Here is a 144,179-nt window from a genome sequence, read left to right as displayed (position 1 = left end):
CTGCTGATTTTGTACGTTTGCCCACTGACAAAGACATGATTAGTCTATAATTTTAATGGTAGGTTTATTTGAACAGTGAGAGACAGAATAACAACAAAAAAATCCAGAAAACCGCATGTAAAAAATGTTATAAATTGATTTGCATTTTAATTAGGGAAATAAGTATTTGACCCCAATGCAAAACATGACTTAGTACTTTGTGGCAAAACCCTTGTTGGCAATCACAGAGGTCAGAGGTCAGAATCAATTTCTAACATTTTTTACATGCGTTTTTCTGGATTTTTTTGTTGGTATTCTGTCTGTCACTGTTCAAATAAACCTACCATAAAAAATATAGACTGATAATTTCTTTGTCAGTTGGCAAACGTACAAAATCAGCAGGGGATTAAATACTTTTTTCCCTCACTGTATATGGAATCATGTAGTAACCAAAAAATTGTTAAACAAATCAAAATATATTTTATATTTGAGAGATTCTTCAAATAGCCACCCTTTGCCTTGATGACAGCTTTGCACACTCTTGGCATTCTCTCAACCAGCTTCATGAGGTAGTCACCTGGAATGCATTTCAATTAACAGGTGTGCCTTCTTAAAAGTTAATTTGTGGAATTTCTTTCCTTCTTAATGCGTTTTAGCCAATCAGTTGTGTGTATACTGAAGATAGCCCTATTTGGTCAAATACCAAGTCCATATTATGTCAAGAACAGCTCAAATAAGCAAAGAGAAATTATAGTCCATCATTACATTAAGACATGAAGGTCAGTTTATCTGGAAAATCTCAGGAACTTTTAAAGTTTCTTCAAGTGCAGTCACAAAAACCATCCAGCGCTATGATGAAACTTGCTTTCATGAGGACCGCCACAGGAATGGAAGACCCATTTACCACTGCTGCAGAGGACAAGTTCATTAGAGTTACTAGCCTCAGAAATTGCAGCCCAAATAAATGCTTCACAGAGTTTAAGTAACAGACACATCTCAACATCAACTGTTCAGAGGGGACTGTTTGACTCAGTCCTTCATGGTCAAATTACTGCAAAGACACCACTACTAAAGGACACCAATAAGAAGAAGAGACCTGCTTGGGCCAAGAACCACAAGCAATGGACATTAGATTGGTGGAAATGTGTCCCTTGGTCTGGAGTCCAAATTTGAGATTTCTGTTTCCAACTGCCGTGTCTTTGTGAGGGTGAACGGATGATCTCCACATGTGTAGTTCCCACCGTATAGCGTGGAGGAGCAGGTGTTATGGTGTGGGGGAGTTTTGCTGGTGACACTGTTGGTGATTTATTTAGAATTCAGGCACACTTAACCAGCATGGCTACCACAGCATTCTGCAGCGATACGCCATCCCATCTGGTTTGGGCTTTCTGGGACTATCATTTGTTTTTCAACAGGACAATGACCCAATACACCTCCAGGCTGTGTAAGGGCTATTTTACCAAGAAGGAGAGCGATGGAGTGCTGCATCAAATGACCTGGCCTCCACAATCCTCCGACCTCAACCCAATTGGGATGGTTTGGGATGAGTCGGACAGCAGAGTGAAGGAAAAGCAGCCAACAAGTGCTCAGCGTATGTGGGAACTCAATCAAGACTGTTGGAAAAGCATTCCAGGTGAAGCTGGTTGAGAGAATGCTAAGAGTGTGCAAAGCTGTCAAGGCAAAGGGAGGCTATTTGAAGAATCTGAAATTTAAAATAGATTGTGATTTGTTTAACACTTTTTTGGTTACTATGTGTCAATCTCCCGAGTGGCGCAGTGGTCAGAGCTAGCTGTGCCACTAGAGATCCTGGTTCGAGTCCAGGCTCTGTCGCAGCCGGCCGCGACCGGGAGACCCATGGGCGGCGCACAATTGGTCCAGCATCGTCCAAGGTAGAGGAGGGTTTGGCCGGCAGGGATGTGGGTTCGTTTACCACGGGGGGGCCAGTATGAAAAAAACAAAAAACATGTATGCATTCACTAACTGTCAGTCGCTCTGGATAAAAGCGTCTGCTAAATGACTAAAATGTAGTTTCATATTTTGATGTCTTCAATAGTATTCTACAATGTAGAAAATAGTAAAAATAAAGAAAAACCCTTGAATGAGTAGGTGTGTCCAAACATTTGACTGGTACTGTATCTGAGCTGTATTGGGCACTGATTCACATTCCCCCACTATTGTTTGAAGTTTCCTGTCCATTTGAACATAATGGGCACCTACTTTTTCTACCAGTGAAGACATAGTCTGCCCTCTAAACCAAGCTACTTTTCTGGGATTATTTTGGTCCAACATAGTGTTTGTAGGCAATAGGTTTGTTTTCTTTCATGAAGTGCAGCCTACCAGTAATGACTTACTTGACTGAGCTACTGTCACGATCGTCGTAAGAAGCGGACCAAGGCGCAGCGTGAGAAGCGTACATTATTTTATTGAATGTACAACACGAACAAAAACAATAAACGACACGTGAAGTCCTAGGTTAAACACAAACCTTACGGATCAAGATCCCACAATAAACTAGTGCCAAAAGGCTGCCTAAGTATGGTTCCCAATCAGAGACAACGAGAATCAGCTGCCTCTGATTGGGAACCACCCTGGCCAACATAGAAAACACGAACTAGAACACAACATAGAAAATAACACATAGAAACTCCACACCCTGGCTCAACATATAAGAGTCCCCAGAGCCAGGGCGTGACAGCTACATACACACGTATTCTCTCTCTTTAATGCAGTATGGACCAATACATACCTACAGGTTTAAGGGGCGCTTTGGGAAATTATGCTTCTATTGTTATTTTTAAATATACAATCAGAACTAATATTAAACATGTAATTTGCTTCACACATCTCTTTCTTATATCTTTAAATGTGACTAAGGGCTCTATTTTAACAAACCTAACGCAATAGTACATTTTAGCCCTGCCAGGGTTATGGGAGCAGTAGATGGCGGTGCCGTGACAGGGCTGGGTTTTGATGAATAAACAAGTTGTGTGTGTTGTCATAAACACCAATTTGAATGTTAGTCCGTTATAGCCTTGTTCGTTAATAGCCTGCCCCATATCTGCTCAATATGTTGAACATTTTTGCAGTCCACATTGTTCTAATTGCATTGCTTCAATATGGAAATACATGGATAAACATAGGCTAGAGCATTCACACTGATATAGGGGTTAGACCTACTGTAATTGCAGTCTGGACATGACAAGCATAGTCAATAAGCAAGATTAAATTCACTAGGCTATGGATAAGGCTTGAAAAGACAGTGTATAATTCTAATCAAATTCTAATAAAAACTAAACAACTTATTTTAAATAGGCTTTGTTTAAATACAGTTATAGGCACCATAATTACTCCTCGTGGGCGTATAATACAGACAAGACAACTTAGAGGGTTTTAGGCACATCCAAACATCACAGGAGCTTCACAGGAGCTGGATAAAGAACCAATAATATTGAGAAAGGGGGAATGTCCACTCACCGTTATACTGCTCGCAAATGTAATGTTTTATAAACTTACAGATCATATTTGCACTTATCCAGAAATAGAAATTGCATTGCACTCAAATCATACATGTTCTCACTATAAACCCATCTGGGGTTGTAGCTTCTAAATATGAGATTTACCGGGTCATGGCTTGATAGGCTGCGCTTCTACTCTCAAAATCCATGCCATTATCAACTGCTTTACTGTTAAAGGAGACGTTTACCCAAAATCCAGAAACTCCTAAGTGATTCCATACATTGAAACTACTTAAATGGAGTTTGCCCTCTACCCCTCACTCTCCTTGTAGTGCTGTACTGAAACAGCTGCGAATCAGCTGCAAAAAACGGATCACGTCACGCACTTTATACAGGAAATCAAGGGAATAAGGCCCCAAATTTCACTGTTTTCTGGTAAAAGATATGGAGAGATGCAGAAGATGGTTAGGAGCAATTTGAAATAGTAAATATGATGTAAATACTCCTTAACCCATTCACGTATTTGTGATCATTGTTGAGTGGTCCCTGCAGCGTACGATCTCAAATATGTGATTGGAACAGTAGCAACAGAAAGTATGACGCTACAAACGCTTCTAAACAGCATTGTTGTCTGAACAGCATCTAAATATTTTTTTGTACTGATGGAAAATAAATGTCTTAAACTTTATTCCTCAATTTCACCTTTTATTGTAAAAGATAAATGCGAACTTCATCATCCAAGCATCACACAGAACACATCCACAGCCAAACTCATTCCATAAACCAGTCTAAATAACAGGTTGTGCTGACAAAAAACTAAACATAAGTTAGCGACCTAACAGCTAGACTAGTTTACAATGTACCATATCTCTGGTGAGCACAAGAGACCAATGTAATGTTGTTGAGAAAATAAATGTGTGTCAGCTAAGTTAACAGCAGCTAAATTCTTTGTGATGGCAGCCATGTCTGTTTATGTTTGACTTGGTGAAAACTCCCTAATCCCAGAATGCCATTCACTATAAGATGCAAATAAAAAGTAAAAGATGGCTGTGTTGAATGGAGCTGAAGGATGTGACTAATAACTAATAACAACAAGATAACTAATGTAAAGCATACTGTGTCCATAATAAGTATATACGTTATAGGTTGAGACCTTTGTGAAAGAGCACAGTTAGAAAGATATGGCATATAGAAGCAAACAGGATGGACATCATGAAAATGATCGGAGAGGTTGAGGGTAGAGAAAGTTCTGTAGTAAAAACAAACAAAATGGAATTATTGTAAAATTGATTGTGTCCATAAAATGTATATCAACTCAGCAAAAATAGAAACGTCCTCTCACAGTCAACTGCGTTTATTTTCAGCAAACTTGACATGTGTAAATATTTGAATGAACATAACAAGATTCAACAACTGAGACATAAACTGAACAAGTTCAACAGACATGTGACTAACAGAAATTGAATAATGTGTCCTGAAAAAAGGGGGGATCAAAATCAAAAGTAACAGTCAGTATCTGGTGTGGCCACCAGCTGCATTAAGTACTGCAGTGCATCTCCTCCTCATGGATTGCACCAGATTTGCCAGTTCTTGCTGTGAGATGTTACCACACTCTTCCACCAAGGCACCTGAAAGTTCCCGAACATTTCTGGGGGGAATGGTCCTAGCCCTCACCCTCCGATCAAACAGGTCCCAGATGTGCTCAATGGGATTGAGATCCGGGCTCTTCGCTGGCCATGGCAGAACACTCACATTCCTGTCTTGCAGGAAATCATGCACAGAACAAGCAGTATGGCTGGTGGCATTGTCATGCTGGAGGGTCATGTCAGGATGAGCCTGCAGGAAGGGTACCACATGAGGGAGGAGGATGTCTTCTCTGTAACGCACAGCGTTGAGATGGCCTGCAATGACAACAAGCTCAGTCCGATGATGCTGTGACACCCCAGACCATGACGGACCCTCCACCTCCAAATCGATCTCGCCCCACAGTACAAGCCTCGGTGTAACGCTCATTCCTTCGACGATAAACGCGAATCCGACCATCACCCCTGGTGAGACAAAACCGCGACTCGTCAGTGAAGACCACTTTTTGCCAGTCCTGTCTGGTCCAGCAACGGAGGGTTTGTGCCCATAGGCGATGTTGTTGCCGGTGATGTCTGGTGAGGACCTGCCTTACAACAGGCCTACAAGCCCTCAATCCAGCCTCTCGCAGCCTATTGCTGACTGTCTGAGCAATGATGGAGGGATTGTGCGTTCCTGGTGCAGTTGTTGTTGCCATCCTGTACCTGTCCCGCAGTTGTGAGGTTTGGATGTATAAACTGGAAATAGAGGCCTAAGCGTTGTTGTTCACTAGTTTACTACAATTAGGGAAAGGGGTGGTGGGGTTGGAAAGTAATAAAGGGAAATATATTTAAGAAAAGGATATGTATATACAGTGGCTTGCGAAAGTATTCACACCCCTTGGCATTTTTCCTATTTCGTTGCCTTACAACCTGGAATTAAAATGGATTTTTTCGGGTTATGTATCATTTCATTTACACAACATGCCTATCACTTTGAAGATGCACAATATTTTTTATTGTGAAACAACAAATAAGACAAAATAACAGAAAACTTGAGCGTGCATAACTATTCACCCCCCCAAAGTCAATACTTTGTAGAGCCACCTTTTGCAGGAATTACAGCTGCAAGTCTCTTGGGGTATGTCTCTATAAGCTTGGCACATCTAGCCACTGGGATTTTTGCCCATTCTTCAAGGCAAAACTGCTCCAGCTCCTTCAAGTTGGATGGGTTCCGCTGGTATACAGCAATCTTTAAGTCATACCACAGATTCTCAATTGGATTGAGGTCTGGGCTTTGACTAGGCCATACCAAGACATTTAAATGTTTCCCCTTAAACCACTCAAGTGTTGCTTTAGCAGTATGCTCAGGGTCATTGACCTGCTGGAAGGTGAACCTCCGTCCCAGTCTCAAAACTCTGGAAGACTGAAACAGGTTTCCCTCAAGAATTTCCCTGTATTTAGTGCCATCCATCATTTCTTCAATTCTGACCAGTTTCCCAGCCCCTGCCAATGAAAAACATCCCCACAGCATAATGCTGCCACCACCATGCTTGGTGTTCTCGGGGTGAGGAGAGGTGTTTGGTATGCGCCAGACATAGCATTTTCCTTGATGGCTAAAAAGCTCAATTTTAGTCTCATCTGACCAGAGTACATTCTTCCATATGTTTGGGGAGTCTCCCACATGCCTTTTGGCGAACACCAAACGTGTTTGCTTTGTTTTTTTCTTTAAGCAATGGCTTTTTTCCGGCCACTCTTCCGTAAAGCCCAGCTCTGGGAGTTTACGGCTTAAAGTGGTCCTATGGACAGATACACCAATCTCCGCTGTGGAGCGTTGCAGCTCGTTTGGTCTCTTTGTTGCCTCTCTGATTAATGCCCTCCTTGCCTGGTCCATGAGTTTTGGTGGGTGGCCCACTCTTGACAGGTTTGTTGTGGTGCCATATTCTTAGATTTTTTTTATAATGGATTTTATGGTGCTCTGTGGGATGTTCAAAGTTTCAGATATTTTTTTAGAACCCAACCCTGATCTGTACTTCTCCACAACTTTGTCACTGAACTTTTTGGAGAGCTCCTTGGTCTTCATGGTGCCGCTTGCTTGGTGGTGCCCCTTGCTTTGTGGTGTTGCAGACTCTGGGGCCTTTCAGAACAGGTGTATATATACTGAGATCATGTGAAACTTAGATTGCACACAGGTGGACTTTATTTAACTAATTATGTGACAAGTTATTTTTTTTTATTTCACTTCACCAATTTGAACTATTTTGTGTATGTCCATTACATGAAATCCAAATAAAAATCAATTTAAATTACAGGTTGTAATGCAACAAATTAGGAAAAACATCAAGGGGGATGAATACTTTTGCAAGGCACTGTATATGTATGTATATGTATTTATATGTATGTATGTGTATATGTATGTGTATGTATGTATATGTATATGATATATATATATATATATATATATATATATATATATATATATATATATATATATATATATATATATATATATATATATATATATATATAAAACTGAATGTGTTGTCGCATTTTGCTCGCTTTTTTTCATAATCATAATATTTCAGGCTGTGAACTGCTGTATAACAATGTGCAGTACAGCTGATCCCATGAAGACCTGTAGAGATGGAAGAGGTGGATATCCCGTACATCTGAGGCCTACAAAGCTTTGTCTGCCATTGTACTGGACAAAAGACTGGACAAGGACTTAAAGCAAATGGGCCAGTTCAAACACACTGGTATGTAACACTTTCATCATTTCATATTTCACTATTTGTACAATACATCTATAGTACTTTTTATAACATAGGATATATAGAATGCCCTAATATAAATATCTTATTAAATTGTAGTACAGTATGTAGACATTTTTATCTTGAAAGGTGGTTTGAAGTTCACTCAACTGTACTAACCTAAACCAAAACCAGAATCTGTGGTATGACTTAAAGATTGCTGTACACCAGCGTGGAACCCATCCAACTTGAAGGAGCTGGAGCAGTTTTGCCTTGAAGAATGGGCAAAAATCCCAGTGGCTAGATGTGCCAAGCTTATAGACGGCCAAGAGGCTTGCAGCTGTAATAGCTACAAAAGGTGGCTCTACAAAGTATTGACTTTGGGGGGGGGGGGGGTGAATTGTTATGCACGCTCAAGTTTTCTGTTTTTTTGTCTTATTTCTCGTTTGTTTCACAATTTTAAAAATCCAAGTGGTAGGCATGTTGTGTAAATCAAATGATACAAACCCCCCAAAAATCTATTTTAATTCCAGGTTGTAAGGCAACAAAATAGGAAAAATGCCAAGGGGGGTGAATACTTTCGCAAGCCACCGTACCTGTAACTTTTACTATTCACAAGTCCTGGGAGTCTTCCACTTCTTGAAAACCAGTGTATGAAAACCAGGCGATGAATTTTTGGCTCGGAGGGCATTTACCACACAGGATGGGAGAGGAATCCGGACTCCTGGACCCAGTGTCTCACCCCTGAGGACCCACTCCAAAACAATGCGGTACAACACCAGTCTGAACTGCATATAAAAATGTGAAAACAGGTTATTATTTTCTGTTCTTAGATGTTCTTGTTATTTAATCTTCAATGTCTATCTTTTCCTATTCAAACAAAAGATCAGAAAAAACATTGTGATAATAAATGCTATATAGCGTTTGGGCTAATGTGAAAACATAAATCCATTAATGGTCCCGCTCATGAGGTTTATGATAGCGATCATTCAAAATGCGCAAAATTTTTGTTATGTTAATTAATTGTGAAATTATGAAAAATATTAATAATATTCCACTCATGAAGCCACTAGGTCATTTGACTGCATGAAATTGTCAATTATGCACTTGTTTTTAAGTACACACCTAAAATATTGCCACCTCTCCCACCTCAGCGCAAGTGAGCTGATGTTAGACAGGTAAATTGCTGAACCTGGCGTTAGGGCTGGAAATTACCAGTGTGCCAGTTTTTACTTGATGAAATTGCAAACTAACGTGCGTTTGACACTAGCGCCTCCTTAGCGCCAGCCGAAACACAGTCACATCAAACCGTGCAGCTAGAATAACAGCAAAGTGGCTACATTTCATTTTGTTTGACCTGTCTTTCTATTGACATTTCTTTGTAAAAATCCATAACAATTATGCTGATTCATGATTTCGACTGGCTGAGAAAAGATGTCCGTCTCGTCCTGACACGTTAATTCATTTTCAATAGGACAGTGGAGATCGAATTTCAATATTGGAACAATGTTGCAAATGTCGAGAGACAGATCCGCAACGTTTGTACAAATCCCCGTTGTTGCAAACCAAATGTTAGGCTAGAAGCAAGGGAAAATAATGTCTAGATGCCTTTTATAGTGTAGATCAAATTAATGAATTGGCCGGCAGGGCTGATGGGACAGTGGATGAGCAGGGATTTCTCAGATGGAACAGAAAACAAGATTCCCATTTTTGCGTCATAGGCTTATCTGTGCTAAACTGGTTTTTTAGTATGGCTTAGAACACGTCTCAACTAATCACAATGCTTGTTTTGACCAACCCGTTGTAGAAAATGCAATACATAAAAGACCGTAAATACACAACTTGAAGCAACCACATATTTAGCCATGGTGGCATGTTCTGAGTGTCCACCCTTAGAATCGAAGGTTGTGAGTTTCATCCCCGGCCGAGTCATAACAAAGACAGTAAATATGGGACCTGCTTGGCACTCAACATTTACGCTAGAGCCGCTGGGCCTCTATGGATCCCCCTTCAAGCTAATGAGCAGTCATTCTGACTGCAACATTCTAACAGTGTAATTAAAATATTTAATATATGGGTAACACGTCACCTTAAGTGTATATTAATTAATATGTATCTAAATAGTAATACATGTATTTATAACATAGTAGTTCCATGTAATTACTATGTAAATACTATGTAATTACACTATCAAAAGGGTTTAGCGATATAGGTTATTACACAAGTGGAACAAGGATATGTAATTACAAATCAGTTGTCGGAGGTTATTCCACATGTGTAATTACTCATGGTTTATGTATATGTAATTACAAGAAGTCTTGTTCCAAATGTAACTAACATGTTCTGTAATTACACTTTTGCAGTCTCCTGTGTAGCACCATGTTAACAATGCATCCTATTACGTAACCTTGTTATACTACTTGCTATTAGTCACCGTTAGCGTCTTCACCATTGTCCGTGGCCTACACTATCCACCAGCCAGCTCTAGCTCTAGCCTGGACAATTCGTCGGCCAGTCTGCACAGCGTGCAATCGACCCAGAGCTTATTGGACTTTCTGCCGGAATCACTGGACCCTAGCGCCGGATCATCGCAACCAGCTAGCTAGCTGCAACCTGTTGTTGGCTAATTACCATTGCCCTATAGCAAGCACCAGTTAGCCTTGAGCTAGCCTCAGGCCCATCTCCCGGCTATCTACCTCTCTGTCAACCGGACGGGACCTCCTAGTGTTGACACTGAGCCCCGCCGATCCAACACGACTGGTTTGCCGACGAAATCGTCTGATGTGGTTTCAACAGGCTTCCCGTTGCGACGACCACGAAGATCCATCTGCCAGCCCCGGCCCGCTAGCACACGCAAACTACAACTGTGCTCCCTGCTAGCTGTGCTGAAGCACCAATTTGAACTGCTCTCGGACTCACATATTGCTGTTCACTGGACCTTATGATCACTCAGCTGCACAGCTGATGCCTGCTGGACTGTTCCTTTACATGTACCCTGTCCTGTTTATTCTGTTTAGCCTTAGCCCAAACGTTATCGCTATTACCAGTTGTTGTCTTAGCTCTCTCTAATAACACCTATGACTGCTTTATGCCTCCCTCCCATGTCAATTATGCCTTGCCTATTGCTGTTTGGGTTAGTTCTTATTATACAATTTCACTGTAGAACCCCTAGTCCCTCTCAAACTGCCTCAAATAGTTCCTTTGTTCCACCCCCCATACACGCCGAGACCGGCTCAATCGGTGCCTCCAGTGATGCTATCTCTTTCATTGTTACCCAACGCTTAGGGTTACCTGAACTGTACTCATATCCTTCCATATCCTTTTCTGTACACAATGCCCTGAATCTTTTCTACAACGCCCGGAGAACTGCCCCCTTTATTCTATGTACCCAACGCACTAGAAGACCAGTTCTTAAAGCCTTTGGTCGTATCCTTATTCTAGTCCTCCTCTGTTCCTCCGGTGATGTAGAGGCTAACCCAGGCCCTGCAGCCCCCAGTATCACTCCTACTCCCCAGGAGCTATCATTTGTTGACTTCTGTAACCGTAAAAGTATTGGTTTTCTGCACGTAAATATCAGAAGCCTCCTTCCTAAGTTTGAGTTATTCACTGCGTTAGCACACTCCGCCAACCCTGATGTTCTAGCAGTGTCTGAATCCTGGCTTAGGAAGGCCACCAAAAATTCTGAAATTTCCATCCCCAACTATAACATTTTCCGTCTAGATAGAACTGCCAAAGGGGGTGGAGTTGCAATCTACTGTAGAGATAGCCTGCAGAGCTTTATCACACTATCCAGGTCTGTGCCCAAACATTTTGAGCTTCTACTTCTAAAAATCCACCTTTCCAGAAATAAATCTCTCACTGTTGCCTCTTGCTACAGACCCCATATGTGAATTGATTGCCCCCCATCTATCCTCAGAGTTCGTACTGCTTGGTGACCTAAATTGGGATATGCTTAACACCCCGGCCATCCTACAATCTAAACTAGATGCCCTCAATCTCACACAAATTATCAACGAACCTACCAGGTACAACCCTAAATCCTTAAACATGGGTACCCTCATAGATATCATCCTGACTAACTTACCCTCTAAATACACCTCCGCTGTCTTCAACCAGGATCTCAGCGATCACTGCCTTATTGCCTGCGTCCGTAACGGGTCCGCGGTCAAACGACCACCCCTCATCACTGTCAAACGCTCCCAAAAACACTTCAGCGAGCAGGCCTTCCTAATTGACCTGGCCCAGGTATCCTGGATGGATATAGATCTCATTCCGTCAGTAGAGGATGCCTGGTTGTTCTTTAAAAGTAATTTCCTCTCAATCTTAAATAAACATGCCCAATTCAAAAAATACAGAACTAAGAACAGATATAGCCCCTGGTTCTCCTCAGACTTGACTGCCCTTGACCAGCACAAAAACATCCTGTGGCGTACTGCATTAGCATCAAATAGCCCCCGCGATATGCAACTTTTCAGGGAAGTTAGGAACCAATATACACAAGCAGTTAGGAAAGCAAAGGCTAACTTTTTCAAACAGAAATTTGCATCCTGTAGCACTAACTCCAAAAAGTTTTGGGACACTGTAAAGTCCATGGAAAATAAGAGCACTTCCTCCCAGCTGCCCACTGCACTGAGGCTAGGAAACACTATCACCACCGATAAATCTACAATAATCGAGAATTTCAACAAGCATTTTGCTACGGCTGGCCATGCTTTCCACCTGGCTACCACTACCCCGGCCACCAGCTCTGCACCCTCCGCTGCAACTTGCCCATGCCCCCCCCCCCCCGCTTCTCCTTCACACAAATCCAGACAGCTGATGTTCTGAAAGAGCTGCAAAATCTGGACCCCTACAAATCATCTGGGCTAGACAATATGGACCCTTTCTTTCTAAAACTAGCCGCCGAAATTGTCGCAACCCCTATTACTAGCCTGTTCAACCTCTCTTTCGTAACGTCTGAGATCCCCAGAGATTGGAAAGCTGCCGCGGTCATCCCCCTCTTCAAAGGGGGTGACACTCTAGATCCAAACTGTTACAGACCCATATCCATCCTGCCCTGCCTTTCAAAAGTTTTTGAAAGCCAAGTCAACAAACAGATCACCGACCATTTTGAATCCCACCGTACCTTCTCCGCTATGCAATCCGGTTTCCGAACTGGTCATGGGTGCACTTCAGCCACGCTCAAGGTCCTAAACGATATTATAACCGCGATCGATAATAGACAGTACTGTGCAGTCGTTTTCATTGACCTGGCCAAGGCTTTCGACTCTGTCAACCACCGCATTCTTATTGGCAGACTAAATAGCCTTGGTTTCTCAAATGACTGCCTCGCCTGGTTCACCAACTACTTCTCAGATAGAGTTCAATGTGTCAAATCGGAGGGCCTGTTGTCTGGACCTATGGCAGTCTCTATGGGGGTGCCAAAGGGTTCAATTCTTGGGCCGACTCTTTTCTCTGTGTATATCAATGACGTCGCTCTTGCTGCTGGTGACTCTCAGATCCACCTCTATGCAGACGACACCATTTTGTATACATCTGGCCCTTCATTGGACACTGTGTTAACAAACCTCCAAATGAGCTTCAATGCCATACAACACTCCTTCAGTAGCCTCCAACTGCTCTTAAACACTAGTAAAACTAAATGCATGCTCTTCAACCGAACGCTGCTTGCACCCGCCCACCCGACTAGAATCACTACTCTCGACGGGTCTGACCTAGAGTATGTGGACAACTACAAATACCTAGGTGTCTGGTTAGACTGTAAACTCTCCTTCCAGACTCACATTAAGCTTCACTATTGAAATAGGAAGCCTATTCTCAATTTAACTTTGGATTGGAGATGCTTAATGTGAGTCTGGAAGGAGAGTTTACAGTCTAACCAGACACCTAGGTATTTGTAGTTGTCCACATACTCTAGGTCAGACCCGTCGAGAGTAGTGATTCTAGTCGGGTGAGCGGGTGCCAGCAGCGTTCGATTGAAAAGCATGCATTTAGTTTTACTTGTGTTTAGGAGCAGTTGAAGGCTACGGAAGGTTTGTTAACACAGTGTCCAATGAAGGGCCAGATGTATACAAAATGGTGTCGTCTGCATAGAGGTGGATCTGAGAATAACCAGCAGCAAGAGTGACATCATTGATATACACAGAGAAAAGCAAGATTTGAACCCTGTGGCACCCCCATAGAGACTGCCATAGGTCCAGACAACAGGCCCTCTGATTTGACACATTGAACTCTATCTGAGAAGTAGTTGGTGAACCAGGCGAGGCCAATAAGAATGCGGTGGTTGACAGAGTCGAAAGCCTTGGCCAGGTCGATGAAGACGGCTGCACAGTACTGTCTATTATCGATCATGGTTATAATATCGTTTAGGACCTTGAGCGTGGCTGAGGTGCACCCATGACCAGCTCGGAAACCGGATTGCATAGTGGAGAAGGTACGGAGTGATTCGAAATGGTCGGTGATCTGTTTGTTAACTTGGCTTTCAAAAACTTTCGAAAGTTAGTGCAGGATGAATATAGGTCTGTAACAGTTTGGATCTAGAGTGTCAACAGGTTAGTAATAGGGGTTGCGACAATTTCGGCGGCTAATTTTAGAAAGAAAGGGTCCAGATTGTCTAGCCCAGGTGATTTGTAGGGGTCCAGATTTTGCAGCTCTTTCAGAACATCAGCTGTCTGAATTTGTGTGAAGGAGAAGAGGGGGGGGGGGGGGGGGGGCATGGGCAAGTCGCAGCGGAGGCTGCAGAGCTGGTGACTGGGGTAGTAGTAGCCAGGTGGACAGTATGGCCAGCCGTAGCAAAATGCTTGTTGAAATTCTCGATTATTTTAGATTTATCGGTGGTGATAGTGTTTCCTAGCCTCAGTGCGGTGGACAGCTGGGAGGAGGTGCTCTTATTCTCCATGGACTTTACAGTGTCCCAAAACATTTTGGAGTTAGTGCTACAGGATGCAAATTTCTGTTTGAAAAAGCTAGCCTTTGCTTTCCTAACTGCTTGTGTATATTGGTTCCTAACTTCCCTGAAAAGTTGCATATTGTTGGGGCTATTCGATGCTAATGCAGTACGCCACAGGATGTTTTTGTGCTGGTCAAGGGCAGTCAAGTCTGAGGAGAACCAGGGGCTATATCTGTTCTTAGTTCAGAATTTTTTGAATTGGGCATGCTTATTTAAGATTGAGAGGAAAGCACTTTTAAAGAACATCCAGGCATCCTCTACTGACGGAATGAGATCGATAACCTAGTTAGCTGGCTAGCTAGTTTTTTTTTAGTAGCTAGTTAGCTGGCTAGCTAGTTTCAACTGGAGATTCTAGATAAAAGGTAAGTCAATAATAGAATCCGTTCCACATTGAGTGAGGCGGGTTGCAGGAAAGTATATTTAGTAGAAGGATGAAAAGTGTGATAGGGAAATATGTACGTAAAATACACACAAAAATACAAAAAACTGGCTATTTACATGGACACACACATAGTGCACGACCGCACTGCTACGCCTTCTTGGAAATACACTTCAATGTAGAATAACTGTTGTTACAGCACCTATAAGTGTAATTACAATGTACTTTACATTTTAGTCATTTAGCAGACGCTCTTATCCAGAGTGACTTACAGTTAGTGAATGCATACATGTATTTCTTTATTTAAAAAAAATCATACTGGCCCCCCGAGGGAAACGAACCCAGATCCCTGCCGGCCAAACCCTCCCCTACCTTGGACGACGCTGGACCAATTGTGCGCCGCCCATGGGTCTCCCGGTCGCGGCCGGCTGCGACAGAGCCTGGACTCGAACCAGGATCTCTAGTGGCACCACTCGGGAGTCAATGCAATTACACATTTCACAGGATTTATCAAAATGTCAGTTATAAATGTTAAAATGTTGTTATAAAGAAAAGTATAGTAACTACAATGTTTCTACACAGGAACAAGCAACTTAATGTAAAGGGAAACACATCAATAATTGCTCATGTAATTATCATGTAGTTATTACTATGTTACAACGATGGCAGACAACCAATACAGTACTTGTAGTTATGATTAATGGGAATCCATCTCAATCTACGAATAAACATTGTTACAGCACCTTTAACCTTTACTCATGTAATTAATATGTATTTACTATGTTACAATGTGTTTTTGATTTTAGTAGTTGAACTTTGGTAAAACACTTGATTTTTTTCCTTCTTTTTTTTATCAATATGACATTACACCATTACATAACATTAAAAACAACAACAACACCCAACAAGACAGCAAACAAGACAGCACCTTTCAACCATATAGCAGTGCTTGGAATATTAAACAGCAAATAAAAAATCTAACAAAAAAACACTAATTACACATACATTTGTTCTAACTTATGCCCTAGCTTCTCACCTTTATATAATAGAGATATCCCCTAATAAGCACAGCTGTGGGGACTCCGGTATAGGCTGTCCCACCCATTCTTCAAGCTTTTTAAAAAGGGAGCAACATGGGACATTCCCATATAGCATGCAAAAAGATACCTACTTCACCCTTGCATTTCCAGCATAAATTATTTTGCAATAAACCCATTTTATGTAATCTAACTGGGATCCAGTAGTATCTATGAACAATTTTATCATGTGTAAATTTACCCCTTGAATATTTATTTTTTATTTTTTATTTCACCTTTATTTAACCAGGTAAGCCAGTTGAGAACAAGTTCTCATTTACAACTGTGACCTGGCCAAGATAAAGCAAAGCAGTGCGATAAAAACAACAACACAGAGTTACATATGGGGTAAAACAAAACATAATGTCAAAAATACAACAGAAAATACATTGGGGAAAAAAAGTATTTAGTCAGCCACCAATTGTGCAAGTTCTCCCACTTAAAAAGATGAGAGAGGCCTGTAATTTTCATCATAGGTACACGTCAACTATGACAGACAAATTGAGATTTTTTTTCTCCAGAAAATCACATTGTAGGATTTTTAATGAATTTATTTGCAAATTATGGTGGAAAATAAGTATTTGGTCACCTACAAACAAGCAAGATTTCTGGCTCTCACAGACCTGTAACTTCTTCTTTAAAAGGCTCCTCTGTCCTCCACTCGTTACCTGTATTAATGGCACCTGTTTGAACTTGTTATCAGTATAAAAGACACCTGTCCACAACCTCAAACATTAGGAAATGGAAGACATACAAGACCACTGATAATCTCCCTCGATCTGGGGCTCCACGCAAGATCTCACCCCGTGGGGTCAAAATGATCACAAGAACGGTGAGCAAAAATCCCAGAACCACACGGGGGGACCTATTGAATGACCTGCAGAGAGCTGGGACCAAAGTAACAAAGCCTACCATCAGTAACACACTACGCCGCCAGGGACTCAAATCCTGCAGTACCAGACGTGTCCCCCTGTTTAAGCCAGTACATGTCCAGGCCCATCTGAAGTTTGCTAGAGTGCATTTGGATGATCCAGAAGAGGATTGGGAGAATGTCATATGGTCAGATGAAACCAAAATGAACTTTTTGGTAAAAACTCAACTCGTCGTGTTTGGAGGACCAAGAATGCTGAGTTGCATCCAAAGAACACCATACCTACTGTGAAGCATGGGGGTGGAAACATCATGCTTTGGGGCTGTTTTTCTGCAAAGGGACCAGGACGACTGATCCGTGTAAAGGAAAGAATGAATGGGGCCATGTATCGTGAGATTTTTAGTGAAAACCTCCTTCCATCAGCAAGGGCATTGAATATGAAACGTGGCTGGGTCTTTCAGCATGACAATGATCCCAAACACACCGCCCGGGCAACGAAGGAGTGGCTTCGTAAGAAGCATTTCAAGGTCCTGGAGTGGCCTAGCCAGTCTCCAGATCTCAACCCCATAGAAAATCTTTGGAGGGAGTTGAAAGTCTGTGTTGCCCAGCGACAGCCCCAAAACATCACTGCTCTAGAGGAGATCTGAATGGAGGAATGGGCCAAAATACCAGCAACAGTGTGTGAAAACCTTGTGAAGATTTACAGAAAACGTTTGACCTGTGTCATTGCCAACAAAGGGTATATAACAAAGTATTGAGAAACTTTTGTTATTGACCAAATACTTATTTTCCACCATAATTAGCAAATATTCATTAGAAATCCTACAATGTGATTTTCTGGATTTTTATTTCTCATTTTGTCTGTCATAATTGATGTGTACCTATGATGAAAATTACAGGACTCTCTCATATTTTTTAGTGTGAGAACTGGCACAATTGGTGGCTGACTAAATACTTTTTTCCCCCACTGTATATATACAGTGTGTGTAAATGTAGCAAGTTATGAAGGTAAGGCAATAAATAGGCTATAGTGCAAAATAATTACAATTAGTATTAACACTGGAATGATAGATGTGCAAGAGATGATGTGCAAATAGAGATACTGGGGTGCAAATGACCAAAATAAATAACAATATAGGGATGAGGTAGTTGGGTGGGCTAATTTCAGATGGGCTGTGTACAGGTGCAGTGATCGGAAAGGTGCTCTGACAACTGATGCTTAAAGTTAGAGATGAACGTACTTTGGTGTGAAAAGTGCAAATTAATCCCAGAACAACAGCAAAGGACCTTGTGAAGATGCTGGAGGAAAAAGGAACAAAAGTATCTATATCCTATATCGACATAACCTGAAAGGCCGCTCATCAAGGAAGAAGCCACTGCTCCAAAACTGCCATAAAAAGCCAGACTACGGTTTGTAACTGCACAGATCATTATTTTTTGAGAAATGTCCTTTGGTCTGATGAAACAAAAATAGAACTGTTTGGCCATAATGACCATCGTTATGTTTGGAGGGAAAAGGGGGAGCTTGCAAGCCGAAGAACACCATCCCAACTGTGAACCACGGGGGTGGCAGCATCATGCTGTGCGGTGCTTTGCTGCAGGAGGGACTGGTGCACATCACAAAATAGATGGCATCATGAGGAAGGAAAATTATGTGGATATATTGAAGCAACATCTCAAGATATTAGTCAGGATGTTAAATGGGTCTTCCAAATGGACAATGACCACAAGCATACTTCCAAAGTTGTGGCAAAATAGCTTAAGGACAACAAAGTCAAGGTATTGGAGTGACCATCACAAAGCCCTGACCTCAATCGTATAGAACATTTGTGGGCAGAACTGAAAAAGCGTGTGCGAGCAAGGAGGCCTACAACCCTGACTCAGTTAAACCATTTCTGTCAGGAGGATCGGGCCAAAATTCACCCAACTTATTGTGGGAAGCCTGTGGAAGGCTACCCGAAACGTTTGACCCAAGTTAAACAATTTAAAGGCAATGCTACCAAATACTAATTGAGTGTATGTAAACTTCTGACCCACTGGGAATGTGATGAAATAAATAAAAGCTGAAATAAATCATTCTCTCTACTATTATTCTGACATTTCACATTCTTAAAATAAAGTGGTGATCCTAACTGACCTAAGAGAGGGAATTTCTTACTAGGATTAAAGGATTGTGAAAAACTGAGTTTAAATGTATTTGGTGCATGTAAACTTCCGACTTCAACTGTAACTTGTTCACATTTATTCTGGGGTTTTTCATATCCCAAAGATAATCCTTAATCATTTGATTGTACTGCTTAAATAGTAAGGGAGAAATGGTCACAGGAAGCATCATCGACACATAATTAAACTGTGGTGCCACAACCATTTTAACAATATTTATTTTGCCCCAATAAAGTAAGTTTAACCTCTACAGGATCGGTGTCCCTATACCAGGACGGTTGTTGCTAACATGCGCTAATGTGACTAGAATTACGTAAGTAACAATAACTTCCCAGGACATAGACATGTCTTCTATGGGCAGAAAGCTTATAGTCTTGTTAATCTAACTGCACTGTCCAATTTACAGTAGCTATTACAGTGAACAAATACCATTCTATTGTTTAAGGACAGTGCACAACAACAAAATACTTTTATCACGGCAACTGGTTTGATACATTCACCTCTGAAGGTAAATAATGTACTTACATTCTGTATTCTTGCTCTGATTTGTCATCCTGAGGGTCCCAGAGATAAAATGTAGCATAGTATTAAAATGTAGGAACTGGGTTCTACAGTTTGAACCCCTGCTGTCTCTGGCTCCACACCCACTCCTGGGAGTGTGTAAACTTAAATGTTGTATCACCATATCATTTTTGTATGTTCACTATAGTTATAGTATGTACTTGAAAATGTATCAATTGACCAATTCGGCACATTTGGACAGACTTGCTACAAAATATTGTGCAGTATTGCAATGCTTCACTGGCTCAGTCTGAAACATTGCACTCACACTGCTTCCATCTGGTGGCCAAAATCTAAATTGCGCCTAAACTCCTACATGATAGTATGGCCTTTCTCTTGCATTTCAAAGATGATGGAACAAAACAAAAAAATAGAAAGCAAAAATGTATTTTTGTTTGTATTATCTTTTACCAGATCTAATGTGTTATATTCTCCTACATTAATTTCACATTTCCACAGCTACTAAGTGTTTCCTTTCAAATGGTATCATGAATATTCATTTCCTTGCTTCAGGTCCTGAGCTACAGGCAGTTAGATTTGGGTATGTCATTTTAGGTGAAAATTGAAAAAAAAGGGTCCGATCCTTTTGTGGTTTTAAGCAACCTCCATTTATCAAGATTATTCTTTATTTTTTGTAGTAGTGGCATCATATTAATTTGCATGATATTATGTAGTTTGTTGCTCCGTCTTATACCCAGGTAATTCATCCCTGATGGCACCCATTTTAAGTGCAATGAAGTAATTGCAACAGGAGGACAGAATGTGGATATAGGCATAGCTGCTGACTTCTGCCAATCAATCTTATAACCAGATATCTGTGAGAACATGTCAATTGTGTTCAAAACCAAAGGGATTGATGTGGTCAGCATATATAAAAACAGCTTACACTCTCTGGCACCTCCCATCACTCCTTTGATTCCCGAATCAGCTCTGATTGCTGCTGCCAAACCGCCAAAATAGAGTAAGTAATACACTTCCTGAGGGTTGGTGCATAGCCTATTGATTGGACAGTGATATGTTTGGAAGCAATGGAATCCAGAGTCTCTGTGATATCAAAGAAATGTACGTGGAGTGACCCAAAAAACACTGAAAGCAACAAAACATTCTTATAACCCTGTCAAAAGAATGAAACACATTCATTTACTGTAGCATAGTAGTTCTAAAGACATCGTATTGGTTGATATGAATGAAAAGTTGACATTCTGTTGATTTCGGCAAAATAGAGCTTGCAGGAGTTGTGTGCATTTAAAGGGTCGCTATTTAAATTGATGTGACAAAGTACCCGGCACCAGGTACTCCCAGCTCCATTTCCTCTAGGGGGTGCATGCTAAGAATGATAATCTTAAATCTGATATACTAATCAGATGTCTTTCAAGAATTGAGTGAGTACTCCTTCCTTATTTTCTTAACCCAACCAGCACATCCACTCAATAAAATGGAGATGCTTCTTTTAACTTTTTTGGTCCGATTGCCCCTTAGCCTCCAGACCTACCCCTTTATTGTCTGCCATGCCTTTTCGATGTGTTGTGTGTGACATCCTGTGTGAGGATGCACACAGTTGTTTGTGTAGTTGACTGTCTGGTGATTGTAACCCAGCCTATTCAGACACCTGACATACGCTCTCCAGCAGTCATTCAGAATGGTGGAACCTCTTCGCACATGTCGTCTGATGATAGGGATTAAGGATTTCTGTGAACGGTTTTCCACCATTTTAAGAACTGGACTCCGTCTGTTGTGTTTCACCCTCACCCTCATCATCCCAAACACCCAACCCTGTCTTTTCCACGTTGGACCCATCCTTCCACGGTTGTACTGAAAGATAGGAACAAGTGCATATTGTTATTTTGTGACAGGGAGTTGGCTAGTGGTTAGTCACGCCTTGGAATGGCGGGGGATCAGTAAATCCATGGGAACTAGCATAATGCCACTTATGACACAAGCTAAATTCTGATGGGTGAAGTATAATGTTGAAAGACACGAAACATGGTCCACGGAAACATCACTGATGATGTGTCCAAGAGCATAGAGATGTATTTATTAAATAATTCAGTATATGAAATGGGCAAGCCCTCTATTTTCTATCGATAGCAGTATATCTTCTGAGGAATACTTTAAAAAGGCAACTGAAAATATATCAAGAAATTATCTCTCAGTTCCCAAGCTCAGATAATTAATGTTACTACATCTAAATGGATAATGCTATACTTCTCTCTTCTGTGAGAAATGGATTCATCTATCACCACCAATCTCCGTAGAGAACTTGACCCAATTTGGAAACCCTTCCTCCTCTTGAACCTCCTCAGGGCTTTGTTGCAGACCTTCAATAATGAGAGGTAAGACAAATGTTAGTGATATGAGAAGACTTGAGTGTGCCAAGGAAGTATGACCATCAACTTCTATAGGCGGGCCACCGAAATCAAATCTCACTTAGGGTCACAAATCGTCTTGAGCTGACACTGCTCCTGTCTCATGTGGAAATAGACTTTAATGGAAGTTGTCACAAAATAACTGAGAATGAGTTTGGCTGTTGTTGCTATTTGTACTGTAATGCACTGTAAACACTGCCTGCCCTCCAGGACACCTACAGCACCCGATGTCACAGCAAGGCCAAAAAGATCATCAAGGAGATCAACCACCCGAGCCACAGCCTGTACGAGGTCAGTACAGGTGCATCAAAGCTGGGACAGGGAGACTGAAAAACAGCTTCTATCTCAAGGCCATCAGACTGTTAAATAGCCATCACTAGCCAGCTACCACCCGGTTACTCAACCCTGCACCTTAGAGGCTGCTGCCCTATATAGGCTGCTGCCCTATATAGGCTCCCGAGTGGCACAGCGGTCTAAGGCACTGCATCTCAGTGCTAGAGGCATCACTACAGACCCTGGTTCGATTCCAGGCTGTATCACAATCCGGCCATGATTGGGAGTCCCATAGTGCGGTGCACAATTGGCTCAGCGTTGTCCGAGTTTGGCCAGCGTAGCCCGTCATGGTAAATAAGAATTAGTTATTCACTGACTTGTCTAGTTAAATAAAATAAAATAGACATGGAATCACTTGTCACTTTAATAATGTTTACATACTGCTTTACTCATTTCATATGTATGTCCTGTATTCTATTCTACTGTATTTTAGTCTATGCAATTTCGACATTGCTCGTCCTAATATGTATATATTTCTTAATTCCATTCATGTACTTTTAGATTTGTGTGTATTGCTGTCAATTGTTAGATTCTACTGCACTGTTGGAGCTAGGAACACAAGCATTTCACTACACCCGCAATATCTGCTAAATATCTGTATGTGACCAATACAATTTGATTTAATTTATTTGATAAAACATTCAGCCTATATTCAGTCAGCAAAACAGGCTTTTTAAAATTCAAACAAACTGAGTAAGCAAAGTAATAACTGACAGATTGATGATCAAAATAGATGTTAGTTGCAGCTCTAGAAACAGTACTCAAAACACATTTGTAACAGCTTTTACTTCATTTGCCTGAATAGTGTAGGCTCAGAAGAATAATAAATGAGGACAGCAGCAGTGGTGCAAGCCTCCCCAGTCGCGCCATGCCCTTCCCAGCCTGCCACCATGACAAGTAATCTAAATACCTGTGGGAAACACTGGTCGGGACGGGTGGCCCCTTTAAGAGAGCCCCTTTAAGCTGTGCAGTAAATAATGAATGAAATATCCCCAAAACCTGATTATTAAAAATACCCTTTTACATACAGTTTGAAAGTGAGCAAACATTTCCTCAGAGTGAATATAGGTAAAGAAAGCTGGTGGCTTTTTCAGAGTCAAAATTGCTCATAATTCTGTGTTGATCGACAACTGTAACAATCACAATGCACCTCTCACTTTTCTCTGGCTTTTCGTCATTCTTGTCAGGGTCCTTGAGCTCTGTGCAATGCCATCCTCTATAATATCAACTTGCCTCAAGTGTAGCCCCTGTGCAAATCTGCAATATTGCAACAAAGAAATTAACAAATCAGATCAATAGTATATGACAATAGAAACCCAAATCATTTTTTCATAATTTAAACCCACGATAGGCCCAGACTCAACCCATTGAAACCCAGCTTTTGGTAACACAACCTTAACTTGCCCTTAAACCACATTCTCTTCAGCCTGGAGAGACCTACTCGCCATACCTTGCTCCACTTCTGTACTAACCTATGCCATGGAACACTAACTAACATGTAATTAATTAGCAGAGAGCCCCACACTCACCAGTACCTTGTGTATGGTTGTTATGCTTAATTTTTTCTGGGGCTGAAAGAGTATGGACTTTCTGTGGGTGACAGCTATTAACAAACAAAGTGGTTAAATTATGTATTTTCTGAGCTTGGCAGGTCTACCACTAGCCCAACTATTTAATCATTAATGAAGCATGCCATCCCAGTGTAAAAACAAAACAAAAAAAGTGTTAGGGATTTTTGGAAGCCCTTTTGGGTAATGCAGACCCTGATTGTGAACCACCTTCTAAAAATGACATTATCCAAAACGTTCTTATTGTGTCAAATTCATTAACCTGCCGATGAAGAAATGTTACTCAATCTGTAAGTGGAACCCGAGAATGGCTAAACATTGAATCCTTCCGGATGGAGCAGGAGGGAGTCTGATGATGCCTCCTCTTGTTTCGGCAAAACCTGCAAGGAAACATGCACATTTAACTCAGATACAGGTGCGTGTTTTAGAGACTGACACTAAGTGATAATTGAAATGAAACGTAGGCTAAGTAATTCTATTACATTAAATTCCATGATTATCAATTAACTTGATCAGTAGCAGTAGGAATACATCCACATTGTTGGAAATAGGAGAACAAAAGCTTTCCAGAAAGACATTAAACATCTTGAGTGGTAGGCTGCAGGCCAAAAGTAGACCAGAAGGGTCTAAGCTCTTCACTCGCTCTACATGGGCTTGCAGTCAAGAGTGTCCAGAGTTGGAATGCAGCCTGGACTCAGAGGAGTGCAAGCCCTTGTAGAAAGACTGGAAATCAAATTACTCGAGCAGGACATACACAATTATGAAGGACACTTGCCACTGGAAAGCTTAGATTATTCTCTTCAATGCATGTTTATAGCAAGATTTTAAAATCTGTGTTCCGGCTGGTGAAATAATATATGGTTCAATGTCAGAGGAGGCTGGTGGGAGGAGCTAAAGGAGGATGGGGTCATTGTAATGGCTGGAATGGAATGAATGGAACGGTATCGAACATATAGAAACCACTTGTTTGACTCCGTTCCATTTATTCCATTCCAGCCATTACAATGAGCCCGTCCTCCTATAGCTCCTCCCACCAGCCTCCACTGGTCAATGTCAACCCGGCCTGGCAGTGTACATGCATAGAACGTATGAGACTAGCTAACTAGGCTACATACAAGCTCAATATGAAAGATTCACTGTACATTTACATATTCAAACATTTATTCCAGTACAGTATTCCTCATTTCAAACTTTAACAAAGTTCTCTAGACCAATCAATACCAGTTGTAATATTAAATTACCATATGTATCCATCTTTGCACGCAAGCCAGATCATTTTCTGCTTGTGGCCACAGATAGGACACCTCACAGATTTCTTGAGCAGGCCTTTCTTCTGGAGGTATTTGATAACCTTATTTTTTGTTTTTCTGTTGTTTCCTGCCGACAATATATCACTTAGCACACAAGTCATGTCCAATTCAAAATCCTTGGGTCAGGTAAAAACAGTATTTCTTCTTCTTCTACTTCTTCAGTGGGGTTTATCGGCAGTTGGCATCCAACGTTATGGTGCATTACCACCATCTACTGTACTGGAGTGTGGGCCAGAGACATGGAGAAACGAAATCCTACCTGCCAGCCCCGTTGCTCTTAAAAAATATAACAAAATATTTGAGACTATATCTAATGACGTTCTACTCAATATACTCTTTAAACTAACTTCCTGTATCCCCTTCTCCCTCATACTAGATCTCATCCTCTCTCTTTCCCTCTGATACTGCCCGCACTGTAGCAATACATGCTCCACGGTCTCTGTTTCCTGACAATAATCACACTTTCCTGTTGGATGCTTTCCTATCACATTTAATGTCTTATTCAACTGGCTGTGTCCCACCCTTAATCTTGTAAAAAATAGCCTCCTCTCTTCTGTCCCTTCCTGCCGTCCTCCCCTCCCCGACTTTCCTCTGTACTTATAATAATAAATTATAGAAATAAATGCCTTCCTTTATTATCTCTATTCCACTGCTCCTGCCATCTCTGCACCATCACTGTATATATCAGTCTTTTTGCCTCTGCCTTGCTCATTGAAACTTCAACATCAACATCCCCACTACTAAGTGCTTGTTTAGCCTGTTCATCTACTGCCTCATTCCCCTCCACCCCCACATGGGCTGGGACCCAAGTAAATATTATCTGAATACCCATCTGTTTAATCCTGCCATGGGTTTGTAGCACCTCATAAAGCAGGTCTTGTCTGCTATGTGAGCTAAAGGACTGGAGACTCATTAACACTGCACTTGAATCAGAGCAAATTACTACTCTGTCTTGTTTGACTTCCTCCACCCACTGCAAGGCCAACAGTATGGCCATCATCTCCGCTGTATATATACAGCCAGATTATCTGTAATACGTTTCCTGACTTCCACCCCACATTCCTGCACTACAAATGCTGACCCAGTACGTCCTGTCCTGGGATCTTTTGAACCATCTGTGTAAATGGCCACAAAATCCTGATACACAGTTTACAGACGTCTCTTATAGAAATCAGATGGATCAACACCCTCCCTATCTTTCTGTAGTCTCTCCAACACTTCTAGATCAACGACTGGAGGTGGGAGTAGCCATGGTGGATTTACAGGAATAACTACCATTGGACTAAACTCCCTTCCATACAGTCCCATCTCCTTTGCCTGGGTATTACCCACCCACCCAAAGCTCCCAGCATTCCTGTAAAATCCCTTTCGCAGGATGAGACACCCCATGTTCTTGTAGGTTGACCCAATAATTAATTGCCAGCTGCTGTCTCCTAATCTGCAATGGCATGTCCCCCATCTCCACCTGTAATGCAGCCACTGGGGACGTCCGAAACGCCCCACTACATATTCTGAGTCCTTGCCCCTGTATGACATCTAGCCTTTCCAGTGAGGTCCGGGCTGCCGAACCATATGCTATATTGCCATAGTCTATTACAGATCGGATCAATGCAACATACATGGTCTTCAATGAGGAACGCCCAGCCCCCCACTCCTTCCCCGTCAGACAGCGCATCACATTTAGCACCTTCTTACACTTTCCCACCACTCTCTCAATGTGTTCTGCCCAGGTCAGTCTAGTGTCAAAGTATACCCCAAGGAACCTGAAGGCCCCCACCCTCTCCAAGTTTCTCCCATATAACCTCAAGCATACCTCATCTCCCACCTTCCTTCTGGTAAAGAACACTGTTTGAGTTTTCTCTAGAGAGAACCTGAATCCCCACATTAATGCCCACCGCTCTACCTCATCAATTGCTTCCTGTACCTTCCTGACTATGTATGGCACATTTCTTCCCCTCTTCCATAAGGCCCCATCATCTGCAAATAATGACCTCCCTATATCCAGCTGTACCTGAAAGTAAAAATCATTGATCATTGAGAACAACAGAGGACTAATCACGCTCCCCTGTGGTGTACCGTTATCAAGTAGCTGCCTTATAAAGACTTCCCCACACTCACCTGGATAGACCTTCCAAACAGGAAATCCTTTATCCAGTTGTCCGTTCTTCCTCCTACCCCCATAATATCAAGTTTGATTAACAACCCCTCCTTCCACATCATATCATATGCCTCCACATCAAAAAAGACAGCTACAACAGTCTCCTTGTTCACCCTGAGCCTTCCTGACCTCTGCTTCTAAGCAGAGCACTGGATCCATAGTTCCCCTACCTTTCCTTAACCCTCTCTGATGTGGCGATACTAGCCTTCTGCTCTCCAGGAAGTAAGTTAGCCTCTCCGTCATCATACGTTCCATAATCTTACATACATGTGATGTTAAAGCTATTGGCCGATAGCTTGTTGGCTTCGTTGGATCATTCCCGGGCTTCCGGATTGGTACCACTACTGCCTCCTTTCAACTGCCTGGAATTTTCCCCTCCTCCCACACTCTGTTGTACAACACCAATACCTTATCCAGTGCCTCATCACTAAGATGGGCTAATATAACATAGCACACCTCAGCTTTCCCAGGTGAAGTTAACCCAGCCTTACCTATTGCTCTTTCACCTCTGCCCTGGTAAATGGTGCATTCAACGCATCATTTACATCCTCCCTCCGATCCAGCACTCCAGGATGCTCCTCTCTCGTGTTCTCTCTCCCCATCTGCCCCTCGTCTGACAAATTTGCGGAGCTATGCACTTGGACAAATGCTTTGGCCATCATCTCTACTGTCTCCTCATCTGTTACTGCCACATCCTCCCCACTCGTCAACACTGGATAATCCCACTCTCTTCTGACCCCACTCATCCTCTTAATCATCCCCCACACTTCTCCCACATGTAAAAAAAAATATGGATTTGAGCGCGCATCTTAAGAGTTAAAATTTGTATCCAGCTGGAAATTGTAGAAATTGTCGTGACATACCCACGTGCAGGAAATTGTAATAAAGTTACTCAGCAAAAAATAAGATGTTCACACTTGTTGAACGACATCAAGGACAAAAGCGCAGTGACAGTAAACGACCAAGGACAACCAAGGTAAATAAATAGTAAGATATTAACGTAGGTAACATTTCGAATTGAATTTGTCTTGACAATCGGTGGATTTCATGTGACATCTCAGTGCAAATGAGGCGCGTTTTGTGGGACCATCTCGTTCTCGGTCCCAGCCTGTCGTTAGCAACATAGCTAGCTATCTAGTAAGGTAGCTAACGTTAGCTAAGGACTAAGTGACACAGCTGTAATTTTGCTGGTTTAAACAAACAGTAGCTAGATAGTTGTACAGTGGCTTGCGAAAGTATTCAACCCCCTTGGCATTTTTCCTATGTTGTTGCCTTACAACCTGGAATTAAAATTGATTTTTTGGGGGGTTGTATTTTTTGATTTACACAACATGCCTACCACTTTGAAGATGCAAAATATACACACTAAAAAAAACAGAAAACTTGAGCGTGCATAACTATTCACCCCCCCCCAAAGTCAATACTTTGTAGAGCCACCTTTTGCAGCAATTACAGCTGTAAGTCTCTAGGGGTATGTCTCTATAAGCTTGGCACATCTAGCCACTTGGATTTTTGCCCATTCTTCAAGGCAAAACTGCTCCAGCTCCTTCAAGTTGGATGGGTTCCGCTGGTGTACAGCAATCTTTAAGTCATACCACAGATTCTCAATTGGATTGAGGTCTGGGCTTTGCCTAGGCCATTCCAAGACATTTAAATATTTCCCCTTAAACCACTCGAGTGTTGCTTTAGCAGTACGGTTAGGGTTTGTCCTGCTGAAAGGTGAACTGCCGTCCCAGTCTCAAATCTCTGGAAGACAGAAACAGGTTTCCCTCAAGAATTTCCCTGTATTTAGCGCCATCCATCATTCCTTCAATTCTGACCAGTTTCCCAGTCCCTGCCGATGAAAAACATCCCCACAGCATGATGCTGCCACCACCATGCTTCACTGTGGAGATGGTGTTCTCGGGGTGATGAGAGGTGTTGGGTTTGCGCCAGACATAGCATTTTCCTTGATGGCCAAAAAGCTCAGTTTTAGTCTCATCTGACCAGAGTACCTTCTTCCATATGTTTGGGGAGTCTCCCACATTCCTTTTGGCGAACACCAAATGAGTTTGCTCATTTTTTTCTTTAAGCCATGGCTTTTTTCAACAAAATAGGAAAAACGCCAAGGGGAATGAATACTGTTGCATGGCACTGTACCTCCCATAGATGGTAAGTATTGCTTTATTCATCTTCATTTTTGGTTCCAGTAGAAACAACTATACACTTACTTTGGGGAGAAAGTTATATATCTGACCCGACCAAAGCACCAGTCTCTGTTGGCTCTTTGATATTGTTTATGTGACACATCTTTTATTATGACAATGCAAAGAGCTAGCTAGTAGGTAGAACCTCTGTAAGTAAGCTTCAGTTCATATTTCAGTTCAGAAGTGCGGCAACAATGTATTGATCAGAGAGGGTGGAGGGAGCCTCGCCCCATGCAAATGCTTATACCCCTTTCACACCAAGAACCAGGGTTTTATCCTTTATATTTGAAGTGGGTTTAACCCGTGTCAGACCCATTCACACTAATCCTACGACACAGGTAGTAAGCATGCAGGGCCATTCATGGGAAAGACCTGTTTAGCACACAAGTAGGGCTGTTGCATTTAAACATTACTGACTAAGGGTCAGTGAACACAGATCGACCCATACAGACAAATGGCTCACCAATGTTTTACATGAGTTATTAGGTCGACCCTGAATCTATCTTGATTGTTTGTGTTTTGAATATTGCGAAGGAAAGAATGGTTATCCGACCAGTTGGTGTGTATCACAGAAATGTGCATCAGCCAGGCTATAAACTATAAAAAGGGCAGGCCGGTCCACGGCCTAGTGGTTGGGAATAACTGCTGTAACCAATCACCTGTTGGCTGACAATAGCCTAAATGTTCTCTTTATTTCTCCATTTAGGGGTTAGACTCCCTCCCTAGGACAACCAAGTCCTGCCTCATCTGTCGGTCAGTGTGTTTGCATTGTTTAATGACATCTTTAAACAGTTGATCTGTAGAATATCTTATAACATTGTGATGAATGCCCTTTGTTTGAATTTTAGTGTCTGTATCAAGTCCCTCTGACCATACAACTGAAAAGATGAAAATTGAGATCAAGATGGAGGCTTTGGAAGAAGAGCAGGACTTCCTCCGCAAAACTGTTAACCAGTTGTGTGGTAAGATAATGTCAGTAGTCTGTCTCCATATCTGCCTGGGTTTTTGCCAACATAATTGCTGTCAAGCCAACCAAATTTGTCATTAAAGAAGAGAAGGTGGCTTATATCACAGACAGTCACTGATAAAGACTGTAACCAATCATCTGTTGGCTGACATTAGCCTGAATGTTCTCTTTATTTCTTCCTTTACTGCAGGACAAGGGGGTCAGACTCTCTCCCTAGGATCAAGTCCTGCCTCTTCTGTCGGTAAGTTCATTTGCATTGTTTGTTGGCATCTTTAAAGTTTTGTTTTAAAGTAAGGGACAGAGAACTTTCACATACAATAAGAGTGATAGTAATTAAGATGATGAAATGATGATAGCTACAAGTTTGACTCTAGAGCTGTATCTGTAAACCTTACTAGCTGTTAAATCATTCCTCTGACCTTGTTTCCTCAGACAGGGTTTAAGAATTGTTCCTAAGTGTCTTGGTTTTGTTCACGCGAAATTAGGCAAATATGACTCTGTGTATGCGACATGAACACAGCTAGTCATCAATGTGTCATTTCACATCACAAAAGGGGTGGGCCCAGGTACGCAGACCATTCATTCATGATCCAATTTTGGCAGAAATGTGCTGCCTGTGTAGACTACTGCCTGATTGGCTTGGCTGCATTCATGCAGAAAGGAAATTAGGTAATCTCATGGAGGTATTGTAATAAGTGTGCTTGCTGAAAGGAAGAACAATTGTTATTCTGCATTTTTAATATCATTATTCCTCTTCCGCCCACTTTCTGTGCTCCCTATCTACTTTAAAAAGTTTAAACTATTATCACCACTTGAACTGTATTCAGTCCAGGGTTACATGCTATTTCCAGCTATGACTTTTCTTCTTGATACTACTTTCACTTTTTATGTTACAGACCTTTTAATACACCAAAAGCTCCCATAGACTCCTATTCAATTTCTTCAACATTCCGAACTGGCCATTGTTAAGTCTGCTGAGTTCTATCTCATGTAATTTCAAATTAAATCAGTTCCTGAGTACCTTAAGGGCTGCTTATCTCCCACTTTGATACCATTTGTTTTATTTCTTTATTTGTTTCACTACCCTAAATACATCACCTGCCCCAACTACTCTAAATACCCCAACTACCCCAACTATTAATGAATGGAATTCTATGGGAGACATGCTTTTAAATCGGCACATGCTCATTGTTTAAGCTAGCGACTCCATTTATCTTTCCAGAGGCTTTAAAAGTCTTTCAAATACAATTTGGAGCCATTAACAGAATCGTTGAGGAATCGGATCGTAAAGTATAGGAATCAATTAAATCTTATCAATATCAAACCGTAGCGTGTGTGTGAGTGCCAGTGAGTGGGAAATGGAGGGATTCAATTAAATGCTTTGATAGCCCTATTGTTTAATTACTTGAATACAAATCATGTGGGGAAAAAATTACTTGTTTAACAGGTTGTGGCGGGTCGTTGGCGGGTTGCATGCACCGCACAGTCAGGTTCAGCAATCATTATCTTCATGTGTAACTGGAAAAGGTTTGTTCTGTAACATATGACTAACTCTCACTTTATGTTTCAGGGGACAACGTTGACAAGATGTGTGAGTCGGACAACAGCTCAGATTTTTCAAGCACAGACAGCTCGTCATCCACTGACCCCCCCCCCCCCCCCCCAAATAAAAATAACAAGGGATAAAAAAAAGGAAATGGCTAAATACAGAGGTATGTGTCATGACACTGCACAAATTTAGATAATGCATTCATTGAAATCAAAGAACAGTAGACACTAAGGCTAAAATGCACCAACCGGACAGCTGGCTGACTGCTTCTCACCCGCATAGTATAGAGCAGACCAGAGTTAACCACAAAATCATTATATAAACACAGTGTTCACACAGCCCCAACGTTGAGTTATCACATCATTTGAACAGCTTGATCTGTGCCTGCATACGAGTGAATTCGCATTACTACTACCACTCGGTTTTCCAACACCTTAATTAAGGTTACTCTACACTCTGATAATTTTGGGCCCAAAAGCCCCCTGGCAAAAGCCATATGGCATATTTGATATAGCTTAAAGTATAACATTTACAAATTACCTGAGTAGGAATAGTAACTAGATGTTATTATCAACATTGTAGTTTTATTGGAATTGAACTATGTAATTACATGGTAATATTGTTTAGAGCCATATGGTATTACACCGGTGGAACAAGGTATGTGGGAGGGAGGACTCAGGGAGGCATCCTGTAATAACTTGTGTCACCAAACTGTAATTACATTAGTGAGAGAAAAATGACGTCTTTACCTGATTTGTTTAATATAAATAGTTTACCATGAATTTGCTTAAGAATAGTAGAGACATTTCTTTAGTGCAAATGCTGTGCTTCTGAGAATGGATGGTTAATCTCTTCCACGTTCACTCCCCGCAGCTGGTCTAGGCGTGTAGTCAAGGACGTGGGATAGAGATAAACTTGAGGAACAGATAAACCTGTATTGTTTCAATTTCTCTTTGCTTCTGAGTAACCTGGTCACACGGCATAAGACAAAGACCCTCTGAGAAGTGACCACAGTTCTTCAGCCCATCCTTTTCTTTTACTATCTTCCAGGGGCACAGCTGTGGGGAGATAGAAGAGAACGGAGGCTAGCTTGGTTGAGAAAGGAGTAAACGGAACTGCCGTTATCGCTACATTGTTATGCGCTACAACCTCACACACCCAATACACCTGGCCACAAGAAGAAAACAAGATAGCTTATGATGCCCTGATCTGCCGGGGAGGGGTGGAACCAACCATGACTAAGCAGTTTTGTGTTTCTATATAAAGCCCTTGAGTTTCTGTATTATTTGGGCTCTCACTTCATTCACTTTGTGTTGTGTGACCAGCTCCCTTATTGCAATACGTTTTTAAGTAATACCTTGATTGATTATTGACTTTGCCTCCTCATTATTGATTAAAGGTAGAATTTCCATCACACATTCCGATTACTATTTACCTACATTGTTGTTACTAAGAGCATTACTATGTTGTTGCTATATAACATCAACTTAACTATAACTGTTATCATGTTTTCTAATAAACATCCTCAATCATTCTGTACATGCTGAAGTTGATTTGGTTTTCTAGCTTAAGCTTTATTTAAGTTATGGCAGAAGGAAATATATAAATATGTTTAAAATAAATGCTATTGTGTTCAGATTTCAGCAAGCACATTAATAAATTGCTTTATGTTTTATATGTTAACAGCCAAAACCCCGGGCGACATAGCAAAAACGTACAAGAAGGTCCTGGCGACCTACAAAAAGAAGGGAAGCATATCCACTGATTTCCACAGCATGGGTGTGGATCGCAACACTGGAGTGCCTCTCTGGCAGAGATCATGCTAGTGGCGCCGGAGTTCCTTTGTTCACAACCAGCGTTTGACAGCTTTTAATAGACACTCAACCAATATGCATGAAGGATAACCAAAAATGCAACAGCAAAAGTGATGAACTGCTCCCTACCACTTTTTTTATTAGTGGAGTGCCTATTTTACAACTATGAAATAGAAAGCATATATGTTGGAACACGGTATCAGCTTCTTTTCATAACATCAAAATAAATAAATAAATACCCCAACCAACAAGGCGCACGGTCAAAAGACACGTGGTCAAATTATGAAAACATCAGTAGCCTAAACATCATTATAAGCGCCACGTGGCCTTGATAAATAGTGAAACTCGACACAAAAGCAATAATGCCAATATAATGAATGTGTCGATATGAAAGCAGTTAAAAATAGTCAATTATTGTCAGCTCTTGCTTACATTGTGTGCATCTTCACGCAATGGCATCAGTTGGATTTCATTTAGCTGTTATCCCTTGTCCTAACAGTTGACAAAATGTTTGTAACTTTCACTTGCGTGGCACACTTTGACATACCTTTGTTTGGTTGTAGTGCGTAATAGTCTCCAGTTTTCTCTTGATTGTGTTGCCGTTTTCTTGTCATTCTTCAGCACCGTTGTGGCTGTGCAGGGGCCTTATTTTGCGCAGAGGGAGGGAGCTCTCGTCTCACTTTGTTCATGGTGCGGGCCAGACTTGTTTTCTTTGCAAGCAACTTGTTCGCCAATGACAGTGAAGTGAAGAAATTGTCCATGGTGACATTTCTCCCCTAGCTAATGTAAGGTTCTACAAGCTCCATCCACACATTCTCCAACTCTCACTCACCTGCTGCCCAATGTGGATATTTTCCCAGATATTGAAAGCCGTTCAGCATGTACAATTACGCACACTCTCACTGTGTAGCCTACTCCAAGTAGGCCAGAGTAGACTGATAAGACTGCTTTGATTCGGTGGACTGATTTAGGGTACATACCATTTTAAGATTATAATTAGAATGGATCAATACAATAGAAGAGCCTGCCCTGTTCTTCATTCACAACTGGTGATTACATAATTATGCATCGTTCGCTTCCCCCCGCTCATCAACTCCCCTTCTCCCCATCATACTTTACTTAATTTATTTAATCTGTTGTTATATGTGTGAAATTTGTTTCGGTATAGTTTAGGATCAGTTTCGAGGCAATTATAAGGGTGATTATCAGCTGGGCATTCCACGTTCAACTGTCGGAAGAAGGAGCGGAGCAGGCCCTACTGTTGGGAGAAGGAGGGGCAACGGGGGGAAACCATTAAAAAAATTACACTGGTTACAACTCCAGTTCTGTTTGTGATATTAATATTCTAACACCGACAGTGTGTTATATAGACTTATTTAGGAAAAGTCCAGGATGGAGGGGGGCATGACTTAAAAAATTGCAGAATAAAAATAAGAATAATTAATGAGCAGTCAAAATGACTGCTTTAGCGGTTCTAGTGTTAAGGAGATTGGGGGTAAGGCCCTGCCTGCGATAGACTAGGGCCCATCCAGGGGGTGTACTTGTACATCAAGCTGCGTCAAGCCACAGAAACAGGAGATAGGCTCCTGCTCTATGAGCTACTTACTTACTATGTTCTGCCACTGCCAGCTACTGCGCCCATAATTCCGGTTGTGATAGTAGCACAAATATTTCTGACACACCCTTGAACCTATAACGCTACCGTCAGCGCTAACATTTACATTTTAGTCATTTAGCAGATGCTCTTATCCAGAGCGAATAACAGTTAGTGAGTGCAAACATTTTCATACTGGCCCCCCGTGGGAAACGAACCCACAACCCTGCCGTTGCAAGCACCATGCTCTACCAACTGAGCTACAGGGGACACAAACCATTGCATTAGGTTTGTTAAAATAAATCCCATTATCTTACAATAAGAGGAAACACAGAACCATTTAACTATAGAATTGACATTAAAATACAGGGCAAAAATATAGCAATTTTAGTCACTATGATATGCTGTGAACTGATATTTATATCATAAAACCACCCCACCTTTAGACATTAAAAAGCCATGAAGCCATCTTGATCAGCTCAGAAAAATGGAAGAACTGTATACTCCAAATTCATTATAGCTTAAACACGATAAGAAACATAAGCTGATTATAGCAAGAAAGAAACACATTAAAGAGAGAAAGGAAAGTTTTGCCTCTTCCAGACCAGCAGGGGTATTCTGGAGCTGGGCCGCAGGGCACTCCAGCCGCGCCTCTCCCCTTCATCAGCGTCCGCTCGTCATGTCCTATTACCATGGCAATAAACCTGAACACTCCACTGGTGCCAAACACCTGACTCCATCTCCCTCTGTCCAAATGACAAATATGCATAATCTGCCCTGCTGAGGAGACGGCAAATAAGGGGATTCATGACAAATTGGGTTGGGAGGTATTTTATGCAGAGGACCAAAGCAGAGCAGATAACTGCTAGAAGCAAAAGAAACACACAAAAACACGTTGACATACACATAATTGTGTTAATGAGATGAGAATGAGTTTTGGCTGGGCTGCTAGCTAGGCTAATTACCACCCAGAAGAAAAATGGCCATGCTGGTGGGAGAATATCAAGGAAGGGATTGTTCATTTACTTGGCATTTTGATTTCGATGAGGTTCAAAACAAAACAGCAGGGGTTCATGGCATTGGAAACTGTGCTGAAACTTGGTGAGTGGTAATGTGTGCTGGAGACTGGATTGAAACTTGATTAGCGTGAATGTGTTTTGGAGATGTGGCTGAAACTTGACTGGGAATATGTGGGAGAGAGTAGTGATCCAGGCGGCGGCGGCGAATTAACTTCCTCAATATCTTGATGGATGTGCTTCTAGGAACTTAATTAGACTGAAATTCACTCCGGATAAGTGGGCGTTCAATAAATGTCTGGCTTTTCAATGCAGAGTGATATATTCGAGAGCGTTTCAAATCAAATCCAATTCGCAGGCAACTGTCATAGAATAATTAAGCTGTTGATGTATGCAGACTAGAGAGAGCAGAAGTCTGAATTTAGGACATGGGTTTGGACACTTGCTTGAAGTGGACTGAAATACGTACTCATTTAGGGTGCCTGTAGACCTACACCTTATATTTACATTTACATTTACATTTACGTCATTTAGCAGACGCTCTTATCCTGAGCGACTTACAAATTGGTGCATTCACCTTATAGCCAGTGGGATAACCACTTTACAATATGTATACATAATTTTTATTTTTTATTTTTTGGGGGGTTGGGTAAGGGGGGGTAGAAGGATTACTTTATCCTATCCCAGGTATTCCTTAAAGAGGTGGGGTTTCAAGTGTCTCCGGAAGGTGGTGAGTGACTCCGCTGTCCTGGTGTCGTGAGGGAGCTTGTTCCACCATTGGGGTGCCAGAGCAGCGAACAGTTTTGACTGGGCTGAGCGGGAACTGTGCTTCCGCAGAGGTAGGGGGGCCAGCAGGCCAGAGGTGGATGAACGCAATGCCCTCGTTTGGGTGTAGGGACTGATCAGAGCCTGAAGGTACGGAGGTGCCGTTCCCCTCACAGCTCCGTAGGCAAGCACCAGGGTCTTGTAGCAGATGCAAGCTTCAACTGGAAGCCAGTGGAGTGTGCGGAGGAGCGGGGTGACGTGAGAGAACTTGGGAAGGTTGAACACCAGACGGGCTGCGGCATTCTGGATGAGTTTTAGGGGTTTAATGGCACAGGCAGGGAGCCCAGCCAACAGCGAGTTGCAGTAATCCAGACAGGAGATGACAAGTGCCTGGATTAGGACCTGTGCCGCTTCCTGTGTAAGGCAGGGTCGTACTCTCCGAATGTTGTAGAGCATGAACCTACAGGATTGGGTCACCGATCTTGATGTTAGCGGAGAACGACAGGGTGTTGTCCAGGGTCACGCCAAGGCTCTTCGCACTCTGGGAGGAGGACACAACGGAGTTGTCAACTGTGATGGCGAGATCATAGAACGGGCAGTCCTTCCCCGGGAGGAAGAGCAGCTCCGTCTTGCCGAGGTTCAGCTTGAGGTGGTGATCCGTCATCCACACTGATATGTCTGCCAGACATGCAGAGATGCGATTCGCCACCTGGTTATCAGAAGGGGGAAAGGAGAAGATTAGTTGTGTGTCGTCTGCGTAGCAATGATAGGAGAGGCCATGTGAGGATATGACAGAGCCAAGTGACTTGGTGTATAGCGAGAATAGGAGAGGGCCTAGAACTGAGCCCTGGGGGACACCAGTGGTGAGAGCACGTGGTGCGGAGACAGATTCTCCCAACACCACTTGGTAGGAGCGACCTGTCAGGTAGGACCCAAACCAAGAGTGAGCCGCGCCGGAGATGCCCAGCTCGGAGAGGGTGGAGAGGAGGATCTGATGGTTCACAGTATCAAAGGCAGCAGACTGGTCTAGAAGGACAAGAGCAGAGGAGAGAGAGTTAGCTTTAGCAGTGTGGAGAGCCTCCTTGACACAGAGAAGAGCAGTCTCAGTTGAATGACCAGTCTTAAAACCTGACTGGTTTGGATCAAGAAGGTTATTCTGAGAGAGATAGCAAGAGAGTTGGCTAAAGACGGCACACTCAATGGTTTTGGAGAGAAAAGAAAGAAGGGATACTGGTCTGTAGTTGTTGACATCAGAGGGATCGAGTGTTGGTTTTTTGAGAAGGGGTGCAACTCAAGGATGAGTTTATGAGTGAGGTGAGGTAAGGGAGAAGGTCACCGGAGATGGTCTGGAGAAGAGAGGATGTGATAGGGTCAAGCGGGTAGGTTGTTGGGCGGCCGGCCGTCACAAGTCGCAAGATTTTATCTGGAGAGAGAGGGGAGAAAGAAGTCAAAGCATAGAGTACGGCAGTGTGAGCAGGACCAGCAGTGTCATTTGACTTAACAAACGAGGATCGGATGTCGTCAACCTTCTTTTCAAAATGGTTGACGAAGTCATCCACAGAGAGGGAGGGGGGGGGGGGAGGAGAAGGTGGCAAAGAGCTTCCTAGGGTTAGAGGCAGATGCTTGGAATTTAGAGTGGTAGAAAGTGGCTTTAGCAGCAGAAACAGATGAAGAAAATGTAGAGAGGAGGGAGTGAAAAGATGCCAGGTCCTCAGGGAGTCTAGTTTTCCTCAATTTCTGTTCAGGCTGCCCGGAGCCCTGTTCTGTGAGCTCGCAATGAGTCATCAAGCCACTGAGCAGGAGGGGAGGACCGAGCCGGCCGGGAGGATAGGGGACATAGAGAGTGAAAGGATGCAGAATGGGAGGAGAGGAGGGTTGAGGAGGCAGAATCAGGAGATTGGAGGGAGAAGGTTTGAGCAGAGGGACGAGATGATAGGATGGAAGAGGAGAGAGTAGCGGGAGAGAGAGAGCGAAGGTTGCGACGGCACATTACCATCTGAGTAGGGGCAGAGTGAGTAGTGTTGGAGGAGAGCGAGAGAGAAAAGGATACAAAGTAGTGGTCGGAGACATGGAGGGGAGTTGCAGTGAGATTAGTAGAAGAACAGCATCTAGTAAAGATGAGTTAAAGTGTATTGCCTGCCTTGTGAGTAGGGGGGGATGGTGAGAGGGTGAGGTCAAAAGAGGAGAGGAGTGGAAAGAAGGAGGCAGAGAGAAATGAGTCAAAGGTAGACGTAGGGAGGTTGAAGTCACCCAGAACTGTGAGGGGTGAGCCATCCTCAGGAAAGGAACTTATCAAGGCGTCAAGCTCATTGATGAACTCTCCAAGGGAACCTGGAGGGCGATAAATTACAAGGATGTTACGCTTGAATTGGCTAGTGACAGCATGGAATTCAAATGAGGAGATAGACAGATGGGTCAGGGGAAAAAGAGAGAATGTCTACTTGGGAGAGATGAGGATTCCTGTGCCACCACCCCGCTGACCAGATGCTCTCGGGGTATGCGAGAACACATGGTCAGACGAGGAGAGAGCAGTAGGAGTAGCAGTGTTTTCATTGGTAATCCATGTTTCCGTCAGCGCCAAGAAGTCGAGGGACTGGAGGATAGCATAGGCTGAGATGAACTCTGCCTTGTTGGCAGAAGAACGGCAGTTCCAGAGGCTACCTGAGACCTGGAACTCCACGTGGGTGGTGCGTGCAGGGACCACCAGGTTACAGAGGCAGCAGCCACTCGGTGTGAGGTGTTTGAATAGCCTGTGCGGAGAGGAGAGAACAGGGATAGACAGAGGCATAGTTGACAGGCTACAGAAAATGGCTACAATAATGCAAATGAGATCGGAATGAAATGAACTAAACATCTGGGAAAGGAGAGAGCGGGGCCTCCCTCACTTACGTTTCACTGAAACACCCAAATATAACTCTCCCAACTTCTACCTCAGAAACTATAATTGTTGTAAACTACAGCGGTTCAATGTTTTCTAGGAATAGACTAACTTAGTTTATTCAGCTAGCTAACTTGGTACAGTATTCTTCCGTGAAAATTGTCCAGGGCACCTAGTCATATGACGCCACAGCCAACTAGCATGCCGGACTCCAACAACATGGTTTAGCACCTATACTCGGCCACAACAAACCACCAGTGTGTCAACACACCAAGCAGATCATTCGTGTCCGTGTCTAACGTTGTGGGTTAGTCCCGACAGCTTGAGCGAGTCCGTCGTCAACTTATTCTGCCAGTTAGTTAGCTAGAATAGTTAGCATACTAGCTAGCCATTGCTTTCAGACAAAGAAGAAACCCCTCCTCCCACGGCACGAACACACAGAGAGAGCCAAGCTAACGTTAACTAGTCACCCATGTCCCGAATTCCCTTGAACGACTCTGGCTACCAGTATGTAAAAACAAAACACAAATGTAGGTTATAACTTACCCCTAGCAGCTACTGTTAGCTAGCCAAGTGCAAAGCTAGCCACTGAATTGACTCAGCCAGTTCGCATCTGTTCGCTAGGTCTTTCCAGCCATTGTTTAGTAGCTATCCAGGTAGCAACAAGCTAGCTAAATTTCAAGCACAGTAGCCACTTACTACCTAACGTTAACGCTTCAGACAATGAGGTTAGAAAAACAGCTGAATGGTAGACATTATTGTATGTAACTATTGTAGGCAGCTAGCTGGCGTAATTACAGGCACTCTCAGGCGTGAAACAACTATCCACAGTTGCAAATAGTTACCAGTAGTTACCCGCCAGCTAGTCCAGGTAGTGGGTTAGCTAGCTTCGTGCTTCACTGGGCTCAGCCGAATACAATACTAACCTACAATAATTACATACAACAACCCACGATAACTACCTACAATACCTAACTACAATCTAAATACATAGTTTAAGCTTTACTCGACAAAGCCCAAACTATGTATATAAGCCATATAAGCCAAGCTTACCTCCCGCCAGAGAGAGACACAACCTCACCCGACGACGAATCAAACCATTCTATTTAGGTGCAATATTCTATAAGAGGTACCATTACTCAAGCAGTAGAACATTTGAGGTGCCGGTACAGAATTCTTGATAGTTTGATGGATTACATCTACACACCAATTCATAGGGTCAAATACATCTCCAAGCACTTATACATCTGCTGATTTGGATAGTAATTGTAAGACCACAACATCACCTCATGTTCTTTATTCACAGTCTACAGAGAGGCCGTTCCATTCTGAGCTCAATGAAACCAGACTATTTCTCATGTGTTGAGCTGCAAAGTGACTTCAGAGGAAACGCGAGACATCCTTTGTACTAACTAGCCGTGTGCTACTGAAGCTATTGAAGCCCAGTAGACTGTGAAGCTAATATTAAGAACCCAAACACAACACTGGAGATATGAGAACATAAAGATCAAGTTAAGGACGATTGGAGATGGGAAAACAAACAACAAAGGAAAATGTTGCTTTGCTATAAAAAAAATAACGTTTAAAAAGTGCTGACAACTGAAAGGGCTACAGGATGAATTTGCATAGCATAAACTAAACTTCCGTCTGGGGAAACAACGTTAATATGTAATGAATTAGATAAAGTAGCTTTGGCTAAATAGAATGTGCATATTTGCAAATCATCTCTGATAGCAAAACAAATTATTAAATATAAGGGTGCTCGGCAGAGTACCTGGGCAAAAGATGACAAAGCTAATGGGGTATCTCTAACAACGCAACCGTCAGAACACATCAGAACACATCACACAACTAATCCAGTGATTTAAAATATTGATTACGCTATTCGGTAAAAGCTTACAAACCATTTCTTATTGCTCGCGGGTCATTAAACACTCATCCAGAGCACTATGGCAGTGGGCTATAACATAGAGAATTGTGATTAAATGAATGGAAGTGTTTTGCATTGTTACGGTTCCATCAGACGGGTTTCTGAATGTCTTTGATTCCTTTGTTTCCATTACCGACACACAAATAGAAGACAGGGTAAACGGTTGATTTGTTCATTATTAAATTACTTCCTGGTGTGAGACTATAGCTATGGAATTCACGTCAGAGGACAAGACGAGCACTCAAAGGAGAAGCATTTACCAAATGCTAAAGGCCAGAGCAGATATAGAGTGACTTACGCAATATGAGGTAGATGTCATAGAGAATACATGTCAATAAAGTCAAAGAAGGCACAAGCACTTGCACTGAGTGGGTGAAGGCGATGCTTAAGAGGTAGGCCCTGGCTTATGGTTCGACAGAGCTTGACAAACCGACAGCAGATTTAATCTTATTCTAACCTCGTAACCAAACCAGATTTGACTCTATTCGACCACAATTTGAGGACAGTCTCTTAGGGTTTTTGTTTTTGTACAACAAGTTGCTAGGTACATGTCTCCCGAGTGGCGCAGTGGTGTAAGGCACTGCATTGCAGTGATAGTTGTGCCACTAGAGATCCATGTAGCTGGCCTTGACCGGGAGACCCATGGGGCGGCGCACAATTAGCCAGTGTCGTCCAGGGTAGGGGAGGGAATGGCCGGCAGGGATGTAGCTCAGTTGGTAGAGCGTGGCGTTTGCGACGTCAGGGTTGTGGGTTCGATTCCCACGGGGGGCCAGTATGAAAATGTATGCACTCACTTAACTGTAAGTTGCTCTGGATAAGAGCGTCTGCTAAATGACTAAAATGTAAATGTACATGCATCTATTAATATTATATCATGCTGTTTCACTAGTAAGGTGTTGTCATCTCACAAAAATGAAACCGATTTCAACCTCAACCTAAAACATCAACGTGTGTGCCTCAGGGACCATGAGTGCAAGTCTGCCACAAGAGACTGCATCTCATACCAAGGCAGAGTCATCAGGAAAGGATTATCTTTTTTACACACACAGGCGTGTTCTGTTTTCTACATTAGTCCTTGTTTCTCAGAAGTTCAAATGCCTTGACAGTTAAGTGAATAACTGTTAGTAACACCATGATCAAAGGAAACTACCAGTGTCTTCATGATGTTGGACCAAACAAGAGCATCTCTTACACAGTGAGAGCAAACCACAAAACATTTCTTCAGCCTCCTGAGGTTAAAGAGTCGCTGCCGTGACTTCTTCACCACGGTGTCTGTGTGGTTTGAGCATTTCAGCTCCTTGAAGATGTGTACGCCAAGGAACTTGACGTTTTTGTCCATCTCCATAGCGGCGCCGTTGATGAGCATGGGGGTGTGCCCAGCCTGGTTCATCCTGAAGTCCAGAATCAGCTCCTATTTTTATCTTTAATTTAAACTTTATTTGAACAGGGATATATTTTGAGACCTAGGTCTCTTTTACAAACGTGCCCTGTATGTACAACATAAATATACACGTTATACCCAAACTATATACAGTGCATTCGGAAAGTATTCAGACCCCTTGACTTTTTCCACATTTTGTTACATTACTGCCATATTCTAAAATGTATTAAATAAAAAAAAATCCTCATCAATCTACACACAATACCCCATAATGTCAAAGCAAAAACAGGTTTAGAAATTGATGCAAATGTATAAGTATTCAGACCCTTTGCTATGAGACTCAAAATTGAGATGCTTCTACAACTTCATTGGAGTCCACCTGTGGTAAATTCAATTGATTGGACATGATTTGGAAAGGCACACACCTGTCTATATAAGGTCCCACATTTGACAGTGCATGTCAGAGCAAAAACCAAGCAATGAGGTCGAAGGAATTGCCCTTAGAGCTCCGAGACAGGATTGTGTCGAGGCACAGATCTGGGGAAGGGTACCAAAAAAATTCTGCAGCATTGAAGGTCCCCAAAAACACAGTGGCCTCCATCATTCTTAAATGGAAGAAATTTGGAACCACCAAAACTTATCCTAGAGCTGGCCACCCAGCGAAACTGAGCAATCATGGGAGAAGGGCCTTGGTCAGGGAGGTGACCAAGAACCAGATGGTCACTCTGACAGAGCTCCAGAGTTCCTCTGTGGAGATGGGAGAACCTTCCAGAAGGACAACCATTTCTCCAGCACTCCACCAATCAGGCCTTTATGGTAGAGTGGCCGGACGGAAGCCACTCCTCAGTAAAAAGCACTACAGCCCGCTTGGAGTTTGCTAAAAGCCACCTAAAGGACTCTCAGACCATGAGAAAGAAGATTCTCTGTGATGTACTGGGAAATACACACTATCCTCTGTAGCGCCTTGCGGTCGGATACCGAGCAGTTTCCATACCAAGCGGTGATGCAACCAGTCATAATGCTCTCGATGGTGCAGCTGTAGGACTTTTTGAGGATCTGATGAAAATCTTTGCAGTCTCCTGTGGGGGAATAGGCATTGTCGTGCCCTCTTCACAACTGTCTTGGTGTGTTTGGACCATGATAGTTTGTTAGTGATGTGGACACCAAGGAACTTGAAGCTCTCAACCTGCTACACTACAGCCCTGTCGATGTGAATGGGGGCATGCTCGCACCTCTTTTTCCTAGTACTCCACGATCATCTCCTTTTTCTTGCTCACGTTGAGGGAGAGGTTGTTATTCTGGCACCACACTGCCAGGTCTCTGACCTCCTCCCTATAAGCTGTCTCATCGTTGTCGGTGATCAGGCCTACCACCATTATGTCGTCGGCAAACTTAATGATGGTGTTGGAGTCATGCGTGGCCATGCAGTCATAGGTGAACAGGGAGTACAGGAGTGGACTAAGCACGCACCCCTGATGTTCCCCATGTTGAGGATCAGCGTGGCAGTTGTGTTGTTGCCTACCCTTACCACCTGGGGTCGGCCTGTCAGGAAGTCCAGGATCCAATTGCAGAGGGAGGTGTTTAGTCCCAGGGTCCTTAGCTTAGTGATGAGCTTTAAAGGCACTATGGTGTTGAACGCTGAGCTGTAGTCAATGAACAGCATTCTCACGTAGGTGTACCTCTTGTCCAGGTGGGAAAGGGCAGTGTGGAGTGCAATAGAGATTGCGTCATCTGTGGATCTGTTGGAGCGGTATGCGAATTGTAGTGGGTTCTAGGGTTTCTGGGATGATAGTGTTGATGTGAGCCATGACCAGCCTTTCAAAGCACGTCATGGCTACATTGCCCTACTAAGCAAAAGGGCAGTAACTGCTCATTGAGTGTAACTGAGAAAAATGGCTTAAAATTGTTTTCATTGTCCATCCAAATGATTTGTAATCTGTTGTCTTACTATGATGTCATGTTGTATTCATATTGACCCTGACCTCTGACATGACCTTTGACCCTCAATGTAAGTTACTGCCTTCTTGCTAGGTACAGCCAGTTTCCATTAGATTATTCGTTTTTGCACAAACATGTGTTCAAGTATTTGTATGTGGCTGTCAGTTTCTTTCATATAGTTTGATAATTGTATCAGCAATGAACAATCAATAACACTAAGGTAAACCATAGACACTGCAGCCCAAAGCTTGGTGAAACCAAGGTAAAAAGCAGTAACTGATGTGAGTGATGGCAGTTAGTACTTTTTTTCCTTGGTTTCACTCTAATTTTTTGCAGTTACTCCCATTTTCTCTATAACACAAGACAATGGAGGCAGGATATTTGTCCACATGATAAAGCATGTGTCAATGTATCAAAAATGTAATTAACTCATTTTTTACCAAATGTGCATTTACTGTTCTTTTGCTTGGTAGGGAAGTAAAGATGTGAGTGCTATGGGGCGGTAGTAATTTAGGCAGGTTACCTTGGCGTTCTTGGGCACAGGGAATATGGTGGTCTACTTGAAACATGTAGGTATTACAGACTCGCTCAGGGAGAGGTTAAAAATGTCAATGAAGACACTTGCCAGCTGGTCAGCACATGCTCTGTGTATGCGTCCTGGTAATCCGTCTAGCTCTGCGGCCTTCTGAATGTTGACCTGTTTAAAGGTTTTACTATTATCAGCTACGGAGCGTGTGATCACAGAATCGTCCGGAACAGCTGGTGCTCTCATGCATGGTTCAGTGTTGCTTGCCTCAAAGCGAGCATAGAAGGCATTTCGCTCATCTGGTAGGCTCACATCACTGGGCACCTTGCGACTGGGTTTCTCTTTGTAATCCGTAATAGTTTGCAAGCCCTGCTACATCCAACGAGCGGAGGGGGATTCAATCTTAGTCCTCTATTGACACTTTGATGGGTCGTCGGAGGGCATAGCGGATTTCTTATAACGTCCGGATTAGTGTCCCACTCCTTGAAATCCACATTAATCCAAATGCCTAAGTATTTATATGCGGGAACACATTCAATTGGAGAGCCATCTAATGGGTGAACATGTAGTTCATCTGAAACATTCATACATTGTAATCCTCTGTAGCTCAATTGGTAGAGCATGGCGCTTGTAACGCCAGGGTAGTGGGTTCGATCCCCGGGACCACCCATACGTAAAAATGTATGCACACATGACTGTAAGTCGCTTTGGATAAAAGCGTCTGCTAAATGGCATATTATTATTATTATCATTATATTACGAGAGTTTAAAAACAACATCTATTTAGTTTTGCCCGTATTAAGCACAAGGTTTAAATCAGAAAGGGATTCCTGCATAGCTATAAAATCTGACTGTAGTTTTGACACAGCCAAGATCAACAGTCGGGGCAATAGCATACAGTACATAATGGTATCACACGCATATACAGTGGGGAAAACAAGTATTTGATACACTGCCGATTTTGCAGGTTTTCCTACTTATAAAGCATGTAGAGGTCTGTAATTTTTATCATAGGTACACTTCAACTGTGAGAGACGGAATCTAAAACAAAAATCCAGAAAATCAGATTGTATGAATTTTAAGTAATTCATTTGCATTTTATTGCATGACATAAGTATTTGATCACCTACCAACCAGTAAGAATTCCGGCTCTCACAGACCTGTTAGTTTTTCTTTAAGAAGCCCTCCTGTTCTCCACTCATTACCTGTATTAACTGCACCTGTTTGAACTCGTTACCTGTATAAAAGACACCTGTCCACACACTCAATCAAACAGACTCCAACCTCTCCACAATGGCCAAGACCAGAGATCTGTGTAAGGACATCAGGGATAAAATTATAGACCTGCACAAGGCTGGGATGGGCTACAGGACAATAGGCAAGCAGCTTGGTGAGAAGGCAACAACGGTTGGCGCAATTATTAGAAAATTGAAGAAGTTCAAGATGATGGTCAATCACCCTCGGTCTGGGGCTCCATGCAATATCTCACCTCGTGGCGCATCAATGATCATGAGGAAGGTGAGGGATTAGCCCAGAACTACACGGCAGGACCTGGTCAATGACCTGAAGAGAGCTGGGACCACAGTCTCAAAGAAAACCATTAGTAACACACTACGCCGTCATGGATTCAAATCCTGCAGCGCACGCAAGGTCCCCCTGCTCAAGCCAGCGCATGTCCAGGCCCGTATGAAGTTTGCCAATGACCATCTGGATGATCCAGAGGAGGAATGGGAGAACGTCATGTGGTCTGATGCCAACAACCTCCTTCCCTCAGTAAGAGCATTGAAGTTGGGTCGTGGCTGGGTCTTCCAGCATGACAACGACCCGAAACACACAGCCAGGGCAACTAAGGAGTGGCTCCGTAAGAAGCATCTCAAGGTCCTGGAGTGGCCTAGCCAGTCTTCAGACCTGAACCCAATAGAAAATCTTTGGAGGGAGCTGAAAGTCCGTATTGCCCAGCAACAGCCCCGAAACCTGAAGGATCTGGAGAAGGTCTGTATGGAGGAGTGGGCCAAAACCCCTGCTGCAGTGTGTGCAAAGCTGGTCAAGACCTACAGGAAACGTACGATCTCTGTAATTGCAAACAAAGGTTTCTGTACCAAATATTAAGTTCTGCTTTTCTGATGTATCAAATACTTATGTCATGCAATAAAATGCAAATTAATTACTTAAAAATCATACAATGTGATTTTCTGGATTTTAGATTCCGTCTCTCACAGTTGAAGTGTACCTATGATAAAAATTACAGACCTCTACATGCTTTGTAAGTAAGACAACCTGCAAAATCGGCAGTGTATCAAATACTTGTTCTCCCTACTGTATGTTGATGATGTAAAGAATATTTGCTGGTCTGTGGTGTGTAATTACATTTACATTTACATTTACGTTATTTAGCAGACGCTCTTATCCAGAGTGACTTACAAATTGGTGCATTCACCCTATAGCCAGTGGGTTAACCACATTTAATCAATGTATATTTTTAAAATATATATATATATATATATTTTTATTTTTTATTTTTTTTTGGGTGGGGGTTGGGGGGGGGGGGGTAGAAGGATGAGGAGCAACCAGCCACTGTACTTGACACATTTATGAAATTGCTTATTCCAGTTACTAATAAGCATGAACCCATTAAGAAAATGACTGTAAAAACTGTTAAATCCCTGTGGGTGGTTTGAGGAATTGACAAATTGTATGGTTGAGAGGGATGAGGCAAAAGGAATGGCAAATAATCTGGATGCACAACCGATTGGCATACGTACTGTAAATTGAGAAATCATATGACCAAATTGAATAAAATGTACTGTGAAACAAAGATAAATTATATAAAGAATGATAGTAAAAAGCTTTGGAGCACATTAAATGAAATTTTGGGCAAAAAGGCAAACTCAGCTCCATCATTCATTGAATCAGATGGCTCATTCATCAAATAACCCACTGATATTGCCAATTACTTTAATGATTTTTTCATTGGCAAGATTAGCAAACTTAGGCATTAGATGTCAGAAACAAATGCTGACACTACACATCCAAGTATTACTGATCAAATAAAGAAAGACATGCATTGTAATTTTGAATTCCAAGCATGGCACTTACACAAATGAATGATGATTGGCTGAGAGAAATGTATCATAAAAAGCTTTTTTGTTAGACTTCAGTGCACTTTTGACATGATGTTATAGTTTTACACCCCATGTTATATTGTGGATAAAGAGTTACCTGTTTAACAGAACACAGATGGTGTTCTTTAATGGAAGCCTCTCCAACATAATCCAGGTAGAATCAGGAATTCCCCAGGGCAGCTGTTAAGGCCTCTTACTTTTTTCAATTTGAGTACAGCCAGTGTGTCTATGTATGCGGATGACTCAACACTATACACGTCAGCTAATACAGTGACTGAAATCACTGCAACACTTAACAAAGAGCTGCAGTTAGTTTCAGAATGGGTGGTTAGTCCTAAATATTTTTTAAAGTATTGTGTTTGGGACAAATCATTCCCTAAACCCTAAACCTCAACTCAATCTTGTAATGAATAATGTGAAAATTGATGTGACTAAACTGCTTGGAGTAACCCTGGATTGTAAACTGTCATGGTCAAAGCATGTTGATACAACGGTAGCTAAGTGTCACACCCTGATCCGTTTCACCTGTCTTGTGCTTGTCTCCACCCCCCACCAGGTCTCTCCCATTTGTTCCCATTATCCCCTGTGTATTTATACCGGTGTTTACTGTCTGCCTGTTGCCAGTTCGTCTTGTCTCGTCAAGCCTACCAGCGTGTTGTTCCGTATTCCTGTTTTTTCCTAGTCCCTGTTTTATAGTCCTCCCTTTTCTGATCTTGTCTGCCTGCCCTGACACTGAGCCTGCCTGCCATACCATTCAGCCTGCCCTAACCTCGAGCCTGCCTGCCACCCTGTACCTTTCGGACTCAGACCTGGTTTATGAACTTCTGCCTGTCCTCGACCTGCCTCTTGAATACCCCTCAAACCATCTGCCTCCTGTGTCTGCATCTGTGTCTGCATCTGGGTCTCATCCTGCGTTGTTATGGTACGAACTGGCCATGACTGACCCAGCAGACTCAGACCAGCTCCACAACACAGTCTCCATGCATGGAACCACCATTGGAATAAATGAGGAGCTACTCCAGAACCTTATGGAAGGACTCCATACGCTGGCGGGATGCCATGACCAGGGTTTCAAAACATTACTGGAGCAATTCCGTGGACTATCTATCAGGCAGCATGCCACAACGGAGACCTCCTGGACGCTCAGTAATCCCCTTACCAGTGGTGAATTTGTACAGCCTACCCCGGCTTTCTGAGAACCCTGCTTACCTCCTCCAGACTACGTGGTAGACTATGCTGGGGACCCTGGAACCTGCCGGGCGTTTCTTTCCCATGCTCCCTCATCTTTGAGCTGCAGCCCTCTTCGTTCCCTTCGGACCGTTCAAAAATAGCGTGTCTGATAACGCTAACGTCTGGAAGGGCGCTCACTTGGGCTACGGCAGTTTGGGAGCATCAGTCCACCATTTGCCTTCATTTGGAGGATTTCATGGCGGAGGTGAGGAACGTGTTCGATTCTCCGGTGTCCGGGAGAGAGGCGACCCAAAAGTTACTTAGATTGTGTCAAGACCCCCGTAGTGTGGCAGACTACGCGGTAGACTTTCGCACGTTGGCCGCCGATAGTCCCTGGAACCCGGAGTCTCAGTTCGATACCTTTCTTCATGGATTATCAGAGGAAATTAAAGATGAGCTCGCAGCTCGGGAGTTACCCCTGGACCTCAACTCCCTCATAGCCTTAACCATAAGGATCGATGGGCGCTAACGGGAACGCAGGAGGGAGGGGAGGTCTGTTTTCAGCCCCACTCGTTCGTCCACGGCTGCTTGCTCGCTCCCGAAGAACCCCGGAAGTCCCTGACACCTGCATTTCCGGGAGGATCCAAAGTCACCCGAGTCTCCTCAGGAACCATCTGGAAAGGGCAACTCCTGAGCCTATGCAACTGGGCAGAGCTAGATTTTTGCCTCAGGAAAGATTATGCAGGCTTAACTACAACAGTTGCCTGTATTGTGGTGCTACAGGGCATTACAAATCCACCTGTCCAGTAAAAGACCAGACTCATCGGTTAGGTACAAGTACAATGGTGGACCATGCTGGGAGGGTTTCAACTCCTATTACTCTTATCCCTTTCCATGTTATCCTGCTGTGGGCTGACCGGTCTAAATCTCTCCGGGTCCTCACTGATTCTGGGGCTGATGAGAGCTTCATGGACTCTTCTCTGGTATCTGAGCAGGGTATCTCGACACAACTCCTCTCCTTTTCCATGAACGCCAGAGCACTGGACGGACGCTCCATTGGCAGGGTCACTCATAGTACGGTTCCTATTAACCTGCGGGTGTCGGGCATTCATAGTGAGTCCATACAGTTTCTTCTTATTGAATCTCCCCATGTTCCTGTTGTTTTGGGATTTTCATGGCTCCAGAGGCACAGCCCCCTTATAGACTGGCCCACTGGTTCTATCCTGGGCTGGAGCCCGTTCTGCCACTCACGTTGCCTTAAGGCTGCGCAGCCTGCCCCGGGACGTCCTCCTGCGGGCTCTGGTAAAGCCTCGGATCTCTCCGCCATTCCCGCGGAGTACCAGGACCTCCTAGAGGTTTTCATTAAGGTTTGCGCCACCTACCTTCCTCTTTATTGTCCCTACGCTTGCGCTATTGACCTCCTCCCGGGCACCACACCGCCTCATGGGTGGCTATATTCCCTGTCTGGCACTGAGACCAAGGCCATGGAGGAGTACATTGACGACTCTCTGGCTGCTGGGCCCATTCATCCTTCTGCCTCCCCTGTGTCCATGTATCAACTACCGGGGCCTCAATGACATCACGGTTAAGAATCGTTACCCTCTATCACTCCTCTCCTTGGCTTTCGAAACTCTCCAGGGGGCACCCATTTTTTCCAAGTTGGACCTTCGTAACGCCTACAACCTAGTTTGGATACGCAAAGGAGACGAGTGGAAGACAGCATTCAACACAGCTAATGAACACTATGAGTACCTGGTCATGCCGTTTGGACTCACCAACGCTCGCGCGGTGTTCCAGGCCCTGGTCAACGATGTGTTCCGGCACATGTTGAATCGGTTTGTGTTTGTCTACCTCGACGACATCCTTGTTTTCTCCCGTTCTGCTCAAGAACATGTTCTCCATGTTCGACAAGTCCTATAGCACCTCCTGGAGAACCAGTTGTTTGTGAAAGCAGAAAAGTTTAAATTCCATTGCTCCACTATCTCCTTTCTGGGATACGTCATCGCTGAAGGGAATTTTCAGATGGATCCTGAAAAGGTGAAAGTGGTGGTGGATTGGCCCCAGACCACATCCAGAGTGCAGCTGCAACGTTTCCTAGGATTTGCACATTTCTACCGCCGCTTCATTTGTGGCTACAGCACCCTGGCTCCTCCCCTCTCTGCACTCACTTCTCACCTGGTGCCGTTCACATGGTCCCCAGCTGTTGACAGCATGTTTTTGGACCTTAAGCATCGGTTTACTACAGCCACCATCCTCATCCATCTGGACCCGTCCCGTCAGTTCGTGGTTGAGATCGACGCTTCTGACATTGGAGTTGAGCCGTCCTGTCCCAGCGGTCTGCCCAGGACCAAAAGCTGCATCCCTGTGCCTTCCTGTCCCATCGTCTCAACCCCGCTGAGAGAAACTATGATGTAGGAAATCAGGAACTTCTGGCAGTCAAGATGGCGTTGGAGGAGTGGAGGCACTGGCTTGAAGGGGCGGAACATCCATTTTTGATGTGGACCGACCATAGGGGGGGGGGGCCCGGCTAACCGGATGTTTGTCCCAGATTTGGCCCGATCTCCGGTCCTGTAATGGGCTTATTCCTCCAAGCTCACCTGCCATCCTGGCTCCCGTTGAACCCTGGCCTGGTTTTTGGTGGCCCACTATGGTTTCTGACGTCTCAGCATTCGTCACTGCATGCACAGTATGTGCTCAGAATAAGACTCTGCGGCAAGCTCCGGCTGGCCTCCTTCAACGACTCCCTGTTCCTCATCGCCCCTGGTACCATATCTCCGTGTACTTTGTCACTGGGCTTCCTCTGTCTGATGGCAACACCACTATCCTTACAGTGGTGGATAGGTTCTCTAAAGCTTCCCATTTCATCCCTCTCCCCAAGATACCTTCAGCCAAGGAGACGGCCCAGCTAGTGGTGCAGCACGTCTTCCGAATCCATGGACTCCCTGTCTACATAGTCTTCAATCGTGGTCCTCAATTCTCGTCCCGATTCTGGAAGGCGTTCTGCACCCTCATTGGGTCGTCGGCCAGCCTGTCCTCCAGGATTCACCCCCAGTCCAACGGCCAGTTGGAGCGTGCCAATCAGGACCTGGAGACGACTCTTCAGTGCCTTGTCTCGACTAACCCCACCACCTGGAGCCGGTAGCTTGTGTGGAGTACGCCTGGAACACTCTTCCCTGCTTGGCCACTGGGCTCTCGCCCTTTGAGTGCGCCATGGGCTATCAGCTCCTGCCCTTCCCTGAGCAAGAAGAGGAGGTCAACATACTCTCGGCCCAGATGTTCGAGCTCTCTTCCAGGTACACCGACAGCGGCGGACGAACATCTGGGCCGGACTCCGGCTCCCCGCTATCGTCTCGGGCAGAGGTTATGGTGGAGTCTCGTAAACGTTCCCATCATTTTATTGGTCCTTTCTCCATCTCTAAAGTCCTTAGCCTCTCTGCTGTTTGTCTTCTGTTGCCCCGTACCCTCTGTATACATCCCACTTTTCATGTGTCCAGGATTATGTCTTTGTCTCACAGCCCTTTGTCTGCTGTTCCCAGGCCCACCCCTCCTCCCGTCTCATCGACGGCCATCCGGCGTACACGGTGAGACACCTGCTGAGTGTTCGACCTCGGGGCAGGGGTTTCCTGTACCTGGTTGACTGGGAGGGTTATGTCCCAGAGGAGAGGTGCTGGGTCCCCACTAAGGACATCCTGTACCTGGCCCTCATCGCTGACTTTCACTGCCGGCACCCTGGTCAACCAGGTATGCGCCCGGGTAGGACGCCAGGTTCCACCTATGGGGGGTGGGGGGGGGGTGAAGGGTACTGTCACACCATGATCTGTTTCACCTGGCTTGTGCTTGTCTCCACCCACCACCATACACTCCATCCCCTGTGTACTTATACCGGTGTTTTCTGTCTGCCTGTTGCCATTTCATCATGTCTCGTCAAGCCTACCAGCGTGTTGTTCCGTACTCCTGTTTTTTCCTAGTCCCTGTTTTCTAGTCCTCCCAGTTCCGACCTTTTCTGCATGCCCTGACACTGAGCCCGCCTGCCATACCATTCAGCCTGCCCTGACCTCGAGCCTGCCTGCCGCCCTGTACCTTTCGGACTCAGACCTGGTTTACGAACTTCTGCCTGTCCTCGACCTTCCTCTTGCCTGCCCCTTCTATTCAATAAATATCAGAAACTCAAACCATCTGCCTCCTGTGTCTTCATCTGGGTCTCATCCTGTGTTCTTAAACTAAGATGGGGAGAAGTATGTCTATAATAAAGCGCTGCTCTGCCTTCTTAACAACACTATCAACAAGGCAAGTCCTACAGGCCCTAGTTTTGTTGCACCTGGACTACTGTTCAGTTGTGGGATCAGGTGCCACAGAGAGGGCCCTCGGAAAATTACAATTGGCTCAGAACAGGGCAGCATGGCTGGCCCTTAAATGTACAACGAGAGCTAACATTAATAATATACATTCAAAAATCTCTCATGGCTCAAAGTGGAGGAGAGATTGACTTCATCACTATTTGTTTTTGTAAGAATTGTTGACATGCTGAATTCACAGAGGTGTCTGCTTAAACTACTAGAACACAGCTCGGACACCCATGCATACCCCACAAGACATGCCACCAGAGGTCTCTTCACAATCCCCAAGGTGAAGATTCACCTTCCAACAGGACAACGACCCTAAGCACACAGTCAAGATAACACAGGAGTGGCTTCGGGACATGTCTCTGAATGTCCTTGAGTGGCCCAGCCAGAGCCCGGACTTGAACCCAATCTAACATCTCTGGAGAGACCTGAAAATAGCTGTGCAGCAACACTCAGCTTGAGAGGATCTGCAGAGAAGAATGGGAGAAACTCACCAAATACAGGTGTGCCAAGGTTGTAGCGTCATACCCAAGAAGACTCGAGTCTGTAATCGCTGCCAAAGGTGCTTCAACAAAGTACTGAGTAAAGGGTCTGAATACTTATTCAAATGTGATATTTCCGGGTTTAAAAAAATTATAATTTGCACAACAATCTAAAAACGTGTTTTTGGTTTGTCATTATGGGGTATTGTGTGTAGACTGGTGAGGGGAAAAAACAATTTAATCAATTTTAGAATAAGGCTGTAATGTAACAAAATGTGGAAAAAGTCAAGGGGTCTGAATACTTTCCAAATGCACTGTATGTGTGCCATTCAGAGCGTGAAGGGGCAAGACAAAATATTTAAGTCCCTTTGAACTGGGTATGGTAGTATGTGCCAGGTGCACCACTTTGTGTCAAGAACTGTAACGCTGCTGAATTTTTCACGCTCAACAGTTTCCCATGTGTATCAAGAATGGTCCACCACCCAAAGGACATCCAGCCAACTTGATACAACTGTGGGTAACATTGGAGTGAACATGAGCCAGCATCCCAGTGGAGCGCTTTCAACAACTTGTAGAGTCCATGCCCCGCCGAAACTCAATATTAGGAACGTGTTCTTAATGTTTTGTACACTCAGTGTATTTTTGTATAGATTACACCTAATATAGAATAGAAGAGCCATTTGAATATCATTTTATTTCACATTTCATTGAATTTCACATTTCATTGAGCATCACGTTACTGTACCTTGGCTCTTTGGTTCTGGTACCAGACCTGCACAACTCGCACACACAGACCAGTCTCCGCTGCCAAGGTCTCCCTTACCTTGGAGAGAGAGGGAAGGACAGAGGGAAGGAATGGGGAGTGAAAGACAGAGGGAGAGGAAGTAAACATGTGATGTGACCCTTATAGTCTACCTGTTCACTTCCATGATTACACTCTAACAGTACGCCCAATTAACTTTCACTATCAAATCCCAGACCCTCGATGAAGACAATAATGATCTGTTGGAGAGTATTCAGACTGAGGACCCTTCAAAGTGTAATCTACACCCCCTGCCTTTCTGCATTCTTTTTAGGACCGGTTGGTGATGTGGTGTACCCTAGGCTCCGACCTTTCGACAGGGCTTGTTGGAGACCTGGAAGGAGGCTTTGAAGAACCATCTCTGCTCAGTAGTCAGATTGGTGTGTGGATGTTTGGGTTGTTTGTGTTCAGTGTCATCCTCTCCACCGCTATGCCTGCCAGAAACCTCCACACTGACCTCCTCCTCTTCAGTCAGGACAACTGTTAAAAATCCCCTTATTACCATTGTTTGTTTACAGACACACACACACACACACACACACACACACACAAAGCCTGCTGCCTCAGTTTTGATGATGGTAATTTGCATATACTCCAGAATGTCATGAAGAGTGATCAGATTAATTGCAATTAATTGCAAAGTCCCTCTTTGCCATGAAAATTAACTTAATCCTCCAAAAACATTTCCACTTCATTTCAGCCCTGCCACAAAAGGACCAGCTGACATAATGTCAGTGATTCTCTCGTTAACACAGGTGAGAGTGTTGACGAGGACAAGGCTGGAGATCACTCTGTCATGCCGATTGAGTTAGAGTAACAGACTGGAAGCTTTAAAAGGAGGGTGGTGCTTGAAATCATTGTTCTTCCTCTGTTAACCATGGCTACCTGCAAGGAAACACATGCCGTCATCATTGCTTTGCACAAAAAGGGCTTCACAGGGAAGGATATTGCTGCTAGTAAGATTGCACCTAAATCAACCATTTATCGGATCATCAAGAACTTCAAGAAGAGAGGTTCAATTGATGTGAAAAAGGCGTCAGGGCGCCCAGGAAAGTCCAGCAAGCGCCAGGACCGTCTCCCAAAGTTGATTCAGCTGCGAGATCAGGGCACCACCAGTGCTTGCTCAGGAATGGCAGCAGGCAGGTGTGAGTGCATCTGCACGCACAGTGAGGCAAAGACTTTTGGAGGATGGCCTGGAGTCATGAAGGGCAGCAAAGAAGCCACTTCTCTCCAGGAAAAACATCAGGGACAGACTGATATTCTGCAAAAGGTACAGGGATTGGACTGCTGATGACTGGGGTAAAGTCATTTTCTCTGATGAATCCCCTTTCCGATTGTTTGGGGCATCTGAAAAACACCTTGTCCGGAGAAGACAAGGTGAGCGCTACCATCAGTCCTGTGTCATGCCAACAGTAAAGCATCCTGAGACCATTCATGTGTGGGGTTGCTTCTCAGCCAAGGGAGTGGGCTCACTCACAATTTTGCCCAAGATCACAGCCATGAATAAAGAATGGTACCAACACATCCTCCGAGAGCAACTTCTCCCAACCATCCAAGAACAGTTTGGTGACGACCAATGCCTTTTCCAGCATGGTGGAGCACCTTGCCATAAGGCAAAAGTGATAACTAAGTGGCTCAGGGAACAAAACATCGAAATATTGGGTCCATGACCAGGAAACTCCCCAGACCTTAATCCCATTGAGAACTTGTGGTCGATCCTCAAGAAGCGGGTGGACAAACAAAAACCGACAAATTCTGACAAACTCCAAGCATTGATTATGCAAGAATGGGCTGCCATCAGTCAGGTTGTGGCCCAGAAGTTAATTGACAGCATGCCAGGGCAGATTGCAGAGGTCTTGAAAAAGAAAGGTCAACACTGCAAATATTGACTCTTTGCATAAACGTAATGTAATTGTCAATAAAAGTATTTGACACTTATGGAATGCTTGTAATTATACTTCAGTATACCATAGTAACATCTGACAAAAATATCTCATTACACTGAAGCAGCGAACTTTGTGAAGACTTGTGTCATTCTCAAAACCTTTGACCACGACTGTACACCTAATCTCCTCTCTACCGACAAGGTAATGTAGCAGTCAGTCTAGCAGTCAATCAATCCGACTATGTACAGGTACAGTATAACTACCTGTGTAGAATTGTTCCTCTTACATCAGCCTCACCAACACTTTCCCTGTCCTTTTCACCTGACATTACAGCTTTGATTATAGAGTTGTTGTTCCCAGACCAGCAGCAGACAATAAACATCAGGCTACCTCTTTATGACATGATTCGGGTAAAAACAGCCCACATCATCATTCAGCTCCAAGTAGGCCAATGGTCTGGTTGCACAGAGTAACTAGATGAACAGGAGGAGAGGTGAGGTGAGACTCAGATATAAACAACAGTGTGGGGGAAGGGACATGTCACAACGATGTGGAGCTGGCAAAAATTATAGAACCCTGGACAGGCCAGTAGGGGAACAGGGAGGGGGTTGGGGTTGGTCGAGGCAGAGCTGTGGGGGCAGTACCTGACATGGGGCCCCCTGCTAATTGGTCAGGTCAGATTTCTCACGGTCAAGTGGGTGTCAGCCCATTGGGCAGCTTGGCATGGGGCGATCCAGATGCCACGGAACGCAGTGGGCACCATCCCCAAAGAGTTTACAACCCAAACCCACCCTTTCTCTTGTCAGAATCCCCCTGCCCCACTAACATTTTCGACGCTACCTCTACGGTTTCCGTCGCTACCTCCACCTCTCCTCCCTCTCTTCTCTGTTTAGTACAGACGCCCCGAGGTCCCCCCCCCCCCCCTACTTAGTATCTAATTTGACCTACTTAGTATCTCATTCAAATGACTTAGTATCTCGTTTCAACGACTTTGTTAAAAATATACAGTATATACTGTATATATGTATATACTGTATATATATATATATATATATATATATATATATATATATATATATATATATATATATATATTCTACTAAATCCTATATATTACGTTTTTTTTAAGTCATTCAAATCAGATAATTGTTATTTTGTCTAATTAGGCCTCATTTGTTATGCAGATTGTCAGACCATGTAATGGTTGCTGCAAACATTCATTCACTGATTCCATCCATTGATATGATTATTCATTGACAGTTATTTGATAGCCTAAAGCAGGGCTGCTTTTGAATTCCAGAGCATGTAAGTGTGCGAGTGTGGAGCAAGGAGCAGAGCGTAATTAGAGCAGATTTCAAAAATGATGTCCGCCTTTCTCTCCCGCTACAATTTCGCTCTGGTACTGCTCAGCCACAAGTTCTGGGCATGCTCTGACTAGCATTTTTTCTTTTACTGTATCACTATTCTTTTAATTAGGCCGATTCGGTTCTAATTATTAGCCTACCCCACCTACAGTAGCTTATATCTTGTTAATATTCTACTTTCTAACATTAGGATACATAGTTTCTATTTTGAATGAATGTATTAATGTATGTTTTAGGTAGGCAATACATAGGCTGCTGTAAAATGTATGTAAAAAAATATTGGAATAGAAACACCATAATATATATCAATTTAATTAAGCTAAAATATCATAAAATAAAGAATAAATAATAAAGGCCTGTATCTTTTCATAAATAAAAGGGAATAGACTATAGCAAACTGCAACGGTCAAATGATTTTTGCACAGAAACAAGCACCAACAAGCTTCACATGTGCATTGAGCGTTAGAAATGCGCACTACAAATTAAATGTTATTATTATTAATATTATAAAGACAAATGCATATGTAAAAGCTTAATTACATAAATTCATATTAGTGGGAATATAGCCATAATATAAACAAGAGAGAATGGAATATATTTGAAAAGACCAAAATGTAAAAACACAATGAGATCAAATTTCTCAAAAAATGTGTTATTTGTTACAGTGTCTTTTGTGCTCATTTTTTATATTTGGTTAGAGAAATAAAACAAGTAGGTGGCCGGTCCAGTGCAGTAAACTTAAGTGAACTACAGTGCCTTCAGAAAGCATTCACACCCCTTAACTTTTCCCATATTTTATTGTGTTACAGCCTGAATTTAAAATGGCTGAAATTTAGATTTTGTGTCACTGATCTACACACAATACCCCATAATGTCAAAGTGGAATTATGTTTTTAGACATTTATGCAAATTAATAAAAAATTAAAATCTGAAATGTCTTGAGTCAATAAGTATTCAACCCCTTTGTTTGACAAGCCTAAATAACTTCAGGAGTAAAAATGTGCTTAACAAGTCAGATAATAAGTTGCATGGTCTACATCTGTGTGCAATAATGGTGTTTAACATGATTTTTGAATAACTACCCCGTCTCTTTACCCCACACTTACAATATGCAAGGTCCCTCAGTCGAGCAGTGAATTTCAAGCACAGATTTAACGAAAAAGGCCAGGAAGGTTTTCCAATGCCTCGCAAAGAAGGGCACCTATTCAATGTCTATTGGTAAAAAATAGACATTGAATATCCCTTTTAGCATGGTGAAGTTATGAATTACACTTTGGATGGTGTACTGTATCAATAGGCCCAGTCACTACAAAGATACAGGCGTCCTTCCTAACTCAGTTGACGGAGAGGAAAGAAACTGCTCTGGGATTTCACCATGAGGCCAATGGTTATTTTAAACCAGTTACAGAGTGGGTGTGATAGGAGAAAACTGAGGATGAATCAACAACATTGTAGTTACTCCACAATACTGATCTAAATGACAGAGTGAAAAGAAGGAAGCCTGTACAGAATACAAATATTCCAAAACATGCATTGTGTTTGCAATAAGGCACTAAAATAATACTGCAATAAATGTGGCAAAGAAATTAACGTTTTGTCCTGAATACAAAGCATTATGTTTGGGGCAATTCCAACACAACACATCACTGAGTACCACTCTTCATATTTTCAAGAATGGTGGTGGCTGCATCATGTTATGGATATAATTGTTATCGGCAAGGACTAGGGAGTAAAATAAAAAATAAAAAAAGGAATAGAGCTAAGCACAGGCAAAGTCCTAGAGAAAAATCTGGTTCAGACTTAAAATCAGCTTGAAAATCTATGACAAGACTTGAAAATGGCAATGATCAACAACTAACTTGACAGATCTTGAAGAATTGAAAAAATAATAATTGGCAAATATTGTACAATCCAGGTTTTTACCCAGAAAGACTCATAGCTGTAATCGCTGCCAAAGGTGATTCTAACATGTATTGACTCAGGGGGTTGAATACTTATCTAATCAAAAGATATTAGTGGTTTATTTTCCATAATGTTTTATATTTTTCTTCCACTTTGACATAAGAGTTTTTGTGTATATCGTTGATAACAAATCACAATTAAATCAATTTTAATCCCACTTGTAACACAGAAAATATATACAAAAGAATACATATAGGAGTAAATCAGCCTGAATATCAGGATGCACAACTGCAACGCGTTTTGACTACCAATTCATAGGCACATTGCATCTGAAACTGTTCTTTAGAGATTGCAACCCCTCTGTGTTTAGGGCTCCATCTATGTTCATTCCACCTGGGCCTATTGACCCAGCTGTGGATACGTACTACAGACTGGTGCATAAAGACATATCCAAGCTAGATACCTCTATCCCCTATGTCAGGAATAACGTTACCCGCTCTGATAAACAAGCCCTTAAATCTCCAGAATGCCACCTCTATAGTCATCTTGCCAGAGGACAAGGGAGGCGCTGTTACTGTATAAGACTGCACTGTCTATAAAACGGAAGTACTCAGGCAGCTGAATAATCAGACATTCTATATAAGAGACAGCTTTCGGCTATAATCGAACAGACTGTCACCGAGGGCATGCACAATGGTGATATCACCAAAAAAGAACACAGATTATTGGTGCGTAAAAACAGCTCCACACCAGTAATCTGCAGTTCCTAAAATACTGTTTAATTATATAAATCCCCAAAGGGACATAGGTTTGGCAGAAGGCATGAAGATCTCTGCTCGGCTTCAAATGCCACGATTGATAAATATGCCCCTTTGTATTATGACACTTTTGTTTACCAAAGACCCCACAATTAGACATTAGTTAAACTTATAAAAAAAGACTCCACACAACATTATTGTCCATAGAATCTTTTGACTCCTGATAGCTTGAAGTGTTTGAAAAAGCCTACTCGGTATGTGCCAGCATGCGCAGAATAGTAAGGTAGTAATCGTTTATTATTATTATTATTATTATTATTATTATTATTATTATTATTACTACGGCATGAGGCTATAAAACTGCCACAGCAAGTTGATCCCTGCAATGCCAGTATTTATTTTGCAACCCGTCCGCCAAAAACATCCGTTACGCAAGGTTCTCCCTCTCAAGCGCTCTTTATCGAGGAGCTTTGCCTTATCATCAAATGAATAGGTTGGTGTCATATCTTCCTCATGTTTCAGTAAACCATTAGCCAACACTTTAAAGGTTAAACGAAGTGGCATCATGAACGTTTATGATTTCTTAATTTTATTTTAAATGTATTTTTTCCTGTTATTGTGACCTGTAGGCTATAACAAGTTAAACCTTTCAATTGAAGGCCTATTACAAACCTCTTTTTGTAGGCTAAGAAAAGCATGTTGTTCTCAGCATAAACCAGCCTATTATCTCTGAAGGTCTTTCATTTATTGGTGATGGATACTTTAATTGTACATTTAGGCTACTTTTAAAACGCTGACATAGGATACTGCTCTGCTAGAGCATGTGAGATAACTAGTCCTACCAGTAAGTGTGGTCAAAGTTATTCCCTTATGATATCACGTTACCGCCCTACATGTATTCTATTGATGAATGTTTACTTCGTGTGTTGCACACATTTCATTCAGCATTTAATTCTAGCTCACAATCAAGGACGGCTGTGTATTCCCTCCAGCAGCGGTGAAGTGTAGGTCTATGACTATGTAGTCTTGTGACACTGTCCTACTAGACTCTATGCCGGTATCTACTTCACTATAATAGAGAACTATGGTATGTTGGAATCTCGTTATCTTCCTGCAGATGGCAGTATTGAGTCATAACCTGAGGGCCTACTTATTTTCTTTCTCCAAGGAAATTAAAATGTATTCCATACACAGTATATTCCATTCTCCTTTCTCTTGTTTATATTATTGCTATATTCCCACTAATATTCCTTTATGTAAGTAAGCTTTTACATGTGTATTTTTCTGTCACTATAATAATAATAATAATAATAATAATAATAATAATAATAATAATAATAATAATAATAACAACTCGATGGTAACTTTACAAGTAAGGTTGTGGTGGTTGCTTTAACTCTTTAAAATTATTTTTGGGGTAATGGAAAAAGTTACAAAAGTTAAACTTCACTATTTAAAGCAAAGCAGTTACATATAGTCAAAGTTACTGAACCAAACACCTCTACTGAACCAGAGCTAGCTAGCTATGCCCAGGACCAGAGCTGGACCAGAGCTCTTGCAGACCAGAGCTGTAGTTGTGGCCAGTAGTTGTGTAGTTGTTGTAGTATCTGAACAGTTTTTAATTTTGGCTGACGTTTGCAAATGGTGTGTTAGAGGAATTTAACTCTGCTTTGCTGAAACATCTGGAAAGCATTACTATAGGGGACCCCTGAAACAGAGGAGACTTGAATATGTGGAAGCCAGGTATTGGTCTATTCAAAACACCCATATTATGTTACATAGGATAAATACCATGTTTGAACAAAGGACGGGGAGAATAATCATTTTTGGATTGGGTTAGTTGTTCTCCGGATTTCTTTAGAAATCTGTAAATTGACGCTGTAACCTTTGATATAATAAACCTTTATAATCAAGTACAGTGTCCGCGGATTTCTTGTCTACACAGCATATCAGCATTGTTGTCTCGACACCACATTAATTGGCGACGAGGATTTTTGGGACGTGTTGCGTCTGTTCAGCGTTTCATCATGGGCCGAGAGCTGACTCCCGCTACAGAGGCCGGCAGATAAGGTGAGCTTTCTCACAACTTTGGGCGCTGGTCAGTTCGTGTGCTGTGTGTGCGTTGGGGGATGTACCGTTAAAGAACTTGTGTGTGCGCCTTGCTGTTATTTGCTGTGGGATGACAATCCGTTCTAAATTTCTAAATTTGTTTGCGTTGAAAACAACACAAACAGGGGGGAGTGTCTATAGGAATTGATAACACTGGGCACAGGGATATTACATTTAAAGGAGTGTCCAGGAATAGAATGAAGGAATAAGACAAGGAAATAAGGAAAAAAGTATACTATTAGGACGTCGCTGATCTACGGAAGCCCTCAAATGAGGCGATCATTAAGATGGGCCGCAAATCCTAGGAAAGTCATTAGGTTGACTTTCGGGTCAGTTCTGGGAACTGTGAGATTGTACAATATATATTCAATTGCATGTTACCTCTCGGGATATAGATGACGAAGTTTATGTCTGATGTAGCCTCTCATTGAATATCTGCAACTCAAGGTAGCAGAAATTTAGGAAGGAATATAAAGGAAAAAATGAGCGACGTAAGCATTTTTTAGAGTATTATATGAACGGATACATTCTTGTTTGATTATGTGTGTGTGTGTATGTGAGACAAAGAGAGCCTATGCGTGTGTGTACATGGGGAGGTCTCTGCTGTGTTCCAGCTGTGTGTTGACTCATGCTATGATAAAATGTATGTTAGAGATATATACATATATACAGTATATACATATTTTACAGTAGCCTATGTATTGCCTACCTAAAACATATGCAAATACAATTGAAGTCCTTCAAAATAGAAGCTACATATCCTAATATTAGAAAGTAGAATATAAACTAGATACAGTGGGGAAAAAAATTATTTAGTCAGCCACCAATTGTGCATGTTCTCCCACTTAAAAAGATGAGAGAGGCCTGTAATTTTCATCATAGGTACACGTCAACTATGACAGACAAATTGAGAAAAAAAATTCCAGAAAATCCCATTGTAGGATTTTTAATGAATTTATTTGCAAATTATGGTGGAAAATAAGTATTTGGTCACCTACAAACAAGCAAGATTTCTGGCTCTCACAGACCTGTAACTTCTTCTTTAAGAGGCTCCTCTGTCCTCCACTCGTTACCTGTATTAATGGCACCTGTTTGAACTTGTTATCAGTATATAAGACACCTGTCCACAACCTCAAACAGTCACACTCCAAACTCCACAATGGCCAAGACCAAAGAGCTGTCAAAGGACACCAAAAACAAAATTGTAGACCTGCACCAGGCTGGGAAGACTGAATCTGCAATAGGTAAGCAGCTTGGTTTGAAGAAATCAACTGTGGGAGCAATTATTAGGAAATGGAAGACATACAAGACCACTGATAATCTATCTCGATCTGGGGCTCCACGCAAGATCTCACCCCGTGGGGTCAAAATGATCACAAGAACGGTGAGCAAAAATCCCAGAACCACACGGGGGGACCTAGTGAATGACCTGCAGAGAGCTGGGACCAAAATAACAAAGCCTACCATCAGTAACACACTACGCCGCCAGGGACTCAAATCCTGCAGTGCGAGACGTGTCCCCCTGCTTAAGCCAGTACATGTCCAGGCCCGTCTGAAGTGCATTTGGATGATCCAGAAGAGGATTGGGAGAATGTCATACGGTCAGATGAAACCAAAATATAACTTTTAGGTAAAAACTCAACTCGTCATGTTTGGAGGACAAAGAATGCTGAGTTGCATCCAAAAAACACCATACCTACTGTGAAGCATGGGGTTGGAAACATCATGCTTTGGGGCTGTTTTTCTGCAAAGGGACCAGGACGACTAATCGTGTAAAGGAAAGAATGAATGGGGCCATGTATCGTGAGATTTTGAGTGAAATCCTCCTTCCATCAGCAAGGGCATTGAAGATGAAACGTGGCTGGGTCTTTCAGCATGACAATGATCCCAAACACACCGCCCGGGCAACGAAGGAGTGGCTTCGTAAGAAGCATTTCAAGGTCCTGGAGTGGCCTAGCCAGTCTCCAGATCTCAACCCCATAGAAAATCTTTGGAGGGAGTTGAAAGTCTGTGTTGCCCAGCGACAGCCCCAAAACATCACTGCTCTAGAGGAGATCTGCATGGAGGAATGGGCCAAAATACCAGCAACAGTGTGTGAAAACCTTGTGAAGACTTACAGAAAACGTTTGACCTGTGTCATTGCCAACAAAGGGTATAAAACAAAGTTTTGAGAAACTTTTGTTATTGACCAAATACTTATTTTCCACCATCATATGCCAATAAATTCATAAAAAATCCTACAATGTGATTTTCTGGATTTTTTTTTCTCATTTTGTCTGTCATAGTTGACGTGTATCTATGATGAAAATTACAGGCCTCTCTCATCTTTTTAAGTGGGAGAACTTGCACAATTGGTGGCTGACTAAATACTTTTTTTCCCCACTGTATGTTTTGGTTGAGAACAGGGGTTTTAGTTTTTTGTAAGGAAATATGTTAATTACGGTTAAAACCTTTTGTGTTTTGTGTTGGTTTGTGTGTTTTGTTCAGTGTTACTGTTTGTCTGTGTTGGGAAAAAACGGAGGGACAGCTGGTCTGTCTGCTGTTTGACTTAGAGAAAAGTTGCTTGCGGGAGCTCCTCTCACCATGAAATTGCACTGGTGAATGAGCTGCGCATGTGTGGGATTTTAGGAAATTAGAGTTGCGCGGAGTGAGTGTGCCACTCCCCTGCCTGCACTGAGCTGCTGTGAAAAAAGAAAGGGGGAGACTTTGAATACACACGGATAAAGTATTCTGTTTGTTAAGTGGCTGTTGCTTAATTATGAAACTATTTGATTGAGATAGATTGAATTTATAAATAAGAGTTATGTTGATGGATTAAAAATAAAAAATAAAAAAATAAAATATTATTGCGCTATTTATTATATTCCTGAGTTAAGCTGTTTACTTATTTCTTAGCACGAATGTGAACATGGGTTTGTCTAAAAGGATATTGTATGGTTGAAATAACCCTGTGAGTGCATAAAAGACTAAATTGTTGTCTGTTTCTTTTGTTCTTCTGTGATGTGAGAAACGAGAAGGAGGAGACAGAGAGAGATGAGGTGCTGACCAGTTCGTCACGCGACAGCGTGTGCTGCCCCGGATCCAGTTCAATTAAGGCCAGTACTGTTCTATCCACAAACTTACTTTCCCTTACAGGATATAATAGATACATTGTGTATGCATAGAATATTTCATGTTGTGACCATTTAGCAGGGACTTGGCAACAGACTGATCAATTGATGTAATTGAGAATTGCACATTAGGTTTTTTTTTTGTGCATGGGTTGTTTTGATTAGAGTTGTGCTGGAAATACAGCACTGAGATTATTCTGTAAAATTAAGGTGATTGGGTGCTTATTAAGCAATTGGTTTGTGGGTGCTGTAGTGTTGCTGGATTGCAAGTCTTTCTTTTTTGATTGCTATGAAGTTGACTAGTTTCCTTTACTTTTCCTGATCGGATGTGGTAAGATTGTCACTAATCAATAATTTGGTAGAAAAATAAAAATAAAAAATAGGAGGGAAAGATGAGCTACATAGCTTAAAGTTTTTTGGGTTTACTAATTAATTAGTTTAAAACAATAATAATAATAAAATAATTCACAATAAAGGAATATAAAAGAGTTGTTACAATGGGGGAAAAGGACAGCAAAACTATGAAAGTAATTACTCCTGTTGATGTAGTACAAAATAGTAATCCATTAGTTTCGAAAGCAGGTGTTTTGAAGACAATAAAAAATCCTCAGAGTAACACACCTTTGTTGCCTTTGAAGAAACCAGATGAGACTTATCATATGGTTCATGATTTGAGAGCAGTGAATGAGGTAGGGACCTTTGAGAGCTATGGTTAAAGATACTGGGAGTGGTCAACTCCATAGCAATCTTTCCTGGACACAGGAAGGCCTTGTGGCATTTGAAACGATCAAACAGAGGTTACAGAAGGCACCTGCACTCACACTACCAGACTACTCTAAGAATTTTTTGCTATATGTGTCTACTTCTACTGGAGGTAAATATGCATGTGCAGTTCTTTGTCAGCCGACAGGTACAGGGACGAATCCTCAGCCTTTTCCCTACTACTCTACTGCCTATTCAGAAGTAGAACTAGGGCTACCACTGTGCTACAGAGCAATGGTGGGAGTATATTCAATGTATGACAAAGCATAATCTGTTACGATGGGTTACCCAGTAACAATTCTTACCCATCATAGTCTCAGAAATCTTCTGAACTATGGGAAATATACATTGACTATGCCTAGGCTCAGAGACTATCATAGGCTCTTAGAGCAGGAAGATGTAACCCTAGTGAGGTGTGATACAGTGAATCCAGCCGAGAATTTGCCAGCTTCAGAGGATGGTGAGCCACATGATTGTGTTCAAGAAGCAGAGAAATACTCGAGGCTTAGATCAGATTTGCAAGCCTTTCCATTACGTGAGGCAGACCTGGAGTATTGGACTGATGGGTCTTGTTATCGTGTGGGAGATAAATTGTTTGCTGGCTATGCAGTAGTTAAAGCCCAAGGAACTGGATTTGTTGTTGAAAAGGCTGAAGTAATACCACAGCCTGCGTCTGCACAACTTGCTGAACTTAGCAGAAGGAAAGCGAGTGACAATATATACTGATTCAGCATATGCACATAGTGTATGTCATTTGTTTGGAGCAGTGTGGAAAGGTTGAGGGTTTAAGAAAACTGATGGTTCTCCAATACAACATCATGCGCAAATAATGAAATTGTTGCATGCTATGATGAAGCCTAAAGAGATAGCGATAGCTAAGTGTGCAGCTCATAAAACCGATCTGTCAAAAGTCACACAAGGGAACAAAGCTGCTGATGAAGCTGCAAAAGCCGTCACAGGAGCGGACAAATTGGGCAAGGTTTTTCTGGTCACTCATGGAGTGGACTTGGAAGACAAAATTACACTTAAGGATGTGATTTTGATGCAGGATGCTGCTTCTACGATCGACAAACAGTTATGGCTAGACCGAGGTGCCGTCAAAGATGCTACTGGTCTTTGGAGAAACCATGAGGGGTTGATAGTAGCGCCTCTAGACCTATTAGGTCTGATGATTCAGGAAGCACATGGGTTAGCTCATGTTGCAAGGGGGGAGGTTAGGAGAAAGATCACAAAGGAGTATGGTTTTTGGGCACCATATTTGCTTGAACAGGTTGACTATGTCATAGGCAGGTGCACAATCTGTCTGAAAAATAATGTTCGCAGGGGTGTGACTGTTCTTTCTGGTCACATTCCTACACCGAGAGGTCCTATGCGTGAGTTGGTTATCGACTTTGTTGATATGATAAAACCAGTTGAAGGGAAAAAATACATGCTGGTGGTTGTGGATAGATTTTCACGATGGCTGGAGGCATGTCCAACCAAGCGAAAAGATGCTCAGTCGGTTGCTAAGTTCTCGTGTAAAGAAGTCATAAGCAGGTGGATAAATCAGTGAAATTGATTTTTTTTTTTAACTAGGATTGAAGTAACTCTAGAACATTTTTAAAATCTTATTGTGTGATCATTTTTCACGTCTTTACATATTATTGTGATATTTAGTATTTTCTTATGAATCAAAGGGGGGAAATGGAATGTGATTCATTTTATATATCATTTTTATATTATTTTTGATATTGATGTTTTAATTTGCATGTGTTGTTTTGCAAAAGATACTGGTTGGTGTTTTCTTTTCTTCCAGAAGTATATGGGGATGTGTAGAGTGGGATTCAAATACTCAAACATGGACAATATGAATGGACTGGAGGAAGTGGAACAAGGAAGGTGTGGAAATGTTCAGATTCCATAATCGACGTTACATTGAAAGTCGACACTGCTGAGGAGATGCAGTGTAGTGGACTACATTCCAGTGTCTGCAATGATATATAGACATATTTGCATGTGTAATACATAATTTGTGTTATATTCTTTCTGTATTAATTGTTTGAAGAATGATGTTTTCTGTTGTTGGGTACATGTGGGGACATCAGATGTTTTTGTTTTTTTCGTGGATGCTTAGGGATATTGGGTCTAGGCAGGGACAGAGAGAATCCACAGGAGGGTCCGATGGGTCGACCAGCCTGAATATGGACATTTTTTATTGTATTTTGTTTTCTGAGGTTTTCATGTGTATTCAATTGCATCATAGCTTAAAATGCATTGATAAAGATTTATAAATTGATCTGGAGTACTTAGGTGGTCGCCTGGAGCAGAGGGGCCGTGAGAGAATTTTCCTGTCTTGATTGATTGATGGATGTTTGGAATGAAAGCTGCCAGACAGGTTTTTCACTATTGCACTCCATAACAATTTGTTTACAAATGTGTCTACATAAATATGTGTTTATTCTCCATAAATTTTGTTTTATTGCTAAAGTTACTCAAGAAGCCTGATGTAATAAAAATTGGTATTCGTCATAATCCTATTCTTTTTGTTTTCGAGACTTAATTAGTCTCGAAGGGGGGAAATATGTAGTATCTGAACAGTTTATAATTTTGGCTGACGTTTGCAAATGGTGTGTTAGAGGAATTTTACTCTGCTTTGCTGAAACATAGGAGACTTGGATATGTGGAAGCCAGGGATTGGTCTATTCAAAACACCCATATTATGTTACATAGGATAAATACCATGTTTGAACAAAGAACGGGGAGAATAATCATTTTTAGATTGGGTTAGTTGTTCTCCGGATTTCTGCAGAAATCTGTAAATTGACGCTGGAACCTTTGATATAATAAACCATTATAATCAAGTACAGTGTCCGTGGATTTCTTGTCTACACAGCATATCAGCATCGTTGTCTCGACACCACATTGTCATCAGTAGTTGTGGTCAGTAGTTGTGTGGTGAGTAGTTGTGGTCAGCAGTTCTGGTTAGAGCTGTGGCAGTCATGAAATTTGGTCAGCTGGTGATTGTCAAGCAAATTCTGTGGCATTATTTTATATTATTTTATAGTATGAAGAATACAATTGAACATAGCTGAATAAAATATAAAATACATTTTCTCCAAATGTATGAGTTCTACTTTGCTTTTTGGACAGGCTGTACACACTTCATCAGTCTCTCATTCACTATTTGACGAGCACTTGATAATGCCTCGTATTTCCCGACTGCATCCCCTTTGTGTGGCCGTAATGCCTCCTACAAAAATCTATGCCTTTTGCGTCCAGTGGCCGTTGTGCCCTTGTGCCGAAGCACTTCTCACTCATGTGGCTCTCCATCACGTGATCGGGTCTTTCTCACAGGCTACAAGTGAAAACAGATACATCGGGGACGCAACTGCACACGTCCTTATCCAATTCCGAGGCGCATATTGAAGACATTGGAAGAACTGTCCACATTTACTTTTCATCAGTGAACATGATGAGCAGGCCTAATGAACAACAAAAGCACTAGCCTATGTCAATCTACTATCCCCCACACTACAAAAGTTGACCTATTCTATTCTATGCGAGAAATAAATATTCCAAACATAGTCTGGGACAGTTGTGGGATGCGATAGATCACAAATTAATACAACCACTAGCATCAACAAACCTGTTTTAAGCAATGAGCCTGATGCAACAGATGAGAACATTTAGCTTAAAATGTTGATACACTATTAGGCTATTTCTTAACTTTATAAGCGCAGCAATGCGCATATGGCAGTAGGCTGTAAGTGCAAATGTTCCATTAGCAGGAAAACACCATTCTCAAAAGTGACCACAAATGTGGTGTAATGTAATGCTTTTATTTTTAGGGTGCATTTTTATGGTGAAAATGTTCTTCCTCAAACTTGAAACTCACGCACTGTGTATGTATGCCAGTTAGGCTCTACACTCGTTATAAAGTGGATTAATGTGCTTCATTTTAAGAAGTTATTTGGCCACTTTAGTTGTCATACAAACCTTATCAGAACATATAGGCCTATGGGCTAGGCTACATGAGGTGTGCAACTATGATTTGAAGAAGTCGCAAAAAAAAGCATTTAGCTGTTTCTTGCCTTAAGCTGAGCATCATTCACAAGTGATAATATATAATTCACAACTGATAGGCTAATATTGTCACCCCCCCCATCACACTATTCTTGATTTAATATTGTCTTTACATATACTAAATAATATATGTGTGAAATTTGTTTTGATTTAGAACGGACCATTATCATGCACCTGTCTCGAAACAGGGGCACCTGAAAAAATACATGTCATTCATACATTTGATTAGATTTTCAATCACATTTGCATTAATGTCAGCGTGATTAGAGGGACAATAGAGTACTGAGTACAAGGCAGTTAGCATGTTTGGTAGGCTGGTAATGACCATCTGAGCTTGGAGAAGCCTAATTACCGTGACTAAACGGTCACATAGAATTTGACTGCCGTCATGACTTGTGAGCGCCGGTGTGGCGGTAATATGGTTACCGTATCAGCCCTAGTTGTGGTCAGTAGTTGTGTGGTTGTGTTGCAGGTTCTTTGGGCCCAACAGTATGGACGTGGTCAGTAGTTTTGGTCAGTAGTTGTGGTCAGTAGTTGTGGTCAGTATGTTGTGTGGTCAGTAGTTATGTGTTCAGTAGTTGTGTTGTTGTGGTCATTAATTGTGTGGTTCAGTAGTTTTGTGTTCAGTAGTTGTGGTCAGTAGTTGTGTGGTTGTGGTCAGTAGTTTTGGTCAGTAGTTGTGGTCAGTAGTTGTTCCAGGTCATGCCATAATGTAGTTCTTTTGGTAGATACTTCTCCCTATTAGTTGAAATTGTATTTTTTCAAAGCCATTTTAGCTGTCGCGCTAGATGTTCGGACCGAACAGATTCACAAATCATGGGAATTTGTCGCTCTATGAAGATGTTGTCTCCCGCCGAGGCACATGTTTCTAGGCAACCCCCCTGTAGTTGCCTTGGCAGGCCTGCACCCTCCATGGCTAAAGCCAGTGTGAGAAATATGCTAACTAGCATAACTTTGTGCTATGAAACTAAATAAATACTGCACTCTGACCCACAAAACTTATTTGCTAGATTCATGATAGTGTTGTTACACAAAGCAAGGAAAGTGAACTTCAAAACGTGATGTAGTTTTATTGGAATTTGCAGCTGTTGTTGGTAAGTAATGAATCATCTATCTTCTGACATGACTTACTGCATCTTCAATGAAAGCAGTTGATGGGTTACTAAAACAGGCTCTACCTCTTGATTTGTAGAAGCTATTCCTGTTTTGAATTCAGATTTGAAAAGCAGACAATTAGAGGTAGATTTCATCCGCTCATACATTTTGTCTAAGTTGTTTTGTCAAAGTGGTCAAAGTAGCTGATTTGTGTCAAAACATGTAATTACAGTGAATGGAATGTTGGAAGTGATGACGTCACAATCGGACCTTTAGAATGTCCTATAAAAGTGGCTGGAGGACAATAAGGATGACAAAAAGCTAATATACTGAACAAAAATATAAACACAACATGTAAAGTGTTGGTCCCATGTTTCATGAGCTAAAATAAAAGATCCCAGACATGTTCCAAATGCAAAAAAAGCTTATTTCTCTCAAATTGTTTACATCCCTATTAGTGAGCATTTCTACTTTGCCAAGATAATCCATCCACCTGACAGGTGTGGTATATCAAGAAGCTGATTAAACAGCATGATCATTACACAGGTGCACCTCCAACGTCGTTTAAGAGAATTTGGCAATACGTCTAACCGGCCTCACAACCGCAGACATCATGTAACCACGCAAGCCCAGGACCTCCACACCCGGCTTCTTCACCTGATATTTTAGCTTAATTCAATTGATTAAAATTATGGTGATTCTATACCAAGAAAAACAAAAATACATTTTACAGTAGCCTATGTATAGCCTACCTAAAACATATGCAAATACAATTGAAGTCCTTCAAAATAGAAGCTACATATCCTAATATTAGAAAGTAGAATATAAACTAGATACAGTGGGGAAAAAAGTATTTAGTCAGCCACCAATTGTGCAAGTTCTCCCACTTAAAAATATGAGAGAGGCCTGTAATTTTCATCATAGGCACACGTCAACTATGACAGACAAATTGAGATTTTTTTTTCTCCAGAAAATCACATTGTAGGATTTTTAATGAATTTATTTGCAAATTATGGTGGAAAATAAGTATTTGGTCACCTACAAACAAGCAAGATTTCTAGCTCTCACAGACCTGTAACTTCTTCTTTAAGAGGCTCCTCTGTCCTCCACTCGTTACCTGTATTCATGGCACCAGTTTGAACTTGTTATCAGTATAAAAGACACCTGTCCACAACCTCAAACAGTCACACTCCAAACTCCACTATGGCCAAGACCAAAGAGCTGTCAAAGGACACCAGAAACAAAATTGTAGACCTGCACCAGGCTGGGAAGACTGCATCTGCAATAGGTAAGCAGCTTGGTTTGAAGAAATCATATAAAGAGGTCATATGTGGTCCTCTGTAGCTCAATTGGTAGAGCATGGCGCTTGTAATGCCAGGGTAGTGGGTTCGATCCCCGGGACCCCCCATACGTAAAAATGTATGCACGCATTACTGTAATTCGCTTTGGATAAAAGTGTCTGCTAAATGGCATATTATTATATGTTGTCCCCAGCTTGCTGTTGCCACACCGATGGGTTTTGATAATTTAACACATCTTGACAATGTGCCAGTTGAGCTCTACCTCAGATCGCGCACTGTCTGTGTGTGTAGGTGTGAGATTGTCTGTGATCTCTCACATTCCAGGGCCCATGCTGCCCCTTCCGCCTGCAGTCACCTTGTTCTCTGAGAGAATTGGTGCAACCAATTACCTTCAAAAGTCACATAATTACTTAAATAAAGTCCACCTGTGTGCAATCTGTGTCACATGATCTGATCTGTTCTGAAAGGCCCCAGAGTCTGCAACACCACTAAACAAGGGGCACAACCAAGCAAGCGGCACCATGAAGACCAAGGAGCTCTCCAAACAGGTCAGGGACAAAGTTGTGGAGAAGTACAGATCAGGGTTGGGTTAAAAAAGATATCCGAAACTTTGAACATCCCACGGAGCACCATTATCTCCATTATTAAAAAATGGAAAGAATATGGCACCACAACAAACCTGCCAAGAGAGGGCCGCCCACCAAAACTCACAGACCAGGCAAGGAGGGCATTAATCAGAGAGGCAACAAAGAGTCCAAAGATAACCCTGAAGGAGCTGCAAAGCTCCACAGCGGAGATTGGAGTATCTGTCCATTGAACCACTTTAAGCCGTACACTCCATAAAGCTGGGCTTTACGGAAGAGTGGCCAGAAAAAAGCCATTGCTTAAAGAAAAAAATAAGCAAACACGTTTGGTGTATGCCAAAAGGCATGTGGGAGACTCCCCAAACATATGGAAGAAGGTACTCTGGTCAGATGAGACTAAAATTGAGCTTTTTGGCCATCAAGGAAAACCCTATGTCTGGCGCAAACCCAACACCTCTCATCACCCCAGGAACACGGTGGTAGCAGCATCATGCTGTGGGGATGTTTTTCATCGGCAGTGACTGGGAAACTGGTCAGAATTGAAGGAATGATGGATGGCGCTAAATATAGGGAAATTCTTGAGGGAAACCTGTTTATGTCTTCCAGAGATTTGAGACTGGGACGGAGGTTCACCTTCCAGCAGGACAATGACCCTAAGCAAACTGCTAAAGCAACACTCGAGTGGTTTAAGGGGAAACATTTAAATGTCTTGGAATGGCCTAGTCAAAGCCCAGACCTCAATCCAATTGAGAATCTGTGGTATGACTTAAAGATTGCTGTACACCAGCAAAACCCATCCAACTTGAAGTAGCTGGAGGAGTTTTGCCTTGAAGAATGGGCAAAAATCCCTGTGGCTAGATGTGCCAAGAGACTTGCAGCTGTAATTGCTGCAAAAGGTGGCTCTACAAAGTATTGACTTGGGGGGGGGGGGGGGGGGGGGGTGAATAGTTATGCACGCTCAAGTCTTATTTCTTGTTTGTTTCACAAGAAAAAATGTTTTGCATCTTCAAAGTGGTAGGCATGTTGTGTAAATCAAATAATACAACCCCCCCAAAAAAGCAATTTTAATTCCAGGTTGTAAGGCAACAAAATAGGAAAAATGCCAAGGGTGTTGAATACTTTCGCAAGCCACTGTACCAGCACACCTCATATAACTTATAGGCTATAAATTACTTACTTTAATTAATAATAAAACACTGAATGCTTTGTGAAACTAGAATAAAATGATAATTTAGCAAATCCAGAATACAGAAAATAACAAATATTTATTTACGACCTTGCCAATGTATTATTCCACTGGGCACAGACATCAGTTCAATGTCTAGTTTTGATTTACATTTGGTTTAGTTGTCAACTAACATGAATTCAACGTGAAATCCCGCCCAAAATTCCCCATATCATTGGATTTAGGTTAAAGATGCACTATGCATAAATCGCGCCACCATTTCCTGGTTGCAAAAATGTCAGTTTATGTGACAAAACAAGCAAGTATAGTGTAGAGAATCACTGTACCATCTAAACCACTTTGAAATATATTTTCCATAACACAAAATATTGTATTTTCAGCTGTTTGAAGCTGTTGTAACAAACCGAAAGTAAAAGATGCAAAAAGGTATTCTAAGGCTCGCTTTCAATGAGAATGACAGATCTGTAACTCACATTTCTATGTGAATTTGGTTGGGTCGGCCCAAAAGTTACATATTGCAGCTTTAAAAGATGGACAAAAGATTCCCTTACAATGATGACTTTTTTCAAATTCAATCAATTTTCCATGTTGATTCAACGTCATCACATTTATATATTTATTTGTTTGACGTGGAAACAACATTGATTCAATCAGTTTTTGCCCAGTGGGATGCTTATTCAGGACATTTTATTCATTGTGTTGACAAAATTATATTTTATATTGAATTATAAGCCTATAAAGGTGTTCAATATTATCCTTTTAGACCTAATATTTCCATATGAAAATATTTATTAAAAAATGGTGGCACACGTCTTGCATTTTGCCTCTTATTTTACGGAAGAAGTTGCCCTTTCCTTCAGTCAAATGACCTGTGTTCTTTTTTTCAAACCCATAACCATGTCTGTGAGGTGTAGATTTTTGTTTCAAAGTAGATTTGTTCAAGCCTACCAAGAAACACTCTGTGTGACCCTGATTTAGCCCACTGCAGTAAAATGTTATTAAAATGTAGACTAAAGCTTGTCAGAAGAAATTAGGATGTAATTAGGATGCTAATCTTCATTATTAGGCTGGTTATTTTTATTTCCATCCCATTCTTGGGAGAAAAAAAACGAAACAATAATGAAAAATAAATATGGTGGTGGAACTGACTAACCCTGTGTATAGCTTCTTACTTTCTGGTGTTCTTCTTATTTCTTCCTGTGGTTTCGTTCTACCTTATGCTATTTTTTGTGCTACATTGACATTGATTACTGCATTCTTTGGTTTGGAGCTTGCAAGAAAGGCATTTCACTGTACTTGTGCATGTGACATTAAAACTTAAAACTTGAAAAAATACAATGTGAGTAGCCTGTCGACAATAAAATCGTCCAAAAATTTAAAACTTCAAAAAATGAAGATGAAGAAATGAAGAGAAATGGCTGAATTCAACAGAGGCAATGGTCAACGTTGGCCCGGCCGGGTGTACCGCCTGCCAGGCAGTGCCAGTCCTCCCAGACTCCCACACAGGCAGTGGCTTACCACAGTTTTGTGAGGCCATACGCAAGGTCTGAAGCTAATTTCCTGCAATTCTACAATTTTGCCATGAGGCTGAGAGAAAATATTGCAGTTTTAAAGCTAATTTCCTGCTATTCTACACATTTAGCCATGAGTCCCCCCTTTCCTTGGTCACATCTCAACCACGTTGGGTCAATTCTGAATTCGGAGGATTCTATTTGATGTACTTTCCTTCGCTCCGTGTACTGGATATTTGCCTATTGGACGCATTCCCCCATCATTTGAATACAACACATAGCACATTGGCAGATTCTCTAGCCAGCTGAGAACTACTGGTACATAGGTCTACTCACGACATCTAGTGGCTCACTGAGGAAACAAGACATTCTGACGCAGTATATGGATGGTCCATGAAAGGTATCACAGTATTCTGAAGAAATGTTATACAATTCATCTTTGAATAAAATAAGCTTTTTAATACTGCATTGGGTTGCTTTTAAAATGGATACCTGAAATTACCTATTTACTCCAAACATATTGCAACAATTCTATTATAATGTATTTTAACAGTGTAGTTTTTACACCATACCCCTCCCCCTTAAAACCAGGCCCTCCCCACACCCCAGAAAATACACATTTTTGACAATAATAATAATTTGTGCTTGGTACAAAATATGTCTGTTTTACAACTTGAATCAAGTTTCATCTTCATATCAATTACATTGTGGGAGTATATACAGAGATAGCCTAGGCAGCCAATAGTGGGCGCTAGATCTGCACTATTGCCTAGGATTGACGTGCCCAATTTGATGTGCCCAATTTTCCACCACCATTTTCTGACAATTTAGGATGTTGCACAACCGCGTTCAGCCAAAGGTGTGCAACATCCTAAGTTGTCCAAAAATCGGAAAATGGTGGTGTAAAATGGTGTTTTATTAAGACAGTACACATATTTATCCTTATATATATTTTTTGACAGACAGACAGCCATTAATGCTAGTTAAGGAGGAAAATGATGCCTTTGCAGCCTGAATGGAGGATGCTTTATGTACGAGCCGGTACAAGGGGGACACAAGTGTATTACCAGCTGGTCACATCAATAGATGATAGTGCAGCTCTAGCGCCCACTATCGCCTGCCTAGGCTAATACAGAGAGAAGGGGGATTTGTGTCATGTGATTTGATGCGGCGCTTCAAGCATCTCCATGAGGAAGGTGTCTATGGGAGTGTCTCCTATCAGCTTGAAGAAGAACAGGTGCTCCAGACACTTCAGGCCTATGGAGCGCAGGGCGGGGAGACGCAGCAACAGTTTGGCAAACCTAGGAGGAGGGTGAATAGAATAAAATAGAACATTATTTTCCATCCAGGATGGAAATGTTCCTTTGACATTACCTTACAAGAAGGAAAAAGGATCAGGGCCCGGATGCATAAAACATCTTCAGTGTTTCCTTTAAGTGTTTACCTTAAAAAATAATTTAAGTGTGTTGCATAGAGCCCCTCAATTATTTCCTTAGGTAAGGGCATACTTAAGGGGTTTGAAGGCATGTATGGCAGAAAGAGTACCTGGTTACCATGGAGACACCCTGATTCACTAACTAAACGTCTCGTCATAAAGATCGCTTTCATTTTGTGAGATAGCAAAATAGAACTTCTACTATCAAGACAGGATAACCAAATTGCTTCAGGAGATAATAAACCACGTTTCTTGTAATAGTTACTTTTTTCTCAACTTGTTTATATTACTTTCTAGTACATCAAGCTAGCTTGCAGAGTAGCTACAGTGAGGGAAAAAGTATTTGATCCCCTGCTGATTTTGTACGTTTGTCCACTGACAAAGAAATGATCAGTCTATAATTTTAATGGTAGGTTTATTTGAACAGTGAGAGACAGAATAACAACAAAGAAATCCAGAAAAACGCATGTCAAAAATGTTATAAATTGATTTGCATTTTAATGAGGGAAATAAGTATTTGACCCCTCTGCAAAACATGACTTAGTACTTGGTGTCAAAACCTTGTTGGCAATCAGAGGTCAGACGTTTCTTGTAGTTGGCCACCAGGTTTGCACACATCTCATGAGGGATTTTGTTCTACTTAGGAGTGCTCCTAATCTCAGCTTATTACCTGTATAAAAGACACCTGTCCACAGAAGCAATCAATCAATCAGATTCCAAACTCTCCACCATGGCCAAGACCAAAGAGCTCTCCAAGGATGTCAGGGACAAGATTGTAGACCTACACAAGGCTGGAATGGGCTACAAGACCATCGCCAAGCAGCTTGGTGAGAAGGTGACAACAGTTGTTGCGATTATTCGCAAATGGAAGAAAGACAAAATAACTGTCAATCTCCCTAAGCCTGGGGCTCCATGCAAGATCTTACCTTGTGGAGTTGCAATGATCATGAGAACGGTGAGGAATCAGCCCAGAACTACACAGAAGGGTGTTGTCAATGATCTCAAGGCAGCTGGGACCATAGTCACCAAGAAAACAATTGGAAACACATTACGCCGTGAAGGACTGAAATCCTGCAGCGCCCGCAAGGTCCCCCTGCTCAAGAAAGCACATATACATGCCCATCTGAAGTTTGCCAATGAACATCTGAAAGATTCAGAGGATAACTGGGTGAAAGTGTTGTGGTCAGATGAGACCAAAATGGAGCTCTATGGCATCAACTCAACTTGCCGTGTTTGGAGGAGGAGGAATGTTGCCTATGACCCCAAGAACACCATCCCCACCTTCAAACATGGAGGTGGAAACATTATGCTTTGGGGGTGTTTTTCTGCTAAGGGGTCAAGACAACTTCACCGCATCAAAAGGACGATGGACAGGGCCATGTACTGTCAAATCTTGGGTGATAACCTCCTTCCCTCAGCCAGGGTATTGAAAATAGGTCATGGATGGGTGTTCCAGCATGACAATGACCCAAAACAGACGGCCAAGGCAACAAAGGAGTGGCTCAAGAAGAAGCACATTAAGGTCCTGGAGTGGCCTTGCCAGTCTCCAGACCTTAATCCCATAGAAATTCTGCAGAGGGAGCTGAAGGTTCGAGTTGCCACGAAACCTTAATGACTTGGAGAAGATCTGCAAAGAGGAGTAGAACAAAATCCCTCATGAGATGTGTGCAAACCTGGTGGCCAACTACAAGAAACGTCTGACCTCTGTGATTGCCAACAAGGGTTTTGCCACCAAGTACTAAGTCATGTTTTGCAGAGGGGTCAAATACTTATTTCCCTCATTAAAATGCAAATCAATTTATAACATTTTGTACATGCATTTTTCTGGATTTTGTTGTTGTTATTCTGTCTCTCACTGTTAAAATAAACCTACCATTAAAAGTATAGACTGATCATGTCTTGTCAGTGGGCAAATGTACAAAATCAGCAGGGGATCAAATACTTTTTGTATATACTCATCTAACTAGCTAGCTAGCTTTGTAGCCTTGGATTTTGCACAGTGGTAGTCGGTGCCGTTTAAGATGAGGGAGGACGATTTTCTTTTTAATGAGCATGGCCTTATTTATATTACAGCCTATTTGATGACTGTCATTCATATCCCATTCACCCAGTTCAATGTAACAGTGATAGGTTTAGGCTACGACATGATACTCACATTTTCCCTATACCTATCATGAGGTTACTACAACCTAAACTATGAATGAAAGTTTAAATGTAGGCGCACAGAGGTCGAGACAAAAATATCAGTTGACAGACAGTGACACATGGACAGACAGTGACACATTCAATACCGCCTTGCACACTCTTGCTTGCATCTAGCGGATCTAATGTGTAATCATTAGTCCAACAGTTGCAAACAAGAGTTTCTATTGGACAAATTCAGGTGTTTATCCACGTTTCGTTCCATTTGCTTCCGTTTAAGAAACGTTTTTCAACAGAATCAGTGTAATGAATCCAACCCTGATCACATGTAAACACAGTTCACTTTCATAGCAGCCACGTTGTATTCCTTCTCACTTCTATGCGCGCTCCTCCTCTCACCTTTTCCCTTCGCTTGTGGACTTCAATGCACAACACATCAGATGCATGTGACCAGGCGAAAAAACCTTTCCAAGACAAACAATATCATAACCGCTACAGACAGCCTACATTGTTGTCACCAAAGTAACATCAGTCAACATAACTAATAGAACTAACGAGTTTGTAAACCTGCTACAATCATGCGGTAACATTACAGTGTACAGTCAGTAAGCAGTTTAGCACTTACACTGGCGGGCCCCGGTGGCAAAACATTTGTAAAACCAAAAGCTTATCTTGACTTGGAAGAGTTCCAGTGTTGTATTGGATAGTCATAGCCAGCTAGCTAACATAGCATCCCTCTGTTTGAGCAGGGTGTTTGAGTAGTCTGAACTAGTTAGCTGCATTTGCTAGCTAAGTAAGAAAAACTGAAAGTGAAAAAAATGACGAATTATCTCTCTCTTGCTTCTTCATTTTGGAATAAATTAATTTGTTCAAAACGGTTCAACTATTGTCTTTCGCTCTCTTTGAGTCAACTACTCACCATATTTTATGCACTGCAGTGCTAGCTAGCTGTAGCTTATGCTTTCAGTACTAGATTAATTATCTGATCATTTGATTGGGTGGACAACATGTCAGTTAATGCTGAAAGAAGTCTGAAGTTGTCATAATTACTGTGTAAGTCTATGGAAGAGAGTGAGAACAATGAGCCTCCTAGGTTTTTTATTGAAGTCAAGATACCCAGAGGAGGTTGGAAGCTAGCTGTTCTCCGGCTACACCATGGTGCTACCCTACAGAGTGCTGTTGAAGCTACTGTAGACCTTCATTGCAAAACAGTGTGTTTTAATAAATTATTTGGTGACGTGAATATATTTAGTATAGTTTTATCTAAAAAGTATAACTTTTTAAAAGTTTTACATTTTATTTTTATGACATTCGCTGGGGAGGATGGTCCTCCCCTTCCTCCTCTGAGGAGCCTTCACTGATTGTGCACCTTCCATTGTTTAGCTAAGTAGCTAGCTAGCTGGTTGATGTTTTCCTTTTTTAAACAGAGCAGATGAAAGCAAAATTCACCTCCACACATGCTGTTTACATTGATATCCATTCTGAATGAAGCAGTTTAGGGACCTGGTGGGCACCCTTAACTTTTTCCACTTAATTTAAGGGGGAAATTCACCTTTAAATGTTTTGTGCAACTGACTTAAAGTTAATGAAACGTTAAGGGTAAAGATAAGGGGAAAATTTACTTAAAGTGTTTTATGCAGCCAGGCCCAGATGCAGTACACATCATACACATTGAAAACAGTCAGCCTAGTAACTTTTGAAATTATTCAGACCCCTTGACTTTATCCACATTTTGTTAAGTTACAGCCTTATTCTGAAATTGATTAATATATATATATATATATATGTATACTTATATACTTTAGCAATCTACACACAATACCCCATAATGACAAAGCGAATACAGGTTTTAACAAATGTTTGCTAAAAAACAGAAATACCTTATTTACATAAGTATTTAGACCCTTTGCTATGAGACTCAAAATTGAGCTCAAGTGCATCCTGTTTACATTGATCATCCTTTAGATGGTTCTACAACTTGATTGGAGTCCACCTGTGGTAAATTCAATTGATTGGACATGATCTGTCAACTGGGGGACCTGTCAGTATAAGGTCCCACAGTTGACAGTGTATGTCAGAGCAAAAATCAAGTCATGAGGTCGAAGGAATTGTCCGTAGAGCTCCGAGACAGGATTGTGTCGAAGCACAGATCTGGTGAAGGGTACCAAAAAACTTCTGCAGCATTGAAGGTCTCCAAGTACACAGTAGCCTCTATCATTCTTAAATGGAAGAAGTTTGGAACCACCAAGACTCTTCCTAGAGGTGGCCACCCGGTCAAACTAAGCAATTGGGGGAGAAAGGTCAGGGAGGTGACCAAGAACCCAATGGTCACTCTGACAGAGCTCCAGAGTTCCTCTGTGGTGATGGGAGAACCTTCCAGAAGGACATCCATCTCTGCAGCACTCCACCAATCAGACCTTTATGGAAGCGTGGCCAGATGGAAGCCACTCCACAGTAAAAGACTTTCAGACCATGAGAAACAAGATTTTCTGGTCTGATGAAACCAAGATTGAACTATTTGCCCTGAATGCCAAGCGTCACGTCTGGAGGAAACCTGGCACCATCCCTACGGTGAAGCATGGTGGTGGCAGCGTCATGCTGTGGGGATGTTTTTCAGCAGCAGGGACTGGGATACTAGTCAGGATTGAGGGAAAGATGAATGGAGCAAAGTACAGCGAGATCCTTGATGAAAATCTGCTCCAGTGCTCAGGACCTTAGACTGTGACAGGACAACGACCCTAAGCACACAGCCAAGACAACGCAGGAGTGGCTTCGGGACAAGTCTCTGAATGTTCTTGAGTGGCCCAGCCAGAGCCCAGACTTGAACCCAATTTAGCTGTGCAGCCACCTGACAGAGCTTGAGAGGATCTGCAGATAGGAAAGAGAGAAACTCCCCAAATGCAGGTGTGCCAAGCTTGTAGCGTCATACCAAGAAGACTCGAGGCTGTAACCACTGCCAAAGGTTTGTCAACAAATTACTGAGTAAAGGGTCGAGATACTTATGTAAATGTGATATTTAAGGTAGTTTTTTTTATACATTTGCAACAATCAAATCCATTTTAGAATGAGGCTGTAACGTAACAAAATGTGGAAAAGGTCAAGGGGTCTGAATACCTTCCAAATGCACTGCATATGTAAACACATAGATAACACATAACCGCTGCCTTTATTACACTGTATACTTTGATGGGGAAGTCACAAGAAACAAAGATTAAACCTGACTATGACCACGTCATAATACTCTTAAATGGTCTTCTTTTGTTCATGTCCTCTTTTCAAGGAATGGCTCACTTTCCTTTAACTTTTTCCCCACAGATAATTGAGTGTGCCTGATAGCTGTCCATAATATTACAGTTAACAAACCATTTATTTGAAATAAAGATAAATAAATAAACATAAAGGAGAAAATGGAAGTTATCAGATTGTATTGGGATGTGTCCTGTGTATATGAGCTGAGTAGTGTACCTGCCGGGCTGGTCTGGGTACTTGGCTTTGGTGTAGGACTCCAGCGAGGCGTAGACGTTCTCCCTGAGCCCGTCCACCTCTGGTGGATTGGATAGCCCCTTTGCATCTGCAACAACATAGCCTTCACAGTCAGTCTGATGCCTTTATAACTTCGCCTTCTCCTGTTAGACTAGACACACCTTTCCTCTCCTTTTCCACTTCAGTCAAACTGGATACTTACACAAAGGCCAGGATTCAATCAGATGAACGTTAATCCGCGGTAACCGACAATCGCATAGCATATCATGGTTTTTGTTTAGGCGGTGTCGGAGATGTAACTGCGTTAGAAATGTCAAATCCACAAGCGGCTCCCGGCATTATTCCTGCCACAGACATTGCCATTGGATGCACCGAGTCGCATTAGTAGAAATCCCATGCAGCCGTGTTAGAAGTTTGAACACTGGAATATAAATCCTTCTTATTTAATTGAATCATTTTCAATTTGAGCGTCATTATTTTCTATAGCCTACACTTTCTCGTTCTGAACTTCTAACATTGGTGGGACGGGTGTGGCTTTATGACAATGACCACAGGAGAAGCCGCTCACCGATTGGACAGTTCCAACGCAGTTACACCTCCAACATCGCCTAAATAAAAACAATGATATGCTATGTGGTTGTCGGTTACTGCGGGTTAATATTGATCTAAATTTAATCTGGTCCAAAGTCCTAGTCACACCACAACATTAAGATACAGTCATTCTGCCCACGCATTTCACAGACACCAAAAGAATGGTGTGGCTATTGAGACAAAATTACTTGGTGTTACCTTAGTTTGTAAACTGTCATGCTCACAACATATAGTTTCAATGGTTGTAAAGATGGGGAGAGGTCTGTCCATAATAAAGAGATGCTCTGCTTTTTTTGACACCACACTCCAAAAAGCAAGTCCTGCATGCTCTAGTTTAGTCTTATCTGGATTATTGTCCAGTCGTGTGGTTGAGTGCTGCAAAGAAAGACCTAGTTAAGCTGCAGCTGGCCCAGAACAGAGCAGCACGTCTTGCTATTCATTGTAACCAGAGAGCTAATATAAATACTATGCATGCCAGTCTCTCTTGGCTAAGAGTTGAGAAGAGACTGACTGCATCAGTCAAAGACTCCAGTCACCCAAGTCATAGACTGTTCTCTCTGCTACTGCACGGCAAGTAGTACCGGAGCGCCAAGTCTAGGTCCAAAAGGCTCCTTAACAGCTTCTACCCCAAGCCATAAGACTGCTGAACAGTTAATCAAATGGCCACCCGGACTATTTGCATTGACACTGCTGCTACTCGCTGTTTATTTTCTATGCATAGTCACTTTACCCCTACCTACATGTACAAATTACTTCGACTAACCTGTACTCCCGCACATTGACTTGGTACCAGTACCCCCTGTATATAGCGTCATTGTTGTTATTTTATGATGTTACTTGTATTATGTTTTTTGTTTTACTTTAGTTTATTTAGTCAATATTTTCTTAACTCTATTTTCTTAAAACTGCATTGTTGGTTAAGAGCTTGTAAGTAAGCATTTCACGGTAAGGCCTACACCTGTTGTATTCGGCGCATGTGACAAATACAATTTGATTTGATTTGATCACTTCTTCTTATAAGGAACATTCATGTGTTGAAAATTCCAAATTGTTTGCATAGTCAACTTACACACAGCTCTGACACACACACTTACCCCACCAGACTTGCCACCAGGTGTCTTTTCACTGTCCCCAAATCCAGAACAAATTCAAGAAAGCGTACAGTATTATACAGAGCCATTATTGCATAGAACTCCCTTCCATCTCACATAGCAAACTTATCTTCAAGTTGTCTTCACGGCACAACGCCTCTCCCCTATTTGACCTAGATAGTTTGTGTGTATGTATTGATATATAGGCTACGTGTGCCTTTTTAAATTGATGTAGGTCTGTCCTTGAGCTGTTCTTGTCTATTAAATGTTCTGTATTGTGTCATGTTTCATGTTTTGTGTGGACCCCAGGAAGAGTAGCTGCTGCTTTCGCAACAGCTTATGGGGATCCTAATAAAATACCTCCCCAAAAATGACGTAATTTAACAAACTCGTATCAGAAATGCTGCTGTTACCAAGCAGATATGACCCACTGACCTGGATTGAAGAGGACGATGGCTCGAAGGCAGCCCAGCTCTGTCTTGTCCATCTCCATGTCTTTCATTTTAGACACCAACTCTGTCAATACTCTGTCAAAGATGGAGCCCACTCCGGCACTGTGGGCACTGCTTCTGTGGACGTGGAGGCCTGTGGCCAATAGGATGCCGTCTTTCACTGTGACAGAGCGGTGTGAGAAGGACGCGATGAGGAGCTCATTCCAGCCTGAACATAAATACACAAACACACAGGGAGCGAGCTGACAAGGTAAAAATCTGTTGTTCTGCCCCTGAGCAAGGCAATTAACCCACTTTTCCCCTAGCGCCGATGATTTGGATGTCGATTAAGGCAGCCCCCCTGCACCTCTCTGATTCAGAGGGGTTGGGTTAAATGCGGTTGAATGCATTCAGTTGTACAACTGACCAGGTATACCCCTTTCCATTTACTTTAACTTGGCAACCAACATAAATAAATAATATGCCATTTAGCAGACGCTTTTATCCAAAGCGACTTACAGTCATGCGTGCATCATTATTTATTTTTTTGTGTATGGGTGGTCCCGGGGATCGAACCCACTACCTTGGCATTACAAGTGCCGTGCTCTACCAGCTGAGCTACAGAGGACCACATGGATGCTAGTGTTTATCTATTGCTTCCTTTCTCTTTCTATCTCATCTCACCCTCTAGCTTCATATCTCTCCTTTTCTATCTCCCCACTTCTCTATCCCTCTGACTTTCTCTTCAAATATCTCTTTCTCTTTCTCTCTTCATCTCAAATCAAATCAATCAAATCAAATTGTATTTGTTATATGCTTCGTAAACAACAGGTGTGGACTAACAGTGAAATGCTTACTAACGGCCCTTCCCAACAATGCAGAGAGAGAGAATATAGAGAAATAATAGAAAAGTAAAACAAATAATAATAAAAGTAATAATAGATACACAGAGTAACGATAACTTACTATATACACAGGGAACCAGTACCGAGTCGATGTGCAGGGGTACGAGGTCATTGAGGTAAATGTGTACATAACTGGGAATAAAGTGACAGATAGTAAACAGTAGCAGCAGCGTATGTGTTGAGTCAAAAATGTTTGTGCAAAAAAGGTCAATGCAGATAGTCCGGGTAACTATTGGGTTAACTCTCTCTCTCTCTTCATATTATCTATCCCTTTGTGTCTCTCTCTCTGTTTCTCTCTCTGTTTCTCTCTCTGTCTCTCTCTCTCTCTATTTTCTATCAGGATATTAAAACCTCTTCAGCTCATTAGTGATGCTGTGTGACATTTCCGTTCCACGTGTGTGTGAAATATCCCACCAGGAATATCCCAGCATAGATCAGCGTTGGGCTGTTTTGTTAAAAAAATAGTCACTACTGAGAATATGTACAGCACAGATATGGCTCTGATTGGAAACTGGTGTGTGCAACATCAATATGGTTGATAGCTATAACCAGAGTGAAAATAGACTATGACTATGGTTAGATTTTCTACCCCTCTAATCAAAGTGTGCTTCTGTCTAAGAAAAAACTATGAGTACTTTGAGTATGAGTACTAAGTGCTGTACCTGCCCGTAGTAGAATAACCTGGTCGTCTAAGGGCAGCTCTGAGAAGTGAGGGATCCTCTTTGCCCACTCCACCAGGGTGAACAGCTGTTTGTCTGCTGCCTGGCAGATGTTGGTGACTGGGTCGTTCGTCTAGACAGAAGATAAAGAGAGATACAACATATCTGAATAATATTCCATCTTAGCCATTTAACATTAAATGGATAGCATTTACAAGAGGGAGATGTTATTTCCATGTTCAATAGTAATGCTCTGATTGTGTTTATGTTCTATGTCATCCTTACCGAGTTGCCGGGGCTTTCATCGGCATATGTCTCTGTCTTGGGCTCCACGGCAAGCTCTGCGTCCAGAATCTTATTGACGGTCATCTCCTCATTAAAACTACTGGTGGACTCCACCTCCTTCTCCCCCTGCTCCTTCCCCCGCTGCCTCTCCTCCTGCACCGCTGCATGGGGTCACAGGGCAAAGGTCAAAGGTTAGAGATAGTCCAACTGAACAAACCACTCCAAAGGGATACAGCAAATTGAAACATATTGAACACCTTTGCCACACATGCTTACAGCAGTTACAGTACAACACAGTACAGTACAGTAGACATACCACACATACCAATAAATACCCATACATTACAGACCCGCCCCCCAACACACTCACAAGAGCACACACCCTCCCTCCTTCCCTCTTTCCTTCTCTCTACATGCATACACTTACACACACCTTCTCTCTTCATGCCCATGGCTAGGCACTTCTGGTAGCGGCAGTACTGACAGCGGTTGCGCTGTCGTTTGTCTATCAGGCAATCCTTGCTGTCTCGACACATATAGGAGAGGTCTTTCCGGATGGTTCTCTTAAAGAAGCCTTTGCAGCCTTCACAACTGTACACACCATAGTGCTTCCCTGGGTAAACAACATGCAAAACATAAACTCCACTGCTTTTCCTGAGAAACTGCTCCAAAAATGTAATACCTTTCCCTCTTAATCAATGTCATAGTCCATTGTTATTGGATGAGGACTGGAGAACAAAATCTACAATGAGGTAATTCACAAAATCTAAAATAAATGGGAATGAATCTCCACAACAAAAGTAACGACAATAGTGGAGTCACTGCCACCTGTATCGGGGGCTAGGGCTGCGGTGAGTCCCTATTTCTCACCTGAGGATCGGTCTCCACAAATGGCACAGATGTGTTTGGACATGCCTCCAGGGCTGGTGCAATTGTAGTTGATGTTCCCCAGATTTTGGAGACCTGTAGGAGGCTTGATGTCCTCTGAAATACTGACACTGTTCATGCTGTTCATCTGGAGCAAGGGAGGAAAGAGAAGAGAGAGAAAGAGATGAGTGGGAGAGATGGGGGAGGAGAGAGCGTGGAGTGGAGGAGAAATGGGGGAAAAGTGAGTGAATCAATGATTCAGTCGGTCAGTCCTGTTCTTTCTTTTACTTCTCTAAATCCTTCCTCTCTTCCTCTCATCCTCCATTCTCCACACACGTGTGTTATGAAAGTGGCTGAGGGTGCGATGACATGATCCCATTACTGGTCAAAGACAGTGTCTGTGTTTCCTCTGTGAGATTTGGCATGCAGGTTTCGATTGTTTGTCGACAGGAGTGGGGGTGTGCACGTAGCAGGAGAGCTGAGCTGTAACATTCACCAAGCTGCAGTTCTGACTTCTAACCAGCAGAGAGCAGAGTCACACCAGCTTTAGGCTGCGAATAAACTGGGAAAGGTATTTTATGGTATTTTATGGGTTCAGTATTTGTATTTATTTATTATTAATAATTTTTTATTTAACCTTTATTTATTTACTTTCATTGAGATAAAATCTATTTTTCAAGAGAGACCTGGTCCAACCAAGATAGCAGCAGGGGGGAACAAAGTTTCAGACAAATTTCAGACAACAATTTACAGACATAAACACACCTTAAGCTAATTATAGACATAGACACACATACATTACAATTACATACAGAGACATCATAGATCAAATCAATATGTACCACCTTATGAAATTGCTGGTGACAATCACATTCCTCAGTAACATGAGAGTCAATCAACCTGGAGTTTCAAAATGGTCTGGAGAGAGTTCCAAGACCAAAGAGCCGAGTGACTAAAACAGTTTTTTCTATGAACCATTCTGATTTTTGGAGCTGTTAAAAGAAAGTGGGAGCAAGACCATAGCTGGTAATTATTTATTTATTTAAGAAGAAGAAGAAGAAGAAGAAGAAGAAGAAGAAGAAGAAGAAGAAGAAGAAGAAGAAGAAGAAGAAGAAGAAGAAGAAGAAGAAGGCAGTTAGCCTAGCCGTTAAGAGTGTAAGGCCAGTAACCAAAAGGTTGCTGGTTCGAATCCCTGTGCTGACTAGATTAAAAATTAGTTAATGTGCCCTTGAGCAAGGCACTTACCCCTAATTGTTGCCTTGGATAAGAGCATCTGCTAAATTAAAAAAATGTTAGAAGAGGAAGAAGTTTCACAAAACAGTACAGTTTAATTGATGATTAGAAAGAAATGTATTTATTAGTTTTAGCTAGCTGTGTTGTAAATCCTTTCCCACAGTTCCTAATTCCTGAACACACGTTGTCAAAATTATATTTTTATGCGCTCTTTATCGTCTTTCTGCACTTTACACCTCTCCTGTAGACCACTAGATAAAATAGATACGATAACAATGGAAAATGTGCATGCATGTGAGTGTGCATGGGCTGGTGTGTGCATGCGCGCGTGTCTGTGCATGTGTCAGACACTATGGACAAAGTAAACATCAGTGACCTATATTGTGTGTATTTGATTACTAGTATAAAGTCATTTGTTTTTATTAAAGTTCACTGTGGAGTAGGCTGATTCACAGCTGTATGTGGAGGCAAACATGGTCAGGATGTCTAGTGCTAGTCTCTTGAAAACATGGACATCAGCTGCAGGCACCATCTTTCCCCAGAAAGTGACAGGGTCACAATCACCAGCCTGCTCTTTCAAGAGACACATTTTCTTGTAGCTCAATCAACTCCATTTGCTGCGATGCAACATCAACCCATTTGAAGATCTGTTTTGCTTCTTCTGACAACTTTGTCACATTTGTGACCAAGAAGGGGTTCTGGATGAGCAGCAGCAGTTCTCTTCCAACAGTGAAGTCATCAAAACAAGCCTTGAAGTTCTCCATCAGCTTCTGGATGAAATCAACATGGTTGGGAACATCTTTGTCTCTCTGCGTTTGCACCAGAAAATTGGGGGAAGTGGACAAGTTCTCCCTGGAGATCATTCTTGAAAAGCTCAAATTTCTTCTGGAAAGCCCGGACTGCTGTTATCATATCACACACTGTGTTGTCTTGTCCCTGCAGGTTAACATTCAGTTGATTAAGGTGTGATGTAATGTCTGTCAAAAATGCAACCGTTTCCATCTTCTCCTCATCTTCCAAAAACTCAGAAAACTGAGTTGCCTTGTTACTCTTTTGCTCTGATAAGAAAGCTTTGATTTCCTCCTGAATGGCCCAAAAGCATTCCAAAACCCTGTCTTTGCTGAGCCATCTGACATTGTTGTGCAGTAGTAAGTCATCAAAACTGGCATTGGACTCTGTCAGAATGCCTCATAGCAGGCGGTGTTGTAGGGATGATTTTGCTCTCAAAATGTTGATCAGTTTCATCATCGTTGTCACGACCTCAGAATACTCTTTTCCCAGACTGGCACACAGGACAGATTGATGTATGATGCAGTGATATGATGACAGGTCAGGGTGGTCCTCTTTCAAACGTACAACCAGTCCCCTCCCTCTTCCTATTATGGCTGGAGCTCCATCTGTGGTGATGGAGACCACTGACTTCAGATCTATCCCCCTTTTTGTCAGCATCCCTTTGATGGCCTCATGGATATCCTCTCCCCGCGTATGTGCTTCTAGATTTGTTAAGCCCAACAGCTCCTCACAGAATTCCTTCTTTGTTTCGTTATAAAATCTGACAAACAACAGAAGCTGGGCATTATCAGTGTTACCTGTTGATTCATCCACAGCTAATGAAATGCATGGTGCATTCTGAATGGCCTCATCAAGTTGTGAAGTTAAATCTTCAGCTAATATTTCTGTTCTCCTCATTGCTGTGGAATCTGACAGTGGGATCTGTTTGATCTTTTCCCTGAGTCCATCTTGTTGTTTACCTTCAAGCAAGGTGTCAGCAACTTCACACGCATTATTTTACTATCTCAGCATCTGAAAATGTTTTTTTGTGTTTTATCAAAACCCAAGCTATCCTCAGTGAACACTCCATTGCATGTTGTTGGGCTATCAGGGAATTGACAAGGACTTTGGTGGACCTCTCATATTGGGATTTGAGTTGGTTAATCTTGTATGTTCTCACCTCCGTGTTCAGGGGATACATCTGATAGAATTGACTATGTCTGAGGTCATAATGCACTTAACATTGGCACTTTTCATGAGAGCTATGGACTCACTGCATATCAGGCACATTGGTTTTGTGCTAGTTGCGGGGAGAATGAATAAATAGTGTTCTGTCCACTTGTCTTTGAATATATATATATATTTCTTTTTTTACAAGCCATATTAACAAAGATACTGGTAACTAAGCTCCTTCTATCTGTGAACTTCACCGTTGAACTGCGATCAAATCTTTGTTTCTTTCTGCCTGCTTGTCCAAGGTGCCGTGAAGGATATTTTGATTAATGTGATTGGGTAAGACGCAGCCTTTTGTATTTGCATATAACCATGCGATTGGATTAGACGGGGCATTAGTTGAGCCGGGCGTTGCTTCGAGAGAGAGAGTGAGAAAGAGAGGTTGTTGAGTTAAAGAGGCCTCAGCGCCCTGTTGATTTTTTAAAGCTGTCAAAAAAATAATTTATTGACTTTTATATAACAAAATGCGATGTTGTCCGGTCCGGATTGACCATTCTCTGGGTCCGTACCCGGACTGCAGTCCGCCATTTTAGTTTTGCTGCTTTAGAGGAACTGCAGGCATTTCCTATAGTTTATTTATGACAGCAATCTGCTTTGTCTAGTCCCTAATGGCTGTCTGGACTAAGGCCTGGCTTTGACCTTACAGGAGAAAACTGCTGGAGAGGTAGTTTTTTTCTCTCTCTCTCTATTGCTGTCTCTCTGAGCTTTAGCAGTGAGCATTGTTAGCCCCACAGAGTCACAGCTAAATGAGCATTCAGCCCCCTGCCTTCTCCTGATGCTGGTGAATCAATAATGAGAGAGAGCCCTTTCCCTTTCCCCTTCAGTCATCACCATGCCTCTCCCTACAGCCAACATGCCAGACACATGGCCTACACATGACTAACATAATATGCTAATTGAAAATGCCATTCACATGCTTATGACTTCTCAGGCACCAACATGCCCCAGACATGCCACATGCATTTTTAATCATTCATACATTCTTTATGCAGTACACGGCATACAGTCAGGTCCAGAATTATTGGCACCCTGGACAAAGATGATAAAATATGCTTTAAAAAAATGGACCACTATATTATTTTATGCTAATACAATTGCAAAGATTAAAGAATATGTTTAACAAGTAATCTTTTTTTCGCAAAAAGATAAGGATAAAAATTATTGGCACCCCTGTTTTCAATACCTTTCAATTCCTCACCTTGTGAGGATAATGTCACTGAGCCTTTTTTTATTTTTATTTTATATTTTTTATTTCACCTTTATTTAACCAGGTAAGCCAGTTGAGAACAGGTTCTCATTTACAACTGCGACCTGGCCAAGATAAAGCAAAGCAGTGCAATAAAAACAACACAGAGTTACATATGGGGTAAAAAACATAAAGTCAAAAATACAACAGAAAATATATATACAGTGTGTGCAAATGTAGCAAGTTATGGAGGTAAGGCAATAAATAGACTATAGTGCAAAATAATTACAATAGTATTAACACTGCAATGCTAGATGTGCAAGAGATTATGTGCAAATAGAGATACTGGGGTGCAAAAGAGCAAAATAAATAACAATATAGGGATGAGGTAGTTGGGTGGGCTAATTTCAGATGGGCTGTGTACAGGTGCAGTGATCGGTAAGGTGCTCTGACAACTGATGCTTAAAGTTATTGAGGGAGATAAGAGTCTCCAGCTTCAGAGATTTTTGCAATTCATTCCAGTCATTGGCAGCAGAGAACTGGAAGGAATGGCGGCCAAAGGAGGTGTTGGCTTTGGGAATGACCAGTGAGATATACCTGCTGGAGCGCAGACTACGGGTGGGTGCTGCTATGGTGACCAATGAGCTAAGATAAGGCGGGGATTTGCCTAGCAGTGATTTATAGATGGCCTGGAGCCAGTGGGTTTGACGACGAACATGTAGTGAGGACCAGCCAACAAGAGCGTACAGGTCACAGTGGTGGGTAGTGTATGGGGCTTTGGAGACAAAACGGATGGCACTGTGATAGACTACATCCAATTTGCTGAGTAGAGTGTTGGAGGCTATTTTGTAAATGACATCGCCGAAGTCAAGGATCGGTAGGATAGTCAGTTTTACGAGGGCATGTTTGGCAGCATGAGTGAAGGAGGCTTTGTTGCGAAATAGGAAGCCGATTCTAGATTTAACTTTGGATTGGAGATTCTTTATGTGAGTCTGGAAGTTGAGTTTACAGTCTAACCAGACACCTAGGTATTTGTAGTTGTCCACATACTCTAGGTCAGACCCGTCGAGAGTGGTGATTCTAGTCGGGTGGGCGGGTGCCAGCAGTGTTCGATTGAAAAGCATGCATTTAGTTTTACTAGTGTTTAAGAGCAGTTGGAGGCTACTGAAGGAGTGTTGTATGGCATTGAAGCTCGTTTGGAGGTTTGTTAACACAGTGTCCAATGAAGGGCCAGATGTATACAAAATGGTGTCGTCTGCGTAGAAGTGGATCTGAGAGTCACCAGCAGCAAGAGCGACATCATTGATATACACGGAGAAATGTTTTATGAGATTGGAGAAGACATCGAGAGGGATCTTAGACCATTCCTCCATACAAAATCTTTCCAGATGTTTGATATCCTTTGTCTGTTCTTATGTACTGCCCTCTTCAATTCAAACCACATGTTTTCAAATGGGTTTCAAGTCCGGAGACTGAGATGGCAAAATGTTGATTTTGTGGTCAATGAACCATTTATTTGTGGATTTTGATGTGTGCTTGGGGTTATTGTCTTGCTGGAAGATCCACTTGTGGCCAAGTTTCAGCCTCCTGGCAGAGGCAACCAGGTGTTTGGCTAAAATGTCCTGGTACTGGGTAAAGTTCAGGATGCCGTTGACCTTAACAATAGCCCCAGGAACCAGTGGAAGCAAAATAGCCCTATAACATCAAAGATCCACCACCATATTTTAAAGGATGTATGGGGTTATTTTCTCCTTATGCATCCTTATTTTGATGCACCACTGATGTGCATGGCCAAAGAGCTCTATTTTCATGTCATCCAACAAATGTAAATGCTTACAGTTTGCTAAACGGCATTGGCACTTGGATTGGAACCAGTGCCATGGTCAGATGAATGTCATATAGCAAACTCCAGGCGTTTACATTTGTTGGATGACATGAAAAAAGAGCTCTTTGGCCAGCACACCAGTGGTGGGTTTGGCATTTCTAAATAAGGATACATAAGCAGAAAATAACCCCATACCTACTTTAAAATATGGTGGTGGATCTTTGATGTAATGGGGCTATTTTGCTAATCTTTTTTGCTCATCTTTATCAAGGGTGCCAATAATTCTGGATCTGGCTGTACATAGGATTCAGACATGCTCTACACACGCTATAAACAGGCTAAATGCATACTTAGCTCATGCATTGATTGGGACCTTCATCTTATATTATCCATACCAACTTGACTGCACTGGTTTTTGACACCTTTATGAACAAGCCATTTTCTGAAATGCTCCATATAAATCCCAGAGATGTGTTTTGGAGGAGGAGGAATGCTGCCTATGACCCCAAGAACACCATCCCCACCGTCAAACATGGAGGTGGAAACATTATGCTTTGGGGGTGTTTTTCTGCTAAGGGGACAAGACAACTTCACAGCACCAAAGGGACGATGGACGGGGCCATGTACCGTCAAATCTTGGGTGAGAACCTCCTTCCCTCAGCCAGGGCATTGAAAATGGGTCGTGGATGGGTATTCCAGCATGACAATGACCCAAAACACACGGCCAAGTCAACAAAGGAGTGGCTCAAGAAGAAGCACATTAAGGTCCTGGAGTGGCCAAGCCAATCTCCAGACCTTAATCCCATAGAAAATCTGTGGAGGGAGCTGACGGTTCGAGTTGCCAAACGCCAGCCTCGAAACCTTAATGACTTGGAGAAGATCTGCAAAGAGGAGTGGGACAAAATCCCTCCTGAGATGTGTGCAAACCTGGTGGCCAAGTACAAAAAACATCTGACCTCTGTGATTGCCAACAAGGGTTTTGTCACCAAGTACTAAGTCATGTTTTGCAGAGGGGTCAAATACTTATTTCCCTCATTAAAATGCAAATCAATTTATAATATTTTTGACATGCATTTTTCCGGATTTCTTTGTTGTTATTCTGTCTCTCACTGTTCAAATAAACCTTCCATTAAAATTATAGACTGATGTCTTTGTCAGTGGGCAAACGTACAAAATCAGCAGGGGATCAAACACTTTTTCCCTCACTGTAGCTCGGCTGGCAAAGACAACTGAGTGCACACTACTGAATGGAGAAAAAAATGCATCCATCCATAGTTCACAGTCAGTCAGTCTCCATCAGATCCATATCCATACTATCACTGTAGTAATGGATATCATCCTCTCCTCCAGCCTGCAGTTCTGTCTTTGTTTCAACCATATACTGTATTTCTGGCTAACTGTCAAATCACAGAGCCTCATGGCCTTTGTAGTTTATATAATAGGGCACATTAAATTGAAATCCTATAGCATCTTATAGTTCATTGTGTGGGATGCTAAAAGAGCGATGTTGGTGTTGTTGGGTGCTGTTTATTGTTGAAAATGTGCTCAGTTGGCCTCACGCGTGCTTGGCTATTGTGGTGAATGACCCTGTAATAACGTAGATGGGAGGATGAAAGCTCAGCAGAGAGGGAAAAAGTGAGGGATGGTCTAGTCCTGTTACTGCTGTAATCCATTAAAGTCCTGATACTCCACAGAGAATAGACACACACACACACACATTGCGTCCCACTTGGATAGTGTCTTAAGTCCACCTAGCCTGTTTGACCCACAACATGCCACTAAGAGCTGACCTTTAGGCTAAAGGTTTATATGTCAGGAGGGCAGAGGACCGGTGGTGGATTACAGTACTGTCGTGTCCTGGTCAGAGATTGGATACAGCTAACCTTCACACTGAGTATCCAAGGCATGTAAAAAAATGCACAAGTAGAAAGCAGGTTTTTAAAAAACTGGTTGGTTCTCTCCTTTGGTTACCATCGGTTGGGCCAGACAGTTCATACCATATCCAAAATCATTCTACTTCATGCAACCTTTATTTATACAGTTAGTGTCATTGAGATAAAATCTTATCTGGAAGAGAGACTTGTTCTGGATGGTAGTAGTCAGCAACATTAGATGTTTTCTGATTTCACAATTGATGCTGTAGTTAAACTATCCAGTGTTTCTTTTTATTAAGTATGTTTCAGAAGTTCAAGGACCAGACATGAAATGGGTTTAGAATATTTGAAGAAATGGAATGGATATGAGAACGAGAATGAGGATTCATTGGGGAAATGAGAATGGACCGGATGAAGCCAAGGGCTACAGATGAAAGATGGAGGAGTTGATTCTGTAGGGTTTGGCTTGGAGTCTCAGGTAGACATCGCCATCAGGCCAAGGTATTTAGGCTGCTGTGTTGAAGGCAATCCCCAAAAAGAACTACAAGTTAGTCGGACCCTTGAGAGGAAGTGAGCTGTTCTTGACTGCAGGTGCTGAATGGTTGGCACTATAGCTGAGGTATTATAGGCATACTGACAAGAGGCCCACAGAGTGAGCCAAACTTAGGCCCCAGGAGAGCAAGCAGAAGTGACAGCGGCAAGGTAAAAACTCCTTTGAAGAAAACCTTGAGAGGAACCAGGCTCAGGTGGGGAGCCAATCCTCTTTTGGCTTGTTGGGTAGGATACGGTTTGTGAGGAAAATGGTGTCCGCGAAATGAGACAGACAAAGACACTGCCTGAGTTAATGCAGGTTCTGAGAGATGAGCATGTTGTGGGCTGTCCTGATGTTGATGTCAGAATGGATGTAGGAATGATAGGCTTGAGAGGACCAGCGGCCGAGGAGTGTGGTCTTTGATGCCGTGTCGGGATGCAATGGAAGCGGCGCCGATGTGGAAGGAGTGTACAGAGAATTGGTCATCAGGCTGGCCGGACAGGGATAGTATTTGTCTCAGATGGGAATGGAACCATTGGCGAGAGGTGTTGGAACCAGATTCAGTGATGAATAGTGGATCAAATGGAGAGGCATGTTGAGATTGTCTGAGCTGCAGGAAGTAGGTGAGTGGTTCGGAAGGGCTGAGGGTAGCCAGAACAGGTAGACTGGTGTGCTTCTGCCGAACTGATAGTGTTTGATGGTGGAAATGAGGGTCTCTTAGTCAAGGATGGTGACATCTGACACACTGGGATGACAAGGGTTGTAGATAGCAGATGAGAATGTAAACTCTGAACATCGCAGGAATCCCCAAAAATGCCTAAATAAACAAATTCTAGTGTGGAAGAGACTGCGATGGAGATGTAGCCAGACCACAGCGTCTGGATGCAGGCAGACAGGATGTCAAGTGTGATGGGCTGGCAGCGAGGGGGGTGGTGGACTTCGGTGCGTTGGAGGCCCTTGAGAAGGGAGACTTGCGGGTGAGAGGAGGAACATGAAACCCAGTAAGACATTTTAGAAAGAAATTGATCCCATCCAGGTACATCTGGATGGAGGATGTCCGCATGGAGAGGGATGAGCTGGCATGTGTGGCAAAGGCAGAAATGATGACCAAGTCGTTGGAGGGAAAAGGCAGGTGATAGATGGTATGTAAATGCTGGAAGCATCTCCAGGCTGTCCAGTAAGAGGACAGTGTACTTGGTGTAACTGCAGATATGGATTGGCGTGACTGGGAAATGAGGCGAAGGAGTGGATGGTTCACAGGAAGGTAGTCATGGAATAAGGAGGGACTGGGGTTGGTAGGGGTTCTGCATATGGGACCAAGCGCCTAAATCTCTGAAAATGGAGGCAGGACAGAGAATCAGCGATTGAGTTACATTAGCCGGGTACATGTGCAGAAGGTCCAAATCCGCAGTCATGGTGGAGACGAGGTTGGCCAGTAGTCATTTATCAGCAGAAGAGATAGAAGGCCCTTGGCAGGGGCAGAGCCATGGCGTCCAGGATGTTTCTGGGCAGAGCTGTAGGCCCGAGCCATCCATGCTTGCGAAGTGGGGAGGCTGGTGAGCTCTGGCATGCAGCTTAGCCTGGAGGCCGGCCACGGCATTCCGTTTGTGAGGCCTGGAACGGTGGCAGGGCACCGAGATAACGGACCTCAGCCATATGGTTAGAGGGGTGTGTACCTAATAATGGAGAAGGGAGAGTCTGGAACTTGGACCGATAACGTCTTGGAATCCGAGGCAGTGAGATCAATCTCCATTGTAAACGAAGTAAGTAAGCTAACTTAAGTGAACTTTGAGTAGCACTTTCGATAAATCGAGGTCAGTGTCTTGCACGCGGTGCAAAACAGAGAGGAGGAATGACTGTTTGGTCAGGTTTAAGTAGGGAGGTAGTGGTGATTAAGGAGAGTGAGAATAGGTGTTGAGGCTGATTAGCAGTTAGTAGCAGCTGGAGCTTGTTTGAAGAGTTACGTTCAAGGCAACTAGTTAAGTGTTGCAAACAGTAGTTGAAGCTGATTGGCAATGGTTAGAAGCTGGTGTTTGTTGAGTCGCTAGGGAGTGGAGTTCAAGGCAACTAGTTAAGTGTTACATTCAAGTCTGGTCCTTTCTTCTGAATTTTTGTTAATCCTTAATAACATTAAAAAGCATATTTTCTATGTTGGAATGGTGTGGGCGTACCCGAATAACAGAATGGTGTGGATGTATACCCGTCATAAAAAATATTAATGCGAGTAGACCGCTGATTGGCCGGAGAATGACATCATCCTCTATGAGGAAATAGCAAGTATCTTTGAGATACAAGTATAAGGTGGGGTTTTGAAGTGTTTTCTTCTTCAATTTATGCTTTGGCCACATATAAGAGTATAGGATGAGTCAACAACATTATTTGGGTATGAGTTAACTGAATATGAACTTTGATATTTACTGGACAGTTACTTTAAGCTAAGTGGCACACACCTCTCTCATCTGTGGACTGTGGAGAGATCCGAAGTTAATCCCTGGTGTGCAGGGCAGCGAGCCATGAATGGCCAGGCCATTCATGGGCGAGCGCAAAGTTCTCATGGGGGATGGGAGGGGCCTGGAGGTGCTGATGACGGAGGGGTGTCCCACCAAGCTGCCCATTGGAGGGTCGTGGGAGTGGGGCGTACTCATTGGCCAGGGGGAGTCTATGGGAAGGAGTCAGAGAGACAGGGTTAGAGACTTGGTAAGGCGGACATACCTAGAGAGAGCGACATAGAGATAGAAAATAGGTTGGGACAGACAAACATACAAATAGACATGGTTAGGACATAGAGAGAGCGGGTTAGGACGTAGAAAGAAATACTACAATCAGCAAACCTGACATCAACACCTTCAACACCTTCAAGAAACGAAACACTTCCAGGTCACAGAGGTCAGTCCAGTCAGTGATTCTGTTTGATCAAACCAGCTTGTGTCAAGCTAATGTTAGCAATTATTGAAATAATAACCACCAGTCTCGACTTACACCGAGTAGCCTTGCATACAGTGCACTGAAAATGTAACTACGCAGGATGCAGTAAACATATTTTGGTCACGGTGTGCTGACTTTGCTGTGCATCCATCAATGTAAACTGACAGGCTGGCTTTTACATAGTTGACCTACTCAGGCACCAGGGTAATAGGGCATGGTGTGGAGCCACATGCATGGAGCTGCGAGGAAATTCATCATCACTGCAATTTACTGACACACACACACACTCGTAGGCACACACTCGTAGGCACACACACATTTACACACACTTCCAACCGTGCAACCCATCCCCCTTACCCCCTTTTATTTTCCCCAAACTGTACCTGCATTCTTGCAGGTACAGTTTGTTCTCATATGGTATTCTCAGCGTCTAAAAATGGTGTGTGTGTTTGTGTGTCTGTGCTGCACCATTACCACTAAACACAAACACACACACGCAAGAGCGCTCACACATTGCACACACACACACATTCACACAAAGTGTGCTGGCTGTGACACATGACACACTTTGCCACAGGCCCTCCCCTAAATGTCACATTCTAACAGTGGTCCAGGGTGGGGGGGTTGAGCATCTGCAGAACCAAAGCACACTGACAGACAGAGAGAGCCAGCACAGAGACACACGAGGATCCTCTCCCTCTCTTCACCTCTCTTTTTCTCTCATTCTCCCTTTTCTCTCTTGCTCTCTCTCTCCTTCTCTCTCTCTCTCTCTCTCTCTCTCTCTCTCTCTCTCTCTCTCTCTCTCTCTCTCTCTCTCTCTCTCTCTCTCTCTCTCTCTCTCTCTCTTCAACTCCTTAACTCTTTCTCTCCTGAGCTTTGGTGCATTCTGTTTTCATTATCCTAAAGCTGTTTTAACAGCTTGCTGTAAGTAACAGGGCCGGTTCCAGGCATAAGCTACATAAGCGGTTGCTTAGGGCCCCAGGCCGCTAGAGGGCCCCTGACCAAAAAAGGGCTCGCACCATTACAATACAATGCATTCGGAAAGTATTCAGACCCCTTCCCTTTTTCCACATTTTGTTACGTTGCAGCCTTATTCTAAAATGGATTAAATAAATGTTTTTCCTCATCAATCTACACACAATACCCCATAATGACAAAGAGAAAACAGGCTTTTAGAAATGTTTGCTAATTTATTACAAATAAAAAACAGAAATACCTTATGTACATAAGTATTCAGACCCTTTGCTATGAGACTCGAAATTGAGCTCAGGACCATCCTGTTTCCATTGATCATCCTTGAGATGTTTCTACAACTTGATTGGAGTCAACCTGTGGTAAATTCAATTTATTGAACATGATTTGGAAACGCACACACCTGTCTATATAAGGTCCCACAGTTGACAGTGCATGTCAGAGCAAAAACCAAGCCATGAGTTCAAAGGAATTGTCCGTAGAGCGCCGAGGCAGGATTGTGTCGAGGCACAGATCTGCAGCATTGAAGGTCCCCAAGAACACAGTGGCCACCATCATTCTTAAATGGAAGAAGTTTGCAGCCACCAAAACTCTTTCTAGAGCTGGCCGCCCGGCCAAACTGAGCAATCAGGGGAGAAGGGCCTTGGTCAGGGAGGTGACCAAGAACCCGATGGTCACTCTGACAGAGCTCCAGAGTTCCTCTGTGGAGATTGGAGAACAGTTCTAGAAGGACAACCATCTCTGCAGCACTCCACCAGTCAGGCCTTTATGGTAGAGTGGCCAGACGGAAGCCACTCCTCAGTAAAAGGCACATGACAGCCTGCTTGGAGTTTGTCAAAAGGCACCTAAAGGACTCTCAGACCATGAGAAACAAGATTTTCTGGTCTGATGAAACCAATATGTCACACCCTGGCTCTGGGGACTCTATATTTTGAGCCAGGGTGTGTAGTTTCTATGTGTTTGTGTTTCTATGTCGTGTTCTTGTATTATATTTCTATGTTGGCCAGTGTGGTTCTCAATCAGAGGCAACGAGTGTCAGCTGTGGCTGGTTGTCTCTGATTGGGAACCATATTTAAACAGTCTGTTTTCCCATAGTGTTTGTGGGATCTTGTTCCAGTTGGTTTTGTGTTTGTACCGTGGACTTCACGTATCGTTTGTTGTTTTGTTTATTGTATGTGCACTTAATTAAATAAGATGTACAAATCTCATGCTGCGCCTCTACTCACTTCGACGATCGTGACAGAAGATCCCACCATACCAGGACCAAGCAGCGTGTCCAGGAGCAGGCAGCCTGGACGTGGGAGCAGTTAATGGACGGGCAGGGGTCCTGGACCTGGGAGGAAATCCAGGCCGGGATGGACCGCCGTCCATGGAGTGAGACGGTAGAGGCGCGACGGAGAGAGGAGCAACGGCGTCAACAGTGTCGTCGTCGGACGGACGAGAGGCAACCCCAAAAATGTTTAGGGGGGGGGCATACGGCATGGGCGACGGGGCAGCAGGAGGCAGCTACAGGGCGTAGTAGGAGGTTAGGTGAGGAGGCCACCAGGTTAAGGGGGCTATTGGCGCAGAGGGAGCAGGAGTTAGTGGTGCAGAGGGTGGAGCTATTGGAGGCGATAAGGGAGAAGGTGAGAATTGAGGCACGGCGAGAGGAACTCGGTAGGCAGCTGAGGGAGCGGAGGGTTATGACGAAACCCAGTCCCGCTCCTCACACCAAGCAAGTGGTGTGCGTCACCAGTCCGGTCCGGCCTGTTCCTGCTCCTCGCACCAAGCCTACGGTGTGCGTCGCCAGCCCGGCCCGGCCTGTTCCTGCCCCTCGCACCAAGCCTACGGTGTGCGTCGCCAGCCCGGCCCGGCCTGTTCCTGCCACTCGCACCAAACCTACGGTGCGCGTCGCCAGCCCGGCCCGGCCTGTTCCTGCCACTCGCACCAAGCCTACGTTTGTTGTTTTGTTTATTGTATGTGCACTTAATTAAATAAGATGTACAAATCTCACGCTGCGCCTTGGTCTACTCACTTCGACGATCGTGACACAAGATTGAACTCTTTGGCCTGAATGCCAAGCGTCACGTCTGGAGGAAACCCGGCACCATCCCTAGAGTGAAGCATTGTGTTGGCAGCATCATGCTGTGGGGATGTTTTCAGCGGCAGGGATTGGGAGACTAGTCAGGATCGAGGGAAAGATGAACGGAGCAAAGTACAGAGAGATCATTGATGAAAACCTGCTCCAGAGTGCTCAGGATGTCAGATTGGGGCGATGGTTCACCTTCCAACAGGACAATGACCCTAACCACACAGCCAAGACAACGCAGGAATGGCTTCTCCGAATGTCCTTGAGTGGCCCAGCCTTGAACTTGAACCTGATCAAACATCTCCGGAGAGACCTGAAAATAGTTGTCCATCGACGCTCCCCACCCAACCTGACAGAGCTTGAGAGGATCTGCAGAGAAGAATGGGAGAAACTCCCCAAATACAGGTGTGCCAAGCTTGTAGCATCATACCAAAGAAGACTCAAGACTGTAATCGCTGCCAAAGGTGTTTCAACAAAGTACTGAGTTAAGGGTCTAAATATTTATGTAAATTTGATATTTCTGTTTTTATTTTTAATAAATTAGCAGAAATTTCTAAAAACCTGTTTTTGCTTTGTCATTATTGGGTATTTTCTTTAGATTGATGAGGGAAAAAAATATTTTATCAATTTTAGAATAAGGCTATAATGTAACAAAATTTGGAAAAGGTCAAGGGGTCTGAATACTTTCAGAATGCACTGTATTACTGTGTAACCGAAGGTTATGGATGAAGACGTCATGAGAATAAAATAACCGTCATAACCGTTAAAAATAAAAATACTTGTTTTTTTGTTTGTTGTTTTTTGTTGTTGTGTGGAATGAACATCTGACTGAAGATGGGATGGCCGGGCATTCTTGTGGTTGAGTTCGTTTCTGCGGTAACATGGACTCTTAACAACGTGATGAAAGTGTGTTGTCCTTGCTGAAATCAAGCAAGTCGTTGTAGCAAACGAGTCTTCGGTTGCCTAGGCATCACCCCGCTCCCTGCAGCAGTAGCACACATAGAAATAGAATGAAAACAACGTGTTTGGAATCTCTAACCCTGGCAATTTCACTGGTAAACTCATTGGACACTCGCAATGGCTGCCTGGTATTGTGACACAATAATTTCCATGGTAATGTAGAATGTTCATTCAAATAATTTTAACTGATGTGGCTCATGCAATGGAATGTATTTTTTACTGTATAATGTCAGTTGAATTTGATCAACAAATCACAGCACATATTGATGGGTACACTTCCTGCTTTTACTTCCTGCTTTGTTTCTATGGGTACACTCGCAATGGCCACCAGTCCACCCATTATGCCATAATTTACTTGAATAGGGACACCCGTTCTATTCATTATATTTCTATGGCAGCACATGAGGAGAACATGTGCGTCTTCGAATAGTTATTACGGTGACCGAATTAATTTGGCTGGCCAATAACCGTCATCCAAAATTCCATGAACGTCACAGTCCTACTTTAATGTAGTGGGAAAGAGTGTGGAACAGACAGAGCTGAATGCAACAGTTCTCCATATCAGACAAATACAGTAGCATACGGTGGAACCACAGCTGTTTGGCTGGTAATTCTGTTCTGTATGCCAGAGATCAGATGTTGTGCAACTTCCTGTTTTAACAGAAAACTACAGCCCCCTCTCCCCTGTACCGTATGGGCTATAACACCCACCCCCACCCCCTGACTCTATGGGCCCACCCAAGAAAACAGACAGCCCCACCCCTCTCCCCCTGACTGTATGACTGACTGAGTGCCTTCAGAAAGTATTCATACCCATTGACTTATTCCACATTTGTTGTGTTACAGCCTGAATTCAAAATGGATTCAAAAATATTTTTTTCACCCATCTACACAAAATACCCCATAATATCAAAGTGAAAAATATGTTTTAGAAATGTTTGCAAATTTATTGAAAATGAAATACAGAGATATCTCATTTACATAAGTATTCACACCCCTGAGTCAATACATGTTAGAATCACCGTTGGCAGTGATACAGCTGTAAGTCTTTCTGGGTACATCTCTAAGAGTTTTGCACACCTTGATTGTACAATATTTGCACATTATTATAAAAAAAAATATTCAAGCTCTGTCAAGTTGTTGTTGATCATTGCTAGACTGCCATTTTCAAGACTTGCCATAGATTTTCAAGCCAATTTAACTCAAAACTGTACCTAGGCCACTCAGGAACATTCAATGTTGTCTTGGTAAGCAACTCCAGTGTATATTTGGCCTTGTGTTTTGGGTAACTGTCCTGCTGAAAGGTGAATTTGTCTCCCAGTTGGCAAGGGCTGAGCGTAGATGTGGTGCAGAAATCAAGCGCAGGACAACAGAGGCTCTTCAACAGTCTTTAGTGAGGATCGAACAAAACAAAAGACTCACGGCAAAATCCCAGCCGGAGGGCAAGCGAAACAATTACGCACACAGGGAACAGTGCGTAACCCAAACTGCGCACACAGTGCGGACACTCTCTCAAAACCAAACAGAACGAGAGAGAACAAACTGACGCCTAGCTGACACGAAACAATTACACACAACACATGACAAAACCTAAGAGAACTTATAGGGCACATAATCAACACTAACAAAGAACAGGTCTACAAACAGACCAAACCAAACGCACATCGAAACATAGAACGGTGGCAGCTAGTACTCCGGAGACGACGACCGCCGAAGCCTGCCCGAACAAGGAGGAGAAGCAGCCTCGGCCGAAACCGTGACACCAGTGTCTGTTGGAAAGCAGACTAAACCAGGTTTTCCTCTAGGATTTTGCCTGTGCTTAGCTCAATTGTGTTTCTTTTTATTAAAAAAAACCCTCCCCATTCCTTGCCGTTTACAAGCATACTCATAACATGATGCAGCCATCACCATGCTTGAAAATATAAAGAGTAGTATACAGTGTTGTGTTGGATTTGCCCAAGACATATCACTTTGTATTCAGGACATAAAGTTAATTTCTTTGCCACATTTTTTGCAGTTCTACTTTAGTGCCTTATTGCAAACAGGATGCATGTTTTGGAATATTTTTATTCTGTACAGGTGTCCTTCTTTTCACTCAGTCATTTAGGTTACTATTGTGGAGTAACTTCAATGTTACTTTTCTCCTATCACAGCCATTAAACTCTATAACTGTTTTGAAGTCACCATTGGCCTCATGGTGAAACCCCTGAGCGGTTTCTTTCCTCTCCCCGGCAACTGAGTTAGGAAGCACGCCTGTACAGTGAGGGAAAAAAGTATTTGATCCCCTGCTAATTTTCTACGTTTGCCCACTGACAAAGACATGATCAGATCATGATCTATACTTTTAATGGTAGGTTTATTTGAACAGTGAGAGACAGAATAACAACAACAAAGTTCAGAAAAATGCATGTTAAAAATGTTATAAATTGATTTGCATTTTAATGAGGGAAAAAAGTATTTGACCCCTCTGCAAAACATGACTTAGTACTTGGTGGCAAAACCCTTGTTGGCAATCACAGAGGTCAGACGTTTCTTGTAGTTGGCCACCAGGTTTGCACACATCCCAGGAGGGATTTTGTCCCACTCCTCTTTGCAGATCTTCTCCAAGTCATTAAGGTTTCGAGGCTGGCGTTTGGCAACTCGAACCGTCAGCTCCCTCCACAGATTTTCTATGGGATTAAGGTCTGGAGATTGGCTAGGCCACTCCAGGACCTTAATGTGCTTCTTCTTGAGCCACTCATTTGTTGCCTTGGCTGTGTGTTTTGGGTCATTGCCATGCTGGAATACCCATCCAAGACCCATTTTCAATGCCCTGGCTGAGGGAAGGAGGTTCTCACCCAAGATTTGACGGTACATGGCCCCGTCCATCGTCCCTTTGATGCGGTGAAGTTGTCCTGTCCCCTTGGCAGAAAAACACCCCCTAAGCATAATGTTTCCACCTCCATGCTTGACGGTGGGGATGGTGTTCTTGGGGTCATAGGCAGCATTCCTCCTCCTCCAAACACGGCGAGTTGAGTTGATGCCAAAGACCTCGATTTTGGTCTCATCTGACCACAACACTTTCACCCAGTTCTCCTCTGAATCATTCAGATGTTCATTGGCAAACTTCAGACGGGTCTGTATATGTACTTTCTTGAGCAGGGGGACCTTGTGGGCGCTGCAGAATTTCAGTCCTTCACGGCATAGTGTGTTACCAATTGTTTTCTTGGTGACTATGGTCCCAGCTGCCTTGAGATCATTGACAATATCCTCCCGTGTAGTTCTGGGCTGATTCCTCACCGTTCTCATGATCATTTCAACTCCACGAGGTGAGATCTCGCATGGAGCCCCAGGCCGAGGGAGATTGACAGTTATTTTGTGTTTCTTTCATTTGCGAATAATCGCACCAACTGTTGTCACCTTCTCACCAAGCTGCTTGGCGATGGTCTTGTAGCCCATTCCAGCCTTGTGTAGGTCTACAATCTTGTCCCTGACATCCTTGGAGAGCTCTTTGGTCTTGGCCATGGTTGGAAAGTTTGGAATCTGATTGATTGATTGCTTCTGTGGACAGGTGTCGTTTATACAGGTAACAAGCTGAGATTAGGAGCACTCCCTTTAAGAGTGTGCTCCTAATCTCAGCTCGTTACCTGTATAAAAGACACCTGGGAGCCAGAAATCTGATTGAGAGGGGGTCAAATACTTATTTCCCTCATTAAAATGCAAATCAATTTATAACATTTTTGACATGCATTTTCTGGATTTTTTTGTTGTTATTCTGTCTCTTACTGTTCAAATAAACCTACCATTAAAATTATAGACTGATCATGTCTTTGTCAGTGGGCAAACGTCCAAAATCAGCAGGGGATCAAATACTTTTTTCCCTCACTGTATCTTTGTAGTGACTGTGTGTACTGATACGCCATCTAAAGTGTAATTAATAACTTCACCATGCTCAAAGGGATACTCAATGTCTACTTTGTTATATTGAAAAACCTTGGAAAACCTCCCTGGTCTTTGTGGTTGAATCTGTGTTTGAAATTCACTGCTCGACTGAGGGTTCTTACAGATAGTTGTATGTGCGGGGTACAGAGATGAGGTAGTCATTAAAAAATCATGTTAAACACTATTATTGCACATAGATTCAGTCCATGCAACTTATTATATGACTTGTTAAGCACATTTTTACTCCTGAACTTATTTAGGCTAGTCATAACAAAGGGGTTGAATACTTATTGACTCAAGACATTTCAGCTTTTCATTTTTATTAATTTGTAAAAGTGCACGGACACCGTCTGATGGTGGGATGCCTGACAGAAGGTTATCGTGCTCTGAAGGAAGAATGTTTTGTGTGTGTGGCAGGAAGCCAACAAAAATCAGAGGGCTGTGGTGGTTAACGGGGCTATCCTCGCCTGACCTGACCCACCTCCACAGGCTGTCCGACGCAATGCTATTTACATTTACATTTTAGTCATTTAGCAGATGCTCTTATCCAGAGCGACTTACAGTTAGTTAGTGCATACATTTTTTCATACTGGCCCCCCGTGGGAATCGAACCCACAACCCTGGCGTTGCAAGCACCATGCGCTACCAACAAAGCTACACGGGACTTATTTGATGTAAATCACTTCACAAAGGCTCCGTAATGTACGTTTCTGTACTGCTCACACTCACATTCCTTTAGAATGTTGTAGACTGACTCCAACAAAACGTTCAAGTTGGTCACACACAGACGCACAAACACAAATATTGCATGCTAATGCACACACACACACACACACACATACACACACACACACTGGGTTCCACATGGCTTCACTGTACTGTGGCTTTGTGACCTTCTATTCTACTGAAAACAAACAGACAGAACAGCTGTGTTCACCTTTGGCAATTGCTGTCAAGACTCAAAGGTCGCTTGTTGCCAAATCCCTCCCGACCAAGTTCAAAAGAGAACATATCAGTATCCAAGGGTTATAGAGATTATTCTGAGAAAACGCTTGCAGAGAGGTACAGTGTGCTGCTGCCTGCTGCTTCCCATGAAACTCAGACTGGAAAGCCTATGCCAGTGTATGGCGGTCTGTAATACATAACATCATAATAACCATAATGCTGAAATGACAATACTGTCCAGAGCTAGGCTATATAATTATATAACACATGCCCAGTCCCGATCAAGCAATTCACATTACTCATTTATATTCACATTACTCTATTACTTCAAAATAGAATGGGTACACTTGAGAGGAAAATACAAATGGTGATGTGTATTACACTGTTTATGTTTCTGACTTGATGAGGACAGATACATGTATGGGGATAAAGAGACATTCAGCTACATTCAGAGAGGGCTACAGTAAGTAAGAAAAGAGCCCCGTCTTTGCGCTCTCATAGCACACAAAAGAGCACACTGGAAGTCACCATTGTGTCCCGTTTATTTATTTTTGCGGATAAACCCAAACCACAAACCTTTTAAATCCCTGCTAGTTAATTACAGACTAGTGGATAGCTAAATAGATTAAGCACTCCAGTGTGTGGTAATTCAATAAGCCTGCGGCCCACTAATTAATGATATCTACGCTCTGGACTGGAGAACAGACTACTGTGTGTGTGTGTGTGTGTGTGTGTGTGTGTGTGTGTGTGTGTGTGCGTGCGTGCGTGCCTGCGTGAATGCGTGCGTGTGCGTGCCTGCTTGTGTGCGTGGATGTAGGAAGGGGGGTCGACATAGAATGACACACACTTCAATATCTATCAGATCATCCCCTACATAGAGAAGTGCATCCCCTACCGCGTGCATCGATCTGCAGTGTGTGTTTATGTGTGTGTGTGTTTGTGTGTGTGTTGCACTGTGACAGACTGATACAGAGCGTAATAATTCCTAAAGCAATCAGGAGAACAGACTGGGAGAGTCATTAGATTAGCAACAGTTAATCAAAATTCTTAAACGTTTTTAAAAACAATTCCAATAAATGCAACGGGTTGGACAAACTTTTTACATTTTTAAAATCCATCAGATATTGACTGAATTATAGCACATAAAACATTTTACTGGCAAGGACAAATAATGAGTTCAGGGATTCTTGTTGGAATTCAGGTATTTAATTAGTCAAATTTCACTTTTTATTTTCTTAGAATGCACTCATATATACATTTTATTATTGTAGCAGGTATTTTTTTAAATATTTTGTGTTAAAACAAAGAAAATGATATGTGCCTCATTTGCATAAATACACTGGGTGTATTTGCATAAATGAATAAATTAATATAAAGGGTTGGAACAGGGCTGCAACCACCAAAAACTTGCTCTGTCTACCCTACCTGCACTCACCTGTGCTGTCTAGACTGCCTCATTAATTATTGTTGTTGTCACGTTCTCATGCGTAATTCAACAAGTGTGTCAATAGAAGGAAACCCTCGGAATAAAAATCAACATGCTTGGCGCTAGATTACACCTATCTAAACATACGTTACATTGTTTGCAAGATCAGACTTAATATCACTATAATCCGAGTGTTCATTTTCTGAAGTTGCTTTCACTTCAGCGCATCTAATTTGTAAACATTTTAACTGTATTTAATTCTTACTTTTTTTAATTCCAAAAAGAATTTACACACATCAAAATGAAGTTATCTTTCTTGTGACATAAGTGTTTAGACAGCGCATTAAATCCCAGACAAAGCTTTAGCGTTCTTATAGATTCAACGGAAAGACAATGTATTCCATTGAGCCCATTTCAGCCGTTACCGGGGTGTGTTTGACAGGTCATTACAAACATTTCTGTGGTGGTAATGTTAACGGGAAAAAACTACATGCACAAGCAAGAGTATGAAAGAGTTGCAGGAGTAAAATAAAAGCAATCAATCCAGCGAGATTTAAGTGACAACTGGATTTTGCACCCCTCAAACAGGAAATAGATGGCTGAAAAAGACGGGGCTTGTGCATTGCCACATTAGATAATGGTGTTAAGCACATTCCACGGAGGGCCGAGTGTCTGCAGGTTTTCGCTCCACCCTTGTACTTGATTGATGAATTAAGGTCACTAATTAGTAAGGAACTCCCCTCAACTGGTTGTCTAGGTCTTCATTGAAAGGAAAAACCTGCAGACACTCGGCCCTCTGTGGAATGAGTTTGCCACCCCTGGTGTTAAGGATTAACAAAAATTCAGGAGAACAGACTTGAATGGAACACTTAACTAGTTGCATTGAACGCAGCTCCCTAGCAACTCAACAAGCACCAGCTTCTAACCATTGCCAATCAGCTTCAACTACTGTTTGCAACACTTAACTAGTTGCCTTGAACGTAACTCATCAAACAAGCTCCAGCTGCTACTAACTGCTCATCAGCCTCAACACCTGTTCTCACTCTCCTTCGTCACCACTACCACCCTACTTAAAGTTGACCAAACAATCATTCCTCCTCTCTGTTTTGCGTTGCATTCAAGGCACTGCGTGGCAAGACTTGATTTATTGAAAGTTCTACTCAAAGTTTACTTGGTCACTTAAGTTAGCTAATTGACTTCGTTTACAATGGAGATTGATGTCACCGCCTCGGATTCCGATATGTTTTCAGACCAAGTTCCAGACTCTCCATTCTCCATTATCATGGACACGCCACCTCTAACTAGATGGCTGCGGTCCATTGTCTTGGTGCCCGCCACCATTCCCGGCCTCACAAAGAACTGGAATACTTATCAGCTTTTCCCACTCTCAATCCCTCCCTCTCTGCCCTTGTCTCTTCTGCCAGCAGTGCCCTCCCCACATTGTACGCCTGCTCTGGCCCCTCATCCTCCTTGTTCCTACTTTTCTCGCTGGCCCTGTGACCACTGCCTTGGCAGTGGCTCACCCACTCTCTCTGCCAGGCAGAGCGGAGGTGGAGAAGGTCAAAGTTGCAGGTCCATTATGATATTCCGAGAGCAACTTTGCATATGTAACAAGGTAGTTAGAAATGCCAGACGGGCTCATTTTTTAAAAACTTGATCACTAATAATCTGAATAATTTGTGAGTGCTCTTCTCGACAATTGATGGCCTGATAAATCTTACCCCTGCAAACCTATGTGAATTTTTTAGGCATATTTCAAAGATAAGCTAAACATTAGGCTGGTTATAAGTCAAGTAAGACCTGATGAGAAGTTTGTGTGGTCTAGCCTGGTACTATAGTTCTTGTGAGTAACCTAATTTATCTTCCTTTAACTCTGCCTCAGACATTGTTATCTCGTACCATACAAACTTATCTCGTACCATTCTGATAGATTGGAGAAAGTCAGAAAACATGTTTGTAACATTAATAATTAGATTGTTATTCCATTGGTTACCTTGAGGCATACACTCCAGGGGCAGAATGGCCCACACACATTGAATATTGCACTTTTAAATGTTAGAGCAATCACTAGTAAAACCTTTCTCATGAATGACCTCATTACTGAGCGCAAAGTTGATTGCATGTTTCTCACTGAAACATGGCTGTCATCAGACTGTAGTGCCGTTCTACAGCTTTTCATCCTCAATCAGAAAAGGGACAAAGGGTGCGGGGACAGCCTCTATTTTTACTAATGCTGTAAGGACATTTCGTTTGGTGACTTTGGGTCTTTTGATATCATCATGCTATACTGTTTAAATGTAAGCCACCAGTGTAGGCCATAACCCTGGAAAGGCCACCAAAGCACTGCCCCAATCTATTTATTGATTTATCTGAACTATTGTCTATTGTCCTTGAGAACTATGATAGAATCCTTGTGTTGGGCGATTTTAATATTAATGTTGACAAAGAGACTGACTTCAAGGCCATTGAATTTATGAATCTTTGAGCTCTATGGACTTTATCCAACAGGTTACTGGGCCCACCCATAACCGTGGCCATACTCTAGCCCTGGTTATTACCAAGGGGCTTTCTATTGACATTTCCTCTGTTATTTATGTTGCTTTATCTGATCACCACTGTGGATTTTTTACTACCTTGTTACCCATAGTACAAGATAATACTGAATGCAGTATTAAGAAATGCTATCTTACCTCTGAAGTTGCTACAGATTTTGAGTGTATGAACAATACTCCACCACCTATTCTGCCTTCCTCTTGTGATGATTTAGTTGATAACTTTAATAGCAAATTAAGGGAAACCATTGATGCCAAAGCTCCAGTGAAGTTGGAAAAGGCCACATCCAAACGGAGAGACCCTTGGATGAGTGAGGAAACGAATCAGTTAAAGAGAAATTGCAGAAAGGCAGAGCGGAAGTGGAGAAACTCCAAGTTGCAGGTCCATTATGATATTCTGAGAGAGCAACTTGGCATATATAACAAGGCAATTAGAAATGTCAGACAGGCTCATTTAAAAAAACTTGATCACTATTAAATCAGAATAATAGTGAGTGCTCTTCTCGACCATTGATTGCCTGATAAATCCTACCCCCTCAAACCTATGTGAACTTTCCTCCACATCTAAATGTGATGAGTTTGCGGCATATTTCAGAGATAAGATAACAAACATTAGGCTGGATATCAGTCACGCAACACCTGATGAGAAGTTTGATGATACAGTTGAAGTCAGAAGTTTACATACACTTAGGTTGGAGTCATTAAAACTCGTTTTTCAACCACTCCACAAATTTCTTGTTAACAAACTATAGTTTTGGCAAGTCGGTTAGGACATCTACTTTGTGCATGACACAAGTAATTTTTCCAACAATTGTTTACAGACTGATTATTTTGCTTATAATTCACTGTATCACAATTCCAGTGGGTCAGAAGTGACTGTGCCTTTAAACAGCTTGGAAAATTCCAGAAAATTATGTCATGGCGTTAGAAGCTTCTGATAGGCTAATTGACATCATTTGAGTCAATTGGAGGTGTACCTGTGAATGTATTTCAAGGCCTACCTTCAAACTCAGTGCGTCTTTGCTTGACATCATGGTAAAAAAATCAAAAGAAATCAGCCAAGACCTCAGAAATAAAATTGTAGACCTCCACAAGTCTGGTTCATCCTTGAGAGCAATTTCCAAACGCCTGAAGGCACCACGTTCATCTGTACAAACAATAGTACGCAAGTATAAACACCATGGGACAACGCAGTCGTCATACCGCTCAGGAAGGAGATGTGTTCTGTCTCTTAGAGATTAATGTACTTTGGTGCGAAAAGTGCAAATCAATCCCAGAACAACATCAAAGGACCTTGTGAAGATGCTGGAGGAAACAGGTACAAAAGTATCTATATCCACAGTAAAACAAGTCCTATATCAACATAACCTGAAAGGCCGCTCAGCAAGGAAGAAGCCACTGCTCCAAAACCGCCATAAAAAAGCCAGACTACGGTTTGCAACTGCACATGGGGACAAAGATTGTACCATCACAAAGCCCTAACCTCAATCCTATAGAAATTTGTGAGCAGAACTGAAAAAGTGTGTGCGAGCAAGGAGACCTACAAACCTGACTCAGTTACACCAGCTCTGTCAGGAGGAATGGGCCAAAATTCACCCAACTTATTGTGGGAAGCTCGTGGAAGGCTAGCCGAAACGTTTGACCCAAGTTAAACAATTTAAAGGCAATGCTACCAAATATTAATTAAGTGTATGTAAACTTCTGACCCACTCGGAATGTGATGAAAGAAATAAAAGCTGAGATAAATCATTCTCTCTACTATTATTCTGACATTTCACATTCTTAAAATAAAGTGGTGATCCTAACTGACCTAAGACAGGGAATCTTTAATAGGATTAAATGTCAGGAATTGTGAAAAACTGAGTTTAAATGTATTTGGCTAAGGTGTATGTAAACTTCCGACTTCAACTGTATGTGCCCTAGCCTACCACGCAAAGGCACTATGGATTTATTTTCCCTAGTTGACATAGACATGCTCAGGAAAGTGATATCACAACTTAAGCCTTCTACATGCCTTCTCGATCCTATCCCCACCACCTTCAAAACAGTTTTTCATTGCATCTGAAGAAATGCAAGCTATTGTTAATCACTCCTTGTTCACAGGCACTAAAAACTGCTAAGGTGAAACTCCTGAAGAAAAGTAATCTAGATTATTCAGCTTTTAGCAATTTTAGGCCAATCTCCAACCTTCCATTCTTAAGCAAAATTCTGGAGAAATTGGTGTTCACAGCTAAGTTATTTTTTAAAGTGCCAACTGTATTTAAAAAAAGAAATCCTATCTGCTTTTCATGCCTCTCCGGTTTAGTTCTAAATTGGTTTAGGACCTATTTAACCGGTTGAGTTTGTTTTGTCACCCTTGGTGAACATAACTCAGAGAAAATACATATCACATGTGGTGTTCCGTTACGTTCGATTTTAGGTCCGGTACTGTAAACTTTATATATGTTACCCCTTGGCAGGGTTATCAGAAACCACAGCATTGATTTTCACTGCTACGCAGATGATACATAACGTGGTCCTCTGTAGCTCAGCTGGTAGAGCACGGCGCTTGTAACGCCAAGGTAGTGGGTTCGATCCCCGGGACCACCCATATACACAAAAATGTATGCACGCATGACTGTAAGTCGCTTTGGATAAAAGCGTCTGCTAAATGGCATATTATTATTATTTATATTTCTGTGTCACCAGAGGATTTTAGCTCCACGGATACATTATTAGACTGTATTAGTGATTTGAATACTTGGATGGCTCACAACTTTCCCCAGCTAAATCAAGACAAGACCGAGGTACCTATTGTTGGAGCCAAAGTACAGAGCGAGAATTTGGCCGCACATTTTAATAAACGGGCAATAAAAAAAATGGGTGTTATTTTAGATTCTGAACCACCTGGGGAACATTGCCAAGGTGCGGCCGTTTCTCTCTCAGGCTGACAGAGATTCATCCATGCTTTTATTACAAGCAGGCTTGACTACTGTAATGCTCTCCTGTCTGGTCTACCCAAGAAAGCCATTGGTCAACTGCAAAACATACAGAATGCTGCAGCACGGGTACTGACCAAGACCAGACGGATAGCACACATTATACTGGTTTTAAGTTCTCTGCACTGAGTTTTAGATTTAATTTTAAGATTCTTCTATTGGTTTTTAAATCAATCCACGATTGTGCACCCCAATACATGTCAGACATGCTTTTAAATTATGTACCCAGTAGGTCTTCTGGCACTGGCCTTTTAACTATCCCAAAGCCTAGGAACAAGAGGCATTTAGAGGCAGCCTTTAGTTATTATGCCCCCAGCCTCTGGAATAGCCTGCAAGAGACCCTGAGTGGGGCCGACACTGTAGACATATTTAAGAGATCTTAAAACACACCTTTCAGCTTTGCTTTTCCTTAGGGTTCTTTTTAGTCGTTCAGTTTTTATTGTTATTCTTACATTTTTTATCCTCTTATGTTTGTTGTGTAGTAAATATTTCCGTTTTTATTTTCATTGTTTTTATTCGTTTTTTCCTGTGAAGCATTCCATGTCTGAAATGTACCTCATCCCCAGTCCTGACTTCTTCTTGCAGTATGCCACGGTCAACTATGCCATCACTTATTAAACTTGCTGGCCATGCAGCCTGGCCTGCCAAGGCCAATATCATCTCCGCCTTCATGGTGCTGCCCCTCCATCCCGACACTTGGCATCTCTTCTGAGTTTGCTGGGAGGGGCTGTATTACTTCTCTGTCCACCTGACTTTTGGATGCAAGAGCAGCCCTCGCTTAGCCATATATGGGAAGCACAGCCGCGAGCTGCCCAGTGACACAAGCCTACCAGACGAGCTAAACCACTTCTATGCTCGCTTCGAGGCAAGCAACACTGAAGCATGCATGAGAGCACCAGCTGTTCCGGATGACTATGTGATCACGCTCTCCGTAGCCGATGTGAGTAAGACTTTTAAGCAGGTCAACATTCACAAGGCCGCAGGTCCAGACGGATTACCAGGACGTGTACTCCGAGCATGTGCTGACCAACTGGCAAGTGTCTTCACTGACATTTTCAACATGTCCCTGACTGAGTCTGTAATACCAACATGTTTCAAGCAGACCACCATAGTCCCCGTGCCCAAGAACTCTAAGATAACCTGCCTAAATGACTACCGACCCGTAGCACTGACGTCTGTAGCCATGAAGTGCTTTGAAAGACTGGTCATGGCTCACATCAACAGCATAATCCCAGAAACCCTAGACCCACTCCAATTTGCATACCGCCCCAACAGATCCACAGATGATGCAATCTCTATCGCACTCCACACTGCCCTTTCCCACCTGGACAAGAGGAACACCTACGTGAGAATGCTATTCATTGACTACAGCTCAGCATTCAACACCATAGTGCCCTCTAAGCTCATCACTAAGCTAAGGATCCTGGGACTAAACACCTCCCTCTGCAACTGGATCCTGGACTTCCTGACGGGCCGCCCCCAGGTGGTAAGGGTAGGTAACAACACATCTGCCACACTGATCCTCAACACGGGGGCCCCTCAGGGGTGCGTGCTCAGTCCCCTCCTGTACTCTCTGTTCACCCATGACTGCATGGCCAGGCACGACTCCAACACCATCATTAAGTTTGCCGACGACACAACAGTGGTAGGCCTGATCACCGACAACGATGAGACAGCCTATAGGGAGGAGGTCAGAGATCTGGCCGTGTGGTGCCAGGACAACAACCTCTCCCTCAACGTGACCAAGACAAAGGAGATGATTGTGGACTACAGGAAAAAAAAGAGGACTGAGCACGCCCCCATTCTCATCGACGGGGCTGTAGTGGAACAGGTTGAGAGCTTCAAGTTCCTTGGTGTCCACATCACCAACGAACTATCATGGTCCAAACACACCAAGACAGTCGTGAAGAGGGCACGACAAAGCCTATTCCCCCTCAGGAGACTAAAAAGATTTGGCATGGGTCCTCAGATCCTCAAAAAATTCTACAGCTGCACCATCGAGAGCATCCTGACTGGTTGCATCACCGCCTGGTATGGCAACTGCTTGGCCTCCGACCGCAAGGCACTACAGAGGGTAGTGCGTACAGCCCAGTACATCACTGGGGCAAAGCTTCCTGCCATCCAGGACCTCTATACCAGGCGGTGTCAGAGGAAGGCCCTCAAAATTGTCAAAGACTCCAGCCACCCTAGTCATAGACTGTTCTCTCTGCTACCGCACGGCAAGCTGTACCGGAGTGCCAAGTCTAGGTCCAAAAGACTTCTCAACAGCTTCTACCCCCAAGCCATAAGACTCCTGAACAGCTAATCATGGCTACCCGGACTATTTGCACTGCCCCCCCCCCACCCCATCCTTTTTACGCTGCTGCTACTCTGTTAAGTATTTATGCATAGTCACTTTAACTCTACCCACATGTACATATTACCTCAACTACCTCAACTAGCCGGTGCCCCCGCACATTGACTCTGCAACGGTACCCCCCTGTATATATAGCCTCCCTACTGTCACTTTATTTTACTTCTGCTCTTTTTTTCTCAACACTTTTTTTGTTGTTATTTTATTCTTACTTTTTTTGTTTAAAATAAATGCACTGTTGGTTAAGGGCTGTAAGTAAGCATTTCACTGTAATGTCTGCACCTGTTGTATTCGGCGCATGTGACCAATAAAATTTGATTTGATTTGATTTGATATATGGCAATGGTCTATTTGCATATAGGCGTACCGGAGCTCTGATTAGTTATGCTGCACCGGTCTGTGTAGAGTACGGGCTGAGTTGTGCTTGTCAATGCAATAGAATCCTACTCCGATGTGTTCTGCCTACAACAAAATCTCTTGCATACTAAGTCTTGCATAGTTCGTTTTGGTATGTTGCATTGAAAATGGCTAATATTGCATTGATTCGATCATAATTCCCACAGTAAAGGGAAACGTTGATAGTGTTAACTAAGGGGAAAACCTCTAGAAAGTTGAGTGAAGTTCAATCTCGTGCTTCTTTGCACAGGCTGATATTTCTTCTCTGGGGCAGTCCCGGGGGTAACAGAAGGCCCCTCCACTCGCCTCAAATTCCTCTGCATCATGCTGGACACAGTCTCCTTTCAGGCCTCCATGCATCTCGACAATCTTTAGCGTATATCCCCCCTCCTGTCCAATTACTTGGAATCTCCCCACTGCACTAAACGTAAGCTGCTTTCACTGCTGGGCCACCTGAATTATGCCATCAGGATCATCCATCAAGGCCGCTCCTTCCTGTCCCACTTTCTCCCCCTGGCCGCCTCCGTGCCTTCCCTGCTTCCCACCGTGGTCTTTGACCCCTCGTGCCTCTTGGAGCTCAGGCTTTGGCACCTTCTCCTCAGTTATTGGAACGGTATCACCTTTTTCTATGATGAATGTGTCTCTTCTCCTGAAGACTTACAGTTCTTCACTGATGCTGCCCCTTCCATCGGGTACAGGGGTTTCTACAGCGGTCATCTATATAGCTTCCTAAACTTGCCTCCTTTCCTGCGGCCCCCTCCTCCGCCCTGTTCGGGTTGTCATAGCTGCTTCTCTCTGAAGGCACGAATGGTCCAGATGGTGTAAATAGACAGTTTTTTTTTTTTTGTGTCTATTTTGTATATATTTCAGACAGCTGATGTTCTGAAAGAGCTGAAAAATATGGACCCCTACAAATCAGCTGGGCTAGACAATCTGGACCCTTTCTTTCTAATATTAGCCGCCGAAATTGTCGCAAACCCTATTACTAGCCTGTTCAACCTCTCTTTCATAACGTCTGAGATCCCCAGAGATTGGAAAGCTGCCACGGTCATCCCCCTCTTCAAAGGGGGTAACACTCTAGATCCAAACTGTTACAGACCTATATCCATCCTGCCATGCGTTTCGAAAGTATTTGAATGCCAAGTTAACAAAGAATCACTACTCTCGGCTGGTCTGACCTAGAGTATGTGGACAACTACAAATACCTAGGTGTCTGGTTAGACTGTAAACTCTCCTTCCAGACTCACATTAAGCATCTCCAATCAAAAGTTAGATCTAGAATTGGCTTCCTATTTCGCAACAAAGCCTCCTTCACTCATGCTGCCAAAATGCCCTCGTAAAACTGACTATCCTACCGATCCTTGACTTCGGCGATGTCATTTACAAAATAGCCTCCAACACTCTACTCAGATAATTGGATGTAGTCTATCACAGTGCCATCCGTTTTGTCACCAAAGCCTCATATACTACTCACCATTGTGACCTGTGCGCTCTTGTTGGCTGGCCCTCACTACATATTCATCGCCAAACCCACTGGCTCCAGGTCATCTATAAATCACTGCTAGGCAAATCCCCGCCTTATCTTAGCTCACTGGTCACCATAGCAACACCCACCCGTAGTCTGCGCTCCAGCAGGTATATCTCACTGGTCATCCCCAAAGCCAACACCTCCTTTGGCCGCCATTCCTTCCAGTTCTCTGCTGCCAATGACTGGAATGAACTGCAAAAATCTCTGAAGCTGGAGACTTTCATCTCCCTCACTATCTTTAAGCATCAGTTGTCAGAGAAGCTTACCGATCACTGCACCTGTACACAGCCCATTTGTAATTAGCCCACCCAACTACCTCATCCCCATATTGTAATTTATTTTGCTAATTTGCACCCCAGTATCTCTATTTGCACATCATCTTTTGCACATCTATCATTCCAGTGTTAATACGAAATTGTAACTATTTTGCACTATGGCCTTACCTCCATAATTTACTACATTCGCACACACTGTATATATATTTTCTGTTGTATTTTTGACTTTATATTTTGTTTACCCCATATGTAACTCTGTGTTGTTGTTTTTATCGCACTGCTTTGCTTTATCTTGGCCAGGTTGCAGTTGTAAATGAGAACTTGTTCTCAACTTGCTTACCTGGTTAAATAAAGGTGAAGAAAAAAAAATTGGAAAAAAAGGGACATACTCATCCATTCCCGACAACCTTTCTGTGGTACACATCATTAACAAGGGCCGTTCTGACTCCCTCCCTATCATGAGTTTCCTAAGATGTCTAACATGGCTAACTGTCACCCATCAGTTCCTTCTCAGAGCTGCACATGTACCCGGCCAATGTAACTCAACCGCTGATTCTGTCTCATCTTCAATTTCAGAGATTCAGGCGCTTGGCCCTGTATGCAGAATCCCTACCAACCCCAGTCACTCCTTCTTCCATGATGACCTTCCTGTGAACCATCCACTCCTTCGCTTCATCTCCCAGTCACGCCACTCGAGCCTATCAGCTGTTGCACCAAGTACCCTGGAGATACTTCCAGCGTTTCCATATCATCACTCACCTGCCTTTTCCCTCCAACGACTTCTTCTGCCTTCGTCACCCATGCCAGCTCATCCCTTTCCATGCGGACATCCTCCATCTAAGCAACTTCTTTCTCAAGTTGTTTACTGGGTCCCCATGTTCCTCCTCTCACCCTCTCTATCCTCAAAGGCCTCCAACTTACTGAAGTCAACCACCCTCTTCACCGCCAGCCCATCACACTCGACATCCTGTCTGCCTGCATCCAGACGCTGCAGTCTAATTACATCTCCATTGCAGTCTCTTCCACACTAGAATTAATGTTTCTTTTGGCATTTTGGGGATTTCTGCAATGTTCAGAGTTTACATCCTCATCTGCTATCTACAACCCTTCTCGTCATCCCAGTATGTCAGACGTCACCATCCTCGACAAAGATACCTTCATCTTCACCATCAAACACAGCAAAACCGATCAGTTTGGAACCAAACCAGTCTACCTGTTTTGTGTACCATCTACCCTCAGCCCTTACGAAGCACTCGCCTTCTTCCGGCAGCTCACACAATCTCAACATGCCTCTCCATCCGATCCACCATTCATCACCAATACTGGTTCTATCGCCTCTCACCAACGGTTCCATTCCCATTTGAGACAAATACTATCCCTGTCCGGCTATCCTGCTGACCAATTCTTTCTGACAATCCTTCCGCATCGGAGCCGCCTCCATGGCGTCCCGACAAGGCATCCGAGACCACGCTGCCCAACTCCTCGGCCGCTGGTCCTCTCAAGCCTATCCTTCCTACATCCGCTCTGACATCAACAACATCAGGATAGCCCACATCATGATCATCTCTCAGAACCAGCATTTACTCAGGCACAGTCCTCCTGTCTCTGGCTCATTTCATGGACACAGTTTACCTCACGCACCGTATCCTACCCAACCAGCCAAAAGAGGATTGGCTCTCCAGCTGAGCCTAGTTCCTCTCAAGGTTTTCTTCATTCAAGGGAGTTTTTTTTCCCTTGCCACCTTCGCTTCTGCTTGTGCTCCTGGGGTCTAAGGTTGGTTCACTTCATGGGCATCTCGTCCGTATGCCTCAACTATATCGCCAACCATTTAGCACCTACAGTCCAGAACAGCTCACTTCCTCTCCAGGATCCGACTAACATGGAGTTCCCCTTTTTGGAGATTGCCTTCACCGCAGAAGCCTAACTACCATGGCCTGATGGTGAGGTCTACCTGAGACTCCAAGTCAAACCCTACAGACTCAACCCGTCCGGATCCTTCATCTGCAGCCCTTGGCTTCATCCGGTCCATTCTCATTTCCTCACTGAATCTTCATGCTCACATCCATTCCATTTCCTCAAATACTCGAAACCCATTTCACGTCTGGTCCTTAAACCCGTGAACTGCCAACATGTAATTAAGAAGTGACTCTAGAGCTCAGTGAGTTTCAACGTGGCACCGTTATAGGATGCCACCTTTCCAACAAGTCAGTTCATCAAATTTCTGCCCTGCTAGAGCTGCCCCAGTCAACTGTAATTTATTTTATTGTGAAGTGGAAATGTCTAGGAGCAACAACGGCTCAGCCGCGAAGTGGTAGGCCACACAAGCTCACAGAACGGGACCGCCGAGTGCTGAAGCTCGTAGTGCATAAAAATATTCTCTGTACCGAGTTCCAAACTGCCTCTGGAAGCAATGTCAGCACAATAACTGTTTGCCGAGCAGCCGCACACAAGCCTAAGATCACCATACGAAATGCCAAGCATTGGCTGGAGTGGAGATAAGCTTGCCGCTATTGGACTGGAGCAGTGGAAACGCGTTCTCTGGAGTGATGAATCATGATTCACCATCTGACAGTCCAAAGGGACGAATCTGGGTTTGGCATATGCCAGGAGAACGCTACCTGCCCCAATGCATAGTGCCAACTGTAAAGTTTGGTGGAGGAGGAATAATGGACTGGGGCTGTTTTTCATGGGTCGGGCTAGGCACTTTAGTTCTAGTGAAGGGAAATCTTAATGCTACAGCATACATTGACATTCTAGATGATTCTGTGCTTCCAACTTTGAGGCAACCGTTTGGGGAAGGCCCTTTCCTGTTTCAGCATGACAATGGTTTGTCAAGATCAGTGTGGAAGAACTTGACTGGCCTGCACAGAGGCCTGACCTCAACCCCATCCAACACCTTTGGGATGAATTGGAACGCCGACTGCGAGCCAGGCCTAATCGCCCAACATCAGTGCCCGACCCCACTAATGTTCTTGTGGCTGAATGGATGCGAGAAGATCCTCTGCTGTCCCGTGTCTGAGTCTCAAATCAATACAGTGATGATGAGCAGCCAAAAGAGAGCTTTGGGACTGTTATTCACAGACACTGTTATACTAACAATCCAAATGCTATCCATTGCTACTGAGGGGTTTTCAGATGTGTTCCCACTCCAAGTTCCTAGTTTCTCTAAATAAATCTTAGAGTTTTCTATGTCAGCTCAGAGCAAATTGTTTATAAAACATAATAATACATAAAACATAGACCTTTCTTTCTTTCTTTCTTTCTTTCTTTCTTTCTTTCTTTCTTTCTTTCTTTCTTTCTTTCTTTCTTTCTTTCTTTCTTTCTTTCTTTCTTTCTTTCTTTCTTTCTTTCTTTCTTTCTTTCTTTCTTTCTTTCTTTCTTTCTTTCTTTCTTTCTTTCTTTCTACCAAGTCTGAACACATAATACAGATGGACCAGAGCTGGAGAGTATTGACCTAAACTCTGTCCTGTAGTAAACTCTCGCTGACACACTGTGAAAATGTAAATCTTCTCCCTCTCACTCTCTTTTTTTCTCTTTCTCTGTCAGGAACAGAGATTTCCCCTAAAGCAGTAACTTTCAGTCCAGCAGGGGAAGTAGGCAAGCCCGCTATTCAACCTATGGACAACAACGTTTCCAAAAGTAGGGCAAAAACAAATGGATACATTTCCTCATGCTCCAAACAGAGACATTGACACATTGACACTGAGAACATTTCAAAAGAGGAAGGGGATCGATGGTTGGACGGGTGCTGAGACAGACAGAAGGAGATAACAGATGTTTTGGTTCAGAGATAAAGAACCTCAACTCAAACAACAACTGGACAGGACCAGCCAGACCCAACCAAATGATTCCCGATCAGGCATGAAGTGGACAGACTGGCCAAACGATCGCCGCACAACAAAGAAAAACAACTACTAGCAGAAGTGACCAGCCCCCGGCCCTGTTCCAAACTAACATTCCCATGTGGTTACTGGTGATGGTGAAGCAACTCTCTCTGCTTCATAGAAGTATTGAGGCCAGGGTATGAGAAGGGGAGGGGAGGAGGGGAAAGGGGAGGAGGGACCGAGGGCCGAAATAAGGATATATGTGCTGTTGCTGGCAATGGGACATCCCTGTCCTCTCTAACTCCTCTGGAACACTCCTCATTCCCATCCAACCTGCTCATATGCACCCAGTGACCCCATGACCTGGGTAGGATGCCCCACAGCCAGAGACTTGGACACACTCCCAGACTGCCCCAGGCTCAGCGTAGTGCACAGAGAGGATTTGAATGATCATCATGGATCATGGCCAGATCAGCACACATGTGCACTGCAGACAGCAGAGATAAGACGCCACCATGCTTAAAAATGGTGGTCGGTAGTATTCATCTGCCATCACAGACAGTGTTATAGATGTAAAACTGCTGCTGTGTCCTGAGAGGGAGAAGAGAACAAACAGACAGACAGACAGACAGACAGACAGACAGACAGACAGACAGACAGACAGACAGACAGACAGACAGACAGACAGACAGACAGACAGACAGACAGACAGACAGACAGACAGACAGACAGACAGACAGACAGACAGACAGACAGACAGACAGACAGACAGACAGACAGACAGACAGACAGACAGACAGACAGACAGACAGACATACATACATACATACATACATACATACATACATACATACATACATACATACATACATACATACATACATACATACATACATACATACATACATACATACATACATACATCAGGGATTAACCCCATAGAGAACAATGAGTGTTCTCTATGGGGACTGACTGGGATGATTTCTGATTTCTACACTCATCAGCTGCTTTTATCCCTGGCGTTGAAACCCATTACATGTCTTATTATACCAACTTAATGGTCACATTTTACAATCAGTTGTTTTATAGAGGCATGACACATGCCTTGCTCAAGGGCAATAGAGAGAGAGAGTAGTAAACCCTGGTGGTTCACACACACAGGCATTCTCTTCACACACACAACAGACACACACATGCATGTGCGCGCACACAAACACACACACTGTGTCGTTCCTCTCGGCTGATAATGGCTGGTGACAGCCTGAGTGTGTCCAGAGAGGAAGGACCGTGTCTCTGTCTCTCTTCTGTCTTTGGTCAGAGGGAACATCAACAACTTGCTAACCAGAGGAAGGGGAAAACACAGAGGGAGAGGGGTTATGGAGAGATACAGAGTGACAGGCAACAGCGACAGAGAGAGATGGAGAGAGGGGAGGAAAGGAAAGAGAGGAAGACAGGAAAAAATAGGTGTTGAGGGAAGAGACAGTGGGTAAAAAGAGAGAGGTTGCGCAGAGAATGAGACAGAGTTGTTATGGTTATAGCTTGGTGTTGACATCACCTCAACGACCACCTTTGAACCCTGAACTGAGTGGGCTTCCATACTCAGATCACAATATTTATATTTTTCTCCTTCACTCTCTCCATGCCTGTTGCACACATGAAATCATTTGACCTCTTCTTACCATGCGCAATCATTCATGACACCATATGACAATAGTTAAAAGAACTAAGAGAATACCAAAGAAGAGGCAACCAAACCATACTCCATCAATCTACACTAAGACACAGAAGAGCCTGAGAACAGGCCCATTCTGGTTCCCCTCATAGGAGTCCCCTGACCAAAATACAACCCCAAACTCTCTCTACTTTTGAAGAGCCCTCGCTCTGACTTAACAGTAACAGCCGTCAGTCAATTCAGACTGTATCTTAAACCACATGTTTGCAAACAACCCCCACATACCATAAACCACATATTACACACATACTGTACTGTAGTAGTTTAGGAACCCATCAAATGAAAACAGAACTCAGAACAGAACAGAGCATCTCTCCTGATGCTTAAGATCATACTTTGAAAAAAACACAACAAACAGCCCATAAAACAACCCTAAATACTAAAAGACAGCTTAATTAAAGTGTCTTCTTTCAATCCCCTTTTGAAAGCAAAAGCTTCAGGATTTTGCAGTGTAGCAAACTTGTTCCTAAACACACACACACACACACACACACACACACACACTCCTCTCGATCCCCTCTGCACTGACACTGACCGTCTGTCTGAATAAATTCCCCTCCCTGATCCATGGTCTTTACTTTGGGGAGCCTGCCAGTCAGAGTGTTGCGGTCCTGCGTTATTCGCAGTGGCTATAATCCAGCTCCCTGCTGGGGATTCCAAATGAGGGTGATGCCATAGGGTGCGACATGGCTCCAGAGAGGGTGGAGAGAAAAGGATGTTCTCCGACTCCTGCTCCCGCTCCAACAGGAGATAGAGACGAGCAGACAGAGAGGGAGGGACAGAGGGAAGAGGAGAGAGAGAGAGGCGGAGTCTGCCCGCATAGTTTATGGTATTACCCAGATTATTCTCTGATCAAACTGAGGAACCGTTTGCTGTCCGTCCCCCCCTCCCTCCCCTATCTGAGGGCTACGGGTGTCAGTAAAACTATCTACATCGGATACACATGTTGTGGCAAAGCAGGGGGTTTGTGCTACACACACACACACACACACACTCAGTGCAACTAGCAGTTTCCTATTTCGTTCTCAATGATTCACAGCCAAAGAGTATGTGCAGAGATAATAAACCGAGAGTCAGTAATGCAATACCGGCCAACATCTAAAAAAAAAGTTCCTTGAGTGCATGTGTGAGAGTGGGTGTGTCCGTTTGTGTCTCAGTATAATTTTGGAGAGCTGAACAGAGTGGATTGAACTGGGCATGTCTGTAATTTCCCAGGATGCCTTTCTGCAATTAGGGCAGCATACATGCCTGTTTGCGCTGTGGTGGCAAACTGCACGTCGCCTGTGTGTGTGTCCCTGTCACTCCGTACCTTAGAGCAAAACCAGTCCTGTGTGTGTGTGTGTGTGTGTGTGTGTGTGTGTGTGTGTGTGTGTGTGTGTGTGTGTGTGTGTGTGTGTGTGTGTGTGTGTGTGTGTGTGTGTGTGCATGCGTGTACAAAGGGCCAAAAGGTAGAGACAACAATACATCACACAAAGCAGCCACAAGTGTCAGAAAGAGTGTCCATGATTGAGTCTTTGAATGTAGAGATGGAGATAAAACTTTCCAGTTTGAGTGATTTTTGTAGCTCGTGTGTGCTTTGGGGACCTTTAACAGAATGTGACTGGCAGAACGGGTTTTGTGTATATATACTGAAAAGTAATAGTTTAGCATTTTTAGGATATTATTCAAGTCACCAGCCTCCATTGGGGTGTGTGTGTGTGTGTGTGTGTGTGTGTGTGTGTGTGTGTGTTTTCATAAGCACTGACCGAAGAAGCCGACTCACATAGGGTTTTAAATCAAGTTGATCTGAGGAGGTATGAGGGGGAGGCAGTTTAGTTGGCTGGATAGTGTGGACTGGACATAGTGTATTTTCGCAGAGAGGACTGTGGTATTGACAGGGAAGAAGACTGAAACATGTGACATCTTTTGTCCCCCTGTGTTTTCAAGGAAAATAACTGACAGACAGGGGGAATCAGATAACAGAGAAAAGAGAGAGACAGAAAAGCAAAGAGAAGAAAAAAAGAAAAAACATTTCCCCACCTGTGAAGCAATCAACACGGTGTGTGTGTGTGTTGTTTATGGGGGGTGATTAATGCCATACATGAACTGAATATTGGGGCTTTAGAACACCTTACCAACACCTTGTTGAACATGTGAACGCATGTGTGAACGCATGTGTGAACGTGTATTTTATATTTATTTATTTGTGCCCTTTTTTTTGTAACTGTACTTTACTATTTATATTTTTGAAAACGTTTTATTTTATTCCACTATATTCCTAAAGAAAATATGTAGGCTACTTTTTACTCCCATACATTTCCCCTGACACCCAAAGTACTTGTTACATTTCGAATACTATGTGTGTGAATTGGACAGCAATATGGTCCAATTCACACACCTATCAATATAAGGCGTTGTCAGCCCTACTGCCTCTGATCTGGCGGACTCACTAAACACAAATACTGTGTTTGTAAATGACGTCTGAGTGTTGGAGTGCTGCCCCTGTCTGTCTGTAAATTAAAAAAGCAAGAAAATTGTGCCGTCTGGTTTGCTTAATATAAGGAATTAGATGTTGGCTATAACATTTCCTTTACTTTTTTTTTTTTACTGGGTGACTTTCACTTTTACTTGAATCATTTTCAATTAATGTATGTTTACTTTTATTCAAGTACGACACACCCCCACAGCCCCCGCAAGGTATCTACACACAATAAACATTTTTTTTTTAATGTTTGCAAATTTATTGAAAAATAAATATAGAAATATCTCATTTACATAAGTATTCACAACCCTGAGTCAATACATGTTAGAATCACCTTAGGCAGCATTTACAGCTATGGGTAAGTATGGGTAAGTCCGTAAGAGCTTTGCACACCAGGGGCCTCATTTATCAATATTGCATAGAAACTATTCTAAAATACTACTCACGAACGGAATTTAGAATGGTTGTACGCATAGAAAAAGTGTGATTATCAAACAATCCTACAAGCGTCATACGCACACCAGTAGGAGATAACCATTGATAAATACCAATTGTTCTCAGCCTGAGTGCTCATGCATGACCTTGGCAGTTTGCATTTTGAAATGCCCCTAATTAACCATATACGGTCAAAATCCTCCCTTTAAAGCCTTTGCTGAATATACAACGCCGTACCATTAAATATACTGGCGCAACCAAAAACAGCTAAGAAAAAAAGTATTTTCCCAGACTGAAATATAGGTGCTAGTGTCAGAGATTGAGTACAACCAAAATGTTTTATTTGGCTCCCTCAGTTGTGGCTTGACCAGTAAAAATATAAACATAGCTACAAAGACAGCACCATCAGGACAATTCAAGTTGCTTAAGCAATTGCAAATATACTTCAAATGAGTAGACAACACTCACCAATAAGCCATCCATCCTCAACAGCTCCCTCCTGTAGCCCTATAGGCCAATATTGCTGTTCTGCAGAATGAGTTGTGCGTTCCACCTGGCCAACACATTCAGCTGCGTCTTTTGCCCATCACATAAACTATCACCTGCAAATAAAGAGTAAACGCCTTTTCTGTTCACATAGTTGAAATCGTTTTGGGACGGTGATTTTATGGCGATGTGGGTGCCGTCTATTGCTAAGTTCGTATTTGGGAACCCATTGATGGCATCATGGCAAAGAAACCCCTCTTGATTTCAACCTGTTGTGCGATGGTGTATGGAGATTGTATGTGTTACTGTTCGTTTTGATGATAATTGCATCCAAACATTGGCTCATCGAGGGCTGTGAGATGCCGATCAGCAAGCTCCCGCTGAAAAGTGCCCGTTCCCAAAAACCAGAGGGTGGATAGCACTTGGATGTGCACTGGAATGGCATGTTTTTGCCTTTTTAAAGTAGGTCTTAAATCTTCACAAAAATCCTTTAAGATTGTTTTTTGGAAAAGATATCTGATGAGCCAATCTGTACTTTCTGCAGAAAAAGTCCCACCTCTCTCTAAAAACGCACTCTCTGCGAAATGCAGCATGTGCCAAATCTTCAAACTGAGCAAGATCAGCCATCTCTCATTCGATTTCCCATTATCTCAGTCTCACAGTTAAACCGGTGCACCTTGCACCTACTACCATAACCTGTTCAAAGGCACTTAAATATTTTGTCTTGCCCATTCACCCTCTGAATGGCACACATTAAAATCAAATCAAATCAAATTTGCACCGAATACGACAGGTGTAGACATAACAGTGAAATGCTTACTTACAGCCCTTAACCAACAATGCATTTATTTTTTTATAAAAAAGTAAAATAAAACAACAACAAAAAAGTGTTGAGAAAAAAAGAGCAGAAGTAAAATAAAATAACAGTAGGGAGGCTATATATACAAGGGGGGTACCGGTGCAGAGGGGGCACCGGCTAGTTGAGGTAGTTGAGGTAATATGTACATGTGGGTAGAGTTAAAGTGACTATGCATAAATAATTAACAAGTAGCAGCAGCGTAAAAAGATGGGGTAGGGGTGGGAGTGGGGGGGCAGTGCAAATAGTCCGGGTAGCCATGATTAGCTGTTCAGGAGTCTTATGGCTTGGGGGTAGAAGCTGTTGAGAAGTCTTTTGGACCTAGACTTGGCACTCCGGTACCGCTTGCCGTGCAGTAGCAGAGAGAACAGTCTATCACTAGGGAGGCTGAAGTCTTTGACAATTTTGAGGGCCTTCCTCTGACACCGCCTGGTATAGAGGTCCTGGATGGCAGGAAGCTTGGCCCCAGTGATGTACTGGGCCGTACGCACTACCCTCTGTAGTGCCTTGCGGTCGGAGACCGAGCAGTTGCCATACCAGGCGGTGATGCAACCAGTCAGGATGCTCTCGATGGTGCAGCTGTATAATTTTTGGAGGATCTGAGGACCAATGCCAAATCTTTTCAGTCTCCTGAGGGGGAATAGGCTTTGTCGTGCCATCTTCACGACTGTCTTGGTGTGTTTGGACCATGATAGTTCATTGGTGATGTGGACACCAAGGAACTTGAAGCTCTCAACCTGTTCCACTACAGCCCCGTCGATGAGAATGGGGGCGTGCTCAATCCATAGCTGTGTTCAAATACTCATACTAACCGCACTAACCGTACTATTTGTGACGTGAATAGAGTATGTAGTATACTTATTGGTCATAGTATGGATATAGTTAGTGTGCCAAAAGTTCCCGGATGTCGTACTAAATTTGCCAAAATACGAAGTATACAAGCAGTGGACACTATTTCCGTGCTTTTAGGGCCCATAATGCATTTCTTCAGAAAATGGGCGTGGCTTCACAAAGTTTTCAGATTTGAAGAAAATGGCGGAATATATGCAGCGAGAATGGATACAAATTCATGGCTTTAACTAATTATGACAAATGTTAAGAAAATGTTTAGTAATGTAATAAAGTAGTGACTTTTCAAATAAGTTACGTTACATATTATGTTGGCTGACAATTTGATAGCTACGCTATCCTTACGAACCACATAGAATTACAGCAGTATGTACTGGCATGTTAGCTAGTTACCTAACGTTAGTTGGCTACTAATACATCGAACTTGCCAGGCAGTATATTAACTATAATCTAACTAACTACCCAACATTTTTTGACTTGATTATTCACGTCATTTTTAGCTAAATGGTATAGTCGATGTGCATTCTCAATGGACATTGTTAGTTCTGGCTACCTACTCCGATTTCAGAGCACTCTCGTCTGAGTGTGCCAGAGCGCAGGTTAATTGATTAATTTACGAACGCTCAACGCCCGTTGAATATATGGCAGGTGTCAGTAAACGTTGGCAAAAAAAAGCGTAGTAAAATTGTTGCCAGCAGCACAGTTACATTCACCAACGCTCTGGATAACATGAAAACCGCCTAACCAGCTCTGCTAGGGCGAGTAAAATGGTCAGACGCGCTCCGAGAGTGAAACGCTCTGTATTTACGAACGGACAATCTGACAATGCTCTGAATTTACAAACGCCCAGAGCGCACTCTGAGCGCACTCTGGCACTCCAGATTGAATTTACGAACACACCCGAAATCGTAAAATGCTATCTAGTCATTTGTTATGTTAACAAGCTAGCAAGAGGTTACATAGCAACAGCATCAACTTCCGGTAGACAGGCGAAGCGCTAGTACGCTCAACTGAATGGATACCGTTTGTTTACAGTATACAAAAATTAACTAATAGCATATAGTAGTATATGTTATATGTATATACAGTGATCCCTCGCCACTTCGCGGTTCACTTATCGCGGATTCGCTATTTCGCGGATTTTCATAATGCATTTTTTTTTTTTTTTTGGTGCATTGTGCTCTGCATTCTGATTCGCTAAAAACTCACTCCCGCTTCTTGTATCAAAACATGCTACGAATTGTGCTATCATTTTGTCGTCTCGTGCAGTTATGTGTACGTACATAAAACAGCTTGGCAAATTTACATTAAGTTGGCCAAATTATCTTGTAATTTCGAACATCTTCTAAACCCATAATGTCGACGAAACGGCCTACACGTGAGTCACTGTATTTGTATACATGTAATAGTTGCTAATTGTAAAAAAAAAAAAGTTTTCTATTTCGCGGATTTCACTTATCGCGGGTCATTTTCGGAACGTAACCCCCGCGATAAACGAGGGATTACTGTATATGTTAGTATGGGTATTCGAACACAGCTCTTGTTTCAATTGTCTCAAGGCTTAAAAATCATTATTTGACCTGTCTCTTCCCCTTCATCTACACTGATTTAAGTGGATTTAACAACTGACATCAATAAGGGATCATAGCTTTCACTTGGATTCACCAGTTCAATCTATGTCATGGAAAGAGCATGTTCTGGACACTCAGTGTACATATCATGTTTATTGTGTTACTTTATATTAAATTTTTTACTTTAGTTTATTTAGTAAATATGTTATTAACTCTATTTCTTGAACTGCATTGTTGGTTAAGGGCTTGTAAGTAAGCATTTCACGGTAAGGTCTACACCTGTTGTATTCGGCGCATGTGACAAATAACATATGATTTGATTTGATGTCAAGATATGTTGCATGAATTCACAATGGAAATACAATGAAGTCGAAAAATTATTATTCTTACAATTTCACACATTTTCAACATACATTTTCCCCATTCTACGCTTGACAAGCAGTTCCCATATTCCACCGCTTAGCACTGCACGTATGCATGGTAATGGCTGTGCATACATTGACGCACACTCTCAAGGAAATGTTCATATTGATAAATCTCAAACTTTGCCACTCAGGAACATTCACTGTCGTCTTGGTAAGCAACTCCAGTGTATATTTGGCCTTGTGTTTCAGATTATTGTCCTGCTGAATGGTTAATTTGTCTCCCAATGTGTGATGCGTGATTTGAAGGAGTCAAGCGCAGGAGGGTAATTCACAGTATACAGAGTTTGTTCCGTAATCCAGCGTAACCAGTCCAGTGCACAAAACAGGCGCACTGGAACAAACATGCACACGGGGAAAATACCCCAGCAATACAAAATACTGAGCTCAACCGAGCTACTAATCCTCACAATGAACAATCACCCACAAGGACAAAGGGGCAGAGGGAACACTTAAACACGTACTAATGAGGGGAATATGAACCAGGTGTGTGTAATTGACAAGACAAGACAAATGGAATGATGAGATATGGAGCGGCAGTGGCTAGAAGGCAGGTGACGACGAACGCCGAAGCCTGCCCGAACAAGGAGGGGAGGCAGTTTCGGAGGAAGTCGTGACACAATGTCTATTGGAAAGCAGACTGAACCAAGTTTTCCTCTAGGGTTTTGCCTGTGCTTAGTTCTATTCCGTGGTTTTTTATCCTAAAAGAAATACACATAACATGATGCGGCCACCACCATGCTTGAAAATATGAAGAGTGTTAATCATTGATGTGTTGTGTTGGATTTGCCCCAAACATTACACTTTGTATTCAGGACAGAAAGTTAATTTCTTTGCCACATTTTTTTCAGTTTTACATTAGTGCCTTATTGCAAACAGGATGCATGTTTTGGAATATTTGTATTCTGTACAGGCTTCCTTATTTCCACTCTGTGATTTAGGTTAGTATTGGAGAGTAACTACAATGTTGTTGGGCTTGTTCGACAATGTTCGAAGGGCTCAAGCAAGCAATTTGCAAAGAGTACATACCTGGGCATCTTTTGCACTGGTACTGGTAGATGAAGAAAATTATGAATAGTACTTATATTTCATTTGACAGCTCTTCAAGTTTGCCTTTCCAAAATCAATGATTGCATGTGATTATAAATACTAACTTCTGTGCACTGGAATCTTAAAGGCTTAATAAAGTTGGATGGTAAGATGGGTCAGTCAATTTGTTTATTGTAGTCATGGTCATAAAATGCAAGGCAAGATGTCAGGAAGGGAAAATCGATCAAATCAGCATCCCATTCAGTTCACATATTTTGAAGCTAGTTATTGCGCAATGCATCGCTACACCCAGAGACATAAATGCATAATGTCATAACTAAAAGTAGAATATAGGCTAATCCTTTGTTAATTAGGGGGTGGTCACATAATGCATTATAGTCTACCGATACCTTCTAGATAGCCTAGTTAAGAAGAAGTTTGGAATGGATAAGCCAATATGGTGATAACAGAGGCAGACAGACACCTTCACTTTTTTAAACTAAATGCATAGATATTATACACAGAATAAAGGCAGTAAAAATAATAATTTAATTTCACACTAACTAAATAATTTTATTGAAAGCAATAACAATGAAAGTGCATGTTGCCGCACACAGAGACCACTCATATCATTTCAGCTAACCTTTATTTTTATTTAACCAGTTTAACAGAACAGCCAACAGAAAAGGTCTGTGGGCCGCTGAGCGGAAATGGAGGAAAACTAAACTTCCGGAGGACCTATCATCCTTCCACTCCCTCCTCTTCCTCTGTATCTACTGCTAAAGCTGCTTTCTATCTTCAATCCTGGGAAACTCTCCTCCTTAATGCTCCACCTCCTCCCCCTCCCTCCTCCCTCACTGAGGACGACTTTGTCAACCACTTTGAAAGAAAGGTTGACAACATCTGCTCCTCATTCACTCAACCTACTAAGCCCACTGATCCCACTCACACAGAACTATCCTATTCCTTGACCTCTTTCTTCCCTCTCTCTCCAGATGAAATCCTGTGACTAGTGATGTCCGGCCGCCCAACAACCTGGCCACTTGACCCCATCCCCTTCTCCCTCCTCCCTTCTCCAGACCATCTCTGGAGAGCTTCTCCCATTCCTCACTTCTCTCATCAACTCAACCCTGACCACTGGCTGCATCCCCTCTGACTTCAAGATGGCCAGAGTCACTCCCCTCTTCAAGAAACCAACACTCGACTCCTCTGACGTCAACTACAACTACAGACTAGTATCCCTTCTTTATTTTCTTTCCAAAACAATTGAGCGTGCAGTCTCTGACCAACTCTCTCGTTATCTCTCTCAGAACGATCTTCTTGACCCTAACCAGTCAGGCTTCAAGATGGCTCACTCAACTGAGACCGCTTTCCTATGTGTCACAGAGGCTTTCCGCTCTGCTAAAACTGACTCTCTCTCTTCAGTTCTCATACTCCTAGATCTATCCGCTGCCTTCGACACTGTGAACTTTCAGATCATCGTCTCCACCCTCACAGGGTTGGGCGTCTCAGGCACTGCACACTCCTGGATGGCATCCTACCAAGCAGGTCGCACCTACCAGGTGGCGTGGAGAGGATTTGTATCTGCACCACGAGCTCTCACTACTGGTGTGACTCGGCTCTGTCATATCATCACATGGTCTCTCCTATCATTCCTATGCAGATGACACTCAACTACTCTTCTCCTTCCCCCCTTCTGACACCCAGGTGGTGACACACACTTCTCTGCGTGCCTGGCAGACATCTCAGCTTGGATGTTGGCCCACTACCTCAATCTCAACCTTGACCAAACGGAGATGCTCTTCCTCCCGGGGGAGGCCTGCCCGCTCCAAGACCTCTCCATCACGGTTGACAACTCCACTGTATCCCCCTCCTAGAGTGCAAAGAACCTTGGCCTCCATTCGGCGCACCACATATACACACACCCATGGCCCAAACTGTGGAGAGGAGAGGAATGAATGAAAAATGACGTTGAGCAAACAAGACTTATGTGTGAATAATGTGAAAAAGTAAAAAAATATATATATTTGAAAGATGCTCGTTTTAAAATCAGCGGGACTAAAAATATTTTCATCCCTAAGTGGTCTGTCTGACCACCCACTCCCGCCCACAGCATAAAAAAGGCCCTCTACTATGATCAACCTCTGATAAATGGGACATGAAAAACACAAGGCAGAGGCAATTCTAGCAGAAATATGTTTTCATTTATTCATGCATTCACACGTGCGTTCACACGTTGACGCGTTCAACAAGGCATGTGAACATGTCAACGCACGTGTGAACGACGGAACCTGTGAAGGTGCGCTTGAACGCCTTAGAAAATAATGTGTCTCCATTGACAGTCCATGTTAATTCAAGACTCTTGAATTAGGCGCTGTTACACGTTAAGTGTTTGGTGAAACATATCAGTAGCTACGTTAATCTCTATATTGATACATATCACTCTTCATAGTTGTACATGTGTGCTACTGTGTGCATGGGTGTGTGTGAATGCGTCTGTACATGCGTATGTGTGAGTGTGTAATGGCACGGAACAACATGATGGAAATGGCACTCTGAGCACCTAAAATAGACGTGAAGCTGCACACAGTTCTGTTCTGTTGACTTGGACTGAAATAGGTGCCGATACTCATTTTGGGTGCCGGTACTGTTTATAATTAGGTGCAGGAGCTCCACAATACTTTTGAGATAATATTTTATAAGAGGAACAGAAGCTCAAGCAGTAGAACATTTGATGTGCCGGTACTCAGCTCCGGTGAGCTCATGCCCAAGTCAAGCACTGGTTACCTGTTGCTGCCATTCTGGCTCCTATGGGCCAACAGGGAAGGTTATAGGCTCCACGCTTACAGTAAGAACTCAGCTTGGAAGGATGGTCATAATAGTTCATTACATTTACGTTTACATTTACGTCATTTAGCAGACGCTCTTATCCGGAGCAACTTACAAATTGGTGCATTCAACTTATGATAGCCAGTGGGACAACCACTTTTTTTTAATGGGGGGGTGGTGGAGGGGGGGGGGGGGGGGTAGAAGGATTACTTTTATACTATTCCAGGTATTCCTTAAAGAGGTAGGTTTTCTTCCGTAGAGGTAGGGGGGCTAGCAGGCCAGAGGTGGATGAACGTAGTGCCCTCTTTTGGGTGTAGGGTCTGATCAGAGTCTGAAGGTAAGGAGGTGCCGTTCCCCTCACAGCTCTGTAGGCAAGCACCATGGTCTTGTAGTAGATGCGAGCCTCAACTGGAAGCCAGTGGAGTGTGTGGAGGAGTGGGGTGACATGAGAGAACTTGGGAAGGTTGAACACCAGACGGGCTGCAGCGTTCTGGATGAGTTGTAGGGGTTTAATGACACAGGCAGGGAGCCCAGCCAACAGCGAGTTGCATTAATCCAGACGGGAGATGACAATTGCCTGGATTAGGACCTGTGCCACTTTCTGTGTAAGGTAGGGTCGTACTCTGCGAATGTTGTAAAGCATGAACCTGCAGGATCGGGTCACCAATTTGATGTTAACGGAGAACGACAGGGTGTTGTCCAGGGTCACGCCAATGTTCTTTGCACTCTGGGAGAAGGACACAATGGAGTTGTCAACCGTGATGGAGAGATAATGGAGCGGGCAGTCCTTCCCCGGGAGGAAGAGCAGCTCCGTCTTGCCGAGGTTCAGCTTGAGGTGGTGATCCGACATCCACACTGATATGTCTGCCAGACATGCAGAGATGCGATTCGCCACCTGGTTATCAGAAGGGGGAAAGGAGAAAATGAATTGTGTGTCATCTGCGTAGTAATGATAGGAGAGACCATGTGAGGATATGACAGAGCCAAGTGACTTGGTGTATAGAGAGAATAGGAGAGGGCCTAGAACTGAGCCCTGGGGGACACCAGTGGTGAGAGCACGTGGTGCGGAGACAGATTCTCGCCACGCCACCTGGTAGGAGCGACCTGTCAGGTAGGATGCAATTCAAGAGTGAGCAGCGCCGGAGATGCCCAACTCGGAGAGGGTGGAGAGGAGGATCTGATGGTTCACAGTATCAAAGGCAGCAGATAGGTCTAGAAGGATAAGAGCAGAGGAGAGAGAGTTAGCTTTAGCAGTGCGGAGAGCCTCCGTGACACAGAGAAGAGAAGTCTCAGTTGAATGACCAGTCTTGAAACCTGACTGGTTTGGATCAAGAAGGTCATTCTGAGAGAGATAGCAGGAGAGTTGGCTAGAGACGGCACGCTCAAGAGTTTTGGAGAGAAAGGAAAGAAGGGATACTGGTCTGCAGGGACGGCTTGTTCAATAGGGCGATATGGGCGACGCACTGCCAAACGGGAAAAGGAAGGGATTTTTTTTCTAATCAATTATAAAAAATAAAAAAAATAAAAAATATATATATTTTTTTAATAAATTTATAAAAAATTATATCACGGCAACAGCAGTTATCAGTGTTCACGTCTGATCTGACAGCCACTAAATGTCAAATCAGGCTAAAGTCGTGCTTCAAATGGCCCGCCCGTTTTTTGGGCGATTTCAGTCAGGTTGAAAATCGCCCAGAAGTCTCTCATAGCCTGTCATGTAAAATCTATTTTTTTCACATTTCAAAGCTTTCAATACATTCTCTATGGGTGTCTGTGGGCTTGCACTTACGCGCTTTCGTCATACATAACGTAACCACGAATGAACGTAACTAAGAAAAGACCAGGTAGCAGCCTCAATCAATTCACTACTACTATCAAAATGGCTAGGCTTCAGTCCAACTCGATTGTGTCTTTGAAAGAAGTTCCTTTTTGTCGGCGAACAAATTAAGATAAATTGGCAACGAAACAATTAGGACCTCCCAGACCAAATTTAATAATTCAACAGGTTTCTACTATAGGCGGAAAGTCCTACACCCGAGGATTTTCCAAAAATTGGTACGAACGAAAAAAGACATTGCCACTCACTCAACTGGATGACGAGGGATACAGGCTAGCTGTCCGCTGCCACAACGATGAGGTTAGTGTTGATAATCACAAGTTTACTGGATGTGGATATGGTGTAATAAAGGCAGTTTATTCAGAGGTAAATATATCTGGAATCGCGTTCACGGACCCGTTCGTCAAACTCTTAGGGAGCTATAAATTAAGCCCCATTACTTACCATATCAGATAAGAGAAATTGCTGCAGCTACATATATTTTACATCCTGGCCCTACATAGTTCACTATTTGCATCACTTACCAAAATATTACATGTGGTCATATATGCTTGGAAAGTGGAGATGCCATAGAACGTCAAAAAAGTAAACATTGCTGGAGACACATTGTCGTTTTGGAGAAGACATCGCGTTTGCTAGCGAAGGGATTTGTTGTGGCAAATGAACTTGGCCTGGGAATTGCCAGGAACCTCACGATAAGATATATGCATCAGCATTGCGAGTCTCATGATTCTATACGTATTGCGATTCGATACTGTGATTTTATTGCGCACCATATGTCTGTTGCAGAGGGATCAGAAAGCCATGAGAACGAGTTTTGATCAGTCATGGAAATAAAAGTGCTGAAAACTAATTGGCTCCCAATGTGAAAAGATTGAGAACAAGCTATGAAGGAACAATAATGGTGTTTTGGTGCAGGTACAGCCAACTAGCGCTAAAATATTGCGATATTGTCAATACAGTATATCGTAAAGTATCACTATGTAACTCGATTTCTTTCACCCCAATCCCTCAAATTAACGGTAAATAACTGAATTGTTTGCCCCACATTTAGCTAAGATGATTAGCTAGCCAGCTAAAATGTTTTATTTAGTTAGCAGTCGCATCTACAATAGTTTACTGTCAATAACATGTCTCCAAAAATGACGTGGTGTCTCCAATTGTGTTGACATTTTACAATTGCAATGCGCATCCATGAGTATCCACTTTCTGTAGCTCAGCTGGTAGAGCATGGTGCTTGTAACGCCAAGGTAGTGGGTTCGATCCCCGGGACCACCCATACACAAAAAGGTATGCACGCATGACTGTAAGTCGCTTTGGATAAAAGCGTCTGCTAAATGGCATATTATTATTATTATTATCTGAAGAGAGCCCCGAAACATTGTGTGCAGACATTTTATGCAATAAATGAAGTAGGTTCAATCTAGTAGTTCTGATCTTCTGATTGGTCCTGATGAGTTGGGCGAGGTCACCTCCAGGCTACTGTCACTGTTGCATTGGCTCTGAGTCGGGTTCTCTGTCTTCAAATGTTCAGCCTAAGAGAGGGGATTTGTGTGTGTGTGTGTGTGTGTGTGTGTGTGTTTAACAGTGATGATGTGTGTGTGTGTGTGTGTGTGTTTAACAGTGATGATGTGTGTGTGTGTGTGTTTGTGTGTGTGTGTGTCCTCAGAGCAAGAACTCGTGAGTTGGAAGAACTGAGAGGCCTATGGCGTGGGTGTTGTCCTTGGCCACCTGCTGACAAGGCTGACAAGATAGGACCCTTTTGTCCATTGTTATTGGATAGGAACAGAACTTATAACCAGCTCCTGACCTAAATAGATCTTAGCACAACATTTTACTCAACATATCATATCCATATTCACTATAACAAATATATTTACTACGACATTAGCAAGAACCGCCACATCCTCAGCCGGCTAATCCAGTGTGTGAAGTTTTGCGGAGTGTTTGAGTTAGCTTTGCGAGGCAAAGATGAAACTGAGGGCTCCACCAACCCTGGTAAGCCAACACTTTTGAGATCAGTCAATAAATGCATCTGGTATTGACTTATATGCTGCCCCTGTCTTCATGTTGTTGCTGGACATATCTTTTTTTTAAATGTGTGAAGATCACCTAAATCATCAGAAAAATTGCCCCTCCTGAGAATTTTTTCAGGAGCCGCCACTGCTGGTCTGTAGTTGTTGACATCGGAGGGATCGAGTGTAGGTTTTTGGAGGAGGGGTGCAACTCTCGCTCTCTTGAAGATGGAAGGACATGGCCAGCGTTCAAGGATGAGTTGATGATTGAGGTGATGTAAGTGAGAAGGTCTCCGGAAATGGGTCTGGAGAAGAGAGGAGGGATAGGGTCAAGCGGGCAGGTTGTTGGGCAGCTGGCCGTCACAAGTTGCAAGATTTAATCTGGAGAGAAAGGGGACAAAGAAGTCAAAGCATATAGGGCAGTGTTGAGCAGGACCAGCGGTGTCATTTGACTTAATAAATGAGGATCGGATGTCGTCAACCTTCTTTTCAAAATGGTTGATGAAGTCATCCACAGAGAGGGAGGAGGAGGGGAAGGAGGAGGAGGATTCAGCAGGGAGGAGAAGGTGGCAAAGAGCTTCCTAGGGTTAGAGGCAGAGGCTTGAAATTTAGAGTGGTAGAAAGTGGCTTTAGCAGCAGAAACAGAGGAAGAGGAATATGGAGAGGAGGGAGTGAAAAGATGACAGGTCCTCAGGGAGTCTAGTTTTCTCCATTTCCGCTCGGCTGCCCGGAGCCCTGTTCTGTGAGCTCGCATTGAGTCGTCAAGCCACGGAGCAGGAGGGGAGGACTGAGCCGGCCGGGAGGATAGGGGACATAGAGAGTCAAAAGATGCAGAAAGGGAGGAGAGGAGGGTTGAGGAGGCAGAATCAGGAGATCGGAGGGAGACGGATTTAGCAGAGGGAAGAGATGATAGGATGGAAGAGGAGAGAGTAGCGGGAGAGAGTGAGAGCGAAGGTTGCGACGGCACATATCTCCTCTCATCACTAATGTCCGATCTCAAATGTTAATGTTAATCTTAATTATTTCACTGGCTACACCTATAGCGTATATAGCCTATCTGTGTGTGCACAAAGTGTGTGTGTGTGTGTCTGTGTGTGTCTGTGTGTGTGCAAAGCGTGACACATGTTGGTCGTAAGTCTTCATTTGTGACTCTGCTAAACTGACTATGAAACCAAAGAGTGGGCCTCTTGGTTCATGAAACTGAAAGCAGGAAAATCATTGATCCTTGGCAGCAGCTAAACAGAGTTCAGAGTGCTACTGTCAACCAGTCCTCGAGTGATCTCTCTCTCTCTCTCTCTCTCTCTCTCTCTCTCTCTCTCTCTCTCTCTCTCTCTCTCTCTCTCTCTCTCTCTCTCTCTCTCTCTCTCTCTCTCTCTCTCTCTCTCTCTCTCTCTCTCTCTCTCTCTCTCTCTCTCTCTCTCTCTCTCTCTCTCTCTCTCTCTCTCTCTCTCTCCATCTCCCTCTCATTGAGTTGAGATGTCTCTCTCTCTCTCTCTCTCTCTCTCTCTCTCTCTCTCTCTCTCTCTCTCTCTCTCTCATTCCGCGAATCCCTCCATCTCTATCTCCCTCCACTATTTTTATCACCAGCACTTTTCAGATCTGTGAGTTCGCTGCATATTATTTCCCTGAACCGCAGCAGCAGCAGAGTGAGTGAATGCCTGCACATCTGTGAACCCTCAGACCGACAGGAAACCACAGAAATGCCAAAAAGAGACAAAACCTGCTGATTCGTCTGTAAAAGCAGACTGCTCTGTAGGCCTGTTTCAAACATGCTGAAACTCAACATCATGTTGAAGAAATGTTGACATCAATAAAGTCTTATTTACAACTTACCCAGATGATCTCCAAACTTTATTAAACTCTGTGCTGCTGCATCTGCCCTCACACTGGTTTGCTTACAGATTTTCTCAATTGCTAAAACACTAAACCCTATTGTCTGAACCAAATGCTCAGTTGCCTGAACCCACTGATTGAATCAATCACTCTTTTGGCAAAACCATAAGCACTTTTCACCTGTTTAGACATAACTTGCCAACACATTTTCATTGTGATGCACCCGTGCTGCATAATGGTGAGCACAGGTGACAAAGGTCAAACACAATTAGAGCACAGGTGTCACCACTTGAACACAACAACTCAAAATTGATCACACTTGTGGCTAATGATGTGAGGGAACATATACAGTAAGCCAGTTCAGAGAGCACTGGTTTGTGAGGCCCTACAATGGATAGAAATCTGAGAGGAAGAGTTCGTATGAGAGGAGGTCGAGGTGGTCGAGGTGGTCAGCGAAGACAAAGAACAGTATTATCTGATGAAATCAGAGCTACTGTGATTGACCATGTTCTTGTCCATGGTATGAGCATGAGGGAGGCTGGACAAAGGGTACAACCAAACATCAGTAGATTCACTGTGTCCACCATA

The 144,179-nt window shown here is 42.9% G+C and overlaps 1 protein-coding gene across 5 annotated transcripts; it reads right to left on the bottom strand.

Moving 5' to 3' along the window:
- Nucleotides 1-78,002: 78,002 nt before the first annotated feature.
- LOC311148951 (retinoic acid receptor RXR-gamma-A-like) lies at nt 78,003-127,717 on the bottom strand. Of its 5 annotated transcripts, none has more exons than XM_084185993.1 (9): nt 127,504-127,717; nt 100,564-100,772; nt 89,463-89,607; nt 89,020-89,205; nt 88,593-88,753; nt 88,311-88,440; nt 86,748-86,972; nt 84,613-84,718; nt 78,003-78,871 (listed from the first exon to the last, which is right to left on the bottom strand). In XM_084185993.1, the coding sequence occupies exons 1-9, from the start codon at nt 127,535-127,537 to the stop codon at nt 78,724-78,726; spliced, it is 1,344 nt and encodes a 447-aa protein (XP_084042119.1). In that variant the 5' UTR covers nt 127,538-127,717; the 3' UTR covers nt 78,003-78,723. The 5 variants fall into 5 exon arrangements, with proteins under 5 accessions (XP_084042119.1, XP_084042121.1, XP_084042120.1 ...); XM_084185995.1 differs by having other exon boundaries at nt 86,748-86,924; XM_084185994.1 differs by having other exon boundaries at nt 89,026-89,205.
- Nucleotides 127,718-144,179: the final 16,462 nt, after the last annotated feature.

This window comes from Coregonus lavaretus, assembly GCF_964263955.1.
Source record: "Coregonus lavaretus genome assembly, chromosome: 21".
In the NCBI taxonomy this organism is placed as follows: Eukaryota; Metazoa; Chordata; class Actinopteri; order Salmoniformes; family Salmonidae; genus Coregonus; species Coregonus lavaretus.
Note: the sequence above shows the minus strand (reverse complement) of the source record. Positions and strands in the feature narration are given on the sequence as shown.

Bases quoted from the DNA above. Each gene is read 5' to 3' on its own strand.
- LOC311148951 (XM_084185993.1), bottom strand. From the start codon at position 127,537: ATGGATCAGGGAGGGGAATTTATTCAGACAGACG. The intron at 88,441-88,592 runs GTAAGGATGACA...TCTTCTGTCTAG, and splicing joins ATGAAAGCCCCGGCAACTCG to ACGAACGACCCAGTCACCAA. The intron at 86,973-88,310 runs GTACAGCACTTA...ATTTATGTTCAG, and splicing joins GGTTATTCTACTACGGGCAG to GCTGGAATGAGCTCCTCATC.